Here is a 144179-nt window from a genome sequence, read left to right as displayed (position 1 = left end):
TATGTGTAAGGCGGAGGAAGAAAATAATTAGGCTGAAAAATGACCAAGTTTAGTGAACAAAAGTTTAGTGAACTTAATCAAAGTGCTGTTTTGTTTTAATGTTGGTGTCTTTATGTCCCTCATTATTAATCTCGGTTTCCAGAAGAAATCTAGTCTAAAACATTTTTTTCCAATAGATATAAAAATAGCTTATATTTAGATGGCATCTTTCATCCTGAGATTCATCAGCTTTACAAACTATAAATAAATGAGTCATATATACATGATGTTTGCCAGGCCATTCTGAAAGGGTAGATTTTCTTTGTTTTTTTAAACAATGGTGCCTGGGTATGTACACTGTTCCTTAAGAAAAGGGTTAATGAAACACGTTACATGCTAGAAACAGAAAAGAACATTAAAGGCAAGACTCTGAGTACAAAGCTGTCTTCCTTCAAGATGATAAAGCAAACAAGGTGATTTTAGGACAGCTAATTGTCAGAGATAAGATATGAATGTCAGGAATGAACCCCCAGCGTTCTGCCCTGAGTACAACATTCAATAAATGTTAAACATGGCACCTGTAGTAGCAGCTTCACTGATCCTTAGCACAAAAGAGATGAGAACAGCAAGATTAAGTCGCTCTCATTTGCTTCACAAAGAATTGTATCTGTGGTTTATGTCTGAAATACTCCAAGTTAAAAATATACTTTAATAACAGGCAAAAAAATGTTCAATACAGTTTCCCTGCTAGGATTGCTTTTTCTAGAAAAAGCCTGTCATGCCACTCCAGAAACAAAAGGAAACATAAATCAGAGAGTTGAATAAATAAAGCATTTAAAAGTCTGTTTTCTATCATTATGCAAACCACTTATTGTTATAACTGTTCCTAGGAGTGTCATTTTATCGAAGCGTATGCAACATATTTGTACCAAAGAAGCCTACTATAAGTACCCATTAAAGTCACTATTCAAAGTATTAAGTGGAAGCCATTTATAAATATAATCTGAGAGTTCTATGTGATTTGTCATTCTAAAAGTATTGATAGAGACTCTTATTAGAATTACTAGAGATATTACTTACTCAATAACTTACTGAGGAATAACAGTGTGTGATGGAGTAAACTGTATGGAATTAACTTGTTTATGCTTAATAAACGCATTATTGTTATCTAGAATTAGTATTGTTGATCCAAAATGATCAACAATGGCCAAGACAATCACAATTTATTTGTTTTTAAACACACATGCATACACAGACATTTAGGTACAGATGTGATTTAGGTATCAAGATTATAGCATGATGCTTCACATTGTACACCGAACAGGCAACTGATACTATTACGTGCTGGAGATCATTGTCGCTATTTCATTTAGCGGGTCTAGTAAAGACCCGCTAAATTAAATGCTGAAGTCACCCCCTGTTGGCGCTGGTATTCCTTATTGTTGCAAGGAGTAAGGGAAGCTGACAAGAGTGTTTGTTCCTGTCAACCTCCACTGTGAAGACAGTGCCAAGTTCATCTTATGATATGTTGACTCCAGCTACGTTATTTATGTAGCTGGAGCTGCTAAGCCAACCTTTCTGGTCAGGCATAGAATTGGTCTAAGTCTACCTAAGTAACATGGATTATTGTGTATACTAAGGTCTCTTTATTCTCTGGAGATGAAGGGGCCATTAAAGTGGATTTGAATTACATTTACATTGAGTCTACGGCCCTTTTATGCTGTGAAAATGCTCTTTCCTTCAAGAATCAGTATCAGTCACAATTTTCACAGATTGTACACTGTAGCTGGCCAGAGTAAGTCTCAGGTCCAACACTGGGTTCCCAAAGTACAAAGGATGCCACACAGGTATTTGTCAAGCACAAACAGTTTATTTCTTGACAGCTAACAACTGTGCCCCATAGATGGAAGAACAATATAACAAAGAAGCGGCATATCTTACATCCCTTCTGCAGGCCTAGGACCCTGGGTAGGCTGCAGACAAAGTGGGAGGTTGTCTCAGTTTCCGAGGCGCTGGCATTCACAGCCCATCGGCAAAGTCCGATTTGCTAGGTTCTGAGGCAGCCTTAAATAGTTTTCCTGCCTTGTTTGGCAGTTTGGAAATTTCCAGGGCTTACTCATTAGTGCTGATGTAGAGCTTAGCTGTTAGTTATTGATCTGGTTCTGATCTGGATCTTCTTGTCCTTTGCCCTGTTTATGTGATCAGTACTTTAGGGTAAACAGAATTGTTTATGCATTCTTAACCTTATATTATACTTCTTCTTGCTATTCTGGCAACAATGCTTATCTTAAATGGTGTATGTTCCTAAAGACTTGCTTCTGGCTCATCAGATATAGGGGAAAGAGAAAGGGGGGGAGGGAGGAATGCAGGCCTCACCACCCCTAAACTATCATGTACAAAGTTCTTCCCCAATTGACGACTACATTCAATTGACCACTACATACACAAACAAGAGGAAGTTTTCAGACATTTTAGCTGTGAGCAAAGAGATAAAAAAGAAATAGATCAGAAGAAAGACTCTCCCTCCCTCTCTCTCCCATCTAAACCTTGGAGATGATACCACAAGGACAGTTTAAATAATAAAAGTAACTGAGGTATAAACTGCAGAATAATTCTTATTTTTTAAAATGATGACTCTGTCTCTTCCAAAACCTGCTGCCGTCAATTATTATGAAGCACTCTGAGCAGGACCAGCTAGTTGCATGCTTTTGAACTTCACCTGAACAACTTATCTCCCCTGGGGAATTTTTCTTGAAAGGCAATGAAAAGGAAGAGAAGGTTAAAATAAAAGTTACAAGAAAGCATAGCACAGCCACAAGGAACAGGGCAGGAAACAGCAATTCCCTACAGATTATTAAATGAAAAAGTCTTGCTAATTCATAAACTAAAGATGTCTTTTGGATCATAAAACCAAGGATCCTGTAGCTTTGTCCAGTTTTATTAACCATTTGAGGTGCTGTTGGCATTTAATTTTTTAAGTCTGAAACACGCCCAGTGCCTCAAGTCTTGTTTAAGATGCCTGCTAAATCCTTGTAATAGGAATATTATTGTGACATTACTTTCTGGCAAAGGTTCGTGTCTGCTCTGAGAAAATCCATCTGATGTCCGGATTTGGAAGAGAGATATGGGACTCAAAGGGGTAAGTGGAAAGAAATGAAAGACTGGCGAAGAAGAAAAGAAAAAAATAGTCTCCCCCCAATTAGCTTCTCTCACTTAAAATGGATTTATTATTTGCATTCCAACAGTCCCTGAAGGCCTCATTGTGCTAGATGCTGTTCATTCATTTACTCTCTGTACTGTATGCAGAGAACAGGGCTTATGATAGCCCTATCTCAAAGATCTTAGAATTTAGTACTAGCCTAGGGTCACACAGGAACTCTGCAACAAAGTCAGGAATTGACACCAGATCTCCTGGGTCTTAGCTCTGTGTCTTACCAAGAATCACAACAGATTTACTCAAAACAATAAAATTCCCCCCGACCTGTTCTTTTACCTGTTTTTGGAACTTGACATACAGTGAACCTGAAAGCGAGGTTTTGAAATGTAATGATAGTTTTTATTTTTTTTATTTCCAGTTGGAATTTGAATGTAAAATGCCAAGCTATTGCTGGAAAGGCCATTGCCTAGTGTGAGACTGGGAGGTGCTATCTGAGGGTACGTCTACACTTGCTCCCAAGTTCAAACTAGGGATGCAAATGTAGATGACTGAAATTGCTAATTAAGCAGGGATTTAAACATACTGTGCTTCATTAGTATGATCTCGCTGGCACGGTACTCTGCTCAACAGCTGTTTCAAAAGTGAAAGTGCACGCTGGGATGCGTTAGTTCAATCCAAACCCCTTGGTTCAAACTAATGTTACTCCCCATTTTTTGCTTCTTATGGCATACTTACACTTACTGGAGGATCGGTGCTATGACGATCAATCCCACGACAGTCGATTTAGCAGGTTCAGTGAAGACCCACTAAATCAACTGCTGATCACTCTCCCATGATTCTTGTTCCATTGGAATACCAGAATTGATAAGGGAAGTTGAGGAGAGAGTTTCCCATTGACTTCTTGCAGTGAAGACTCCATGGAAACTTGGCCTAAGGTATATGAACTCCAGCTATGATATTCACATAGCTGCCATCACATTGCATAAATTAGGCAAACTTTTCTCCCTAAGTGTAGTCATGTCCTTAAAATGTGATTTACAAAGTCTTATAGGCAGAAGGATGGTGATAATTTTAAGTACACTTCAAGGGAAGAGTAATAAAGTAATAAAAAGACAGGCAAAGGCAGAAGACTACTTACCCCGATTGTGCCTCTCATGTCAAGCATTGTTCCCCTCTTAGTAAGGTAGGATCTTCTCTATATTGCTCCACTGGGAGGGATGAACACACAATGCATTTACTGTTTCCTGTGGATGTTTCTTTCAAAGGAGAAAATAAAGGCATGGAGTTTCATCTATCTTTGATCCTGCAAGGAATCTATGCAACTGCCCTGGCTGGATAAAAGCTGATTTATCTCTTTATCCAGATGGTATAAGCACTTATATTGGTAGAGGATTTCTGAAAGTAGAGGACTCTTTAATTTAACAGATAAAGGTATAACAAGAACTAATGGCTGGAAGCTAAAGCTACATAAATTCAGGGTAGAAACAGAGCACATTTTTCTAACAGTGAAGGTGATTAACCATTGGCATTACCAAGGGATGTGGTGGATTAATCTCTACTATTTGAACTCTTTACATTTAGATTTGGGTGCTGAAGAGATTTCAGTTGAAATTCTGTTACCTATGTTATGCAGGAGATCATAGATAATCAAAATGGTCCCTTCTGGCCTTACAATCTAGGAATATATGTAAAACTGATATTGCTGTCATATGAAAGAACCCTAAAATTTTAAAGTAATATTTGTAACTCCAAAAGCTTCAAGATTAAGGGAAACATTCCACAAAATAAGGACTTTATGGTGCATCCCAAATACAATTTAGAAATCTTATTTCAGTACAATATCTCTATCTTTATCTCAGTCTCTAGCTAGTCTTAATTTTCAGAAGAGATACATGGGGAAAGGTTTATTCATTCATAAATTGCATACGTGCAGTAGACGCTGGGTAGTGACTCTGGGCAAAATCCTGCCCCATTTCCGCCAGTGGTCTTTTGATATTGACTTCAATGAGGTCAGACTATAACCCTCCATCTGTAAGGCTGAAGTGAGGTTTAATGGACAGACTCGCAGCAGCTTGTTTGATGCACTTCACAAAGAAGGACATGTCTGAGAACTCTGAGAGATATTTGGGAAATGCACATGGTGAACAGCCACTCATTTTCCCCAACATTTTGGGAAATCCTACATAATTTAAAACTCCTCAGGACCAATATGTCCGCCTGGTTAACTTTAAGCTAGATTCTGATACCCTTGTTTTTCATTATATAGCACTATATTCAGCAAATATTTCCACAGAAATCTATGAAGTAAAGTACAGTCCACCAAGAGTAAGTAAATCAGAATCAGTTTCTTTATTGTTTTCTTGCAGAATTCATTCTTTAAAATTTGCTTGCGTGTTGTGACTATTGGGGGAATTGGTCCCAGGGGCACCAACAGTCTCCCCATGCTCCCGGGTGAGGTGTGTGGGAGTATCTCCACACTCCTAGAAGGGGCAGGGCCTTGGACATAAGTGGTAGGGCTGGGGACAGCCATATCTGAGCACCACCTCAAAGCACACTATTGGAATATATAAGGGTTAACTGAGGGATCCGGGGAAGCATTACCAAGGTATAGTGAAGAATAGCAAAGACAGCACCACTTAATCGCATGGTGATTCATTATATAAGTGTTCATATTACTAAATAAGGGTATGTCTGCATTACAGCACTAATTCGAACTAACTTAGTTCGAATTAGTTAATTTGAACTAAGCTAATTCGAATTAGCGCATCTAGACTTAAAAACCAGTCGAATTAGCATTTTGCTAATTCGAACTAGCATGTCCACATTGAGTGGACCCTGAACCGAGGTTGAGGATGGCCGGAGGCAGTGCCGGCAGGGCATAAGAATAGGACTTAGAGCGTGGAGCTACTGTCTCAGGCTAGCCGAGGGCTGTGCTTAAAGAGTCCCGACCCCCACCCCGGACAGACTGTTCTCAGAGGTTTCCCTCTTGCAAAGCAGTCCACACTGGGCACATCACAGCACTCGGCCATCAGCCCAGCTGCACTTGCTGCAGGCTGCCATCGGGGGGGGTCAATCGGGGGACTGCAGGAGAGCTTCCACCCCCAGGAGCCCGCAGAGCCACCCCAGTACTCCTCATCGGGGGCTCGTACCCCATTCCTCCCTCACCTCCTTCCACTTACTCCTCCCTAGCCTCCCTTCCTGATGTACAAAATAAAGGACACGTGTTCAAAAATAGAAACTCTCTTTATTGAACAAAACTGAGGGAGACTGGGAAAAGGAGGTGGGAGAGAGGAAAAGAAAGGGTGGAAGAGGGGAGGGCAACTAAAAGGATCAGAGGTTTGGAAGAGGTCCCATATGAAGAGAGGATAAAAAGACTGGGACTTTTCAGCTTAGAAAAGAGGAGACTGAGGGGGGATATGATAGAGGTCTATAAAAGCATGAGTGGAGTGGAGAGGGTGTATCAAGAAAAGTTCTTCATTAGTTCCCATAATAGAAGGACTAGAGGACACCAAAGGAAAGGAATGGGTAGCAGGCTTCAAACTAGTAACAGAAAGTTCTTCTTCACAAAGCAAAGAGTCAACCTGTGGAACTCCTTGCTGCAGGAGGCTGTGAAGGCTAGAACTATAACAGAGTTTAATGAGAAGTTAGATCAAGTCATGGAGGTTTGGTCCATGGAGTGCTATTAGCCAGGGGGTAGGAATGGTGTCCCTGCCCTCTGTTTGTGGAAGGCTGGAGATGGATGGCACGAGACAAATGGCTTGGTCATTGTCTTCAGTCCATCCCCTCCAGGGTACCTAGTGTTGGCCACTGTCGGCAGACAGGCTACTGGGCTACTGGGCTAGATGGACCTTTGTTCTGACCCAGTATGGCCATTGTAAGCTCAGGGCTCAGGGTCGGGGGTCTCAGTGGACCACCTTGATTTTCATGCAAACCTGCTCCTGGGTGGCCAGGCTGGCAGCTCTCCTGCCCTAGACGGCCACTTTCCTGTGCCTAGTGCAGAGATCGTGGATGAGGTCCACGATGTCTGCACTAGACCAGGCGGGCGCCCGCCTCTTGCTCAGTGTGGTTCCGGGAGCTGCCAGCCTGGTCCCGGGAAGAGGCGGAGGGCTGGGTGGCAGCAGGTGGCTGGCTTGAGCCGTGCCAGGTGCAGGGTCTGCTGGCTGGGTGCTGGCAGGCTTGCACATGGCACGGGCACTGTAGCCAGCCCATGCCCCTTTAAGGGCTCTGGGGCCGGGAGGGGGGCAAAAGAGTTTCTCTGGTGGTGCCCAGAGTGGCCACCAGGGAAAGCTGGGGAGGGCTAGCCTACCACTAGTTCGAATTAAGTGGCTACACAGCCCTTAATTGGAACTACTTAATTCGAACTAGGTGTTAGTCCTCGTGGAATGAGGTTTACCTAGTTCGAATTAAGCGCTCAGCTAGTTCGAATTAAGTTCGAACTAGCGGTTTGTATGTGTAGCACCTATCAAAGTTAATTCGAACTAACTATTAATTCAAATTAACTTTGTAGTGTAGACATACCCTAAGGAATTAAGGGGAGGTGTAGTAGATAAGTGTATTTACAAACTAACTTGGACTCCTAAAAACTCTGAGCAACGAATTAACCACAGTTACACTCTTGTATCCAAGGTGGAATGAGTATCTTCAATAAAGAAGCCCGTCTTTTTCTGGCCCACCTGTTCTTTTTCTAACACACACCATGCCAGCCCCAGGTAGCCTTCAGCACCACCTGGAGTGCGATGTGCCTCCTGCCCCCAGCCCTTAGCACTGCCCAGAGTGCTCAGTGTGGTACTTGTGTGGTGATTTAAAGGGCCCGGGGCTCTGGCCACCTGGCTGCCATAGTTACAGCAGCAACAGCAGGGAGTCCCAGGCCCCTTTGTGTCACCAGGCCCCAAGGCAATTGCCCCCTTCTCCCTCCTCCCCCACTCTCCCATAGGCAGTCTTGATCTCTCCATACAAATTCTGAATGCTGTGCGAGCTTATGAAGTCTCTGTAAGTATCTTTAACAAGCTGCAGCTCCATGTCCAGCCTTTTGTTTTCTCCATTATTCCTTTAACTGCATGTTAATTGAATTTTCATTGGCTAGTGATACAAAGCTTGCAATAAATGGTCACTGAATTGAGTTGGTCCTCTACTCCAATATAAACATAATTGGCAAAATGCTGACTCCAACTTAAGAAAGCTCAATGAGGTAAGTTGGAAGGGGTCTGTGACTGTCTAAGGACGCTGATGCACCTGACAAAGGAGTCTGGAGATTATAAAAGTGGTCTAATAAAAGTTTGGGGACATTTTCTCAATCTGAAGGAAGCTGCTGAAGCAGCCTTGATGAGGAAGGAGGGATCCTGTCTATCTGAACACAAATAATACCCAAGGCTACTCTGCAGTGAGCTGCTTTGACCTTAGGCAATTTGTTGTTTTCTAAGGGTTTGTCTACACTAGAGAATTATTTTGAAATATCTATATTTCAAAATAATGCATCTAGACACAAAATGCATTTCAAAATAGCGTTTTGCTATTTTGAAATAGCGCGTCCACACCAATAGGACACTGAATCGCATTTAAGGCCGGCCGGAACTGGTTCTGGCAGGGCATCAGATCAGGAGTTACCTTGAGACCTGTGCTTAAAGGGAACCCCTGGACAGCCAGTTCTCAGGTTTCCCTGATTGCTTGCATACCTCGCTGAGGGACACCAAAGCATTTTTTTTCTCTGCGTGCTCTGGTTGCCCTCACTTCGGACACCACAGCACTCTGCAGCATGGAGCTGGAGCCGCCCCTGGGCACTCTGGTACGTCTCCCGGATGTGTTGCTGCAAGCCTGGCAGCACGTTCTTCAGGCAGTAACAGTCTCCCTGGTGTGTCCCACTGGGGGCTTGTTTTGCCTAATTCCTCCCTAACATCCTTCCACTTAACCCTCCCTAAACCCCCTTCCAGCTTAACCCTCCCTAAACCCCCTTCAAAATAATGCATCTAGACACGAAATGTCCAGCTGTACAATAAACAACATATGTGTTCATTACAACAAAGTCTCTTTAGTGAACAAAACTGGGGGAGGAAGGAGGGGGAATGAAACTGAGGTGAGACTGGGGAAAGAAGGTGGGGAAGGGGGAAACCTGTGAGGAGAGAGGGGAACCTGAGAGGAGGGAGCTGGCAGGGGGAGGCAAGGGGAGGAAGGAGGAGGTGAAGCTCAGGGCTCAGGGTTGGGGGTCTCGCTGGCCCAACTGTCTCCCAGCACTGTGGGTGTGGGGGCCTCGGCATCGCTGGGGGTGTGGGGAGGGTGGGGAGGAAGAAGCGGGACGGGGAGAAGGAATGGGAGGAGGAGCAGTAGCTGAGGAGGCAACAAGGGCTGGAGCAGCAGGAGGCAGCAAGCTCTGCCGCAGGGTGGACGACCACCTCGGAGGCACGGACTATCTTGCGCCCCAGGATGTGGTCCACGGCATCAAAATAGGAGCAGGGATCTGGGTCTGCCCCAGTTTGGGAGCTGCCCCCTGTGGCCCTGGCATATGCCTGCCGCAGCTCCTTTGTTTTCATGCGAACCTGCTCCTGGGTTCGCAAGTGGCTGCTTATTTTGAAATAGCAGTTTCGAAATTGCTGGTATTCCTCATGGAATGAGGTTTATCAAATTCAAAATAAGTGCTCAGGTATTTCGATTTAATTTCAAAATAGCGGTTTGGCTGTGAAAACGCTGGTAAAGTTTTTTTGAAATAACGGCTGTTATTTCGAAATAACTTTCCTGTGTAGACATACCCTAAATGATTTGGGCTGTCTTGTGCTCTATCTCTTAAATAAATCAGAATGGTATTGAGACATTTATGCGAAGTCTGTCTATGTATGTTATGTGCTACCTCCATGTAATTTGCCACTGTTGGAGGTGAGCCACATCCACTATGATTTTATTAGCATAGATGTCACACTCCCATCTCTCTATACTTCCTTTTTTTTTCTTTTCTTTTTTCTTGAAGCATCTGAGGAAGTGAGTTGTATCTCATGAAAGCTTATGCCCTAATAAATGTGTTAGCCTTTAAAGTGTCACCAGGCTCCTTGTTGAAACAGACTAACTTGGTTACCCCTCTGAAATCTACACCCATTGTGTGTCCCTGAAGAGTCAGCTAGTGATGGGACTAGTTTCAGGACCTGTGCAAATGGATCAGAGGGAAAACAGGGATCCACTGCCAAGAGGACCATAAGGGACAAGGTCTTCATTTGGAGTGTGTTCCTTGAGGCCCAAAGCCTCAAGGTCAAGACTGCCCAGTCTCATCAAGCTATAATCAAATGAGATTCAATACCTGGATTACACTCATTTGCTGAGTGGGAACTAAGTTGGGCTCTGTGCTGCACGTCATATACATTTTCCTGTTGTGTGAAATATAACAAATGTAAACCTCTAAAATATACAGTAAACTGGATGTGAAGCAGTTTTCACATCCTGCAAATATTTTGGAAAGATTTCTTATTCCCCCATTCTAAATGAGGACCCTCCCAAAAATCATGAATCAAAATACAGCTTGGTTTGGGACAATCAGAATGATTTGTTATATAATTTTAAAACATTTTATTATTATTTTTATTCTAAATCCATTTTTTTTCATTTTTAAACTTTTTTTATTCTAATAAGGTGAAAATTCTAAATGGCAAGTCATTCTGAACAGAAAAACTGAATTTTCAGTCTGTCCAAATTAATTGTTGAAATTAAATATTTCAAGAATTTTAAACTTTTTTTAAAAAATGTTGTTACAGTGGGAGATTTGTTAAAGCCAGGCCTGTTTCTCATTCAGTTTCAGTTTTGATGAATTTGCATTTTTTGTAAAAACATTTTTATGAAAAATTCTCAACAGTTTTAATATAGGGTAACAGAAAACAAAATAATTGAATTGCTAATTAAAAATATTTTGAATATTTTGTATTTTATGCATTGTATTGCATGATTAAACATTGCAGTGACATTTATTGCTCTTAATGTGCAATGCTTATAAGAGTTTGATAGTTAAATGCAAATTGGATCCTTCAGGCTCAATTGTAACTCATTATTCAAAATATTACCATTAGTTGGTGAGAATAAATTATATTATATTGTGGATCTGATGTCTAAATTTAATGCTGAATAAGTATGTCTGTCATAGTTTTCTCTGTATATAATTTTTCAGCAATGAATATTGCTACATATATTGTAATTATACAGTGATAATTTTGCAATAGTAATGCTATAGTCTGACTACTAATAGAAATAATAAAAAAATGATGGTAAAAATAGATGTACTGTTGCTAACTAGATCTGAAAAATATAATGCTGTTTATCTTCTAGTGTATAAGGAGCAAATCCTGCAAAGTACTGGGAGAGTTTGAGGTCTAGTCTTTCCATTCACTTAACTGGAAGATGGAACAATTCCTGAATTCCATATATTCCCATTAAAACCCATTGATTCTTAAAATTTTCAGCACTTGTAAAGACTGGGTCCCAGGTCTGTGAGGGCTGGATTTACAAAAGCATCTCCATTCAAGAAAGCACTTAAAAACCTACTTAACTTTAAAGTAATTTATGTGCTGTCATGAATAAAGATGGATTTAAGCATCTGCTTAAACATTTTCCTGAATGTACTCTAAATGTGTCTGTAAACTCCTATGCTTTGCTGGACTTCTCAGCTTTGCACAATTACCTGCATTGAATTATTTTCTGCTGATGCTTTTGTGGTGATTATTTTGCCACTTGGTAGGACTCTGAGTTTTTATGAGACCTCATGAATCATGAAAGTGCATTTACTTTTTAATTAAATCAATCAATCATCCGCTTCAATGGAACCATGTAAAACCAGCATCTGAAGGAAAGGTCTCTGATGTAATAAAAAAAATGTTAAAACTAAATCTTTGTCTATATTTTTTAATCTCAATTGCAGGACCAGTAGGAATGGGACTAGAATAAAATGACTGCTGAAGCTTAGTGAAACTTAACATAGTCAGGCTATGTCTAGACTGCAGGCTTGGAAGAAGCTTTTCCTTAAGAGATCTTCCCAAAAAAACTTCTTCAGAAAAAAAGTGTCCACACTGCCCAAGTGCATCGAAAAAGCGATCAGCTTTTTCGAAAGATAGTGTTCACACTGAATAGACGCTATTTTGCATTTAAGCTGTGATTACTATGTCCAGAGTGGCCACCAGGGCACCTGTGCTTTTTCCTCTTTCCTCTTCTTTTGAAAGAACTCCCTCTTCCCCGTCCACACACACCTTTCTCCAAAAGAGCTCTTTCGGAAAAAGTCTTCTTCCTCGAGAAAGAGGTTTACCAATGTCAGAAAAACTCCTCTGTTCTTTCAATTTTTTTTGAAAGAACACAATTGCAGTGTGGATGTAAATGAAGTTTTTTTCAGAAAAATTGTGGTTTTCTGAAAAAACTCTGCTGTGTAGATATACCCTCAGAAAACACTGGAAGAGTAGTGTTCAGATAGACCTTAAAATGTTCTATTCCACTAACTGAAAAGACTATTGGAAATTAATTAATAAGGAGCCTATCAAATATTCAACAGCTAGGTCAATATTTAACTGTATATAGGCTAGTTACAAAATTCATCAACTTTTTCACATCAGTTTTCTCTGTTATTGTATTTTTTCTTTTTTAATACATAAACACAACTGAAAAGAGATGACTGCATAATAAAAAGACACAAAGTAGATCTTTACAAAGTAGATCTGCAACAAACACAGCCTAGATATACATACACAAGAAATGTGTGTTATTTTAGTGAATTTCATATCTTCTGATCTGATATAGCAAATACAGTGGTAAAATTATTTGATACAATCCAAATTTTGTATCAGGAACTGTTTATTACATTAGTGAAAAAGCATTTATTATTTGGTCAAGTCACTGATATAATACATTATTATGCTTAATATGAATCATAGAATCATAGAATACCAGGACTGGAAGGGACCTCGAAAGGGCATCGAGTCCAGACTCCTGCCCACATGGCAGGACCAAGTATGCTGTCTGACCATCTCTCATAGATATTTATCTAACCTACTCTTAAATATCTCCTCAGATGGATATTCCACAACCTCCCTGGGCATATATGATAAGATTTAATTTTGTATTAAACATTTTCCTACCACATCAGGGAATTCCAGTCTTGAAAAAAAATACTCTCAAAATATCTTAGAATTTTAATTATTTTAGGTTAAGGAAAAAAGATATGCTGAATGATTTTACAGTACTTTGCATATTTCCACATTAAGGTTTTTCCATCAATTTAATAGCAACAGGTAACTTTCTCAGCTGAACTGTAGCTTATAAATGTGCTCCAAATATTTCTGTCTAGAAACTTGTGAAACTTTCATTAGAAAAACCAGAGGCCACATGAAACTCACCTGATTTCTAGCTTCATTTCAAACTTGAAACTCAAGTTGCTGTAGTTCACAAACCTTTTGGGTAAATTTTGACTGAAGTTAAAATGAATGTAGCTTGTTTATAAATAAACATAGGTGTTTCAATATGGGTTTAATGCAAATGTAAACAAACTTTGTGCATCTGTCTGAGTTTCCCTTCAAATTGTTGGGTTTATTTCGATCTAAAACCAGTGCTAGGATACCAAGATGTAAACAAGTGTCTCTTATAAAATATCATCTTAGTTTGTAATAAATCACATATATTTGTGGTATTATTAGTTGTATTACTTTAGTACCCAGGGCCCTCGTCCTATGCCGAGATCCCATTGTATTAGGTGTGGTACAAATAATTATCATCTCTTTTATTCAATAACAAGTTTGGGTTGGGCCAAAGTTATAAGCAGAATCCATTCACATCTATCTAAGTCACCATCTGAATTTATCTGGATGATTTTATATATCATGTTATATCACTCGCTCCTTGGAGAGCTGCAGCCTGTCACCATCCACTCTTCCATGGAGAACAATTTCAGCCATATGGTATGTGATCATCCTAACAACATGGCCAGACCATTGCAGCTGGCACCTTTGGTTGACTGTATTAACACACTGCACTTTTAGACTTCTATGGATGTCAACATTGTGTAGTTGATCTAGCTTTGTTTGCAGCTTTTGCACTAGAACAAGGGTGGGCAATAATTTTGGAAGGGGGCCACTTCACAAATTTCTTAAGTGACTGTGGGCTGACCCAAAAGGGGTGGGGTTTCAGGTGGAAGGGGCGGGGTTGAGAATTACCCTGCTGGTTACAGAGACCTTATTATCTGCACCAGTTGCAGCTAATAAGAACAGTTTAATTTAAATTATGAAACATCTTAAGCGTTTTAACTTTCTCATGTTAGTTTATCAAACTTCATTTAAATAAAGTAAAATATTATGTCTAACACAAAAGTTTCAATGTTTTCAATATTTATGGGAGGGCTAGGGAACCCTTCTTGGGTCTGGGGTCCCAAAAAACAGTTGGGGACCACACAAGCAAAATCACTTCCCCCAGTGCTCACTGATGTGGCCCCAACAGAGACACCTCACTCATCTGGTGCCCCGCCTCATGGAGGGAGAGGAAGGGAAGGGGGAAACTGAGGTTGCGGGCTTCCCATATGCCAGATTTACTTTTCTGGGGTTCTGGAGTTAGTGGATTTTATGGACCTCCTTAGGCTCTGGGATAGGGACAAAAATGAGGGGTACAGTGCATGAGACAGGGTTGCCAGCAAGTAGGATAGGAATGGGTGTGACTGACCGGGCCAGGTCTGGGCACCACTGAGGGCATCCGCTCAGGGCAAATTGCTCAAAATTGGGGTTCCTTACAGCCCCCCGACTGTAGACCTTCCCAAACAGGCCACAAATCAGTCCCACAGAGCACTTCAGCTACCGGCTTGGCCAGCCAGAAGCCTCACGAGTAAAACCCCTCTGACACCCAAGCAATATCCGTGCCCCAGACAGCCCTGGGCCTACCCACAGGTGAGGGGTTTTAAAACCCAATCTCACCTTCCCCAAACAAGTTCTGTCCAGTTCCAAGAAACCAGCCAAAGATCCCAGGTCAATTTACGCTCTGGATCTTACCCACAAACCATGCTGAGCTAATCCTTTAGAATCTAAAATCTAATGGTTTAATACTAAAAGAAAGAAAAGCATGAGAGGAAGGTTGTTAAAGTATCATACATTACATGCATCGAATCTCCCAGTTCTTGATGCAGGTTTGCAGCAGAGATGTTATAACTGCTGGCTTGAAAGTCTTTGGTGTATATCCTATGTCAAGATGGGTCCACAGTTCTTTCTGGCTCATTGATCCCTGCAATCTTGCATCTGGGATGAAGAGCTGAGCTGAGCACCAAGATGGAGTCGGCCACATGGCATATTTATAGCTGCTCCTGGCTTCTTCCAAGCTGGAGAGTCATATGGCCAGTAGCCAGGTATGTCTTTGGCCTCCAGAAGTCCATTGTTCCCTGGAGCTTTGCTCATTAGCATTTTGATGGGCAAAAATTCCCGGCCCATTGATCTACCTCAGACAGAGAATCTTTCAGCATCAACACAGAGTACATTTCTATAACTTCACACACAGATATTATACAGGTATATGAAGAGCATATACAGAATCCGTAGACAACAAGCTTTTATTTGACACCTCGCATGGCCCCCTTTCTACCAACTTTTGGGGCAAACACCCCCCCTTGGGCGCAGCAGTGACCTGGCTGTTTCCCTTAAACTCTGGTAACATGACTATGGGGTGCAGGATCTGGAAGGGAGGTGGGGTGCAGAAGCAGGCTGGGAGTAGGGTGTCGGGCCAGGTGGAAGGAGCAGGAACAAGAGAGGGTGCAGCGTGTGGCCAGAAGAGAGGGTGCAAGAACAAGGGAGAGTGTCAGAAAAAGCTGGGGGTGCTGGGTCATGGGGGGAGGGAAGTGATGGGATTGGGGTGGCAGTGGGAAGGTGTGCGCATGAGGGGGAACCTTACCTGGCTTCATGCTCTCTTGCAGAAATGGCTGTGGCCACGCTGTTCCGGCTGCCCCAGAAAGAGGTCCTGCTTCTTCCCCCCACCCCCTAACCGCCGTGCATACCCATTGGGTATGGGGCCTGTAATTGCCTTGCGGGCCGGATCAAAGCCCCAGATGGGCCAGATTCAGCCTACTGAGAGGCTTTTGCCCACCCCTGCACTAGACGCTGTGTTAGACCCTGGTTTTACAGCCATACTGTTGTGGACAATGTGGGTACAATGAACATTATATATAAACTAGTGCTAGTTGTTATAGACACTGATCTAAGATTCCAAATAGTTTTATTCAGGCATGTGAATGTTCTGCTGGTAGAAGTTATCCCCTTAACAATGTCATCTCCATAACTGTTTGCGTGTGGTAAGATGGGACTCAAGTAGCAGAAGCTAACTTGTTCAATGTCTATATGGCAGATGCTTAGTTTAGCCTATTTGATTTCCCTTTCTTTCCCTTTCTTTTCTTGGTGTTATCATTAGTTTGGTATTTTGTTAATTCATTTTTAATCACCATTCTTTGGCTGTTATGTACAGGTTCTTGGCTGTATTTCTCTGTCAGCATTATCACTGGGATATTGTATGCAAAATCAAGGTGATGATTTGCCCCCAGTGTCTCACAGCCTCCATCAATGTTACTAAGGGAATTGGATACACTGTTTTCTACATAGAGAACAAACACTATTGCACTGAATATGCATCCCTGTTTGACACCAGTTTTCACTTCAAACCACTCTGTCAGTTTGCTGCTGCCTCATATTGCATGCTAATCTCTATTATATAGACTCTGAAGTATTTGAATCATCTTGCTCCTAAACCAATGCAACTTTAGCACTTTACACCCAGCCTCTCTTTTCATGAAGTCAAGTGCTTTCTTCAAGTCAATGAATGTGAAAAAAGGGCTTTAAAAAAATCTCAAATTCTTATAAACAAATTGAAAAAACAAAGTCCCTGCCTGCCAGCAGTTTACGATCTAAATATAAAACAAGAGATAACAGATAGGCAAATGGGAAACCACAGGGTAACAATCAGACAATATTAGCAATGATAAGTTATGGTTCCTGTGCACCATCAGCTTAACCGTTGTCAAATTTTTTTATGCCTAAACTTACAGATATAATGATGAGGGACAGGGAAATGTATAGTATTTTATTTTATTTTATTGTTTAAAAATAGGAATACAAGAATTGCCGTTGGAGTTAAGATAGTTTATCAACTCTGCTTCTTTCCCAGGCAATGGATAAACAGTTACATTTAGAAGAGGTTCAGAAAAGGATCTCAAGATTCATTAACAGATGCGGGGAAAAAACTCTCTTATATAATAAGAAATTGAAATGATTGGGATTCCTTGCCCTAGAAAGGAGAAGAGTAAGAGGAGATATGATAAAAGCATATCAAAGTATGAGTGCTGTAGAAAAGATAGATAGGGAGAACAGTATCTCCCTTAATGACAAAAGAAGAAGGGACAATGAAAGGTGGCAAATACAAAACTGAGAAGAGGAAACACTTTTATGCACACTGTACAATTGGCTAGAAGCTGAAGCCAGATGAATTCAGACTACGAATTAAGGCACCCTTTTTTAACAATGAGGTTATTAACCAATGAAATAACTTATCAAGGGTGCACTGATTCTCCCTTCCTGTCAATTCCTGGATCCATCCTATTATCTATCTCTAGTCCCATATTCTGTCCCTGGTGAGGGCCAGCACCAAATACTTCTGAGAAAGGTGGAAGAAACCCCTTAACAACCAGATCTGAAATAGTCTTTATACCATCTTCATTGCTTATGGTCATAGAGATTGGTTTAAACTCTAGAGGAAGACTTTTTATACTCTGGGAATTTTATAATATTATAATGCTGGATAATTTTGTTATCATTATAAATGTTCAAACCTTTTATCAATATACCTATGTTATCGGTGTCAATGGCATCCTGTGGTAATTAGTCATAGATGCATAGATGCTAAGACCAAAGGGCCCGCTTTAATATTCTAGTCTGACTTTCTGTATAACAAAACCTCTGGTGGGCCATGAGACTTTTCTGACATTGACCATCTAAAGGTATCCTTCCCTCCCAGCCCCAGTGGCCATGCTTAGCCATTCCCAGCCAGTGGGGGCTGCAGGAAGTGGCATGGGCTGCAAGAATGGGCTGGCTTCCATTTCCCACAGTTTCCACCAGCCAGGAATGGTAAACCACAACCACTCAGAACTGCAGCAGCCCTGCCTGTGGATGGTTAAGGTCAGAAAAATGTCTCATGGCCCTCCAGCAGATTATCCTGATGACCCAAGAGGCAAGGGTTGCCAACACTTGGGGTGTGTCTAGACTACATGCCTCCTTCGACGGAGGCATGTAGATTAGCCAGATCGGAAGAGGGAAATGATGCCGCGATTAAAATAATCGCGGCTTCATTTAAATTTAAATGGCTGCCCCGATCTGCCGATCAGCTGTTTGTCGGCAGATCGGGGCAGTCTGGACGCGATGCGCCGACAAAGAAGCCTTTCTTCATCGGCACAGGTAAGCCTCGTGAAACCAGGTTTACCTGTGCCGATGAAGAAAGGCTTCTTTGTCGGCGCATCGCGTCCAGACTGCCCCGATCTGCCGACAAACAGCTGATCGGCAGATCGGGGCAGCCATTTAAATTTAAATGAAGCCGCGATTATTTTAATCGCGGCTTCATTTCCCTCTTCCGATCTGGCTAATCTACATGCCTCCGTCGAAGGAGGCATGTAGTCTAGACACACCCTTGGTCAAGATTATTGTGGTTCCCACTTTAACAAGACTATGCTACATTTCATACAAAGTATTCCTTGTGAGGTATCATTTGAAATAGTCACCACCAGCTAAATATCATTATTCTATTCAAATGCATATATCAGCACTACATGCTAGGTTATATCATTCAACTACTTGATTGTTACTCAGAATTACAATATATTTCAATAACACCCACAAATCAGTTTTTCTCAGACAAAGACATGCTAGCACCCCAGAGAGGTGTAAAAGGACCCTCATTTACTCAAGCAGATATCCCTTCTCAGAAGGTGAGAAGGGATAAACAAGGCATTTATATTTCATTATAGGTATTGACTGCATGTCACCATGACTCAGCAAGGATGTTTCTAGCACAAGAGTTTGAAAGCTCAAGAAGGAAAACAATTGACTTCAGTGCTCCTCCTCCTAGCTTCCCGTTCATGACATCAATGACACGCAAAGGAGAAGCTGGGGAGGTGTGGTTCCAGGCTGAAAGGAGCCCCATCCTGAGATATTTACAGCAGCCTGTGGTGAGAGCAAACATTTGCTTTTAAGTTCACTTAGCTTGGTAAGTGAAGGTATTAGCTTGTGTAATACTCTGATTTTCTTTTGCAAACAGTCTTGATGTTTATGCATTAACACTTGTAATCACTTAAAACAATAAGATAACCACAGAAAGATAGATTTTATCTCAACCAGTCCATTTTGACTAAAGTGAGTGGAAAACTCCATTTGGGCAAGCAAAGCTGAAATAACAGGCTTTCTATGAGCACACAGGCTGCGTCTAGACTGGCATGATTTAGCGCAAATACTTTTAACAGAAAAGTTTTTCCGTTAAAAGTATTTGCACAAAAGAGTGTCTAGACTGGCACGGATGCATTTGCGCAAAAGACATCTTTTGCACAAAAGCATCCGTGCTCAGTATAGACGCAGAGAGCTCCGATGGCCATTTTAGCCATCGGGCTTTCTTGTGCAAGAAATTAAGGTGCCTGTCTACACTGGCCCTCTTGCGCAAGTATTCTTGTGCAAGAGGGCTTATCCCTGAGCGGGAGCGTCAAAGTATTTGCACAAGAAGCACTAATTTCTTACAGTAGAATGTCAGTGCTCTTGCACAAATTCAAGTGGCCAGTGTAGACAGGTGGCAAGTTTTTCTGCAAAAGCAATAGCTTTTGCACAAAATCTTGCCAGTCTAGATGCACCCATATTGTTCAGTAATATGCTGAAGAGTACAAGATGCACATTTCTGGGGGAACCAGGCTGGGAATACGAATTTGTGACTGTCACCTAGCATACAAAAGGCTGTGAGTAGGTGAGTAGTGGATGTTCTGACAGTAAAAGCAGCATAAAAAAATACCTCAGGCTATAAAATTAAGGTTACGCATCTGTTCCATAGTCCAGATTGTACTCGGGTTAATGTCACAACAAAGCCTGAATTCATTCCTGTTTCATCTAGAATACATCTTTTAGATAAACAACCAGTCTTAATTTAAGAATTGACAGGAAGGGAGAATCAGTGCACCCTTGATAAGTTATTTCATTGGTTAATAACCTCATTGTTAAAAAAGGGTGCCTTAATTCGTAGTCTGAATTCATCTGGCTTCAGCTTCTAGCCAATTGTACAGTGTGCATAAAAGTGTTTCCTCTTCTCAGTTTTGTATTTGCCACCTTTCATTGTCCCTTCTTCTTTTGTCATTAAGGGAGATACTGTTCTCCCTATCTATCTTTTCTACAGCACTCATACTTTGATATGCTTTTATCATATCTCCTCTTACTCTTCTCCTTTCTAGGGCAAGGAATCCCAATCATTTCAATTTCTTATTATATAAGAGAGTTTTTTCCCCGCATCTGTTAATGAATCTTGAGATCCTTTTCTGAACCTCTTCTAAATGTAACTGTTTATCCATTGCCTGGGAAAGAAGCAGAGTTGATAAACTATCTTAACTCCAATGGGAAGTCCCCCAACACTGAGGTTATTTTCAGAGGGGAGGGCATTTCTACCTCCTCAAATACCCCTCTATATTTTACCAGCACAGCCTACGAAAGAGCTAGGCTCCAGTTTTACAAACCCACAGAGACCAAGACAAAACAAACAAACAAGTTTATGTAAGTTACATTTCATACAGCTATGCCTGTGACACATTTCTCTTGGTAGGTAACTGTCAGCCAAAGCTACTGAGAATTTTTATGGGTTGTGATAAATTACAAATACCAGATGGGAGGTAGTGATCGCTCTGTCAGCTGAAATAATAATATAATTCCTACAGTACAAAAGATTATGAGAAATCTCAGTTTATAAAAGGCTGATTTGTATGCAAAAATCTCAATTGATTCTGAAGTGTTAGCTTTATAAGCCATACCATAACCTCTCTGAGACATCAGTGTCTGTAAAGTCACGTGTTTAGTGTTGGTAAAAGATGCTGAATTGACAACCCTGGAGTCTAAAATAATCTGTTTATATAGAGAACAGATACATCTCTGGCAGTAGCAGTATGAAACGGTTCCATGACCATGCATCCCTTGGGCTAGACACGTCTGAATTGTGTTATGATTGCCTCTATATGTATTACAAACAAATCTGGTTGCTGCCACTTGTTTACCCTTGTATTCTGTCTTTTTGTCTTCATATGTATTTTAATTAGATGCTTTTCAGTTCCTTTGCTGCTTGCTAACCCTTTAATTTGGGCAGCAAAGTTTTTATTAGTGCTACAAATACCCACTTCTTTCCAAACTCAAGTCGTTTACTTCCCAGAAGATTTTCTTAGGCCCATTCATTAGTTATTTTTTACTGGTATGTCTACATTGTACCACATGCCCAGGTTAGTAGAATTCAAGTTAGCAGACCCTTCTTAACATAGAGTGTGAGCATCTAAACTCATTTGCAAACCCACGTTATGAATTGCTGAATCTAGGATCCCAATCTGGGCCTCCAGCAACTACAGTGAATTATGCAGGCCCGAGTCTAACAATCCATATCCCAGATTTTCTAGAAACCTCTAAAATATTGCTACAATAGCCCTTTGTTTATGATGCAGCATGGAAAAACTTTCCAGATGGCAAAGACTCAGCCTGTGGGAGATTGTGGATAATTTTTGGCCAATGCGCAGAACATGCATCTAGTGGGGCTATGTCAAGCAATAGGTTCTTGAACCTGTGTCCAGGCTTGATTTTGTACCCTTCACCCCTGGAGGAAGGAGCGCATCCTAGGACCTTGAGTCTGAGCCCTTTGTTAGCATAAATTGTGTGTAGACCTAAGCAGAGCTAGGCCGGAGCCTGGGCCTACAATGAAGTATAGAATAGTCCATCTCTTAGCCTCTTCAAATTCACATGATTTTGTTACTGATCTGGAGCATATTGATCAGGGGTCTCAGCAGAATACAGTGATGTCCACTGCTACTCAAGAAAAGCATTTTCTTGATATTTCGGAATGTTTGCAATCTTCTTCATATTCCTGCTAGAACTCACTGCACATTTCTAACACTACTAACCCTGCCCCAGGTAGCACTTGGAAAATTTTGCATTCACCAATGTTTGAAAAAATTGGTTGATTTCAGTAAAATTCGGAAGTGCAGCAATAATGTCCTCCAATTCTCCGCCATGTTCCATTCCTGACTGGAGGATTCAGAGGGCTTCATGTTTCCAAATGCTTTGTTCACTTTCCACACCATGCAAAGCAGTTAGTTGACCTTTGTTTGCCACCTGCAGTTGGTTCCTTTTCTCGTTATGTGCAACCAATTAAGTTTAGAGGGGAGGGCTCAGAAAAAGTGACGGGAATGATTAGAAGCATGGGGGGGAATAACTATTCTTATCAAAAGAGATTGTCAAAAACTAGGATATCTTACCTTATCTCTTCTTCTTCTTCTTTCTGATGCAATAAAAAGATATCAAATAATGAATGTGAGGGTATGTCTACACTGCACAGCTATTTCGGGATACTGGAGGTATCCCAAAATAGCTACCACGTGTCTACACAAACCACTCATTATTTTGAAATATTTTTCAAAATAACAGGTGAGCTATTTCGCCATGCCTGTAAACCTTGTTGCACAAGGGATAAGGGATGGCTCAAAATAGCACGTTATTTCAAACTTTGGTGCTAGGCAGATGTGCAAAATTTCAAAATAAGCTATTTTGAAATAGATTCGAAATAAGATACACAATTTACATAGTACCAATTGCATATCTTATTTCAAGTTTAGGGTGGTATGTAGATGCACCCTTATTGAAAAGGCCGAGTGAGGGTAAAAGATAGATCTTTATATTTCCTGAACTCAGTAACCTAACATGAGTGCAGATTACAAAAAAGGTAAGAACTATATGACATAACAGGAGTCTGTATCCATAGATTCCCTATTATTGTTGAGAAAACAGCCACAAAAAAGATATATGACATACATCTTTCTTCACTTAAATCCATGTAAGAAGCTAAAATATATCAAAACATTTCTTCTGCAGCTTTTGGATAAAAGTAAACATGACTTGAGGAAGGATTCAGTGTAGCTCATACACAATTTTAGGCTTTTATGGGATGTTTAACATTTTTGTTAAACATTATTTGGGATCAACCTATTGCATTAGCTGTTGCATCCCCGACTTGTACTTGCATAAGTACCATGTTCTCAGACAATGTTGTTCTCACTTGGAATAAGGAATGAGGTAGAAGGAGGATGAAGGAATTCATGAAACAATTGGAGTAAAGAAATGTAGATTCTCATACACTTCCACTCATCCAATCGCACCTCACTCTACAAGTAGGCTTGTGGACTTTGGTTGAACCAACTCACAAAAGTAAGGGATGTCGTGAGCATGCATATCAGCATATAAGCACAACTAACTAACATTTACCTAAAGAAAGACACAGTTATAGAGTTAGATATAGTTTAGAATAGGACCATGTGCTTGAGCTGTGTAAAGTCTGGTGCCACCGAACTCTGCCATATCCAGCCTGCAGACAAACAAGGAAATGAGTTCATAGATTCAGATTAAAAAATCAGCACAGACCATTGTGATCATGTAGTCTGACAGCTGTATATCACAAACCATGGGATTCCTGTGAATACATACTTGAACCAGCACATGTCTTTTAGAAAAACGTTCAATCCTGATTTTAAAATTTCCAGTGATATAGCACCCACCCCACCCCGGACATGTTATTCCAATGGCTACTAAACCTCGCTGTTAAAAATGTGTGGCTTATTTCTAGTCTGAACTTGTCCAGCTTCAACTTCCTGCCATTGAATTTTGTTATACTTCTGTCTGCTAGACTGAAGAGCCCATTATCCAATTTTTGTTCCTCGTGTAGGTACTTGTAGACTGTGATCAAGTAACCTCTTAACCTTCTCTATATTCAGTGATTGATCTCCTGGCATCTATCACTCTCCTTCATGTTCTCAAATTTCACATGGCTCTTCTGTGAATCCTCTCCAATTTTTCAGCAAGCTTTCGGAATCGGCACACCACAGCTAGACACAATAATCCAGAAGCAGCCGCAACACTAGCAAATAGATAAGTAATATAACCTTCTTATTCTTCATCCCCTGTTTCTACATCTAAGTATCTCATGACCCCTTTGGCCCATAGCAATGGGCTGGCAGTTCATGTTCATCTGATTATCTGTCCTGTCCTCTGAGTCAGTGCTTCACAGGAGGATGCTGCATCCCCATGCCTGAGTCCCAGCAACTGCTCCCTTCCCCAGGTCCTGGCTGCCAGCCCCAGCACTACACTTCTGGCCCCATGCCCACACGCAGCTCGGATGGAGGGGTGGTCTGGCGTAAGAGCTTTCAGCACCTCCACCATTAAAAGCGTTTCCATGCCAATGGCCTACATTCTTTAATTCTAGATGGCTCTGTACATGTGCAGAAATAAGGGAAAACATCAGGAGATCCTTGTCTAAAACTTGGAAAGAGGAAATTAAGCCACAGTTGATGGCAAGTGCAGAGCATCAGCATTGGTGAAAGTGAATTTTGTTGCTATTAAGGTGCATTGCCATGATGTTTAAGGGTTTTTTATACAAATGGAAAGCATTCATTTTCATTTTTCCACTGAAAACTTTCAGATCAAGAGGCATTGTTAAACAGCAAAGTAAATGACATAGGATAAAGGTTAGCATTTCCTTTGATCTACTCAGGAAGCCTGACAGAGCTTTCACTTCATTTACAAAATGGATCTGATTTGATATTAATTTACAAAGAATAGTCTAAGTGCACTGAAGAGTCCCCAGGGGAAAGAACATTTTCAAGCAGCACACACACAGAATCAGACCACACTGCTAAAAGACCTTATAATAGATTCATCTCTAGAGTGTAAATGTCTATCTGATACATTTACAGAATTTTCAACAAGTATTTTAGCAGATATTTTGAAAGGTAGTTACTTTTCCCCACATCAAGAAATAAGTGATTTAGTTTTGAATTATCATAACAAGCAGTGCTGTGTAAATCTACAGATTTGTTTTAGACAAGTATCCCAAATATTGGATGCTTCTTAGCAGAACTGTTTGGAAATTATCCATCTTGTGGGAAATTCTGATATATTGCAACATTATATTTCAAAACAGGATGGAAAGTTTTCATGGAACAAAAAACAGGCAAAATTTAGATTCAGAAATGTCACATCCATTTTTTTATATATTTTGGTCAAAATTAAGAGGTTTTTGTTTACAAATGTTGAGCTCTTTTATATTGTGAAATGCCAATTCGACACAAATCATTTCTTTCTTGACATGTTCATTCATCATTCAATGTTTTGATTCAAAGTCTCCTTTTCAAAAATTGGAAAACATAAACAAAATTTCACATTATTACCTCGAAAAGAATTTCTGTTTGAGTGAAACTAATATTTCTTTCAGAAGAAAACTTTTAATGGGATAATTTGACCATCCCTGTTTCTCTGGAGCCTGGAGTAGGACTGCATGAATTTACATATGAGGACATTACACTTGTTGTCAGTCATGACTGGATATAGTACAAAAACAACCTGTTTTCTGGCTTCTAGGCCCTAATCAAAATCCAGATGAAACCAGTGGGATGATTCCTGTTAATTTCAGTTGGATTTGGAACAAGCCTATGTTCATTTTTCACTCTGATGTCAGTCAATGTCTGCAAATGAGAGGCTTTTACTGACATGTAAACAGAAGTTAGTGGAATATTTTATAACTCAAAATAATGTTTAAATTGACACCAAGTAAAAATTATTCTGGAAGGGTGTGATGGGATTTTTGCCATGCTTAAATGATTTAGCATGTCTGGAATGCAATAAATATTGCAGTAACCTTTTCTTTTCTAGTTGTTTTTGTTATAATTTAATTAAGAATTTTCCATGTGAAGGATGAAAGGAAAAATTGCTACAATATTCTGCTGGAATATCTAGAAAACTCATTGAAAAATAAAAAAGTTTGGGTCAGAAACATAGGTCCAAAGTTGAACAAACTTTTTAATTTGGCTTTTGAACATGGGTCATTTCCTGGAAGTATAACTGATGCTATAATCTCATTTGCAATAAGACAAAAGTTCAATTATCTTACAAGAACTATCACCCAACTCATTAAACAGAGCCAGATTTGTAATTCCTTAGGAGGCAGGATGTTTTGAATTAAAATCCCATTAGAGAACATCATCACACATTGTCTTGCAGAGATTCCTCAAGTTGTGGTACTACACTCTTTAGACACTGAGGGTATGTCTACATGAAAGAGAAGATCAAAGCTGCTGCTGTCGATCTTCCAGGGTTCAAATTAGTGGGTCTAGTGAAGACATGCTAATTCGAACTAAGAGAGGCACTCCAGTTGATACCGGTAGTCCTCTTTCTATGAGGAGTAAAGGGAAGTTGAAGAGAGAGTGTTCTTCCTTAGACTTCCTGCGGCATGAACAGCACCAAAAGTCAATTTAAGGTACTTGAACTTCCGCTACACAATTAACATAGCTGAAGTTGCATATCTTAATTCAACTTTATCCTGTAGTGTAAACACACCATGAAAGAACCTTTGAAAGGGAAAATGGCTGTTCTCCAAACATTTCAGTTTGATTCCTGTGCTGTACTGTGGATCAGAATGTTTTATGCCTATCCGTATGAGATTATAAAGATCACTGGTGTTATCTCTTCATGTTTACAACTAGACCAGTTGGTTAGATAAGAGTGTGTATTTTCTCCTTTGTTGTCCTTCATGAGCAAAGTTTCTTTTTTTTAATGGCTACAATTTGTTTTCTTCATGTGGATACTCAATTGTAAATTCAGAAATCTGAAAACAAGATTTCAATTATTTGAAAATAATATAGAGATTTTTATGATGGACCCTAAAAATATCTCAGTAGCATGTAATAAATAAAAGTGAAAGTCTTTTCAGCTACAGAAAACAGATGGGAGAAATTAAAGACATCAGTTACTTATGATGCTGTTCAGCTGGCCTAACGTAGACACAAAGGGCTAGAATATGACTTGGACCACAAACTCTTTCTGCAGTGACTGTCATTTACTAGATGTTTGCATAGCGCTTAGCACAATGCGGCCCTTCAGTGCTATCACAATGGTCATAACAATTATTCTCAGACAAGGGGATAAGTGGACAAAATGCCTATCCAGGCAAACCTCCAATTTTCTTTTTATATACCATTATTTATATTATGATAGTGGCCAGTAGCCCAAACTGAGATCAGATCTATTATTATTTGTTAATGGCATTATCATAGTGCCTAGAAGCCCTTCATGGACTGTGTGTCCCAGGTGCTTGTTTAAACGGAAAACTAAAAGATAGTTTCTGCTCCAAAGATATCATAATTTAAGTACAAGGCAAGATAGAAGAGATGGATGTAGACAGATGGAGTGAGAAGTATAAGGAAACCATGAGATAATATTAGTCAGCCTGGGTATGTCTACACTAGCCCCCTAGTTTGAACGAGGGTGGCTAATGTAGGCATTCGAACTTGCAAATGAAGCCTGGGATTTAAATATCCTGGGCTTCATTTGCATGTTCCCGGGCGTGCGCCATTTTTAAATCCCCTTAGTTCAAACTGACTGCCCGCAGCTTCATGCAGCAGTCAGAAGTTACTCCGAATTAAGGATTAACTTCTGACTGTCGCGTGTAGCCACGGGCAGTCAGTTCGAACTAAGGGGATTTAAAAATGGCGCACGCCCAGGAACATGCAAATAGAGCCTGGGATATTTAAATCCTGGGCTTCATTTGCAAGTTTGAATGCCTACATTAGCCCCCTAGTTCGAATTAGGGGGCTAGTGTAGACATACCTCCTGATAGGTTAGTCCATTGGTGTGCCTGTGTTGGTGTGCCAGTGCCTGTGTTCAAGGCAAAGGAGAGTTTTAAGGAGAGATATGAATTAGTATAGTGAGTGAGTCTTGTGGATCCTCTCCCAAGAATGAGTAGCATTATGTGAAAGAGCATAGAAGCGTTTGTTTTATAATTTAAATTAGTGGAAAATGTAAGATGAAGGCTGACTGTTGGCTGATGACAGACATAATTTATGTGTAAAGATAGGTGTGATGAAGATCAGCCACAAGGGCCCAGAAAGAAGACAAACAACATACAGTAAAACTCCATTAGTCCGGCATCCAATGCTCCGGGACCCCTGATGGTCCGGCACCATCAGGAACCTGGAAGTGCTGGGGAAGCTGGACAGGCTTCCCCCATTCAGCTGCTGCTGAAACTGACCAGCAGCTGAATTGGGGAAGCCAGGAGCAGAGCAGCTGGGGTGCTGCCGGGTTGGTCTGGTAGCGCTGCCCCTCGGGGCTGCGGGACCAACCCGGCAGCACCCCAGATGCTCTTGGGGACGCCTGGGGCAGAGCAGCTGGAGTGCTGCCGGGTTGGTTCCGCAGCGCCAAAGGATGGCGATGCGGGACCAACCCGGTAGGACCCCAGCTGCTCTGCCCCAGGGGTCCCCGATTCAGCCGCTGCTGAAACAGATCAGTGACTGATTCCAGGAAGCCCGGGGCAGAGCTGCTCTGCCCCCGGCTTCCTGGAATCAGCCACTGATCTGTTTCAGTAGTGGCTGAATCGGGGACCCCTGTGGCAGAGTAGCTGGGGTCCTGCCGGGTTGGTCCCGCAGCACTGTCCTTTGGCACTGTGGGACCAACCAGGCAGCACACCAGCTGCTCTGCCCAGGCGTCCCCAAGAGCAGCTGGGGTGCTGCTGGGTTGGCCCCGCAGGCTCGAGGGGCAGCGCTACGGGACCAACCGGGCAGTACCACAGCTGCTTTGTCCCAGGCGTCCCCAAGAGCAGCTGGAGTGCTGCTGGGTTGGTGCCGTAGCGCCGCCCCTCGGCACTGCGGGACCAACCCGGCAGCACCCCAGCTGCTCTATTGCACGCATCTCCAAATCAGCTGCTGCTGAAACTGACCAGCAGCGGCTGAATCAGAGACTCCTGGGGCAGAGCCTGACTATCGTAAGGGGGGGCTATGAGTGGTCTGGGATGGCATCCCCTCCCACCCCACTCCAGACCCGTCATAGCCCCCCCTTCAGATAGTCCGGCATATCTGATGATCTGGCACCCCCTGGGTCCTAAAGGTCCCGGATTATCGGAAGTTTACTGTACTTTCATGTGTTAGACAAAGGGGAAAGAATTGATGCAGCCAAAGCAATGGCCTAGCAGAATAATCTTTGTAGCAGAATTCTGACTGGACAGTAGCAGGGCAAGACTGAATTTGTGAAGGCCAGAGACAAGGATGTTGTAATAACTAAAGAGGTGAAATATATGAGATTTTGGACAAGAGACTGAGCTATAGGGTTGGATAGAAAAGGCTGTATTGTAGAGATGTTATGCAGAAAGAATTTGTGAGATTTAGACAAAACTTAGAAGTGAAGACCTAAAGAGAGGTCCAAGTCAAAGATGATGCCCAAGTTACAAGCCTGAGTGAAAGGCAGGGTGGTGGTGTTGTTCAAAGGAATTAGGAAAGGAGTTGGGGACAGAAATATTGGGGGTGGTGGAGGGATGTTAAGAAGAGCACTGCTCTTCCCATATTGAGTTGATATCTAGACACCCACAAGGAGATGTCAGGAAGACAAACAGAAATTTCAGTTTGAACAGAAGAAGACTAGTCTAGTATGTGAATCATGTGCTTGGAGATGATAGTGGAATTTATAGTTGTAAATGAGGTTTCTGAGACAAAAGGAATAGAAGGAGAAGAAAAGGGAACCAAGAACCAACCCCTGTGCGACCCCTGATAGAAAATAAGGATCCTCTGAAGCTGAAGGAGTGATTAGAGAGACAGGAGCATAACAGCCAATGAGAACAAGATTTCAAAATGAAGAGCATGGTAGGCTGTGCAAAAGGTGACTGATGGAATGAGGAAGAGGAGGATTAAGTAGGGTTCTGAATTTAGTGAGGAAAAGATAAGAGATTTTGGTGAGAGCAGTTTCAATGGTATGGAAGCATTTTGGCGAGAATCTGCTACAATCAAGTAGTAAAAACCAATTCAGGCCTCAAAGGGATTACAATGTAAAGAGGCAGGAAGACATAAGATGGGAGAAAGGAAATAAATCTCTTTCTTTTATTACAGAGAAGACAGAGAGATGAAATTACTTTATTTGTGGTCACGCAGGAAGTCTGTGGCACAACCAGAAAGTAGACTTGAAACCTCCTGAGTCCTGGGACATTGCCTAGTGCACAAGGCTGTTCTTCTTGCAATCATTCTGAGTGTTTGAATTTTGGGCAATAATATCAAGAACTAGAAAAGGGGACATGAAAAAAGACAATGAAACCAAAACAGTCTAATCTTTGTGTCTAGAGTGCTTTCAACAGCTGCTTACTTCTTATCTCTCTCAGATAAATGATTGGAGGGGTAAATGTTAATAGAATAATTTACTTCTTCATAGGAATGTTAAATAAATAAAATAATTTACTCTTTACATATTGCTAATGATATTATACGAAATGTGCCAGATGAAAAATGTCCACTGCCCTAGATGGGCCCAAGAAAATCAACAATAGGATACCACTTGTTATTATCTATAGTCTATAGCCCCCAATTCAAACCCTTCCAGCACATTATCAATAACCTGCCACCTATACTGGAACAGGACGTTACACTCCGGGAGGCTCTGGGTGACAGATATATACTCTCCTATAGACAACCACCTAATCTCAGGAAGATTCTTACTAACAACCACAGGGCATACCACATTAATACTAACCCTGGAACTTTCCCTTGCAACAAACCCCGTTGCCAGCTTTGTCCACATATTTACTCTGGAGATACCATCACTGAACCTAACCATGTCAGTTATATGATCAAGGGCTCATATTCCCAGCAATGTCCCTCTGTGATGTATATTGGACAAATGGTCAGTCACTTTGCCAGAGAATTAATGCTCACAAATCAGACATCAGACAGCTCCCCACAGAGAAATCTGTTAGCCGACATTTCAACCAAACTGGTCATTCCCTTAAAGATCTTGCATCTTACTTCAAAGAGTCTTTAACATCAGATTACACAGGGAGACTTCAGAACTTTTTATTTATGCTAAAATGGGCCTTAATCTAGATGATAATTACCTTACACATTACAAAGACAGCCTCCCCACCTTTTGATATTTGTAGTTACTCCAGATTAGCCACTTAATTGACTCTTACAATAAGCAATTTCCTCCGTCCTTGTCTCCTCCTTGTCCCCTCTCTCCTACCTTCTATTCTATGTAGCTGATTTGTTTACTTCTTCATTGTATCCCTCTGCTATATAATGGTCATGCCATTTCACTTTCAGAATATTATCTGAAATGGGTCTTCCCCATGAAAGCTCATCAACTAATAAAACATCTCGTTAGTCTTTAAAGTTCTACATGACTGCTTTTTTTGTTTTGCTCTAGATATGTAGAACCTTCCTCCAAAATTTCCAGACCAGCTTTTCGATACCAAAAAGTTTATTCATTTTGGATAAGCTTCCAAATAAACCTCCTAAACAGAGCCAGTGCACATCATTATTTTATATCTATTGTCTTCAGAAGACGTAGCTTCTTATAGCAAAATACTTAAGTATATGCCTAAATTCAAGCTTTTGAAAAAGTCTCATTTAATGAATTGAAATGCTTGAAGTTAAACATGTGCTTTCGTGGTCTGCCTTATTTGGCTGCAAGGTTTAGGGAGTGGGGGGTTGACTAATGCTGTGGAAATGTTAGTGGACCCATAGGATGGACTATGCTTGACTACAACAGGAAGGGAGTGAGAAATTGAAAGAATAAAGGTTACATATCTTTTTTTCAAATAAAGCAGAGCAACACCTCCATGTAAAAACAATGATTCCAGCAAAAAGGATGTTTTTCTATCTATGGAAAGTTTATGGCCCTCATTACCACAGAAATGTGAATAATCTTGGCTGCATATATCACCATAACACCCCTCTAAGTTAGAAAAGTGCTTTTTTTACCTCACTTTACAGATGGGGAATTGAGGCAGAGAGATTCAGTGACTTGCCCCAAGTAATATACAAAGTCTGTAGGGGTACATCTACACTACAGCATTAATTCGAGTTAACTTAATTTGAAATAGTTAATTCGAATTAAGCTAATTCTAGTTAATGCATCTACATACAAAACCTATTTTGAAATAGAGTTTTACTATTTCGAAATAGCGTGTCCACACCGAGTGGACCCTGAACCGAAATTAGGGCTGGCTGGAACCAGTGCCGGCAGGGCATCAAGTTCGACTTAGTGTGTGGGGCTGCTGCCTGAGGCTAACTGATCTCCATGCTTAAAGGGACCCTATCCCCACCCCGGACAGATAGTTCTCAGGGTTCCCCGCTTGCTTGTCTACCTCGATGAGGGACAGCAAAGCAGTCCTGTCTTGGAGTGCCTTGAGTGCCTGCACTCGGGACACCATAGCACTCGGCCACATGGAGCCAGAGATGCTCCTGGGTACGTCAGTGCATCTCGTGGGGTCATTGCAATCAGCCCGGATGATGGGGGGGGTCCATCAGGGGGCTGTCAGGATCCAGGAGGCCCTGCAGGAGAGCGTCCACCCCAAGGAGCCCTCAGAGCCACCCCGGTCCTCCCCACCGGGGACTCGTGCCACATTCCTCCCTCACGTCCTTCCACTTACCCCTCCCTAGCCCCACTTCCTGATGTCAAATAAAAGACACGTATGTTCAAAAATAGAAACTGGGTTGATTGAACAAAACTGGGGGGGGGTGAACCTCTGGAGAGACTGGGAAAAGGAGGTGGAAGAGGAGAAGAAAGAGCATGGGAGAGGGGAGGGGGAAACCTGGGAGGAGGGAGCTGGAAGGGGGAAGCAAAGGGAAGAAGGGAGAGGGGAAGCTCAGGCCCCAGAGTTGGGGTCTCGCTGGACCAACTTGATTTTCATGCAGATTTGCTCCTGGGTTCTCATGTGGCCTTTGGTGGCCAGGCGGCAGCTATCCTGCCATAGACGGCCTCATTCCCCATCTAGTGCGGAGGTCACGGACATTGGGGGCATCCCCCCAAACTTGAATAAGGTCCGTGATCTCCACCCTGGACCAGGAAGTCTTCCTCCTTCTCCAGCCCTTGTCTGGCTCCTGGGAGCTGGCAGACTGCTCCTGGGGAGCGGTGGAGGGCTGGCTGTCAGTGACTCGCTAGCTCATGTTTTGGGGGCACTCGGTCAGGGGCCTCAGTGGCCACTTCTGGCTCTGGGCTGGCATGCTTGGAGCTGGCACAGGCACTGTGGCCAGGGTCTACCCCTTTAATGGCTCCGGGGCTGGGGGAGAGGAGAGGAAGTTTTCCTGGTTGTGCCCAGAGTGGCCACCAGGGCTCCCTGGGAAGGGCTGGAGGCCCCCTATTTCAAATTAAGTGTCTACACAGCACTTAATTCAAAATAGCTATTTTGAATTTGGCGTTATTCCTCATAGAATGAGGTTTACCAAATTCAAATTAAGCGCTCCACTATTTCAAATTAATTTTGAAATAGCGGTTTGCATGTATAGACGCTATTAAAGTTAATTCGAAATAACGGCTGTTATTTTGAATTTAAATTTGCAGTGTAGACATACCCCAACAGAACAGAAAATTGATATATAATCTCTCAATTCTCAGATTAACATCCTAATCACCAAACAGTCCCTTTTCTTACCCCAAACTCAGTTTTGTTTCCACAGAAGCATAAACACCACAAAACATTTTTTCTGACATGCATGTCCTAGCTATGACCTCAAAGATTTCAGGCTTCATTTGTTATTTCAAGAGGGATAAGGGATCTTTTGGAAAAGGCTTTATTTTTCGAAAGATCAGTGTCTAGACTGGCGCTTTTCTCCGACAAAACTCCGTGCCGAAAAAAAGCGGCAGCCATTTTTATGCTAATGAAGCATGGGAGATTTAAATCCCCGCTTCATTAGCAATTGCGATACGTCTAATTTACATCCCTTTTCCGAAAAAGGGATGTATTCTAGACATAGCCAGTCAGAATGTTTACCTAATATGTGTATTCTTTCCTTATACACGTCCTTGTATACAGCTTCGGACATATACAGTAGTGATGATGATAAAGAGATGCATTATATGGACCACCGCAATGTACAGATAGATAAAAAGATAGATATAATAGATGGATGTACCACTGAAAGCTGAGGGGCTCTGAATGTCCTTGCTTCAGTAGTGTGGTGCTTTATTGCCCGCGGCACTGTAAATAGACTCTATTTATCTATAAAATATGGTGTACAATGCTGACCTGACAACTCTTTACGTAAATACTTAAGGAAATGTTTGAGGAAAAGAACACCTTAGTCTCTTGAGTCTGTCAGCCTTAAAGAAGTTGCTGTGAGGCTTATTTTTCTCTAGGTAATTTTCTTTTCACTCCCCTATAGGCAGAACTATTAACAAGACATAAGACCTTTATTGTTTTTGTTTCCATGCTGGAAGGAAAGAACCTTACACAATCTGCTTATTAAGATGTAGTCTTTTCTTACTTGTGTGTATTTTTTTCTTAAATAGAGACTTTGTGGATTATATCCCTGAAATTATGTTTTTGTATCAATTCCATTTCACCAGATGAAAGTGTTTTCCCCACAGGATCAATGGAAAAACCTCTAGTCAGTTTCTTCACTAATTTCAAGCTGCACTCTATACCCTTCTTGACATCGAGTAGCACAGGTTGAACCTCTCTAGACAGAACAAACTGCTCCAAAAACATGCATGCTCGGCATGATTGTGGTTAGCTGGATGTCCACTTTTCATGGCTGTGGCCAAGTTTCCTTGGGCCCATAAAGTTTGTTTACAGCCACCAGTCCTAGGTCTCAGTGTTCTGTGCTGTTATTTAGTTCTAATTTACCCCTAAATGTCCTCTAACAGCCCAGTAAGCAGTGGAAGTGTTGGTAATGCTGCTAGACAATACTGACCACAAAATTCTCTGGTTCGGAACTAGTCAGGTCCCAAGGGTGCTGGACTAGAAAGGTTCAACCTGTACCTTATTCCCAGGCCCACTGATGGGTGTTGAGGGAATGGGCAAATGGAATTCAAAGGGACCGGGGGATCCTGGTATTAGTGATACTACTGCAACTGTAGCAGTGGCATCTGGATCTCTGGGCCCTTTAAACCACTGCTAGATCACTGTGTGGTGTACTTTAGGCAGCACGGAATGCTGTGGGAAGAGTGGGGTGGTGGAAGGCACCGAGGTCCAGATGGCACTAGCTGACCCAGCCCCACCCCTTCTGCCCAAGGCCCGACTCCTTCTGAGAGCACAGAGCCGCCCTCCTCCCACTTTGCCCAGGGGCCTGGCAGAGCTGTCAGCTCCCCTGCTTATTTCATATGTGGTCCCACTGCTTGCAGAGAAAGATGTCATGTTCAGAGAGTAAGGTGTTACTGAGTATGACTTGGGGTATCAACATTTGTCCCTTACTAGCCGAATGACAGAGGAGTAAGTGGAAGAAATGGGCCAAAAATAGTATCAATAGTATAAGCCAGTTCGTATGTGGGAGATTCAGCTATAATGTGACTCAAAGTCAAAATATCCCTGGCTTTGCTTTTTACAAAAAACCACACCCCTGAAGGCTTTGCAACCCTCTAAGCCAATGTTTCTCAAAGTGGTCCACAAAACTCAGAAACCTGCTAGCTGTCCACTCCAGTGTGTTTATTTGCTGGCTCCATAGCCACGGAGCCTCACAGTTCCCATTGGTTCCAGTTCACCGTTCACAGCCAAGGGGAGCTGCGGGAAGCGGCGTGGTTCGGGCCAGTTAGCAGGATTGTCAGAGTGGTTTTGCAGACTACTCTGAGAAACACTGCGTTAAACCATCCCCTGCTTCTGTCCCTCTGCAGCAGGGCTGATCCTAACCAATTGGTAGCCCCGGGCAGGCTCGTCCATAGGGTTTTCAAATGGTTTCAAAAAAAATACTGGACCAAAAAAAAAGGGTGGGGCTGGGGAGTAACCAGGAAAACCTGGGGGGAGGATTTGGGAGGTCAGGACAAAATGCCCTAAGACCAGCTCTGTCGGCGGCTCCTTGAATATGGTGGCCCAAGGCTACCGCTCGGCCTGCCTGCCCGTAAGACCTGCTCTGCTCTGCAGTACTTAAATATAACAAACTAGCTAACTGTAAAATAGTAAGGACCCTACTAGAGATGTTTGCAACCTACAAGACAAAACACAGGCTGTGGAAATGAATGATCTCTTCAGGTCCTTATTGAAAGCCCATTGATTCTTGCTGACTTCTTTCCACTGACTGAATGTATAATTGATGGCCTATTATCCACAGCATCCATACTAATTCTCGTTGCCAACATCTTGTCATGTCAGTGTTTCTGTTATTCGTTAGTAACAGGACTGGCTTTCTTCCATGTGCCTCCTCGTGGCTCATGGTCACATGACAGGCAGCCTGCCTCTGTTTCCATATCAGACTTTTCAAGAAAATAAACAAACAAATAAACAAACCCCACCAAGGCTCTTTTTTTTAGAGTCAGTCTCTCCTTGTAGTTTCTAATCACTGAACATTCTCCCTTCATAGCAACCTCCTGAAGGTCTTCACAAGGGAGTCACTCTAATCTGTCTCCGATGTAGCTCACTCTGTAATTAGGATTGGCTAGCCCCAAACTTCCAGCCTTTAAGGGAAGAACTGTGCTGGTACATTCCTCACAAGTACTTTGAAGTCAGGTTAGAGCCAGTGAAAGGCACCAGTTTAATAGCAGAAAGAAGTGGAGTAATTTGTCCCCCAAACAAATACACTGTAGAGAGTAATAGTTCAAGCCCTGCTGTTCTGCCTCAACAACCTCAAAGTGGCAGGCTGGCCCACAGTGGTGACAGAATAATTCAGTCTCTAAGTGCCTGTTCGGTTGGCTGAAATTCATTTCCTCATGCTCTGAACTCCCTTAGGAACTCCTTATGCTTGAAATGTAATGATGAAAGAGCACTAAGTTAGTAGTAAGGCTAGCGATGAGAAGTTCCCCTCCTTTAGGAGGTGACAACATGTTTTCTTTACTCAGTTCCACCATATGTCAATGGCAGAAGAGAAGGTGGTGCTTTTTTCCATGGCCAGCAAGAAAAATCTTTGAGGCTATGTCTAGACTGCAGACTTCTTTTGGAAGAAGCTTTTCCAGAAGAGATCTTCCCGAAAATCTTCTTCTGAAAGACAGCATCCATACTGCGAAAGCACATTGAAAAAGTGATCTGCTTTTTCAACAGATAACGTCCACGCTGAATGGACACTATCTTACATGTAAGGTATGATTACTATGGGCAGAATGGCCACCAGGGCACCTGTGCTTTTTCCTCTTTCCTCTTCTTGTGAAAAAACTCCCTCTTCCCCATCCACACACGCCTTTCTCCAAAAGAGCTCTTTCAGAAAAAGGCTTCTTCCACATAGAAAGAGGATTACCAACACTGGAAAAAGCCCCGTGTTATTTTGATTTATTTTTGGAAGAATGTGATTGCAGTGTGGATGTAACTCAGGTATTTTCAGAAAAACATCCGTTTTTCCAACAAAACTCTGTAGTACAAGGTGGGCTCGTCTACAGTGGCCCCTTTTCCGGAAGGGGCATGTAAATTTCACCAGTCGTCGTAGGGAAATCCGCGGGGGATTTAAATATCCCCCGCGGCATTTAAATAAAAATGTCTGCCGCTTTTTTCCGGCTTTTAAAAAAGCCCTTTTAAAGTGCCCTTTTCCGGAGGGTCTTATAGGTCTTACACTGGCACTTTTTCCGGAGGATCGGGGCCAGTGTAGACGCTCTTTTCCGGCTTTTTTAAAAGCCGGAAAAAAGTGGCGGACATTTTTATTTAAATGCCGCGGGGGATATTTAAATCCCCCGCGGATTTCCCTACGACGACTGGTGAAATTTACATGCCCCTTCCGGAAAAGGGGCCAGTGTAGACGTAGCTGGTATGTCTACACTAGCCTTCTAGTTCGATCTAAGGAGGCTAATGAGGGCGACCATAATTGCAAATGAAGTGTGGGATTTAAATATCCTGCGCTTCATTAGCATGTTCCCGGCTGGTCGCCATTTTAGAAATTGACTAGCCCAAAGTAACTGCCCGCGTCTACATGTGGCAGTGAAACAGGATTCCGAATTAAAGCCCTTAATCAAATGAGCTGTTATTCCTCCTGGAATGAGGTTTAACAGCTAATTTGATTTAGGGCTTTAATTTGGAATCCCGTTTCACTGCCATGTGTAGATGCGGGCAGTTACTTCATGCTAGTCAATTTCTAAAATGGCGACCAGCCGGGAACATGCTAACGAAGCGTGGGATATTTAAATCTCATGCTTCATTTGCAATTTCGGTTGCCCTCATTAGCCTCCCTAGATCGAACTAGGGGGCTAGTGTAGACATACCCATAGACATACCCTAAGAAGACTGCACAGGAGCATAGAAGCCAACAGCAATAATAAGATTCCAGCAGCAACCTTAACTCAAGGCTCTCAGGAGATTGAAGGCTTCCTCCTCTGCGCTGTTCTGCCTTGTCTATTCCAGATAAGCTAGTTCCTGTTTTTCAGCCCTAATAAAGGGCATATATTTGGCACTGACTCCAATGAAGGAAACATGCTAGTAATATGAAGGAAAGGGTTGTTAACATTATCAAATCTATGCTATAGATACTTTTATTTGATCTTATAACACAACTGAACTCATGGGCACCACCTGAATGAGTAAAAACAAGAGAAATATTTGCATTTGAGGAGCACATGGATGTGGTAGCACTTCTTTTTTTTCACAGAGACCAGCGGAAAGGAAATATGTGGAAACTTCTATCTGAGAGCAAGGCAGGATCTAGCCAGAGGTCTCCTCACTCACAGCCTCTACTCCTTTTCCAGACTCTTCTTCCTAGATCTTTTTGGTCTCCTTCATATTTTGTTGTCCTGTGCATGCTCTGGGAGAGCAAGGAAACCCAATAATCTAGTGTATGCAGCATCACTGGGTAGAAATAAACAGTGCTGAAGTAAATGGCAAATATTGAAACATGACAATGTTATTTGGAGTTGATAAATGTACAAATATCTGGACAGTTTACAGTCATACATATGGAAGAGTAATTAAGCATTGTTAATTGGAGAAGGTAGGTAGCCCAATGTGCTGAAAAGCACAGGGTGGATGACGGTCTTAGGATACATCTCCTCTTGCTGCACCAGAGATCAGTCTTCTGGCATTCAATTTAGTGGGTTTAGCTAAAATATGTTAAATTGAATTCTGAGCGCTGCTCTGGTTGATGCTGGTACTCCTTGCAGTAAGGCAAGTCGACCACAGTGTTTGTTCCTTCCTCTGTAAAAGTAACCTGAATCCAAATATGTATTTTACATAGCTGAAGTCGTGTACCTTAACCTTCCAAGTCTGGCCTAAGGTAATTGCTAATCAGACTTACTTAAGGCTTGTTTCCACTTACCCTGAGTTGGGATGATACACATAAGAACTAATGATAGAGTATAGCTGTTCAGTGGAGCTGAATGAACACTGAAAAAAATTACACACACATTTGTTAAAAAAAACACATAAAGGCTTTTGTTTTCATTAATTTTATGCCCATTTCATGTACCCATTCCAGCAAAGGAGTTCACTAGCAGAAATTGTCATCAAAAAAAGCAAGCTTCAAGGGACACATCCTGAATTCACGAATGCCATCATTTGCACCTGAAGCTTAATTATTAGAATCTTAGTACTCATCCAATTGGGGACAGTAATGTGTCATATGACTTATGTGTCCAATCAAGCCTGTTCACATTTCAGTTCCTATAAACTATCCATGAATGAGCTGCAGACGATAAATTATTCACAGCGATTAATACATTCATCAAGAAAATCACGATCTGTTCACGGACAATTTGTTAACGGAAAAAAGGAGTTGACATTTGTTGTATAAATAATTAATTATGAATTATTCCCTCAGCCTTCAACCTGGGCCTGATAATATGCTGCCTTTGTATTGCTTCCTATCTCTGCCTGCTCAGCTTATTAAACCCAAACCTTTCATGCTCCAAGTAGCACAAAGAGCTCTTAATGGGTCACCACGCTGCTTCAATCTGTTTCATAACCTTGAACTCAATATACTTTAGAAGCCTGCCAAAGGACAAGACTGGCTAATATATGGATATACTTAATAGGGCCCTGTGTCCTATGTCATCAGGAAAAAAAACACTTTGGTCTTGCAGCTGGAATTTAAGCAGTATTATAGTGGTCAATCAGAAACTTCAATGACATAACGTCAAAGAGCATCAAATAATGACTTAGCATCTGTAAGAGAGTTTGCACTGTACACAGTAGTTAATTGATTGTCACCAGATTGAATAGCCTCTGACTCAGTGACTTCAATTAAATGGAAAAAAGCTAACAAGTAATAACACTGGTATTCAGAAGAGTTAACATGAAACAATTAGTAGCTAGCCTGCCTTGCACTTTAAATACAGAAGGTACTTAAAGAATAAGGAAAGTCTTTGAGCTGAGAACTTGACCCAAAGCCCACTGTAATCAATGGAGAGTCTTTCTATATACCTCAGTGAGTTTTGGATATAATACAATATCTTTTGGGCTGGAATAAGGGGGAATAAACCAATGGGAATTGTGCCAGAGGAAGGACTACATTGCCCCGAACGAGCCATAAAGAAAGGTAAGCTACATAGCTTGAGTAAAAAAAAAATCCATCACAAACTAGGAAACGGGCATTAATTTCATGTATGGTTCCTGGGAAGGTTTTGTTTCTTTTTTACTGTAGAAGGGGGTTTCATGTTTCAGTGATAGATAGTTATCGTAGTCTCAGATAACCACAGGCATCCTAGTAACTCAACCATCCCTCCATCCTGCTGTGAGTTGACATCATTCCCACAAGGTATGTCCCTGATGTACAATGTACAGTTCTAGCAAATCAGCATTTTCAGTACAGGAAAGCAATGTTCCTTTCAAAGGTCCATAAATTATATCTAAAGCACATTAGTATCCCTATGGGAAGGCTAGAAATGAGAATAAGCAAGTATCTCCCTAAACACAAAAGAGCAGAAACTTTGTAGGGAGAATCCGAACCCCTTTTAGCATGTGTTATGTTTTTCATCTGCACAGTGTTCATATTCTCCCCACCCCAATACAAAATCGCATGTAAAGCCCCAAACACAAAGTCATACCAAAATAATGGGAGGTTACATAAATAATCACATAAATAATAAAACTCTATTTTGATTTCCCTTCCCTTTTGATGTGATGTTAAGTCTTAATATTATTAATTTATAGCACTACAAGAACGCATGATACTCCACAAAAGAGGAAGTGACAATCTAAATAGGTTGGACAGCTCATGGGTGAAAATTGCAAACTGCATAGAAAAAGTGCCAAGCATTCAGATTAAAAAAAAAAAAAGATGAAATCTGCCCTCTGACTATGTCATCTTTCCCACTACAATGTTCTCAATGCTGAGGACTTATGGGGGAGTGACATAGAAATGCTACAAAAATCACTGAATGTCACCAGAGCATCAAAAGTTTATGATCCCAGTTCTTATATGTAAGGCATTCAATGGTCTGGGCCCCATATTTGTAAAAGATCACCTAAAACTCTGGGGAAATAGACTATGGTTGACAACTCTGCTTCCCAGATATAATGGAGCAAGCTACTCAAGGAGACAAAGTCTTTGGGAAACAGTCCTAGGCTGTGGAATGAATTCCCATAGGAATCCCATAGGCCACCACAGACCTCACTACCTTCCACTCTGAGCACAAGGGGCACTCCTGTGACCAGGGGAATTGACATCCTCACCAGCCCCTTGGGCAAGGTGTGTGTGTGTGGGGGAGGGGGGGAGTGAGGGGGCTTCTCATTGGTCCGGGAAGGGACAGGGCCTTAGGCAGAAGGGGTCAGGCTGGAGGCAGTCAGCCCCCAGAATCACTGGGATCATGATGCACGCCTCCCTAGCTCTCAGTGCTGTCTGGCACCATGTTGCCACACCCCGCCTCCGCAGGCAGTCCTAAGAGGCATGCAATGCTCTGGCAGCAATCTAAAGAGCTGGAACCTCAGGGCCCTTTTGGAATGCCAAGCCCTGGGGCAACTGTGACATTGCTTTTAATAATATATGTGAATACTTTTTTTTGGGGGGGGGGGTGAAGAAACTATCCTGCACATAACCATTTTTTCCCTGAGGAGAATATGAGAAAAATAAGATGTAAGATGTGTATTTGGATGACTACCTAGGAGAGAGTTGGGTGCTGCCCAGCTGATCAGCAGTGTGCACACAGCCAGCAACATGTTTGTATTGGTGGTGCACACCTGCACATGCCTTGGTGCACATAACAAAATTCATTCTGCACATGGATGGAAAAAATAGAGGAAACACTGAACCACATGTGACAGACATTAGTCAAGACAATGCACTACTGGAAAGTCTTCAGATACTATAGTGACAACGATAGTAAAATAGAGATTAGACTCAACTAGAAAAGAAAGCTATCTAAGAGTACTTCTACACTGCAACACTATTTCAAAATAACTAGCACTATTCTGAAATAACTTAGTCTGCATGTACACAGCAGGCAGTTATTTCAAAATAGTGTCAAAATACTGTCAAGCTGGAGGACTTCTTACTTTGACTCCTGTAACCCTCATTGTACGAGGAGTAAGGGAAGTCGGAGGAAGAGTGTCTATTTCGAAATAAGTGCTGTGTAGACACTCCCTATTTCAAAATAAACTAGTTTGAAATAAGCTATGCAATTGATGTGGCTCAATTTGCGTAGCTTATCTCGAGTTAAGCCCTGCAGTGTAGACACACCCTAAGAGAGATTTCTCTGAGTCAGGAAGAATTTCCAGATAGCCAGCTAAATGGTTTTCTAGATATGTCCACTTCTGCAGTAGAGCAAAACTGCTGATTCAGAGTGCAGGATCTCACTGTGAAATATTAATTTGCCACATAATTGTTTCAAGACCTTTGTCTCAAAAATTACATAACTCCTCATTGGCGCAGCCCATTTGGGTGTTACTACAATCTAGACAATAAATTATTGGGATGTAATTTCCCAAGTTCCTGTTGATTTTCATGGAGACTTTTACTTCTGAAAATTCCAACTTATAAAATAATAATAATTGTTAGCTCTTCCTGTAGTTTGCCATTTTTCTTCACCAAATATACATTGCATATTCAGATTAGGTCTAAACCCAGAAAAAGCAATTAGAACAAGCAGAGAGAAATAACAATGTAGTCTATGTGTGTGGGATGGTTTCCAGTTGGGATAGCTATCAAAAGTGCTTTACAAAAAAATTCAGCCTCATGTTTTTTTAGACACCCCCCACAGAAGCAGTTCTATTATTCATTCAGAATAGAAAATGTTTTCTTACATGTCTTGTTTGAATAGTTAGCTAGAAATGTGGGACCCTGTACTCACAACAAGGGTTCTGGGGCTCACATTTGTAAGTGCACTTGTCCTGCAGTGTAGTAAAAGAGTTTTCAGCACCAGCTGGCAGATAGGAATATCATTAGCACATTTGGGTTTTTATCTACAGGGTTAGTCAGAATCAAAATCTCTTCAGCTGAAAGTGACAAAAAGCAGCAAAATGCCGTAGTGACAATTGTTTTTCTAACGTGTCTTTTTGCACTGGTTTAAAAGTTTTACAATTAGACTGAGAGTTTATTCTCAGTCTTGAGGAAGGGTTAAATGACACCCTCCCCGTGGGAAATTCTGTCTTAGAGGCATAGTTCCAACCTTGCTTCCCTCTATATTCTAAGCTGAAATGCCTTTCTGTGGTCCTCCTGAAAAAGGTCCATATAAATCCTGCTGTGCTACGCTCCGTTGTCCAGAAAAGATGGGGAAAACACAGACAAGGCTCTGTTTGCACCCTGCACTTCTCTGAGCCCTCTCTACCTTTTTACTTACAAGGTAGGGAGTCTACACCAGACCCCAGAGAGGCGTTGGCCAAGCCAAAGGGAAAAGGTGCTTTAATCCCCTACGTGCCCAAAGCGACCAAAACACTCGATAACCCTTAGGTAGAATCTGAAGATTTGGTAAGATTGATTCTGGTTGGCAAAAGCTACAACACAGTTCACAATTTATGGGATTCGGTTATTTTTTTTCTAGATTTAATATCTGACACTGATTAAGGCCTGTTCAGAGTACCGCTCTGCCAGTAAAGAAAATGGCCGAATTGCAGGTGGTGCAGCATCACGATCTGTGGCTAAAATTGCCGCACTTGATTTTAAAAGAATTTCCTTGAACTAACATTGCTATATCTGTGTAATACAATACATAGAACCTTATGTACACATTACCTAGCATCTTGATTGTTTTCTAATTTAAATTTTACCCGTAGCTCTCTAAAGGGCACTAATTCGGTATCCCTGCAAAATAAGAGTTACCTACTACCACATTTTTTGCCTCTGACCAATGAGCTGAGCAAAATATCTCCCCATCTATTCATAACCTTATATTTCCCCAAAGCCAAGAATGCCTAGTTAATTCCGGTCAGTGTTTACCCATTAAATGAGCATGGTTTAAAATTGTTCTGTGTTATTTTAAAATTGGATTAGTAATAATTCTCTGTAGAGCAGCTACATTTGGCTTCTCTTGCTTCCTAGGCGCTCCAGAGGCAGCCATACTGGCAAATGAATAATCTAATCAAACAAGTGAGTTAACTTCATCACTCCATTAGCTGCATAATCTCTCACTTAATTCAGATGCCCTAACTATACCTTCCCCTTCTGAGCCTGAAGTCACGTCAGCAGACTGGCCCTGCAACACTTATTCACAAGGGGTTAGAATGAGCCAGTAGATTCAGCTCGAAGAAGGGGCCTGTGGGCTCTTTCCTGGAAGCTACCCTTGGATTGATTTGTACCTCAGAGGCCTAGATCTTCAGCTAGTATAAATTAGCATAATACAGTGCAACCATCCGGATTTACATCAGCTGATGTTTTAACCAAGACCTACACAATTCTTTATTTATTTATCTTTCTTCCTCCTTGCTAGGAGAAAGTCATTACAGCTTTGCAAAGGGAATATTCTACTCCCCCCTCCTACACTTGCCCAGCCATTCCAGTCGGAGATTAAGGACTCAAAGCCCAATCCTCCCTGCCCACTTGTCACAGGAAGAGTCCCCTAGAGCAGGAGCCATGAATCAGATCTGAACCCAAGACTTAGGTAGGCTGAGTGAGGTGTGGACTTTTACTTCACAGCTTAGCTAAGTTCGACAGTCTGCTCCGTGGCGTTATTCTGGTCCTAAATAAAGACTCAGTGTTGCAGTGATATCAATGCATTCATTTTTGTTATTGGTCTCAGCATGAGCTGCGTAGGATCCAAATTTCATAACGTGTGATTTCACTCTGAATACATACAGTGACAATATTCATGCATAACAAGGAGCTAGACTTACAGAGTCACATTTCAGAGCCCTAGACTGGTTACATTAGAGACGTTCCTATAAATATGTACCTACTTGTATGCACACACATAATTATACTGCCACTAATACATATATAGAGGTGCATGTGTGTGCACACTGAATATCCATTAATATTGAGAATAGCTATGTGCAGATATAAAAACAATATATGTGAAATGTTGGGTGGTTGTTTCCAAGGGACATTTAATAGGAAAACCGATACTTCCGATAAAGTTAATAATGTTTCAGGACACATACTCCAATCAGCACTGAAAAATTGACCATGGGTTGATTCAGGTTTCTTATTATCAAGGCTAATTAAAGAAAATGTCTCCAGAGGTATAGGATTTAATGGAAGATTGTGCCAATCTGTGAAAAATTCCAGCAATGTCTGTATGACACACCCTGGTGGTGGCTTGTACGGTATGTGTAGTTCCACACTATAGAAAAAAGCCTGCTGTATCTAAAGTGCAGTGCGTAGATCGACATGGCAGTGAAAGACTCTGGCAGGAAGGAGGCTGAGCCTATCCCACTACCTCTTCTCTGCCAGAACCTTTCCCCTCTGGTGGAGACTTTCACTGCAGCAGGGAAGGACTCTGGCAGAGGGGACCTACTGGAGATTTTTCACACTGACTACCTCCCCACCCAGCCAGAGCCTTTCTCTGCTTCACAAGTCTTTTCCTGCAATAAGGAAAGTCTTTGGTGGGGTGAGGTAGTAGAAAAAGATGATTCCCCACTTCCAGAGCCTTTTCCCACAGAGACAAATTTTTCTTCTGCCAGTGTCTTTACCAATGGTGAGGAAGAACTCCAACTGTGAGGAGCTGGCAGCCTCTCCCTGCTTTCCTCTCACTCCTGTGGCGACTCAGGGAAAGGCCTTAGAAACATGATCTTGCTCTGCTAAACTTAGCAGTAAGGACAGAGGCACAGTTTGAGAGAGCAGCAAGAGTGCAGAATAGCTAAGCTGCCAAATTCACATGAAAAGCACCAAAATTGGGCCTTTTTTTTGGTTTCATTGGTTTACAAGTTGTGTGTTGGCTACTTTTTTGCTTGTAGCTTGTTTGGCTTGGGGCTTGTTGTTTCTTTTTTGGGGGTAAGGAGGGAAAGGGGAGAAAGTTGAGAGGTGCACAATAGACCCACCACAGTCCCAGACAGCATGTTGCAGGGGGAAATCTACTCACATAAGCCATGTCTACCCTAGGAAATTATTTCAAAATTACTAAATTTGACTTAATGACTTCCGATTTAACAAATTCGAACTAGCGTGTCCACACTATGGGGAAGCCTCAAAATTAGTGCGAGGCAAGCTCCATTAATGTGGATGCGCTACCTCAGACTCAGAGGCCAAAGAAGCACTGGGGAGTAATTACTTTAAATGACTCTTGGGAGTAGTTATTTCTAAATAGCGGCACCGGAGCATCCGCACTACCGTTATTTCAAAATAACTATTTCACATAGCATTACTCCTGATGAACAGCAAGAGTACAGATTTCAAATCCCACGGCCCATTATTTCAAAATAACAGGCTTGGTAATGTGGATGTTCTGCTTATAAATTTGATCTTGGGGGAGTTATTTTGAAGTAAAATGCTAGTGTAGGCCAGGGAATAGAGTATCAGGGTTCTTTTAGGGAATGGCTTGTTTTGGCCTTGTTTTGAAATGAGATTAGCTTGTATTTTTGGCTTATTGTGAAAAGTCCAGGTGCTTATCTATGGTGTGAAAGTTGGCAACCTCCAAAAACTTCAGTTATGTCTTTACTCTGCTTGCTTAAATTGTGCCTCACTAGTTACACTGCAATTTATACTTGTGGTAGAGGTGCTGACTGAGTATGTACTCTAAATGGTCTAGGAAAAAGCATGCATTATCAACCTTAAAAATCTGGCAAGGATCTTGAAAAGTCATTTAGCCTATCCCTCTGCACTGAGGCAGGACCAAGTGGCTGGACTATGACAGGTGTTTTTCTAACCTGCTCTTAGAATACTCCAATGACAGGGATTCCACAAACCTTCCTTGCCCTATTATTTTGGGATATAGTTTCTTTCCTGTTGTTTGCCAGTGTCAAGGCCTGTGATACAGGAAAATAATTCCACCACAGGAATTTACAAATAAGAGTAATAGGAGTGAAATATATTGTGTTCTGTTCTTAAAAGCTGAAAACTTCACCTCATAAACCTACCGAGATTTTCTATCTCCATTTACAAGCATGTACATATGCGCGCGTGCACACACACACACACACACACACACACACACACACACACACACCAATTTAGACCCAGCAAAGCAATGTGAAACATGTCAGCCATGCTTCTTCATGATTTATATGAATAGTTGCTTCTGTCTTGATTGATTAGGGATTATGTTCCTTTCAACGAGTTTTATGTTCAGATTTTGGAGCTAAATGACTTCAAAATTTCAGTGTAAAATTCAGCTGGAAGAAGTGAATGCTTTCTTATTCTATGTAAAAATCTATGTGGAATTATACATTTTGAATGGTTTGGAGCCACAACAATAAAAATGAACCCAGATACACCGAAAAGTTTTGTAAACTTTAGGAAACTTCTCTGTGAAACTGGTCTGAGTTTTTAATATATAATCTAATCTGAAACCTATGGAAATTTCAGTCTCACAGTTTTCATGCACAGTTTGAGAGTATAGTAATTCACATGCACATTGTGAATATTTAATCAATATGCTAATAGGTAAGTGAAAAGTAGGAAAGGAAGATTGGAAAAACCCTGGCTGAAATGCAGACTTCTCAGAACATAAATTTCCCCTTAACAATCTTCACATACAAAAATATTGAATTAAAATTGTCCATGAATTTCTAGTAACTTTTCCAATTAGGAGACGGAAGTTTGTATTATTATTCTTTGCATGGAAATATTGCCATAATAAACTAAAAATTAATTTCACTTAGCAAATGCAAACTTTTTGCTTGCCCTGAGAGTGAACTGAACCACATTTTTCCATCTGTACACTCTAGAATGGTGTTTCTCAAAGAGGTCCACAAATCCACTCTGAGAAACCTATTAACTGGTCACTCCAGTTTGTTTATTTACTGGCTCCATGGCCACAAAGCCTCATAGTTCCCATTGGCTCTGGTTCCCCATTTGCAGGCAAGGGGAGCCACAGGAAGCAGCAGCCCACTCCACGCCACTTCCCGCAGCTCCCCTTGGCTGCAAATGTCGAACTGGAGCCAATGGGAGCCACGAGGCTCTATGGCTGTGGAGCTAGCAAATAAACAAACAGAAGAGGACAGTTAGGGTACGTCTAGACTACATGCCTCCGTCGACGGAGGCATCTAGATTAGCCAGATCGGCAGAGGGAAATGAAGCCTCGATTAAAATAATCACGGCTTCATTTAAATTTAAATGGCTGCCCCGCTCTGCTGATCAGCTGTTTGTTGGCAGATCGGGGCAGTCTGGACGCGCCGCGCCGACAAAGAAGCCTTTTTTGATCGGCTTCATTTCCCTCTGCCGATCTGGCTAATCTACATGCCTCCGTCGACGGAGGCATGTAGTCTAGACGTACCCTTAGTAGGTTTCTCCGAGTGGATCTGTGGACCGCTTTGAGAAACACTGCTCCAGAACTTTGAACAATTTTAATCCATGGTCTTGGATCTCTGTGACTGAAATAACTTTTTAAGGAAAACAAAAATCTAACTTAATTGTATGGCTTCAGAGGAATAGCCAAATTAGTCTTTTAAGTTTTTCCAGTTACAAACAACATATAGTCTTGTAGCATCTTAGGATATGACTACACTAGCCCCTAGTTCGAACCAGGTTGGCTAATGTAGGCATTCGAACTTGCAAATGAAGCCCGGGATTTAAATATCCCGGGCTTCATTTGCATGTTCCCGGGCAGGTGCCATTTTTAAAGCCCTTTAGTTCAAACTGACTGCCCGCAGCTTCCTGCAGCAGTCAGAAGTTACTCTGAATTAAGGATTAACTTCTGACTGTCGCGTGTAGCTGCGGGCAGTCAGTTCGAACTAAGGGGATTTAAAAATGGCGCCCGCCTGGGAACATGCAAATGAAGCCCAGGATATTTAAATCCCGGGCTTTATTTGCAAGTTCGAATGCCTACATTAGCCACCCTAGTTCGAACTAAGGGGCTAGAATAGACATAGCCTTAGAGACTAACAAAATATTAATCTGAATAAATGTGTTGTGCCCACGAAAGCTCATGATAACATCTACATGTTTTGTTAGTCTCTGAGGTGCTGCAAGACTATTTGTCATTTTTAATTTTATGGATAACATCTATGGTGATATTCAGATTTCTGCTGTTCCCATTTTCTATAATCAATTTCCTGGTGCAACTGGTCAGCAAAGTACGGATAATACACAGAACATCTGTCCAGTGAAAATTACACCTTTATCAGTTTGTTCTTGTTATTTTGCTGGAAAATACATATCTTTATAAAACAACGTACAGGTTTCTGGGTGACATAGGCATACACACCTATGTGCCTTTTCTGTGCTCCCAATATTCATTTTCAATAAGAGGACATATTCTTCCTTCTTTTCTTTTTCTAGTTAGTGGTGTAAGATTTCCACATATTACACAGTAAAATTTTACAGAATGAAAAGACTAATGCACAGCTGAACACCCAAAGAAATTGAAAGAGTGCTCTCTTTCTCAGAAGCTGATTAAATCAAGATTCTTAAAACACTTCTGCTTTTATGACACAACTATTCTGAGCTCTATTGGCTATGTGAGTTTAAACACGACAAGCAAAATATTAGTTTTTGGTCTGTAGTGCATTTACAGCCCTGGGTTTCTGAAATGAGCTTATCTGGAGGGCTCTGTTTATGTGAAAGAAATTGCTATGATCAATCACTGTGTAGTAAGGGATCAAAGTGCTGAATCAAAATTGTTTTTCATTGCACTCATTCAACGAAAGACAGGGAACAATGCAAGTGAGTGGTTAAATATTCTGCAAAGAAGCTATAGTTCATGTAAGGTTTTTTGCCACCATCTGATTGAAACATATCAACATATGGTTTCCTAACTCATCTCCTTCACTGCACACACTCTCCTCTCTTCTCCCTCCCCCCAAAAAATCAAATCTTGGGCTCCCAATGTTAAGAGAATGAGCAGAGAATGTTGGTAGCCCAGACTACTGTCAGACTACTGTATTTTACAAACGTGTGTGTTCCTGTCAGTCTCAAAGCAAATAACAGCCAAGTGATTTTTGTTTTGCTCTGCAGTTTTGTGAGAGAGCTGTCTTTTTATTAACTGGGCAAAATCCCAAAGGGTTTTTTTTTTGTGGGCTCCCTTTTCTTCACTAGGCAAGTGAGCTCTGCTTTCCAAATCTCAGGTGATTGTTGTGGTTTTGAATTGGCTACCATATATGTCTGAGTCCTCTAGATGAGTCTGTCAAGTGCCAACACTTTCCTCTTCCATTTCAATTTCCTTTGGTTAGATGAGCTGCCTTTCCTCCTACAGGAGTCTTTTGGGAGCACACTTTAAGCAATGCTTTTTAAGAGGAGTGCTTGGTTAGATCCCTGATCCACAGTCTCTCAAAAACTTGATCACTCCCTCTCCTTTTTGTAATAGGAGAACAATTATACCCTGCTACTTACGCTCCAGAACCTCTTCCATTGACATTGCCATTAGCCCAGGTGCTTTCCCACTAGAATTGGGTGGAACAATTTCAATCTTATTTTGTCACAATGTGTTGTTTTAGTTTTGACAAAGTCTTCATCATTTTTTTTTTTGAGAGAAGACCAGGAAGAGACTCCCTCCACTACAAGATGGTTGTGAAAACATGAGCTTAAGGCATTGGAAACTCATCTTCTTTCTCTTCCAGTGATCTGGGACATAAACCTTTGCTTTGAATCAGCCACATCAGAGACTTGGAGGTTGGCCTTCCATATCCTAGGCAACCTTCTGACTTCCCAGACACTCACTCTGGGACAATTTGACACAATTCTGTTTTTGTCTAATATTTCAAAAGCCTTGTGTTTGTTGTTATTTTTCCCTCTGTAAATTGAAAACAAATTTGATACCTGAAAGTTGCCTCAAAATACAATTGTCATCTTCCACTCAGCTCTGTCCCCCACCACAAAACCTACAACACCACACCTTGAAGAGGGCCTTCCCAGACTGGAAAAGAGTGGAGGTGGAGCAGAGGGATGCCAGAAATGGTGGCAATAGAAAATCACATTGGATTGGTTGAAAGTTTCAGAAGTATGTGGATCCACAAAATGAGGCAATCCTGCTGAATTACTCTCAGAAACCTCATGAACCAAATGCACATTTAAAAATTTGCAAAATCCATATGAGCCTAAATCTTCAAGTTTTGTAAGACTCACCTTAACTCATATGAGCCAAGTCTCTCTCTCTCTCTCTCTCTCTCTCTTTCTCACACACACACACATACACACACACACACACACACACACACATGGTGTGTAGCAGTACAGCATAACTCTTTAGGAAAGAAGGTGAGAAGGACATTAGCCAACTGAATCTACAGAGTTATGCTGTGTTGCTACGCACTGTAAAACAGATACCACTTTGCTTCTTCTACCACTGAAGTTCAGCCACTTTGGGGAAGGAAAGGTAAAACTACATTTCACTCTCTCTCTCCCATACATACACACATATACACACACTTGACAAGATGACCAGACTTATGCATTTTTCTCTCCCAGCCTGGTAGAAGTGGCAGGAAAGAAAAATGCACAAATCCTGTCACTTTGTCGAGTCAGGCATGATAGTACCAGAATGGGTTTTAAATCTCTCTTACCCACTGAAGACATATGAGATGAAGTGACCAGTGTATATCAGCTAAAGTGTGTATAGCATTTTGGGATGAGGGGTGCTATTTTACGGGTGTCAGTCTTGCAAGCCAAGCACTGAGTAGGGAATATATTATCCAGCTCTTAAGATTATACTGCAATTTGGCCTGCTCCAAGCCATTCTACAGTTTTGCATACAGAGCTGGATGCTACAAAGGAATGCTTAGGATCATATCATTGTTGTAGTTCTGTCAGGTGAGTGAGATAATGTCTTTTACTTCTGTTGGTGAAAGAGAGCTCTTATTCAGGACACTCTGGGTACGTCTAAACTACATGCCTCCGTCGACAGAGGCATGTAGATTAGTTTATTTGAAAAAGGGAAATGAAGCTGCGATTAAAATAATCGCGGCTTCATTTAAATTTAAATGGCTGCCCCGCTCTGCCGACAAACAGCTGATTAGCTGTTTGTTGGCAGATCGGGGTAGTCTGGACACGCCGCGATCACAAGGAAGCCTTTGTTGATCGGTGCAGGTAAACCTGGTTTCACGAGGCATACTTGCACCAATCAACAAAGGCTTCCTTGTGACCGCGGCGCGTCCAGACTGCCCCGATCTGCTGACAAACAGCTGATTAGCTGTTTGTCAGCAAAGCGGGGCAGCCAATTAAATTTAAATGAAGCCGCGTTTATTTTAATCGCGGCTTCATTTCCCTTTGCCGATCTGTCTAATCTACACGCCTCCATCGACGGAGGCATGTAGTCTAGACACACCCTCTGTGTATACTGGCAGTTGGTCCTCAAAAAGAAATTACCTTCCTCTCCCACCTTGTCTCTCTAAGATCATACAGTAAGTTTGCCTTTGCATCAGGCTGTGTCTTTAAAGACTATTTGCATTTGAAAAGATGGAAATAACAGAGATGAGAATTAGTCTCCCACTGAGAAAGGGCTGCATGATGTTCACTCCTTGTAGTTACTTTACTTTACTTCTTTGCTGATATGCACAGCTTTTCTGCCATCCTGTGGAATGCACATAAAAGAGGTAGAAAGGCAGGACTGGAAGATATGGAGGTGGGGGGAGAGAGAAGAATTATATTGTGGAAGAGGCAGAGCAACTCTTGTGAATCTTTTCTTTTTCTTTTTTTTATGAGTATTAACTTGAGTCTGGCTAAATAGTTTCCCATAATACTATTTAGGATGTGTTCTCATCAAGTTTCTTGCAGGTCAGCAGAACTTTGAAGTTGTAGAGAGTAAAATGCTTTTTCATAAGTTTCTTCCCTTTATAATCATAAATTACATGATCACATACTATTTCTCAGATAGGTTATCATAATATACCATATTTGCTTACTGAATGTCATTTCCTATTCTCTATTCAAAATGGAGTTCAGGAGAGTCATGCATGAAAGAAGTATAGAACAACCTCAACATTAGATGTATAACAGTAATACTGAAATTTTGCTGACCCACAGAAAGGTGTTTATTTTAGCCACTGGTGTAGTTAATGTTGGTCTACGTAATTTCAGACAAATAACTTAGTCCTTGCTTATACTGTGGCTTTAAAATTAAGTTAACTCCTCTCCAAACTCCCCAGGAAAGAGAGTCCAGTCTTTTCCCAGAGTCCAGGTAATTGGGATTCCAGTACCTGTCCTTCCACATGCTTTCTTTGAGGATTTTAGGCCTAAGTGACTTGCCAATGGTCACAAAGAAAGCATGTGGAAGGACAGGTACTGGAATCCCAATCACCTGGATTCTGGGAAAAGACTGGAAAGGTATTTAGGTTCTGTGTGCCTCACTTCCCCACCTGTAACATCAGAATTGTAGTACTTCCCTACATCCTAGGTATGTTGCAAGAATAAATACTTAAGATTAAGACTATGATATGCTCATGAGTAACTCTGTCAAGATATGAAGATTAAAGGAAAAGACTCCAGTGTGGCATCTCTGGTTGTAATTTACTGTATTAAATTTTACACCCAGTTTGGCCAACTGTATATGACTACACAAGGTGTTACGCACTGGAGCATCAGGTCCAAATGTATCACATAAGGATTCTGTGATGGATAGGAGGAGTGTCCGGCCAGTACCAATTGACTAAGGCGTTAAACTCAGGTAGCTAGCAAGGGTGTTGGCAGGAGGCCAGAAAAACCAATGGGGATACAGTGCTGAAATTAGAATTGGATATATATTGGTCTGCTCTTCCTAAGTAAGGGCCTGAGGGAGCAGATGCAGTACACAGAATTACCATGCCTATAAGAAATATTGGACATGGGAGTATTTTTCTTTTGTTTTAGTTGTTTGGTTAAACTTCCCTGTGGGAACCTATGCCTTCCCTCCCCCACTCAAAATTTACGTTAGAGTCCAAAGAACTTTGTGGTTTTGATCTGTTCTTTTCTTAGTTGCTCTGTAACACATAGCAACCAAGTATGCTTTAGCAAGTATATCTTGTTGTTTTGTTAATAAAATCACCTTTTTTAAGGTGATGATTTGATGGTTGTGTCCTCAAAGGTAACAGGAGGCCTGTGTATGTCTGTGGAGCCGTGGAGGTCAACTGTCAGAGATACAGTTGTTTTCTGCGGTTTTTTGCTTCATTTTTCAAGCTCTCTTGAAAGAGCTTGGGGTAGCCCTTGGGAAGAAATTCAAGCGTTCATCCCCCTTTTTTTAAGATTAAATCACTTGATGGTGGCAGCTAGTGTTTTTCTCAGAGCCAGTGCATCTGTGACTCTGGGAAGTTTTTGTAAACAGAGCCTATAGAGGCAGGGTATTCATGGTCTCTTGCAGGCCCTTGTCTTCTGCACTTGGAGTGCCAGAGCAGAGAACAGCCCTGACAGATGCTGAGAAGGACTAGAATATAGACCTTACTAATTCCATAAAAATATCCATCAATACAGACACACTAATTTAATTGTCATAATAGGCCAGCTCATGTACAAGAGCCTACACACATACTAATAAGCTTATCAGAGATAACCCAGTCTATCCTCTGCCCCCCCCCCCCACTTTTTTTTTCTGTTGGTCTCTAGGGAATCCAGTTTAAATTAGTATGTTTGCCTCTCCTGGTGGTAGCTCTGAGAAAATGTTACAGTGCTGAGTGAGGTCGCCTAACCACCTCCATGGCATGGGCAGCAGTTATGTGGGCTGGGGTGCCCTTGTTCCTCCAATGCTGTGGCTGAATCTCTTCCCTGACACCGCCAGTTGCCCCTGGACACCTCCCCCATACCATCTCCAAGCCCCACCTGCTGGGACTGCACACACCTTCCCTGGCTGCCTCTCCTGCCCTGTGCCCTGGGCAGCGAGCGGTTGCCCTGGGCCTCCTGCTGTCCCTTGTGGCTGCTGCTGCTGCCTGGCTATAAGGGGGTGGTACTGGAAGCAGGCTGTCTACTGTGTCTGAGCAGGGAGAGGGGAGGAGGAACATGGCAGCCCCTGCCTGGCAGGCAACTCCAAGTGGGGCTTCTGTAAGTCATGGAAGGGGGAATCCTCCTCTCTGGCCCCAGCCCAGGGCAGCCTGATTTCTGCACCCTGTTTGAGTTTTGCATTGCAAGGCCAGCCCCTACCAAGAACCTGTACTCCCAGCCAAAGCCCTCACCAAGGAGCCGACAGCCCCTGAGCACGGTGCAGTGGGGGGGGGAGGGTGCAGAATCTTGGGCCCCTTTGAACCACCGGGCCCAAGGGCAAGTGCACCCTTTGTCTTCCCATCAGTGGGGCTGGTCATCATCTACCTGAGCCCAATCCTCTGCCCCAGCCCTGAGCCCCTAACACATCCCAAACCCCTCATTCCTACCCCAGACCCCACTCCCCCGAACCTCAACCCTCTGCTCTAGCACTGAGCACCTCCCCACCCCACCTAAAAGCCAGTGACCTTGCCCCAGAATGGGCGGGGGGGGGAAGAGATTTGGACCTGTTCTGTACACCACCAAAAATTATAGAAACCTGCTGCCAGTGAGTGCCCCGCTGTTTTTAGTTCCCAGCTTGGCTGTTGTCATACTCCCCCATGTAATTATAGATAGTCCCTGGCCCACAATGATGCATAAGTTGAATACAGTAAGATCTCTGGAAGACATTGTAATAAATTGCCGTATTTGTCACATTTACTAACCAAGTCATTGCCAAATTCATGCCAATTAATTCTGCATAATCTCCACAGAGTAATAAATCCATTTATTAGTATTACTCTCAGAGGCCTGCTTTTGTCTACGCATGTTTGTACAGCACCTAGCACAGTACCTACCTCCATGAGCTACTCATAATAAGGCTCTAAACTTCGGAGAACAATGCTGGTGAACTTCTAAAATAGCCTAGATAGAATACCTATATTAAGGCACCAACCTGAGGATACTGCTTTTTTTCCCCCAGAAAATATCTGATTTTTCCATACTAGCAAGCTGGTTCTTGTGGTAGTAATATAATGGACAAGAGCAAAGAACTGAGAAGGAGTTCCTTTGAGACACTGCTATTTATAGCTTTCCCCCAATCCCTGAGAAACTCCCTTGCCAGGTTAAGAAGACCTAGGAGATAAATCTGTCAGGGTACGTCTACACTACCCCGCTAGTTCGAACTAGCGGGGTAATGTATGCATACCGAACTTGCTAATGAAGCCCGGGATTTGAATTTCCCGGGCTTCATTAGCATAAAGCCGGCGCCGCCATTTTTAAAAGCTGGCTAGTGCGAACCCCGTGCCGCGCGGCTACACGCGGCACGGGCTAGATAGTTCGGACTAGCTAGCTAATCCGAACTATCTGTACACCTCGTGGAATGAGGTGTACAGATAGTTCGGAATAGCTAGCTAGTCCGAACTATCTAGCCCGTGCCGCGCGGCTACACGCGGCACGGGGTTCGCACTAGCCGGCTTTTAAAAATGGCGGCGCCGGCTTTATGCTAATGAAGCCCGGGAAATTCAAATCCCGGGCTTCATTAGCAAGTTCGGTATGCATACATTACCCCGCTAGTTCGAACTAGCGGGGTAGTGTAGACATACCCTCATATGTAAATTAAGATGAAATTTCCCAGTATATGACAATAGTCCTAATAAGTATTCAGCTGGAATTGTCTAGGAGAGACCTCAGGAGGTAAAGAACTATAGGATTAACTGCTCTGTTAAGTTGGTTTTTTTTAATGGAAGATAAGATGGGGACCATAAGAGTGAATGTTTTATACAGATTAATTTAGTGACCATGTCTTAAAAATAATAGTTGTAACCAAGAAAATATATGAACTTCCTTCCTCTAAAAAGCTTATATCTGACCTTTCCCCAACCTGGGCTAATTAATAAGTTATGACAGAGACCCAGCAAATCTTCCGTGTACAATAAGTAGGCCATTTCAGAAGCAGGAGTAAAAGCAGGGGCTAGAGTCCGCTGCCTTTGAAATCCATGGACTATGTGCAGACTAAGTTATTTACTTCATATGGATGAAGAAATCAGAATCTGAGCCTAAGTAAATAAGGCTCTGATTCTGATATGTTAAAGTTAAAGTTTCTCAGCTGTTTTTTGCCTGCTGGTTTATAAAGGAGGCTTACCCAATATAGGAGATTACACTGTGGTTCTGTCAATCTGTGGATAAGTATATTGAGCCTAACGACAGCAGAAAAACAAAAATTGTGAGCTATTGTCCCCTTCCCCACTCTTTTCTCCAATGATACGTAAATTGTAAAACATGGTCTAAGTCTCAAGATCTTTTGTGTACAAAGTACAGCATGAGAGATATGGGATGCAGCTTCTAAAAAAGTGAAGTCAAGAATCAGTCGTATGTCAACAATAAGACTAATTGCCTCCCTCTGCGGCAGTTTTATCTTTTTTTTTTTTCTTTGGAACCAAAAGATGGTACTCTTACCTTGCCTCTACTTCCACATTGTTTTTTTACTAATTAGCCTCTTCCTAATCTGGGCAGCTTCACCCAGAAGAAGTAAGTTTTTTTCTTTTTAGCACTATGCATTTCTACCTTTATACAGCACTATTTCCAGGACAAAGCTCAAGGAAACAGGCATTAGAATGATGGGCACAAGGGGTACCTTGTTTGCTTCAGAGCTCCCATTATTGCTATCACAGGGCAAGTGACCTGGTGTTTGCAATGGTGAGAAATCCTGAGGGGAGGGGACGGGAGGAGATATGATATAAACAAATACTGAAAGAGTGTACATGCTCTTCTTTTTAAAGAGTTCTGTAGTAGACTCTAAAATGCTTTCTTTCTAAGCAGGCCTTTCCTTGAGTCAAACAAAACTCAGTAGTTAACAGGGATTTATACAAAGCTTTTTTAGGCAGTATCACTGTATTTAGATTTAATGAAACACGAAATTGAAAGCCAAACTACCAAGTTTCTGCTGGTTTCATTGTTGAAACTGCTCATCTCTCCATCATGACTTGAAATGGGAACTATCAGCTTGGAACCATGCAAGCCTGTGCTGAAGGGCAGGGAACCTCACTGAAACTTTCATCTCAATTTCAAATTTGCAACAGGAATCTAGATTTCTATGACTTCAGGGCCCACAGCGAATATTTTCCTGAGCTCTAAGCCATACTCATCAATGATAGTTTAGTTAAATTTCAGATGAAAGATTTAAACACACACACACACACATACACAGAATCCCTCAAATTAACTTTTTAATGTTAGACAGTATTCCTGTTTCCCAGGCCCATTTTTAAAGGGCCTGAATGAAGATAGTGTGGGGAAGGAGCTCTGTTCTGAGCATGTCAGGATCTGGTGAGTGGTGTTTCTCAGCAGAAGCTTAGGAATGAACGTGACATCACAGGTAAATCATGTTTCCCACCCTACCAGGCAGAATGGGATGCAGGATGAAAGGAAGAATAGTTCACTGTGAAAGCATACAATCTGGTGAGCAGTATCAATTATGAGAGGGCAGGTAGGCTGTGTCTACACTACTTTGAAATAGTGCATCCACACTACAGGGAAGCCTCAAAAATGAGTCTGAGGCAGGCTCCCTTAATGTGGACATACTCTCTCGACTTAGAACCCCAGGAAACACTGGGGAATAATTACTTTGAATGACTCTGGGGGGTAGTTATTTTGAAATAACAGCAGCTGAGCATCCACACTAATCCTATTTCAAAATCAATTTCAAAATAGGTGTCATTCCTCGTAGAATGAGAGGTTATTATTTTGAAGGTGGACGCTCACCTTGTTATTTTGAAATAATGGGAGTTATTTTGAAATAACTCTAATGTAGACATGTCCATAAAGAGTTGTTGACAGGTCAATCAGCTGTCTCTGAAGAACCACACAATTCTAGAGACAACTTTAATTTCTTCCATGACCTTTGTACAACTATCCGTAGCTGGCTCTTTCCTCTACCTTCTCGCAGTGGCAGTGCTTTTCTTATTAACTTGAACCAGATTGCATTTGTGTGACGAACAGCAGAATGCGGTTTTAACTAATATCAAACAATGCAACAAGAAATCAGCCGAACCATTTACATTTTTTTTATTAACTGTCCATATACATAAGTGTCTATGGATACTTTTCTGTGATTTCACAGATGACTTTATTCACCTATGTTTGCTATTCAAGCTGTTGAGGAGAGAACTGACCAGAAGACATAATTAATAGTCAGTGGGATAACTGTTAAATTAAACACTTTAGCATATGGTCTAAATCCAATGACATAATTTAGAAGCCATTTAAAGAGCAGTAATCTCTTCAAAGGGAAATGTAGCCTCTAGTTTTTCAAAAGCCTGTTCTGCTTCACATACAGCACTTGGGCCGTGTCCAGACTCAGGGGTTTTTTCGGGAAAAGTAGCCTTTTCCCGAAAAAACTTCCCCTACGTCCAGACTCAAGCCGCGTTCTTTCGAAATTATTTCGAAAGAACGCGGCCTTTCTTTCGATGGCGGTAAACCTCATTTCACGAGGAAGAACGCCTTCTTTCGAAAGCTCCTCTTTCGAAAGAAGGCGTTCTTCAATGTAAAGAGGCCGTCTTCGAAAGAGAGCATCCAGACTCGCTGGGTGCTCTCTTTCGAAAAAGCGGATTTCTCTTTCGAAAGATCCGCCTGCAGTCTAGACGCGATCTTTCGAAAGAGGCTCTTTCGAAAGATGCTTTCGAAAGAGCCTCTTTCGAAAGAAGCCTGTAGTCTAGACATAGCCTAGGTGGCACTAAGGTCAGCATTGCTTTACTCTCCTGGCTTCTGCTAAGATGATACATTATAAATCTTGCTTCGTATAAAATATAATTCTGGGGAATAATTTTTGATATGTTCTGTGCTTTGAGAAATCTTCCCCTGTCATCTTTCATGTTAGCTTCCACTCTTGGTTTTCTAATCAAATTCCTATTTGTAAATGTTTTTACACAATGGAATTACTTAGCCCTGGTCTACACTAGGATCTTATTTCAAATAACCTCCTCAAGGTTGAATGTATAAGCAGTGTGTCTACACTACCAATCCCATCATTTTGAAATAATGGGCCATGGAATTTGAACTTTGTACTCCTGCTTTTCACAGGAGTAACGCTAATTCCGAAATAGTAATTTTGAAATAGCATGGATGCTTCAGTGCCACTATTTCAAACTTACTGACCTCCAGAAGGCCTACCGCAGCTCCTCAAAGTGTTTCCTGGGGCTCTAAGTCCACATTAATAGAGCCTGGTTCGGACTAATTTCTAGACTTCCCTGTAGTGAGAACATGCTAGTTCGAATTTGTTAAATAGGGAATTCTTAAGTCAAATTTAGTAATTTTGAAACAGTTTCCTAGTGTAGACATGGCCTTAGTTTTGTGATATTGAACATTCCTTAGATGTTCAGCTCTCCATGTCTAAATTCCGTTTGCACTACTAATTGTTGATTATAGACACCTTTTACAGCTAAACCTAAATTATCCAATCAGGAGTGTGTGGTGGGGTGTGGGGAGAGGGGTTGTTCTTTGTGCTAAGGAGAACAGTGTGTGTAGTGGATTTTTCAGTTTCCTGTTGGTTCCAGTAAATTTTACTTTTTATTTTTTTAGTGGGTTAACCTCCCTACTCCCCCCCCCCCCCCCCCCCCCAACACACACACTCCATTTTTTGGCCTTTTCTTAGGAGTGAAAATAAAGTAAAAATAAATAAATATTTCAGATTGAATTAAAACATTTAATTTGATCCCAAAATGAAATGAAGGAACTGTTTAGTTTTCAGTGTGATTATTTAAAAATGTTTTTTGCATTTTGTACGTATAAAATTAATGGAATTCGGAAATAAAAAAAAGTCATTTCACCCTGAAAAATTAAAACGCTTTGGTTTGAAAATGTCAAAATAAAAGATGTAGACATTTCTAGAACTTTTGTTTTAAGGGTTTTGTTTTTGTTTATTTTTGATTTAGATGAACAATTTGGTGGAACTGACATCAATTTGCAAAATATTTTAGTATCACTAGATCTTTAGCTTTCACCAACAAGATTTCACCTATCTCTATACTGAGCACTATATGCAAACATGAATAAAGAAAGAGCTCTTGTTCTGGATCTGTGGGCCCAGGCTTGTGGACTTGGTGTTTCCATGCTGCATTGTAAACCTGGGTTTAAAATTCCTGGCAGGGATAACTGGTGAAGAAGGATCCAGAGGAGAAGGGGACAGTGGCCATGTGCCACCCAGGGGAGAGTCAGAACAAAGCTTCCTCCACCTCAAGCCCCACCCCTGCCCTGCCTCTTCCTGCTCCGCCCTGCCTCTTCCCCCAAGTGCCCTCCCCGAGTGATGTGGGGTAATAATGGGGGTCTGGCTCCTGCAGCAGGAATCCTGTCCCCCTCAGCCACTGGCAGTGGCTAGGGGGCAGTCTCATTCCTTCCCTGAGTGACACACTGGCAGCCTGGGAGCAGAACTACATCACTTCACTTCCTTTCCCAGCTGCCAGTCAGTACAGGGAGGGCCTGATCCCTGCTGCAGACACCAAGGCCCCCCACTAGTACGCTGGCCCATCCAGAGGTTCTGGTCCCTTGCCTTCTCACCTATGGTGTTTGGGGTGCATGTGGCCTCTCGGACCCGCCACACACATTGCCAGTGATTGCTGGACCCAGGTCTCACAATCATGTTACCACATTTATACTGGGCTCTGCAGACCTTCTCATTTAGACCAGCAGCTTGTGCTGCCTGCACACTGCAAAATGATAGAGCTCCAAGTCATGGTGGAGCTCAGGCACGGGATCACCTTTCCAGCAGATGTGCAGCAGAATGATTCACACGTGGATGGAAGTGGGGATTGGGCTCACAAATGCACCCAAATGCACAGCTCCCCTGATTCTTGTTCTTCGGGGAAGATGTGCCCTGCTTGTTTTCTGACTGATTGTAGACGTCTAGCTTCAATGGCACTCTGCCAAGCAGGCCCACCAGCAGGGGGGCAGAGAGGGCAACTGCCCTGGGGCCTAGTGACTCCAAGGGGCCCTAGGGTCCTGGCTGTCACTACTGTTCCTGTAACCACAGCAATGGCTGGAGCCTTGGGCTTTTTAAATCCCCATTGGAGCCCAGAATAGCATGCTCCAGGACTCACTGAGGGCTGGCTGTCCCAGCCCCACCCATTCTGCTCAAGGCTCTGCTCCTGCCAGGAGTTCAAAGCCACTCCCCCTCCCCCACACACACACACATACACACACCTTGCCCAGGAGCCCAATGGGTCTGTCAGCTCGCCTGATGACAAGTAACTAGATGAAAATCTGATTGTGAGAGTCAGCCCAAGTTCTGAATCTATGTATCACATTACTCCTGCCTGCAATGTCATTACATAACATAAGAACATAAGAACGGCCGTACTGGGTCAGACCAAAGGTCCATCTAGCCCAGTAGCCTGTTTGCCGACAGTGGCCAGCACCAGGTGTCCCAGAGGGGGTGTATCAAAGACAATGACCAAGCGATTTGTCTCCTGCCATCCTTCTCCACGTTCTGTTTGAAGGTGTAAAGACTTTTATCTCCCTTTGGAGAGGCTGCCTGGGGGAGAATGGATGGAAGAGAGCCCATCCCAATTAAGCTGCGTGAGTCACTAGGATAGAGCTGAAATAATTTGTTTTAGTTGTGTAAATTTAACACATTTGTCATTGTTTTTTTCTCGCTACAAAACAGGTTTAACCAATGATTGTGACACACACAATATCCTGAAGTCACTTGAACCACAACAGGTTCCAAGTGCGAATTTTAAACAAGCAACTGTCATGTAACAAGTATAATGGGTTGTTGCAGCTACGAATCTGTCTGGGCTGTCCTGGGAAGTCACGGACACACTGATGTAGAAAACACATTAGCAAGCATACACGTGGAAGGGGGAAGGAAGCTCTCACAATAGGTAATCAGCAGTTTTCCAAACTTTAATACATAAAATAGCCCTTCTTTTTGCAAGGTATGAAGCAATACAGAACTTTGAGAAAAAATTCAAACATACTGTTGTAAGAAATAATAAAATTATTATTATTAGCGAAATAAAATGCCTTCCTGGCAACATGTAACCTATGTATATATGCTGTAGACCATGCTGGCCTATGATTAATAATGGGATTTTCTGTGTGAAGTGCATTTTGGAACCCATCTACCGGGTTAAGAGGCTCTGTTGAATCAGTATCTGACACAAAGAGCTCACTGATTTATCTGGAAGATTCATACTCTTCAAAAGTGTTTAATAAACAGCTACTGTACATGGTTATTAAGAAGTTTGATGAGGCATTAAATGCCCACTTTGTGGCGTCTTTATTTGATCTGGTCACAGTTTGAGATGACACCAGGCCAGTTTTCTTAATCTCTGCTTACCTGAACCATTTATAATAGGAATAGTCACATTACTGTGGTTGATATAAAGGCAGTTTATGGTTGGTATAAAGGCAGAGAAGGGGTGGGGAAGGAGGTGAGCCAAGGGTATTTGGGTTTGAGGTAGATTCTGGATTGACTTACATTCAAAAAGTTATCTTGTCTTAAAAAGGTTAGAGTCCTCTGCTCTTCATTATATTTTAATAATCCACATTTTCCATCAACGCTCATCATGACATATCTCTCTTTTTTTAAAGAATGATTTATATTAACGCTAATTTTGTGCATAGCAAAACTCAGCATGTTACAGAAAGGTTGGCTGTTTCCTTTGTCTAAAAGAGATTTGAATTCTAATCAACCACAGGATGTGAAGTCTGATTTAATGAATGAACTTGTGTAAAAAAAAAAAAGAAAAAATTCAGCCTGTAGCTTAACAAGAGACAAATGTAGGTGAATGGTATATAGAGTCTCAAGAAACTAAAGCTGTCCTGCAACATTAACCAATGCCACAGAAATAGGAAAATTGCTGCTGGTTGGGAGGGAAATGTCATTCTGTTCCTAACTGAGGGATCTTTGTCTTACAGCAGTTTTACAGCAAGACATATGATAGTAGAAGGGGTAGCACACTAGTGTATAGACTGAAGTGAAAAGAAAGCAGAGCTCAAGCTACTTATCTCATGAATTTCTAAAGTAAAATAATAATATGAGTCTGGGAGAAAATGATAAAAGGTTGCTACTGTTGAGCAAAAGGTATGTCCAATCATTTGAGTAAACTCACAGTTTGTTTTTAAAAGTGTTCAGAGATACAAATAACAGAGTGTATTGTCTAAAGACAAAAACCGCAAAATACAAAGGAGGCCTACATAATTGTCTGGGAAATAATTCTTATCTTGCAGGAGTCACAACAAGTTCAGCTTACACAAAAGGTGTACTTCAAATATACATCTTTTAAACTATATTCATAGAATACTTCCATAACCAACACCAGCATTTGTACATCGCTCAACATGTAAGTTTTCCCCATGAGTTTGTGCCAGCTTTGACCTTAGCATCTCGCTGTACTTTCCCATATCTCATTTTGAATACTACACTTCATGTCTTGATGTGCCATCAGGGTATTTCCTATCTGTGCATGGTACCAACTATGCATGCATCTTTCCCTTGAAAAGTTTCCTATTTTCTAATGCCAAAACTGGTTTCAGCTTTGAAAGGGTGTGGGATGCTTGACATGGGTGAACTGAATTCTGGAAAGAGCATAATACATTCAGTTAACAAACATTGCAGCATCCATTTATAATATAATATACATTGGAATATTATTAAGGTGGTGTGTGCTATGTCTAGCATATATGACTTGGTTGACACTACGTTTTGTAAGCTTCAGGAGGTAGCCGAGTTAGTCTGTACAGGATAAACTTAAAAAACAATAAATGGTCTGGTAGCACTTTATAGACTAACAAAACATGTAGCTGGTATCTTGAGTTTTCGTGGGCACATTCCACTTCTTCAGATGACCGGAGTTTTGAGTTTAGGATGTGCAGACCCAAAATAAATAGGGGAGAAGGGAGGGGGGAGGAATTAAAGGAGGGGGTTTTGCTAGAATGGGGAAAATGATGGGGACATATTATATTTTTAAATCTGGGGGGAATAAACCACAGAACATCCACACTTTGTTGTCCAGCATGGAAAGCATACCCACAGCTACATGCAGCAATCTCGGTCTGTGACAGAGCCAAAAACCCCCTCTCATAAGCACCCCAAAACCCCCCTCTCCTTTGGTTGTGTGTGTCCGCGTTCTTTCTCCTGTGGTGAACTCCTTTTCTGTGATTCTCAGGTGGATTTTCTAGCTCTGCCTGGGGCTCTGTCTTGAAATAATATTAGCCCTGGTATGGGGCTGTATGCCCAGGACTTCCTCCCTGAAGAAACAATTCTGGTGGGGTCCTCCCCAGCTCAGTCCTCACCCAGTCTGAGCAGCCAGCCAGAAGCCTCTCTCTCTCCCAGTCCCTGCCCCTATTTAGCTGTTGGGCTGAGCTGCTATTATGAGCTAGAGAAGAAGGAATTCATGCCCAGCTGCCTGAATGTAAGTGGGGGAATGGTCCCACTACTGAGGGAAACTTTTTTGGCTTCTACATGACCCCTGTGAAATGGGCTAGTGAAACGATCTGAGTCTTTGCTCCCACTTCCTTTAAGCAGAGCCCCTGATCTCAAGGGCTCCCCTTCCACCCTCCTGCGTAACAGAATCCTCTCAACCCCAACACGTCTGGGCCCAGGATTCCTGGGGGCTCAACCTCTAACTTTGTTGTAGTCACCGAGTCTGTTCCTTTTAGGTCCCAAGATTCCTTCTCAGGCCGTGGATGAGCTGCAGGGATGCTGCAGGTCAGACACTTGCTCTGAGGGGCAGGCCCCTTTGCCGCAGTGTTAGTCACCCCATCTGGCTTGCAAGGCCTCATGGCTGGTGAAGTCCCCCAGTGTTGGACCTCTACCCAAGCTCCTCTCTGTTCTCCCGTGCTTCTCACTACACCCAGCTCCAGCCCAGTTCCATCCTGCAATGCTGCCTTCAGCTCCCGGGTTGCTTCTTTGGCCCTTCTGGCTCTGTGGCTGCAGCAATTATAAGTTTGGCTGGGCTGTGTCTCTGGCTCCCTTTGACGGCCATGGCTCCGCTCCCCAGCTCAGCTCAGGCACATGTGTCTCCTTAGCTCAGCCCTATTCAGTCTGATTCAAGCAACACGCTGCTCTCAAGGACAGAGGACCAGATTCCCTCTGCCCCCCCCCCCCCCGACTCCTCACCCCCTCAGGCCAGCATGCCCTTGCAATCAGGCTGACCTGGAGCTCTGGCCTCTTGCCATTGTTCTTAGGGGCTGTCCATCTCAGGATCCTGATTTCTCATTCCTTTTGATAGTGGGAGCTAACCAACCAAAAAGCCCCACTGAGTTTTAGTAAAGGGAGAGCAGTCCCTTTTAGGTTTGCCAGATGGTTTCAACAAAAATACTGAACACCCCCTCCCCCCCAAAAAATGGGGAAAAAATTCTGTTGAGGGGGGAAAAAAGGGGAGAGACCTACGCTGTTGAGCAAAAAAAAAAAAAAAAAAAAACCACCCCCACCCCAGAGTTATTAAGCAAAAAATAAATAAATAAAATAAAACAAATAGCATGGCCCCTTTAATTGCAGGCAGACTCAGAATAGAGATAGGAAGAGGGGAGGTTGAGCACTAAGACCCAGGGAAGGCATCACTTCCCCTTGCTCAGGTCTTTAGGTTTTTTGCCTGTGGCCATCTTGTTCTCTTGATCAAGCCAGAAGGGAGCTTCCTTGTGGAACCACGTAAACGAGGTTCAGGGGCCGGCTGGGCTCAGTTGCTAAGTGTGTTGTAGGGTTGCCAGGTATCTGGTATTTTCACCTCCTGGCAGGGAAAAAAACCCAGAAAATACCAGACATTTTAAGAGTCCAGTATTTTCTGATTTTTTTTATGGGACAGGAGGCAAAAATACCGGACTGTCCAGGTCAATACACTAGTCCCCTTAGTGAAGGTGGTATGCAAGGCAAAGCTTTGCAATGTTTATCTCTATTTAGGCTCAGATCATGTAAACACGTCTGCATGTGCTGAATTGTCCTACACATTCTGCATTTAAATTACTAGATTTACTATGATAGCAAAGTTGCACATGCAACAAGCTATTCATAGACCCCTGGGCCTACATGTAACCCAGTTTAAATCAGTTGGCTTTGGTAGGTGCCAGGGTCCATCCATGCAGAATAACTTGCAACAATAGGGCAGTATTTGTTTTAAAATTGTGGGATTTTTCTTTGGCAAACTTTCACAATTCATATGTTTTAATGTAAATGGATTAATGCAAGTGGCTTCTGTAATACTTAATTTCCCCCACAGTTTTGGTTTCATCCTTGTAAAACTCAAGCTTTCTGTAAAAAATAAAATAAATGTTTAACCTTTCCGTTGGCGAAGGTTTTTCACATTACAAAGAGCAGGTTGTTTTGTTGCCCTCTTAACCTAACTTTTCAGAAAACTGTCTCTTGCTAAACAATAGCAACAATGGGGGAGGCGGGGAGGGAACTGTACTCCACAATTCACCTTGGTAAGGCATTAACTTCAAAGTCTAAATTTCAATGAAAATAGCAGCATTTAAGGAAATCATTCAATTGAAGCTGAAGCACTTTAAAAATGGTCTTTATTTCTACTTTTTTTCTAACCCCTATTTTTTCCAGATTGACTCTTGGCTGTGATACTGTATTGGAAGGATATAGGGATTTTTTCTCTATATTGTTTTAATTTTCCAATTTACCTTTCTTTGCAGAAATTGCAGTGTAGCACTTTAGTTCTGAATCACACTACTAGTATTGGGCTACTTTGTATAAAAGGAGAACTACAAAGGAGAGAATGCCATAGAACTTCAGATACAGTCAGGTATGAACATATAATGTAAAAAAATGCCTGCAAACCTTTTGGAACATCAATTTTCTTTTCATCTGAGGAAAGTGTGTCTGGTCATATCTTACTTTATTTTTCTTTTTTACACCTATCCCCAGTGTACAATAACATCCTTCCCATTTATTCTTGCATTTTATTATTCCTAAATATAATACTGATGAAGCAGTAACATCTAAACAGTATTTCTGGGGTGAGTTACCTCCCAGATTTAGCAAGCTAATTGGAATGGAGTTTTTAGATGGATCAGTTCTTAGATGGAAGTTATAAAGAATAATAGGTGCATGATAATTATAACTATAATGTTCTTGTCAGGATCAATTGGAGATGATCATCTTCTTGTCTATAGTCTGTTTTAATCGCAAAAAAAGTGTTTTCATATCAAGATAGGATTTTGCTTTAAGATCGGTGAGTTAAGAATACTAATGCACACAAAGCACGAGTAGTTTATATTTTGATTTATTCAGTGGTCAATACTACCTTCCACCTGAACTTCTCCTCAGCTACTTACATCAAGGGAAAACCTACCCATCTCCTAGGATAGTGATCTCCATGTAACAGCACCCTTTTTTGCTGTGAAGACAGCAAGCTTCAGTTTTCATTAGGCAGGCTTTTTATCCACACAAAGTAGCACTGAATTTCTCAGAGTATTGGAGACATACCTTTTTGTGTACCATTGCTTCATGTTTGTGGAACACTTGCTTTGCTCATTTCAGAGTTACCTGCATGTAAATAATGGATTAAATGTGACTCTTTCAGGATGAAAGGTGGTATCTAATGAATTACATGTCCTCTGCAGCAAACTGGATGTGAATGTTCTGCAAAAGCCCGCCTTTTCGCCAGTTCTCCATGACAGAATTCTTCAGAAGGCTGCATGTTCTGTGACAGGTTCAAGAAGTTGCAAAAGCAGAATGATAATTATCACATCAAACATGGCAATAGATAATTCAATCAGTTTGGTTCCTGTATTCTTTAATATTAAATATAACATTTTATATTATATCCTGATTTTCAATTTCATCCTATTCCTGATTGGAGAACACTTAACTGCATTGTAGAAGAGTGGAAGTGGGAGGTTTTGACAGCTGGTTATGGGATGTTTAGAGATTTCGACACACAAGAAGATGGCTGAGGCAGACATAAGTACAACTTGACCACCGCCTCTGCTTTTTGATCAAGCCTAGGTACTAATTGCCTTCAGTACCCACCATAACTTTGAGGAATAATAAGCATATTGAAGTGTAAACTTAAAAAAACAACAAATGGTCTGGTAGCACTTTATAGACTAACAAAACATTAGATGGTGGCATGCGCTTTCGTGGGCACAGCCCACTTCTTCAAATGACTGGAGTTTAGGATATGCAGACCCAAAATAAATAGGGGAGAAGGAAAAGGGGGAAAGGAAAAAAAAGAAGGGGATGGGACACAAGGAGCAGAGGGAATGAAAATATCAAAGGGAAAAACAAGTAGGCAGAGCTGGTAGTCTATAAGTATCTAAAGGTTGGATAGTTATTAGAAGCAGATAAGGCTCATAGGATAGCAATTAGATAGGAAGGGTACTAACGCCCTTAGAGCGATGAGCAGTAAGAGGTAAAATTATTGAGTCATTCAAAAACTTACAGAAATTAATACACCATTGATATAGGCAAAGAAATGATGTAGCTGTTTTTCTCCGTTTACATTCAGATAGTTTGCTTTACAACAATAAGGACAAGAAAAAGGGTTCTCCCCCTCCAACCTCAAAAACACTTCTGACAGTTCTATGACATGGTTAACAAAGTGGCATAGTACCTGGCTACAAAATTCAAAAATATATAGAATCATAGAAATGTGGGGCTAGAAGGGACTTTAAGAGGTCATCTAGTCCAGCACCCCCTATGGTGAGTATGGCTAGACCATTCTTGACAGGTCTATCCAGTACTTATTTATGCTTATGGTTAGAAAGCTTTTTCCTAACAACCAAGCTAAGCTTCCCTTTCTGCAAATTAAGTTTCTTACTTTACTTCCAGGTATGGAGAACAATTGATCACCATCCTCTTCAGAACAGCCCTTAACACATTTGAAGATTTTTATCCGTCTCCTTTCAGTCTATTTTTCTTAAAATTAAGCACACTCAGTTTTTAAAAACCTTTCTGCGGAAGTCATATTTTCTAAACCTTTTAATCATTTTTGTTGCTTTCCTCTGGCCTCTCTTTCCAACTTGTCCATATCTTTCCTAAAATGTCTTATTCACAACTAAAACTGAGGTCTCACCAGTGCCACAAAAAGCAGAACAATCAGTGCTATATCTTATATACCATATTCTTGTTAATATACCCCAGCTGATATGAACTATTTTCTCAGCTGCACCTTATTGTGAGCTCATATTCAATTTCTGACCAACTATAAGCTCCAGATACTCCCAGATATTACTACATAAAAACCTGAATATAATGTAAGAAAATCATTAGTGTTATGAATGTCCATGTTTTATATTTAGATGCACTCTTTCAATCCTTTGTGAATAAATTCTACTAAGTTATTTTAATAAATTAAAATGTCATCATATTGTAAGATTGTTCTTTGTCAGTTTTCAGTTTACTTATTTTTGAATTACATAAACAGTGGAGATTTGGAAGCTTTGTTTACATGTTTGCACATCAAGGGCTGCCTCAACTGACCTACAATATGCAGGATGAGTCAGAAGTGAATAGCTAAAAAGAACAATGTCTCATGCTATTAATCCAAAGTAAACAAAACCCCTTTTCAGTGTAAATAGTATTGGCTGAAGGAAATTGGCATCATTGTGCTGTCTTTGCCAGTGTTGTTGCTGAGTTGGAATCAAAAGTTCTTTACCAAAATTTTGTAGGAAGTATTTTACCCCGGCTTTGCCAGATATGAGCCTTTTAACTTGTATTTTTGCACTTCCTACATAATGATGTGATTTATGTCTGGAATATAATCTAGGCAAATCAAAACTACTGACAGATATCTGTACTTTGTATAATATGATGTAATATTTTAATCATTATTACATTTATTTATTGAAGTATCTAAGATAGAATTGATTCCAAAAAAACTGATTGTATTTAGGTCAGTAGATCATTAATTCTGGCATTATAAAGGGCCCTACTTCACTCTTGCATAGAGGGGTGCAACTCCCATAAAGTGTAATGGGAATTGCATGCATAACTGAAATACCTTGGAATACCGTGGACTCAAGCCTTCATTTACCTGAGGTAAATAAAGTGAGCATCATAGAGTTTGCTATATAGAGGGGCATTCAGTTGAAATAGAAAGTAGAACTGATGTACAGCTCTTCTCTATAGAAGAGTTTTAAAAAAGACTTAATGTGCATATTTCATGTGCCTCAGTAACTTCTGGAAATAGTTTCCACTCAATTCCTAGTGATGCTAGTCCTTACAATTACACTTTGAGGATGAGGGGAATGCAACCTGCAATCTCTATGTAAATATTAGTTGAGAGCTTCAGTATTCTCAACTTTGTTGGCAATTTTCAGTTTGTTGCTTATATCAATACATGCAAACAAACATATGTTTCATAGTGGATATCACCAGTTGGTGATTTTATTTATGGACTACTCCTTGTTCTCAACTAGATATATCTATGGCATACTGCAAATGATTTCAGACATTCTTCCTGTTTTATTTGTTTTTGTTCTTTCACACAGCAGTAGGCATTCCTAAGGCCAACATAGTTGGTTTCATTAGTAGAAAGTGTCATCTCTTGTTTTCAAAAATCCATTATTAAAGAGCGGCTGCACATATCTATATATGACAATGAAGACCTCTTGTGACAATCTAGATTTATTTAATTTTCTGGCAATGAATGCTGCATCAAGTATGTCAATATTGAAAACTTTTTATAAAAAGATGACCTCAGAGAATGCAATTATCAATAAAACTACCTGGAGATGGTCAAATAATATAAAATATGATTAAAATATATTCATAAATTGAAAAATTGAAGGCAATTCACTGTTATTTGTGGTGATCAGGTTATCATTGTTCAATAATTGGGATTGCTCTAGGGAATTCATGAATGGAGTTGATTAGAATTTTTTTTCATTTTTGATCAAAATTTCATCTTTGAAATGTTTTATTTTTCTCTTTTGTCAAAGCATTTTTAAATCTAAAAATTTCACAAGTTTTAGTAAGACTAGTTATGCCTTCAAATATTTGTGCTAGAAGGTGTACTTTGTCATTCTGTATTCTCCAGTGCTTGTTTTTAGTTTTGGTTTGTGGTTTAGGTTTTTTTGTTGTTGGTTTTCTTTTGGGGTGTGGGGGGTTAAGTTTTAGTCATCCATTTTGGGAGCAAAATACCACTAGATCTTTAACACTTAGATTACCAAGCATCCACCAGAAATAATGCAAACAGTTTAGGTGAGCAAACGAGTGAAATATATTTACATAAACAGTTGGTGGCTAGTTAAAATAATAAATAATGCGGTTTCAAGGGAAAGAGAGTGAAACTCAACTAAAGGGTTTTTTTTAATGAATTATTTGGTTGGCTCTGCTCTTATCCAGATTGCTATTGTAGCTATGTCTGATTGTATTGCATTCAGATAAAGTTTAGTGATCATTTTATAAAAACGGGAGCCATAGGAACAGAGATACCAGTGTTGTTCTCAAGGTCTTCTCCAAAAGGTTTCCAAAGATCCTGCTCTTAATTGTCTAATTCCCTGTTTTCTTAGGAGCAGTATTACTGGCTGAGTAGAGTAAAATACAGTTCAGATTTTTTTTAATGTTATCATGAGTTCCATCCAAATTCATGGGTTTATGAAAAGGTTATATGACTTGTGCATACTTATGGCAAAAAAGCCAATCAGACTTTCATTAGTCCCTGGTCCTTTTCTCTGATGGCTAGCCCATGTGACATACCTTCATTAGTATGTGTGTATGGGTCTCCATCACTGAGAAGTATCTAACAATCACTACTTGATGATATGGCATATGTGTTGTCTCAGTAAAACGATATTTGTGTTTGGTTGAGAATTTGATTAGACTGAATTACAGTGATTAATAAGAATGGAACAGATAACAAAAGAAGTCAGGACTCCTCTGTTCTGTTTTCAGCTCCACCACCAATTCTCTGCATTGATTTGCAGTCTTGTATTTTTTAGTTACTGAGTAAGGACCTACTTCTGACAAAGGAACAACATATCAACTCTTTGCATTCATCTGGCATCCAATTGAAATCAAGGTTCTACTTTGCAGCCTAAGGCTATGTCTATACAGCAACATTATTTCAAAATAACATAGGCTGCATCTACACAGCTGGCAATTATTTCGACATAATATTGAAATACTGTCAAGCTGGAGGATTTCTTACTCTAACTCCTGTAACCCTCATTGTACAAAGAGTAAGGGAAGTCAGAGGAAGAGTGTTCTATTTTGAAATAAGTGCTGTGTAGACAGCACCAAAACTCGAAATAAGCTATGTAATTGACGTAGCTCAATTTGTGTAGCTTATTTCAAATTAAACCCTGCTGTGTAGACGCACCTTAAATGATTTATTTACCATAGATTTTAAGGACTGTCATTTCTCATATTGGTCCTCATTCTAATTCTATGTATATTAGTAGTAGTATAATTATACTAGCATTTCAGTTCTTATTGTAGCCCTACAGTCAATACATATGTATACGTTTGACGCTAGCCATTAAAGGCTCATTCCTTGCAGAAGAATATCTTCCACTGAATTTAATGGAATTTATGGACTAAATGAATAGTTGCACCACATAGGGCTAGACTGTTATTTGCAAGCTGCCCATAGTAACAAGCATGTTGTGTCTCAAAGAGGCTTCCTAAACTGTTACTCTGTTGTACTCTTCTGTGGCATTGGCAGGTTTATTTGTCTGGGCTGATTGAGTTGGGATTGGCCCTGCTTTAGGCAGGGACTGGACTCGATGATCTCCTTAGGTCTCTTGCTGCCCTATGATTCTATTATATTTGAGTGTTCAAGACTGAGCTTGATAGTTTTATGGCTGGGATGGTATAATGGAATTACCTACCATGGTACATGCCCATTTTTAATTGAAACTAGTAATTATCTCCAACAGCAAGAACTGGGAGACCAAATCGGGAGGGCTCTGAATTCTTTCCTGGGTCTTCGTCTGATGGGTCTCACTCAGAGTCCAACTGATCCCCATATTTGGGTTCAGGAAGGAATTCCCCCACCTCCATCATGTAGGCAGAGCCCCTGGAAGGGGTGGGGAGTGTTCACCTTCCTCTGCAGCATGAGACATAGGTCACTTGCAGGTTTAAATTATAGTAAATGGTGAAAGTCTTTAATTCACAATGTGAGGACTTCAGTAACTCACCCAGAGGTTTTGGCTTTATAACAGGAATGAGAAGGTGAGGTTCTGTCACCTTCAATGTGCAGGAGTTCAGACTAGACAGTGATGATGGTCCCTTCTTGCCTTGAAGTTTATGACTTCCTTCTGATTGGGAGAGTGTCTCTAATCACCTGGAGCTGCAATGCTGATAAGCTACTTCTTATCTCTTTTCAGACCATAGTGGGCTTATAAAGAGAGGAATGCGGTGGCCTTCTTTCCTATAAGCCTACAGGTCCTCCTACATTCAGACCATAATCTCGACCGTAAACATCTATTGTATTTCAAGCAATACTACTTATTTTTAGCATCCAAACAATGGCACTGAAGCCAGTGGGAGTTATTAGAAGTTTTGCCTGAATGAAAGCCTCAGGATTGTGTTCAAAGTAGTAAAAATGAAATAGGATCACTTATTTTTGTTTCATACTCTCTTGGACAACTCAGAGTTTCAATAACCCTATCCTTTCTCTAATCCCCAAACAAAAGCAAAGAGAATAATTCCCCTATTTTAACATAGGTCATTAAAAATATTCTTCAGACTGGCTACTGAATTCTTTAACAAACTAGAAAAGAAAAAATATTTCTCTGTGGTCTTAGCCTTAACAAAAATAGCAGTGACAATGAGACTCACTTACATTTCTCAAGCCAGGCTAGTAAAAACACTGACAGGTCTAATGCCTGACATAATTACAATGTAATGGTTGTTGAAAGACCTCAGTTTAATTCTAGTGTAAAGTATGGGGGAAATGCTTTATTGTTGTCAGGCTATTGCAGTAGCTTTTCAAAAGTCAACAAACAGTAACTTGACTGATAGTAATTGCAATTTTTGTGTAATTATTAGAGCTTTGAAAGATTGGAAATACCCGGTTGTGAAGTAATTTTCCAATTTTCTTTAAAATAAAATAAAATATAAAATATACTCTCTGAAATTGAAGCCTGTGGAGAGCATAACCAATGCCATGCATTTCAAATATTTGACACATGTCTAGAAAAAAATGCATCAGTGTGGGTTAGAGGTCATATAATCTTACATCTCTTATTTCTTTGAAGTTTAGCATTGGCACATTAAAACAAGCTTGCCTCAGATTGTACTGGTTTCCATAAAAATTCTAGGGCAGGGCTACCCAACCTGTGGCCCATTTGTTTGTGGCCTGTGGTGCAGTTTGGGTTCATGCGGGGTTCAACACATGACCCACAGATGGGATCATTTGACCATGGCCTCCACTGGGAACACACTCCACAACAGCGAGGCATCCCCCAGGTGGGGTGAGCATTGAAAGACACAAGTGGATGGTCTGGCTGGAACAGACGGGTACAGGATGTCGACATTTCTAGCCCCCAGGAAGGAGGTGCTGGGAGCGCCAAGGCATTGGGTGAAAGAAGCTATTTGCATATATATTTGTATGTATATGCAACCACACTGAAGCTGTGGCCCTCAGAATGTGCTATGAATATCATTGTGGCCCCTGGGGCTTCAGAAGTTCAATAGTCCTGTTCTAAGGTTTATCTAAGGATAATTTGTTTTGGACTCAACATTTTTTGTTTCTCTGCCTGGTCTAGTCCTCACATGCTGCCAAGGATGTAAAGTGAAATCCTGTCCCTCTTGAAATGGCAAAACTCCCATTAACATCAATGGAGCCACAATTTCATCTCAGAAGTATAATTGGGATCACATTCTACATCACCAACAATGGCTGGTTAACAAGACACAGCATTTGGAAAATGGGAATATAGTAGTCTGGTCTAAAAAGAAAACTTCCATCTTAATTTTACCATGGCACTTTTTTTCCGTGTACTTCAAATATGATATCACAAAGATAACTCCATTACTCTTTGATCAAGCAAATAACCACTGAAGTCAATAGGTGATTGACTGAATTAGATTTAAATATTAATTAGGACAACTGCATTTTTCTGGTCATGGCATTCATATTGCAACGAAGTAGATGTTTGATTTGTTTTAGGTCACTCAATATACCTTATCCAAATCAAGCAACATAGTTATTTAAGATGGCAGAATAATTATTCATAATGAACTTTGAAAAGATAATCTCTGCTCTTGTAAAAATTTCAAAAGGCAATTAGTGAACTGGAAATGGTAAAGTTTTACATTTCATTTAAATGTAAATGCATGCACCACCTGACCCTCTGTTTCAGGACCCGCTTACCCGCCCTATTAGTTCAGGATGTTCCTGTAGGCCCCTGTCCATCACTCTAGTATGATTTTGCTCCTGGCAATGTTGTCTTGGGTTCCAACCCCCTTCTTCATGGGGTTCTGAGGGCCTCCCACCCATGGGTTTCCCCTGTGCAGGGCCTTGACTCCTGCCTTTGGGTTTCTGTCCCCTTTCTTCTGGTTGGTCTCCTCCCCAGGTCCTCTTTCCCTTTTGAGACAGGGTCCCATTCTATACCCAGTACCACAGAATAGGGCAGCTCTTCACTATTAATCTATTCTCCCTGATTGGATCTGGCAGGGCAGGGCTAATTAGGTTCTTTTGAAGCAGCACCCTATCATATGCCCCACAGCACCACATGAATGTGATGATTAAATTCTAAGTCAGAAAAAAGAATGCCACTTCTTCTTTCACCAATATCACCATTTTTCAGGCTTCTTCTGCCTTGAAGGTCAACGTTTCAAACTAGGGAGCATCCATGTGCGTTCTGTCTTTTGTACACACCCAGTTTAAATTCATTGAGCCATATATCAACACACAAGTCAGAATTGTGGGTGAATGACTAATTCTTCATGAATAGAAGTCCATCCTCTGAAGGTTCATTAGGGTGACTGTGCGTGTCTAAGAAACTCAGTGTGACATTGTTGTGGTATATAAAAAGTTCTTTTCTTTGGTCTGTTCACATTTCACAGTATGCGTAAAGAAATATATGAAAGTATTGGCATCTTCCCCTTAAATATTTAATTTAGGATATGTTTGCAAAGCTGGATATATTTTGTACATTTATTTGAACATGTAGCAATGTGGACTCAAACCCAGATCTTCTGCAATGCTGGCTACTTTATCAGCACAAGTTAGTTCTAATGCTAGCTCATCCAGCCACGGGAAAAGAACTCAAGTATAAAGAAATAGTTTGGAGGTGTGGAACTTGTACAACATCTCCTGAGCCAGCTCCCTTCCTGCTGTCAGCAATGGAGAAGAGGAAGGTTATCATTGGAGCAGGGGGGAAGCACAGTTTAAGTGTCCTTGCCTATACGTAAGGCTCTTTCAGCCTTGTGAGGACATTGTAACTTATAGGAACCTTCAGAGAGTTTTACATTTTGCTGGGAGCCCAGTGAGCACAGAGCCATCCTATGGTTGAATGAGTGCATCCTCCGTGCTGAGCTAGAATCTTGGGCTACGTCCAGACTACATCCCTTTATCGAAAAAGGGATGCAAATTAGGCACTTCGATATTGCAAATGAAGCCAGGATTTGAATTTCCCACTCTTCATTTGCATAATGGCAGCCACTGCTTTTTTTCAAAATTGGACTTTTTTGGGAAAAATGGCAGTTTAGACTGGGCATTTTTGACAGAAATGCCCTTTTTCGAAAGATCCTGTACTCCGGCAGGAAAAAAAGCAGCGGCAGCCATTATGCAAATAAAGCATGGGAAATCCTGGCTTCATTTGCAATATCGACGTGCCTAATTTACATCCCTTTATCGAAAAAGGGTTGTAGTCTCGATACGTCCTTTGCTCCTCATCTGTACCTGAGAATCTGGGCCTGAGAGGATGCCACCTGATGCATTTTATTCCATATTAATATTCTCCTATTACCTGCTTTGAAAGCCACTTCTAAGGATACTAACCTGTTATTTTGAGGTGCTGAATCCAAGATACAAACAGTAACCAAAGGGCTGACTCTTTGAAGCAAATTCACATTTTGCTTGAGTGAAGATTCCAAAAATATTTTTGTCTGTGATGCAATTAAATGAAATAAATCAAAAGAGTAAAATATAATTAATATTACTTTAAAACTGTTTATTTTTTTAAAGACTCAGTAAAGTCTACCAGAAGTTTAACAGTATGTAAATGCACTATGTCAGAATGCTTGCAACATTTCAAAGGTCATCTTAGGTGTATCGAATGCCTGCCTGCTTTGACAGTTTGACAGTGATTTGTAAACTAAGGTTGTTGACCTGGCATGTTTTGCTGTCAGAGAAGATACCTTAGGTACCAGACCATTTACCACTTGAACGTAAAGACAGGATCCTGCTTTCTAATAGATGTTTTCATTGTGGTAGACAAAAGGTTCTGGTTTTGAACCCGTAAGGAGGCTGATCCAAATCTCATTCAAGTCAATAGAAAAACCACTTGAGTGGGCTTTGGTGGGATAAAGTCCTAGTTCAGTAGAATACCTTGTCATAATATATGTGATGTACAGTATGCATCAGAGAGTGGACTGGAGCTACATAATTTGAAACCACATATAAAAGAGGGATTTCATTAAGATTAGATAGATACCATCATATAAATGAAGACATTAGTATTTATAACTTGAAGTCATGTGGTTTCACTCCACATCCAAACGTCTGCTAGGTTTTTCTCTTGCTCTCTAAATTTTCTGGTACAGATATGGCTTCATATTTTATGTTACTCTGTGACTCAAAACATGGTTCTTAGATTTAAGTGTCCACTATAATCTCTGTGAAATATACATAAAATAAGTGTCTGTAAATCAATCATTTGAGGTTATAATATTGGGGAAAATGGGGGATATTAAACCAGTTCTCTAGAAATGGTTTTACAGTCAAAGATAATGCTGTCTACTGGGATGCTAACAAACATACAAATGGAAGTACGTCCAACACTCCAGTCATCTGAAAAAGTGGGTTTTGTCCACGAAAGCTCATGATACCATCTACATGTTTTGTTAGTCTTTAAAGTGTTACCAAACTGATAGTCTGTAACAGGAAAAACTTTAAAAACAACAAATTTGGCTACCCCTCTGAAACTTTTAAACATACAAATGTGTAATTGGTATGAATGCATAGGAAGCACCACACCTGCAAAGTTTGTTAGTCAGGAAGAACGATAGTGCATCACAGTGCAATATATTACACATTAAATTGTACCAAAATACATTATTAAACAGTACATTTCTATAGCTAACACACTTTGCAGGTGTGGTGTTAAATGCTCAGTTGCACCAGTCAATTCTACAAGATTTTCAACCACCTCAAGCGGGCAATTTGGAAACAGCACATTGATGGCTAAAGGTCAAATCTTCAAATATTTTTCATTTGAATTATGTTTTATTGTGTTATATTTTATGGAAATCTCAGAGCAGATACTCTGTGAGACTCAGATTTTCAAGAAATTAAAAGTGGATTTTTTTCTTGTAGAACTCTGGCTTCTTTTTTAAACAAATCTGGATGAGCAATGTCAAATACTGTCAATCATGTACACATACAGATCACAGAACGCTTTATAAACATAAGCATCATTCGTGATTCCCATTTGTATTGTCTGGGAAACCGAGGAGCAGAGAATGCTCTATTCCTGCTTTCATTGGCAAGTTATTTCAGGTGGAAAATTGTGCCACCAAACACAGCTGAAGTTTTGTCACTACTGCCTAAGGTCAGACAAGTTCATGACACAAATGGAAATAAAATCCACAAGTGGGTATAGAATCCAGGTATCCAGTCACCAGCCCTCATCTCTAATCATGCAGTGCAAGAATTTTTTAAAAGCTCTTTAATTAATATAGCAGATGACATTTTTAGATGCCCATTATTTGAGAAATGTAGGCAAGTCTTTGATTCAGCACTGGAAATTACTGATTTTATGGTAAGTAAAATGAAGAAGGTCATTTGAAATTTACCATATGTAAAATGCATTATGTTTGCATGCTCATTTCCACTGCATGACACATTACTTAGTTATACATTAGGCTAAGGTAGAACAATATTAATGAGGAAACCAAGGTGTAATGTTCTTGCAAGAATGCTGACAGAAGTAAGTCTGAGTTTTAAACAGGGATTGCTTGCTTTAGCGCTATCTCTACTGCAGTTGAATATGTTCTACATTTTCTGGGCAAATATCACTTGGAATTAATTGAATGGAAAGGCAGATGTTCAGAAAGGCAACTTTAGAGTTGGTGAAGTATGACTTTTTAATCACACAGTCATTGTAAACATAAACTAGGTCTTGTTCTTCCTGCTGACTTGAACATAGAGCAGGGTGAACCCCTTTTAGAGGCGAATCCTTTCCTTGTGAGTCTGCAGTTTCAACCTTGTGGATGTTTGGCCGTTATGATAGAACTGTTGTTTAAATGGCTATTAAATCAAAGCACAGACCTACCTTTGTGCATGTAATACTTCTCAAATATCAAACACTGGAAGACTTACTTGGTGTTGCCTGGGTTCTTCAGGGCAGTGGGGTTGGTAGCATGGAGGGTACAGGAATCAGAGCAGGACCTTGGGGATGTGGGAGGCTCAGGGCAGGAGGCTGTGGGCATGGTGGTGTAGGACGGGCTCAGGGCAGGGGGTCGGGGATGTGGGGGGTGAGACTGAGGGTTGGCAGGTAACGAGGGGCTCAGGGCAGGTGCAGGAATCAGGGCAAGGAACTGGAAGGAGAAGGAGCTCAGGGAAGAGAGGCCCACTGCAAAGGGTGTGGGTGGCCAACATCTTTCCAGGTGGTGGAGACTGTGCCCCCTGCCTGCCTGCTTGTCCCCAGGGCAGGGGACCCATACTCCCTGCCCTCCGATTTCTGCTGGGGCTGTGGGGGAGGCACGCACCCTGCTTGCTAGCTTGTCCCTTGGTGGTGGTAGGGGGGAGCTGCATACCCTGCCCATTGCTTTATGCACAGGGAACAAGAGTGAGGGAGCCCCGAGGAAGGAGGGGCTTCATAGGCTGGCCCTGCCAGTGCTCCCCAGTCCCAGTCTGAGGGAAAAGACAAGAGGAGGGAGGAAGGTAATGCAGGATGGTGCTCCTCAGACCCACTTCAGGATCCGGAAGTGGGCGGCCACTCAGGCTGGCCTTGGGAGTACTCCTGTGCAGACAGGATGGGGTGCATGCATGCTGGGTAGCCCAGTGGTGCTGGGCAAGGGATTCCTCCCCCTTCTGGTGGGGCTTTTTCCCTCCCCCCACACAAACCCCACTTTGGCCAAGGACCAGTGTGGGAGGGGTCTGGGGTAGCGGGGGGCACTTATAAGGGTCAATTGCTGGCACGATGGCAATCCCCAGCCCGTTCTGGCTACTCCTGGCTCCACACCAGCCTGCCCACACTGATTACTCTGCAGTATAGCTGTGTCTCCGATCAGCCCCTCCCTGTCCATGTTGTGGAAAACAATCCCATTCCAGGCAGATCCCATTTCCCTGGCACAACCAATCCCTGACCTTGCTTTAAGTTAGGAGAAGAGGAAGCAGCATACCAAATTTTGTGGTCCTAGCTCTTACCATGTAGGAGTTCTTGAACAAACAGACTTAAAAATGGACAAACAGACAGGCAGATGCACATTTTCAAATGTTTTCCTAAACAAAAGGAATGGTACAGTATACAGAAAGGCATAAGAAAGATGTAAAGTACAATACTTTGCAGGTACTTCACCAGTGGTGGCAGAAAAACAGCATTAACATCAAGATACAAAAATTGATTAAAAAAAGGACACGGCACACAGTCCCGGAACAATTCCATATCAAAATTAAAAGCATTCCAGACTTGGATGGATAGGTAAGTTCCTAATAAACAAGCTGCTGACCAAACATCTGAGTCTCTGCATCCTCTTTTGCTTTCCAAATATTGTGAATATATTTTCAGACTCTTGCCTAATAAAGACTGAGCAAGCAAATGAGTAGAACTGTTCAGACCTCAAAGCAGATGAAACTTTATAGCAGTGAAACAGATTCTCAGTTCTGTCATGCTTTTTATATTCATGCATATTTCATTTAGTCTGGATTTTTATAGATTACATACTTTAAAAGGAAATCACAATGTCTTAAATACTAGTAAACTCAGAGGAGCAGAGAGATACAATCAAAAGGAGCATTGCTAAAAAATTCAAACACTCACATAAGGGTAAGAACTGGTTTTCAGTCGGAAAATTAATCCTCTATTGCCATTTGAAAAAGTGAGCTGTAACAGATACCTTTTGTGGACTCCTGCAGCTCTCTCCTCTGGCATTGTATTGCCTAGCATTCTATGTATTGTACATCCAGAGATGGAACAACCACATAATATGGGTATGTCTAGATTACAGGCTTTAGTCAACAGATACTGTCGACAAAGCTTCTGTCAACAAAGAGCGTCTAGACTACATCCAGTTCTGTCGACAAAGCTAGCCGCTTTGTTGACATGACAGTGTAGATGCAATAACACCTTCTGTTGACAGAACTCTGTTGAAAAAAGGCATTCCTAGTAGAATAAGGTTTACAGCCGTCGACAAAACTGCTGAGTTCTGTTGACGTTATGTGTAGATGGCAGTGTAGATGCAGGTATAGTTTTGTTGACAAAAGTGGATTTTTGTTGACAAAACCCTGTAGCCTAGACACACCCTATGAAATTTACCTTTGACTTTCAGGGAGTGTAATGAGGTGTAATAGTTAACTTGAACTAAGGAGTTAGTTCGAGTTAACATTTGACTGCCGCGTGTAGCTGTGGGCAGTTAGTTCGGACTAAGGGGATTTAAAAATGACGCCCGGACGGGAAGATGCAAATAAAGCCCAGGATATTTAAATACCAGGCTTCATTTGCAACTTCGAATGTCTACATTAGCCTCCCTAGTTTGAACTAATGGGCTAGTGTAGACATACTCTGAGTGTGATGGAGTCCGAGTTACTCCACCACATCATAGACCGACCCCTCCTGAGGGAGGAAGACCAGGCAGGAAAGGCGGGAGAGCTGCACCAGGAGGAGTAAGAGGAGCCAGCAGGAACCCAGACCAGCGAGGCCTCCCAGGCATCCATGGACATCGGGGAGGGAACATCAGGCGATTGCTTTGAGGGGTCACCACACACAGGCGAGTTGGCAGTGTGGGGAGCCAGCTAGCCTCATTGCCACTGTGGGGCCACTGTGAGGCTTTCAGGCTGCTGCCCAACTCACACTTAGGGTATGTACCAGAGGCATGTAGATTAGGCTACCCGACATAGTAAAATGAAGCGGCGATTTTGAAGCTGTTTGTCGGCTCAGTGCGATAGTCTGGACGCTCCCCTGCCGACATCAAAGGTATTTGTCGACCACCCAGGTAAACCTCCTGGGCTGACACCCGCGTGTCCAGACTATCGCGGCAGCCATGTACATTTAAATGAAGCGGCGATTATTTAAATCGCTGCTTCATTTTACTATGTCTGGTAGCCTAATCTACATGCCTCTGGCGACAGAGGCATGTAGTCTAGATGTACCCACAGTGTCACGTGTAACACTCCTGATTCTCCTGTCCAAAGGAGAGCCCCTGACAGCCATGGCATGCCCTCAGGGACAGCAGGGGTGTACACAGACAGTGAGAGTCTTCTCCTCTTTTCCTCCACAGCCGGACCCTCTACCCAACAGGGGAGCACCACACCCGCCACCATTCCAGACCTGTGGCACCCACAGGCACTGGAGTGTGTACACAGCCTCTGCCTCTGTCCTCTGCTGAAGGGTCCTGTTGAAGTCCTGCAGGGCTGCAACGTGCTCCCTGAGCAGGTCTGAGTGGCGCACCAGGCTGCTGGATGAGCTGGTCCAGCAGCGCACTACCATCTGTGCCACAATGAGGGAGCTCTTTGCCTTGCCTGCCCCTGTCACGGGCACCACTCCTCCTGCATGCCAGGCCGCTGCTCCCCTTGCTCCTCCAGATACCCCAGCCCACTTTTCCCCCCAGCCTCGCCTGCTCACAAGCCCTCACAGACCCAACAACTGCCCCTTCTTCCCCCCCCCTCCCCCCCAGGCCAGGACTAGGTCTCGCTCCACCCAATCCTAAAGCCATGGTGATGCCAGGACACAGGAAGGTGGCAGGTCCCTGCGATCAGGGAAGTAGCGGCCTACTTGAGCCCTCCTCCCGCTTCCAGGTTTTCAGTCCCCTACCACCCCAGTTAAAGGTCATTTCAGTTCTATAACAAAATCTTTATTTTTGAGTGAAAGATTTACCTTTACACATTTGAACAGTACACAGAATCTTTTTAAACAGTTGGCACATTTTCTTTACTGATTGTGTTTCTAATAAAAAAACCTAATGTCTGTGTACAAAGAGCACCGGGTGTGTATGTATTCTTTATGGGAAGAGGGTGAGGGTAGTAAAGAGACAGGTAAGGGTGGGCGAGGCCAAACCCCCCATGTGGGAGGCCCTGGGGAGAGTCAGTGGGCTCCTTCTGAGAATCTCTCCCTCAGGGCCTCTAGGATTTGGACACCAGCCTGGTGAGCCTGGCGGATGGCAGCTGTCCGAGGCTGCTGAAATTGCCTCTCCTTGCCATCAGCACCTGTCTCCCACCCCAGCAGGAAGGCCTCCCCTTTCCTCTCCACCAGGTTATGGATGGCGCAACATGCTGCAACCACCTCCGGGATGTTGCGTTCGCCCATCTCCAGCTGCATGTGGAGGCAACGGAACCTCCCTTTCAGCCGGCCAAAGGCGCATTCCACCTGAATGTGAGCCTGGCTATGATGCATGTTGAAAAGCTCCTTGCTCACGTCTAGGTTGTTGGTGTAGGGCTTCATGAGCCACGCCATCAGGGGATAAGCCACATCAGCAACTATGCACAGTGCATCTGCATGTCCCTGAGTGCAAGGTGCCACTGGGGGAAAAATGCTCTTGCCTGCAACCTGTGGTACAGATAGGAGTTCTGGAATATGTAGGTATCATGTGCCCACTTCTGGGTACCTTCTTTTGTTGACAAAGCGTCTGGCAGTCTGGACGCTCTTTTTTTAAAAAAAAGGATCGACTTTTTGATCAACATAATGTAATCTAGACACTCTTTTTCGACAGAGGCTTTGTCGACAGATACTGTCGACAAAGCCTCTCTTGAAAAAGGCATACAGTCTAGACATGGTCTCTCATACATCTTAGACTATCTTTTCAGAATGCATGGCTGTGTCTAGACTGGCAAGTTTTTGTGCAAAATCATCTGCTTTTGTGGAAAAACTTGCCAGCTGTCTACACTTGCCGCTTGAATTTCCGCAAGAACACTGACGATCTCATGTAAGATCGTCAGTGTTCTTGCGGAAATACTGTGCTGCTCCCGTTTGGGCAAAAGCCCTCTTGTGCAAATCATTTGCGCAAGAGGGCCAATGTAGACAGCACAGTACTTTTTAGCGCAAAAAAGCCCTGATGGCTAAAATGGCGATCGGGGCTTTTTGGCACAAAAGTGCGTCTAGAGTGGCACGGACGCTTTTCCGCAAAAAGTGCTTTTGCAGAAAAGCGTCCGTGCTAATCTAGATGCTCTTTTCCGAAAATGCTTTTAGTGGAAAACTTTTCCGTTAAAAGCATTTCTGGAAAATCATGCCAGTGTAGACGTAGCCCATGTGTTCAGTACCTAGTACAATAGTTCCCCAGTGTGCATAGGGGCATCTCCAGGGGGACGTGCGACCTGAAAATTAGACCTCCTCCTGCCTCTGTTCCACCCCTTCCCCAACTGTCCACCATACAAACACCTCACCTGTTTTCCCCTCCCCCAACCAGTGCAACCTGGGAGATTACAGAGACCTGGTGCAGCAGCAGCAGGGGTCGCCTCCTCCTTGCACTCATCACACAGGCAGCATGCTTTGCCTCACCCCACTACCCTTCCAGCCCACTGCACCCCACAGATCCTGGGACAGCCATCCCAAACCATCCTATGGATTGGACATCCCTGCCAGTGCATGAACAGAGCTTCTATGTTAGAGAAGGTCAGAAACAGAATTCCATTGAAAATAGTCATTCAAACAGTATTCCGGACTTTGTGTGTGTGTGTGTGTGTGTGTGTGTGTGTATGAAAGAGAGATCATGCTAAAGTCAACATTTTCTGTAAAAATATTTTTCCTGAAACAATGAAATAAATAGGAAAATAGAATATTCTGGCAATTGTCATAGTATGACATGCCACAGCATATGAACACTCCCCCTCCCCCAACACAGCTTTCAAGATTAATAGGTCCTACACATGCCTATCACATGTGGGGTATCTCATGCAGAACTTGAAATGTCCCCAAAACCACTATGTAAGGGAAACCAGAGAGTCACTATTCTCTTGAATAAACTCACACAGAAAATGATAAAAGATACACATTTACTCAATTAGTCTGACTGAAGTATGTGTAAGTACTCAGTTAAATAAGTACTACTGATTTTTGCTAGAATCTTAGCTGGTATTGAACTCAGTGGAGATATGACAATTTCCTCCTACTGAGAATTTGGTCATAATATAGATAAGATGTTGCCTTAATTAGTTAAACTACTTATATGAAGGATGCTATCTTAGTGCAAAGGTTATTGCTGATTATTTTATTTTCCACCAGATTTCCTTCAACCTCTCAATATGGTGATTCTCTTTTTGTTAAGCATTTTACCAGCAATTGGCAAATAGCAAAAGGTAAATCAAAACCCTGTTCAGTTTCTAATACTAATTTTATAAGTTTGTCTGCAAAACACTTGAATAAGATGAGCTAAAGAAGTTGAGTATGGCATTTTAAATCAAATATGCCAAATCTCATCAAACAGTAAGGATATCTACACAAATATATTAGCGATGCAATGGGTTAAAATATTGTGTATCTAGATTATTGTGTTTGTCCGGGTTGCTAAGTTACATGTGTGAATGATATGAAGTAGCAGGATACACTGCTTATGGAAAAGTAAAAATGTCTTATTTTTGTCTTCAGCAAAATCAATGTCATCTCTTGGGTGCTGCGTCAGACAGGAGAAGACTACAAACAGAACAAAAAATCATTCAGTGTCTTCCATAGAAATTGTCAGTAGATACAGTGTATAAACTTTCAAGATAAATACGGGTATTATCCTTTGAAAAATACAGGTGCAGGTTGCCAAGCGTACAATACAGGGATATACAATGTAGCACCATGGAATAGAATTCAAGTCAATTTATCCTGCATTCATATAGTGTCTTCTGTCTAACATTACATGGGACGTTAACAATGAGATACACAGAAGGACATCACTGAACAGTGCAGTCTGAGCAAATAAAGTTTTAATTTTGACTTTAAAAAAAGGAGACGCTCAAAATGCATGCGTAGAAAACTAAGATACTCAACTTGCTTCATAGAGTTCAAGCAGTACAAATTGCATTAGTTCCAATGGGACATGCTTGGCTAACACACACACAGACACATACCCTATTTCAGGTCAAAATGATATATTTTATTCAAACAGGGTATGTCTACACTACAGCGTTATTTCAAAATATCTTATTTCAAAATAATTAATTCGAAATAAGATATTTTGAAATAATGCGCTTACACACAAAATGCATTTCGAAATAGCATTTTGCTATTTCGAAATAGCGCGTCCACACTGATTGGACACTGAATTGCATTTAAGGCCAGCCGAAACTGGTTCCAGCAGGGCATAAGTTCAGTAGTTACTTTGTGTGGCTGCGGCGTGAGGCTATCTCAGGCTTGTGCTTAAAGGGACCCCCCTTGATAGCCGGTTCTCAGGTTTCCCTGCTTGCTTGCCTACCTCTCTGAGGGACAACAAAGCATTTTTGTCTCTGCCTGCTTTGGTGGCCCTGACTCAGGACACCACAGCACTCGGCAACATGGAGCAAGAGCTGCCCCTGGGCACTCTGGTGCTCATTTTGGATATCTTGCTGCAATCCTGGCAGCAATTGCTGGAGTCTGCCTCGAAGCATCTACTGCAGCCCGACCCCCAGGCCGTTTTCTGGACCCTCCTGGGGGACGAGGAGGAGCAACAGCAGTGCATGGATGCCAGTGTGCCCCGCTGCATCTGGCATCTGGATACCAGCAGCAACTGGTGGGACCAATCGTCCTGGAGTGCTGGGGAGACCAACAATGGACCCAGAACTTCAGAATGAAGAAGGAAACCTTTCTTGAGCTCTGTGAGTGGCTCACCCCAGTTCTGCAGCGACAGGACATACACATGAGGTCCGCCATTCCCCTCCAGAAGCATGTGGCCATTGACCACTGGAAGCTCTCCACGCCATATAGCTACCGATCCATGGGGAACCAGTTCGGCATGGGAAGATCCACTGTCGGAGCAGTGCTCATGCAGGTACAGCAGTCTCCGGCCACCGTGCTGGGGGTGGTGGTGCAAGGAGGGGATGGGCTGCCCTAGGGAAAAGGGGGGGAGGTGGTGCAAGTCCACTACCCGGCAGGGTTTGTTCTGTCCCAGCTGCACTACAGACTGCCCACGGTGGCCAGGATTGCAGGGGAGGGTTGCTTCTGGGGAGAGGGGGAGGGGCAGTGGCATGGAAGGAACACTGTCAGCCACCATGGCACCCCAGTGACTCTCAGTTTTGTGTGTCCCTCTGGGCTTCCCCAGTTGCAGGGCATATCCCCATCTGTGCCCCAGACCACCAGGCCTCCCCATACATAAATCGGAAGGGATACTTCTCGGTCATCTTGCAGGCTATGTCTGACCATCGGGGCTGCTTCCTGGACATTAACATGGGCTGGTCCAGCAAAGCACATGATGCAGGGGTGTACTGCAATTCCTCCGTGTGCCATAGGCTACACGTTGGGACTTTCTTCTCCAACCACCACATCGGGGTCAGGGACGTGGACATGTCTGTGTGCCTGGTGGGGGATGCAGCCTACCCACTACAGCCCTTGCTCATGAAGCCCTACATGGGACACCTCAACCCCTCCCGGCAGGCCTTTAATGCCAGGGTCAGCAGGGCCCACATTGTGGTGGAGGGTGCCTTCAGCTGGATCTCACTCTGGACCTGTCCGAGAGGAATATTCCGCATGTTATGGCGATGCGCTGTGTGCTGCACAATTTGTGAAAAAGGAAGGGGGAGGCTTTCCTGCCAGGCTGAATGGTAGATGCTGACCACTTGGTTGGCCTGTACACGCAGTCCCGCATGGCTGCCAGCTGGAAGGCCCATTGGGGGGCTGTCGGTATCTGGGAGGCCCTGTGGGAGGAGTGAAGTCTCCCTGGCATGCCCCACTGGGGCTTTGTGCCTTATTCCACCCTCACGTCCTTCCACTTTCCCCTTCCTAACTCTCCTTCCTTATGTAAAATAAAATCACGTCTGTTGCCACAAATAAACTGTCTTTAGAGATAGCTGCAGCGGCACAGGAGCCAAGCAAACAGAGCTGTAAACAGGAGAGTTTGAGTGGGAGTTTGTAAAGGGATTTTGGATTGTGGGACTTGTTTGGAGTTTGTTTTTGCTGTGGAGAGGGTGTTTTGGTTTGTTTTTGTGTTCACCGGATTAATAGGATTTTGGTGAGAAAGTAGATAAAACACAGAGGCATTACTGGCCATGGCCCAAGTAGTAGAGAACACAAGGAGGATGATGTGGTAGCTGCGGTATGTACATGATTCTGGAGGGGGTACCTGAAAGGAGTTTTGTTTGCATGAAGTGCCGCCTGATAGAGCTGATGGAAGAAAAGATCCGAAGACTGGAGATGCAGGTGGAAACTCTGGTCGAGTTTAGAAGGGGGTTTGAGCAGATGATGGGGCCAAGGCATGACGTGGCTGAAGGAGAAAGCTTAGATATGCAGATGGAAGCAGGATCAAAGGCCTGAGAGGGGGGACTGCTGGGCGAAGAAAATGGACAGTGGAAGCATGTGACTCAGAGGACCAGGCAGAGGAAAAGATGGGTCAGTGAAGGAAAAATAGAGCTCAAGAACAGGTATGTGGAGCTGGAAAATGTAGAAGGGGTACAGCAGGTAGATAATGAAGATGGAAGGGTAAAGAAGAAGAGAAGAGTGGCTAGTCCCATAGATAAAGGGGAAGACTTAATGGAGATAACACCAATAATGAGCATTAGGATTACAAGGGAAAATAGGAATGGCAAGGACTTGCAGCCAATGGAAGCTAGAGATAGACCAGAGAATTTCACTGTCACTAGGAAAAGGCAGGTCTATGTTATTGGGGACTCCTTATTGAGAAGAATAGATAGGCCTGTAACCAGAGCTGATCCAGAGAATAGAAGGGTGTGCAGTCTGCCAGGGGCTAAGATAAGAGATGTGGAACTGAGGTTGAAGAGAATTATTAAGGGAGCAGGAAGGAATCCATTGATCATCCTTCATGTAGGAACAAATGATATGGCTACATTCTCGCTGGAACGAATTAAGGGATACTATGCTAGGCTGGGGAGGATGCTCAAGGAAATTGAGGCTCAGGTGATCTTTAGTGGGATTCTGCCTGTTCCTAGAGAAGAGCAACTAAGATGTGACAGGATTATGATGATCATAATCCTTAGGCAGTGGTGCTATAAGAAGGGCTTTGGGATGTATGGTTACTGGGAGGCATTTATGGACAGAGGACTGTTCTCTAGAGATGGACTTCACCTAAGTAGGGAGGGAAATAGACTTCTAGGATGGAGGCTGGCTCAACTTATTAAGAGAGCTTTAAACTAGGAATTTGGGGGAGACGGTTGGGAAATACCCAGGTAATCTCTACGCCAGATTTTAACCCTGAGAGGGAGGAAAACGAAGTAAGAAAGGATATAGCTGGGGGTAGGAGAATGAACATGAGGAAGGGTGGGGTGGATACTAGTCTAATAGGTCATATTGGAGGTATAACGTCCGTGCCAAATTGGGTAAAGAATGTGAATGAGGCCAAACAGCAAAAATTAAGATGTTTGTACACCAATGCGAGGAGCCTAGGTAACAAAAAGGAGGAACTAGAGTTATTGGTCCAGGAAGTGAAACCAGATATTATAGGAATAACAGAAACATGGTGGAATACTAGGCATGACTGGAGTACAGGTACTGAAGGGTATGTGCTGTTTAGGAAAGACAGAAATAAGGGTAAAGGTGGTGGAGTCGCATTGTATATCAAAGATGAGGTAGATTGTAAAGAAATAAAAAGTGATGGAATGGAGAAGACAGAGTCCGTTTGGGCAAAAATCACATTGGGGAAGAAAACTATCAGATCCTCCCCTGGGATAGTGCTTGGGGTGTGTTATAGACCAGCAGGATCCAATTTGGACATGGATAGAGACCTCTTTAATGTTTTTAATGAAGTAAATACTCATGGAAACTGCGTAATCATGAGAGATTTCAACTTTCCAGATATAGACTGGAGAACAAGTGCTAGTAATAATAATAGGGCTCAGATTTTCCTAGATGTGATAGCTGATGAATTCATTCATCAAGTAGTTGCTGAACCAACAAGGGGGGATGCTATTTTAGATTTGGTTTTGGTGAGTAGCGAGGACATCATAGATGAAATGGTTGTAGGAGACAACCGTGGCTCGAGTGATCATGAGCTAATTCAGTTTAAATTAAATGGAAGGATAAAAAAAATAAATCTGAGACTAGGGTTTTTGATTTCAAAAGAGCTAACTTTAGTAAATTAAGGAAATTAGTTAGGGAAGTTGATTGGAATAAAGAAATTATGGATCTTAAAGTGGAGGAGGCCTGGAATTATTTTAAGTTAAAGTTGCAGAAGCTGTCAGAAGCCTGTATCCCTAAAAAAGGGAAAAAAATTATAGGCAGGTGTGTTAGACCAAGCTGGATGAGCAAGCATCTCAGAGAGGTGATTAAGAAAAAGCAGAAAGCATATAAGGAGTGGAAAATGGGAGGGATCAGTAAAGAAAGCTACCTTATTGAGGTTAGAGCATGTAGGGATAAAGTGAGAGAGGCTATAAGTCAGGTAGAGTTGGACCTTGCAAAGCGAATTAAAACCAATAGTAAAAGGTTTTATAGCCATATAAATAGGAAAAAAACAAAAAAAAGAAGAAGTAGGACTGCTAATTACTAAGAATGGAGTGGAGGTTAAGGATAATCTAGGAATGGCCCAATATTTGAACAAATACTTTACTTCAGTCTTTAATGAGGCTAATGAAGAGCTTAGGGATAATGGTAAGTTAACAAATGGGACTAAAGATAAGGAGGTAGATATTACCATATCCGAGATAAAAGCCAAACTTGAACAGCTTAATGGGAGTAAATCCGGGGGCCCAAATAATCTTCATCCAAGAATATTAAAAGAACTGGCACATGAACTTGCAAGTCCATTAGCAAAATTTTTTAATAAATCTCTAAACTCAGGGGTTATACCATTTGACTGGAGAATTGCTAATATAGTTCTGATTTTTAAGAAAGGGAAAAAAAGCGACCCGGGTAACTATAGGCCTGTTAGTTTGACATCTGTAGTATGTAAGATCCTGGAAAAAATGTTGAAGGAGAAAGTAGTTAGAGACATTGAGGCTAATGGAAATTGGGACAAATTACAACATGGTTTTACAAAAGGTAGATCGTGCCAAACTAACCTGATCTCCTTTTTTGAGAAAGTAACAGATTTTTTAGATAAAGGAAATGCAGTGGATCTAATCTACCTCGACTTTAGTAAGGCATTTGATACAGTACCACATGGGGAATTATTGGTTAAATTGGAAAAGATAGGGATTAATATGAAAATTAAAAGGTTTATGAAGGGGATGGTCTGATGAGATAACATGATCTTGGTAACTAATTGACCATTCATTATCAGTGGTAAATAGGTCAATGGAGGGATGGTAGGAGTTACTATAGAGAACTTTCTGGGTGTCTGGCTGATGAGTCTTGCCCACATGCTCAGGGTTTAGCTGATCGCCATATTTGGGGTCGGGAAGGAATTTTCCTCAAGGGTAGATTGGCAGAGGCCCTGGAAGTTTTTCGCCTTCCTCTGTAGCAGGGGGTACAGATCACAGCTGGAGGATTCTCTGCATCTTGGGGTCTTCAAAGTATTTGAAGGCTTCAATATCTGAGATATAGGTGAGAGGATTATTCTAGGATGGGTGGGTGAGATTTTGTAGCCTGCACTGTGCGGGGGGTCAGACTAGATGATCATAATGGTCCCTTCTGACCTTAAAGTCTATGAATCTATGAGTCTATTCATAGAATCATAGAATACAAGGACTGGAAGGGACCTCGAGAGGTCATCGAGTCCAGTCCCTTGCCCCCATGGCAGGACCAAATACTGTCTAGACCATCCCTGATAGACATTTATCTAACCTACTCTTAAATATCTCCAGAGATCGGGATTCCACAACCTCCCAGGGCAATTTATTCCAGTGTTTGACTACCCTGACAGTTAGGAACTTTTTCCGAATGTCCAACCTAAACCTCCCTTGCTACAGTTTAAATCTATTGCTTCTTGTTCTAGTCTCAGAGGCCAAGATGAACAAGTTTTCTCCCTCCTCCTCATGACATCCTTTTAGATACATGATGTGGAAATGCAAATATCAAAAGAAAAGAAATTGCCTTTGTGGTGCATTAATTAGTTAAGATCTTTATTCAAACCTAAGTTGATAGTATTGAACTTGTAAATGAATTCTAGTTCAGTTGTCTCTCTTTGTAACTGGGTGATTAAAAGTAGCCATCCTTCTACAAAAGAATTTTAATCCATTATTGAATATCCAGGGAGGTTAAAATATTCTCCTATAGGTTTATGTGTGTTACCATTTCTAATGTCTGATTTGTGTCCACTTTTCCTGTCTGGTATGGCCAATATACATGGCATTATATATACCCTGGATTCTGCAATTTCCACTCCAACTCATCTGATGAAGTGGGTTTTACACACAAAAGGTCATGGCCTAATACTTTTGTTAGTCTGCGTAGCTAGAACGAGCAGTCCTGTGGTACCTTAGAGAATGTTTGGAAAACTTCAATTCTTAATCATCAACAAGTAGTTTATTTACATTATTCAATCTACCACTTTACTGACCCATATGCCTCCCAATTTACAGCATCAGTTTTCTCCTCAGTCCTCAGCTGAGATGAAATCTCTGCACTCAGAGTTCCTTCTTGAAACTTGTTCTATTAGCCAGCTTCTCCTTCCAGAATATCCTTTCTGTGCCTTCTTCTGCACTCTTTGCAAATGGTCTAATAAGCTCTTTTGTCTTCCCCAGCTTATTATAATCCACTAAATAAGCATAGTTAGGCCCTTTAGGGGTGGGAAATAATTGCTATTTAAGTGGTCAGAGTGCTGGTTCAGCTCTTGGTTCCCACTACTCTGCCACACATCGGTCATGATTCATATCTCCTCAAAAGGGCATAATTGTCTGGAAAACAACAAAAAGTCACCAATTTTTAAAACATACTGTTTGATTTCCTATTTTTATTCTGGTAGCTCGGATACTACAGATGAGCTCAAGTATTTTGATTATTGAGGACTTCCATAGAGAAAGAGAGAAAGGAATAACATGATTTGCCACTGCATTGAAACCAGTAGTATTTCATCAGTTAAGTGGAGTAATTCAGTGGTGATGAACAGATCAAGTCAGTCTTAGTTTAGAACAAAGTAACAAACCTTGGAAAATCCAAGCAAATCCCAGTTACAGAAAGGGACTTAAAATTCATTCCTGCTTTCATTATTCCTGGTAAATAATTGAGATTGTTTCAAATTCAGTTCATGAGTTTACTTTCAACAAGTCAAAGAATATGCTTGTTAGGTTTTGCTTTTGATAAGGAAAAAAACGTAAATTATCTGCTGGACTGTTAATGTCACAAAGAACTAATCAGACACATAAGCATGCATGATATATTATAGTCCTCATGCATGGGAATAATGTTAATTATAAAGATTCCATTCATTATGAATGAGGAAATATGTAGGCCTACTGTATGAAACGAATTGATGTACTATAATTTTAAAGTGTTCCTAATTTGATGTTAAGTGTTTCCTAATTATCCATGTGCTATTTTTATTTTGGGGAGGAAAGATTATGCTATGTGCAGAATCACAAATCTTTTATTATTGTAAATCACGGATGAAAGGTCAGGAAAAGATTTGAGGAACAGGATTAATTTCTTCTAAATGCATCCTCTACTATGATTTGAAAAGCATTCAGAAATAAACAGTGCTAGTACCACAGACACTAACATAAATAAGAAGATCAGAATTTGACCCATAATCAGAGTATTTATTTATTTATTAGTATCTTCTGCAATAAAGTGTTTTGAAGACTCTTCCTTATTTATCACTCCAGTCTTGAACATTTGTTACAGCAGGCTAAGTTAAAAATAGTGTTAGTGCTCGTTTCTCAGTCATCTGTGTATCATTTCTCAATCATCTGTGTCAAAAGATCTGTTGTGTAGCACTGAAAAATGAGGGAAAAGAGACCAATGTAATAAAATTTGCTCATTGACTCAAAATAGGACAGTATCTCCTCTTTTGCCTATGTAGGGATAAAGAAATCTGAATTGGGTAGAAAACAGTTTTCCCATCCTGCAGAAATGTGGGATTTCCTAATTTTTCTTCAATCTCAAAGTGGATCGAAAACCAAAATCTCAAAAATGTTTGCAAACTAAATATCTAATACTTTTGTTTGTTTGGGTAAACTTAAGTTTTGTTTAGATAATTTCAAGATGTTCCTTTTCTTTTTAAGGGTTTTGGGGGTTTTTTTTACATCAAATAGCCCTAATTTTTAAATAAAAATCACTTGGAACCCTAAACCAGAATTTTTCATTTAGAAAATGGCAAAACAAACTTTTATTCAAGTTTATTTTCAAAATTATTTGGAATTGAAAAACTTGTCAGAAACCAACCCTTTTGTTTTTTATCAAAAATTTTCTGACCAGCTGTAAAGAGGATGTCTCAAACAATGATGGATTTTCATTAGAAATGTTGGCGAGCAGATAGGAATGTCAGTCACTTTTAATACTTTATTTTTATATAATTCTTTGACTTTGATGCCTATCATCAGGAACAATGGACCAGATTATACTCACATGGTGGTAAATATAACTGTGTGAAAGAAAAATCAGAACGAGTAAGTATAGGAATGGATAGATCTGGAAATATTACTAGTATCATTACTGGTATTTTGGAAGTGTTGAAAAGCATCTACACAAATTAGCACACCACTTTACCAGGCACAGTGCAAACATAGTCTGAAAAAAACTCTAAAGACCTCACATTCTAAATAGACAAGACTGATAAAGGAAATCTGAAAAAGGAAGTATTATCAACCTATCTTACAGTTAAGAGACTGAGATTAAAGGTTTGCTTTCAACCCCCTTAGTGTCTCATTCAAAGCTTGAACTCAATGGAAAGATTCCCATTGACTTAAGGCTTTGTCTACACTGGCAATTGAGTGACAACGCTTTTGTCCTTTACAGGTACTTTACACCCCCAAGTCCCCAGCTTTGCCAGGGCAGGTACTAGTGTAAACAGTGCTTGGTCCAAAGGAGTGCTCTCCTGCCCACAAAGCAAATTCACTTCATAAGGGCTAGAACTTAACAGCAAAAATGCCCCCACACACAGTGTTTACACTTCCTGACTTTTAGCAACATGGATGTGTCAACATAGCCCTGACCCTAAAAGCTGTGTAGTGTAGATATACCCTCAGGACCAGAGGTGGGTGGGTGCCTAGTGGGACTTTCAAAGGTGCTTAAGCTGCAGATCAATGAGAGTTAGATGCCTAATTTCCTTAATTACATTTTAAAATTCCAGTAGGCACCTATCTGCATTTTTAGATGCCTAAATATAATTGAAAATGAGGCCCTAGGTGACATTTCTGGCACAGATGAATCTAGATCTGTTAGGTGCCAACTTTGTGCCTGATCTGTAAGACCGTGATCGGAATGGTGCTCCTACTCTCAGCAGCTTTACAGCTCTACACTGCATATTAAGGGCCTGATGTTCGAAAGTACCAAAATCTCGCTGCTCCCACAGTTAGATATGTGGATGATCAGAACCTCTGAAGTTTAAGCTCTGTGGGGTCTTTTTTCAAATGTGCTGTAGTACTTCTTTCCTTTAAAGAAAAGTAGCAAACACTCATGCATTGAACTCAGAATCATAGGAAGTGGGTTTTGCCCATGAAAGCTCATGCTACTATATATATATATATATGTTAGTCTCTAAGGAGGTGCTACAGAGCTAATCATTGTTTTCATAGAATCATAGGGTACGTCTAGACTACATGCCTCTGGTGACAGAGGCATGTAGATTAGGCTACCCAACAGAGTAAAATGAAGCGGCGATTTAAATAATCGCCGCTTCATTTAAATTTACATGGCTGCCGCGTTGAGCCGACAAACAGCTGATCAGCTGTTTGTCGGCTCAGCGCGATAGTCTGGACGCTCCCCTGCCGACATCAAAGGGAGTTGTCGACAACCCAGGTATGCCTCATCCCAGGAGGCATACCTGGGTTGTCGACAACTCCCTTTGATGTCGGCAGGGGAGCGTCCAAACTATCGCGCTGAGCCGACAAACAGCTGATCAGCTGTTTGTCGGCTCAACGCGGCAGCCATGTACATTTAAATGAAGCGGCGATTATTTAAATCGCCGCTTCATTTTACTCTGTCGGGTAGCCTAATCTACATGCCTCTGTCGCCAGAGGCATGTAGTCTAGACGTACCCATAGACTACTAGAACTAGGAGGAACCTCGAGAAGCCATCAACTCTAGTCCCCTTGCAGCAGGACCTGATAGATGTCTATCTAACCTGCTCTAAATATCTCCAATGATGTAGATTTCACAACCTCCCTAGGCAATTTATTCCAGTGCTTAACCACCCTGATTAATAGTATAAAAAACAATTTATTTGGAAAGTCACTTTCTCTATTCCTGAATGTGCCTGTTACCCTCTTATTGGGTTTGAACATGTATTTCCCTTTTCACAAATCTTCATCTGCATGCCTGAACCCTGCAATTAATTCAGGGCCTTATTTTCAGCTCCAACGTTACAAGGCCTCCACTTTTGCTCCTGCACTATGACAAGTTCAAATAACTACGGGCACCTATCATTATTTAATACAGCCTGAGGCAACATAGGGAATCCAAAAGAAGACCACACTGAAGCCAAATGAATCAACACAATCTACTTGAGAAGGGAACAGATTGGGCACATTTATTAGTTATAAAAAAATTGCCAATGTGACTATGTAACATAATTTCAACCCATGTAGGTCTCAGCCAGAGGTTATGATCCAATATTCCTAATATGCTGAACAAATGCCAAATATTAAATGTTGTGAGCAACCCCAACTGGGTTAGCAGAGAAAATAAATATTGGTGAAAGGAAAGGAGAAGGTCATTACAAACATTCAACAAAGAAATCTCCATCATTGCTGCCTCACCTGATGCTAAACACAAAGTTTCTTGCAAAATGCAGGATTTTGCACAGGAATTATAGCTGTAATGCAGCAAACCTTTCAGAAACACTTGCTAAAATAAGGAAAATGTCAATGTCCTAATAAGGGGATTCTAAGGGAATACAAAAACATTTCAATTGGGGAATAATTAATACCAATTATAAGATGTATTTGTCCAGTAAGTCTATACATCCATGCTTCCTGGAGAAATCAAATATCCTTCTCGGGGGCAGCGGGTATTCAATTATACCATTGCAACTACACCATTGTAGCACTTAGTAAAGACTTTTTGTTGACAGAAGTACTTCTTCAGTGCAGGTACTCCATCTCCCTGAGATATGTTGATGGGAGAATGCTGTCTATGCTGGAAGTTAGGTCAGTATAACTGTGTTGCTCAGGGGCATGGACTTTCCACACTCAGAGGCCACATCTTCACGATGCGAAAGATTGACACTGTCATGGTTGATCTTTTGGGGTTCAATTTAGCGGGTCTAGTGAAGACCCACTAAATCGAATTCACAGGGCATCCCAGTTGGCACTGGTACGCCTCCTCATGTGGAGTAAGGGAAGCCGATGAGAGCATTTACTCCTCCTGCTATGTGGTTGGTGTGGAAACTTGAATTGCCAGCTATGTAATTAACATGGCTGGAGTTGCATCTCTTAATTTGACCTTCCACTGTAGTATAGACACAGTTATACCAGCATAAATTGGAAGTGTAGCCATAACCATAAAATAGACATAAGACATAGATATTAGGTAATCCACTGATCAAGGAAATAAACACAGAATTATTGAATTTGCTTATCTTAAAAACATCTTATCTATTAATGGGTCTAGTACTGTTGCATAAGAAAGCAGGAGATATCTATATAGGACATATCTGTTGATGATACTGTATTCTTTTCCCTGAAGAAAGTGTAACTTCTTATATAAGACAGTAGAGCTGTCAAGAATTAGATACATTGCATTGTTTATTAGAAACGCTGTGAACAGTAACTGGCAGACACTACTGGCAAGCACTGCATACATCCCATTCTTTTCAGAGGTTACTGACAATTAAACATCCTTTTTCTCTCAGCAACTTCAGTAAATCAGAACAAGATGTAAGAATGCAGAGAATAGAGCAGTCGAATCAATTGTTCTCAGCTTTAATTGTTTTGGAGAGGTACATTACATAGATCTGGACAATTGATACCCAGAGAAAGGAAAGGTGAGCCTGAATACCAGCACAGGATCCATTCTCTCCATGTAAGTCCTTATACTTTGAGTAATCTTGGATTCATACCTAGGGTTTCATATACTTCATAACTGGGTCTGTGGACTGAAATGTTGAAACTGACACTTCCAGTTTTCTTTGATAAATTCACGGAAAAGTAGACTAGAAATTAGTTGGATCTCAACCTTTCTGAGCTCCTGAAGATGCTGGAGCCAATAAACTTCTGACAGGATAATTACTCCATCTGAGCCAGGTCTCTGTGGTGTATCACACACATGGTTTAAGTCATCACCAGAAAACAAGTAATTAATAACATTTCACTGCTCAAGAATCAGGTAGGTGAGAGTGCCAGTCAGGCAGCTGCTACCGGAGCTGTGTTGGACAGAGAAGAAAGAGAACAGTAATAGCATTAAGGGTATGTCTACACTACAGAGAAGATCAAAGCTGCTGCTGTCGATCTTCCAGGGTTTGAATTAGCAGGTCTAGTGAAGATACGCTAATTTGAACTGAGAGGGGTGCTCCAACTATTGCCAGTAGTCCTGCTGCCACAAGGAGTAAGGGAAGTTGAAGGGAGAGTGTTCTCCCTTTGACTTCCTGCAGTGTAGACAGCACCAAAAATCGAGTTAAGGTACTTGGACTTCAGCTACTCAATTAATGTAACTGAAGTTGCACATCTTAATTCGACATACCCTAAGAGACTATTCCCCCCAATTCACAATTTAGGCATCCATTAATTATTTGTATTAGTTGAGAATGCAAAGAGAAAACTAAAGCAACAATAACGTAGTAACACTAAAAATAATAGACATTACTTGGCTGATGTAATATTAATTACATATCACGTAAATCCATAAGTATAAAATAAATACATTTTCTCCAGTATGATGTACCAGTGGAGTTAATTAGTTATTGTAAATAAATCATCAGAATGCATCTATTCTTTTTCTATTTGTGAATCGTTTCTGATCAACCTAATATCTCTGCTGTGGTCTGATTCAGCTGCCCTGAGGATCAATTTCCAGCAGTTTCAATCTCTAGAAGAGCAAATAATGTGCATTACTGTCTACACTAGTGCTTCTATTAGTGCAGCCGCACAGAAGGCTAGAAATCAATGGCTGGAATCACGGTGTGGTCCCAGTCCCAGAAAAGGCCTAATTCATAAGACTGTTTTTTGTTTCCAGACTTGATGAGTGAAACTTTCTGGACAGACAATTAATAAACATTGGGTATCAAATACTGCATCATATGGTAGATGATATCAGATAATAGACATTTGTGACAGAGTTTGTGCAATATTCATTATACAGGTTGAACCGGGACTCTCTGGTCTGTCAACAGAGATCAGAGAGTCCTGGTGAAGGGCTGGCTCCTGGGCTCCCTGTACCTGGGCTTCCTGGTGTGCCACAGCTGGGTTGCCAGGCGCAATCCAGATGGGCTACCAGGCAGGGCCATAGTCTGACATGGAGCTGCCTGGTGGGACAGGGAGTCCGGTGTGCCCCAGCTGGACTGCTGGCAGACTTGGGAGCCTGGTGTGCTGGGAGCTGGCCCCCAGCTTAGCAGGGAAGGGAGGGGGGACCAACAGGGCAGTGGAGCTGGCTGCAGGGGGAAGGTGGATGCTGGCTGGGAGACCATCAGCAGGGGGGCCAGATATAACCTCCCCTGGTCTGGTAAAATCCCTCATCTGGTTGGGTCCTGAAGGTGCCAGACCAGGGAGGTCCAACCTGGCTTGGAAGTCCAACTAATCCTTGGTTAACAAAGATTTTCCCTTTAACTATCTTGCTGGACATGTAGACTTTTATAATACAAGAAGCATGCTCCCTTTTTTAATGGGCACTAATTTGCTTCTTTTACAACGTCTGTATCAAGTTGGATGATTTCTTCAATCCAAATTCTCTTCTTTTGATAAGGGACTAATTTTTCTCAAGAATGCTTGTTACAAGAAAGCAAGGTGCACCAACTGCAATAATGAAACCTTTTTCACTTTTCCATCTGCATTAAACTTGTCAGCACTTTTATATGTCACATGATTATTTTAATTATGAGAGACACTTAACCGGAATTTTATATCTAACCCCCCTTTTTCCTTCCTGGTTTACTCGGGAGAGGACGACACTCATCCGTGTGCCTGGTCACCTGATGTTTTTAACATAAAAAGAGGTCCTGAATACTCCCCTGGTGATGTTGTATAGTTGGAGATTCCCTATCCACCCCCTCGCTCCTAAAGGAATCTACAGTGATGATGCCTCCACCTGGTTGGCCCTGTACACACTTAATGGTGTGCCTTGGGAGCTTCCAGGAATAAAATTATTCCAGTAATAATCTGATCTAACTCCAAAACAATAATTATAAATAATATACATCTAACTGATTAACCTTTACTTAACAACTTAAAGAAACAGGGCTTAAGAGACTAAAAGTGAATAAAATCAATTAACAAAGTACACAGAAATAAAGGAAACTTATCTAACTGGCATTTACACTGCTACCATTTATCCCACCTCAGAGTGTGAATACCTCTGGATTCAGAGTCCCAGACACTTGCTTGCATGGGTGCACATGAAGGCTATGCAAGCTCTTCTCAGCCACAGACACAGCCAAAGGGCACTTCTAGACTACAGAGCTTTTCCGGGATACTGGAGGTATCTCAGAAAAGCTCTGCCATGTCCAAGGAATGTGTCTGCTTTTCCAAAAATAATTTTGGAAAAGCAAACATGTTTTTTCTGCATCCCTATAAACCTCATTTTATGAGGAAGAAGAGATGTTCCGAAAAAGAATTTTCCCCCGACATTTGACCCTTTGTAGATGGGCCAAATGTCAGAAAGGCCTCTTTCTGAAGAAAAGCGGAAAAGGATACGCAAATTGCACGTCGCAATTTGCGTATCTTTTTCCAACTTTTCTTTGTAGTGTAGAGACAGCCAAAGTCTTTCCCCTTCAGGGACAATTACACCAATAGCCTGTGAAGCAGCCTGCTAGATTCAAGCCCCATCAAGCTCTCAGCAGCAGGCTCTAGTTTCCAACAGCAGCTCCTGGCATGGGAAAGGCTCCACTCCAGCAATCTGTCTCCTCTCTCCAAAAATGGAGTCCCCTCTCCCCCGCCCTGGTCCCAATTCTCTCCCTACACTCCTGGAGGACAGCAAGAGTTTTTCCCTCCTTTTTTCCAAGAGCTCATGGGAGTTGTAATCTCTAGTGCTGGATTGCAGCACAAAGAATCCTCCCAGTAAAAGTCAGAGGCTCCTATAGTAAGGGGACTAAATATATTTTGAAAAATTGTCTCAACATTTTTTCCAATTGTCACTGTTTATAAACAAAAATCTTCTATTTTTTTTAATGTTTTACTCTGATTGCAGATGATAAAACTTTTTCCATTCACAATCCAAATAATGTGCCTTATAGTAGACACAACTCTGGATTGAGAGTGTAGATGAAACTCTATGACTTGTTCAGACCTCATGTTTTTTGAAGAAACTTCTGACAAGAATGTCAACTGGGAGCAAATTGTGATGTTGCTTAGTGTGTGGGCTTTAGGAATTAGAGTGTGAGCATTTGGGGTATGCTTGTATGGTATCAGATTTGTTAGCAACACATGAATCCCATTACCAGCCTCCTCAGCCAAGTTGTCAATACATTTGTTTGTTTGTTTGTTTGTGGAAAATGCTGAACGCAACAGCAGTGAAACAGTATTATTTGAATTAGATTTCCTCTGCTTCACTTTCGAAAGAAATTGTATCTTACAGAATGTTATTCCCTAATGTCCAACTGGTTTTGTTTTCTTTTCCAGAATTACTTGAGGCTAAATTGTATTCTACCACTCATGGGAGAAGTTGAAAGTGGGCAGACAAACAAGATCTCCATGAAATTCTCTTTTCGGAGGCCAGGATTCAAATTCATTTGAAGTGAAAGGAAAGAGTGAAGATTTTTGTGATATTAAATGTAAAGTCTTATAAAAAATTGGTCCTTCTGTGTATCTCCCATTTTTCTGACTGAGTAGCTACGATTGGATCCATTCTATGATTGGCCTCTGCTATTTTGTGTTTTGGGTGCAAATATATAGTGAAGTGGAGTGGGCACAGAGTTTAAATTGTCAATGTTTCAGTCATGGAAACCCACAAGGATATACAATGCCCAAGGAAAAAAATAAAATCTTGTGGAAGTGGAAGTGGACAAATCTCTGTCACCTCAACATCAAAAATACTATTTCTCACAAATCTGTAAGAATAGAGAGAACAATGTCAAAGGGGCAAAATTTCTTCTCTGTATTCCCCAAAGAAGCTCTTCTTAAGTAACATTTATTTCATTCACAGAGGAGCTAAATTTTTTCAAAGGTGCATCCTTTGCAGCCCATTGGAATACTCTTTTTCAGTAATTCAGCAGGGTTCGTGCGTGTGTGTGGGGGGGGAGGGGTTGTGCTTATCCTTTGATCCAGTTGTTTCAGATACCATATTCAACTTTATACACACTCCTTTGCATTCATTCATTTATCCCACCACAGTAACATGAAATATATTCATTCTGTTTAATTAGGAACAGTTATTATCAAGGGTAATTTTAACCTGATCTTCAAGGAACTCTCATTTTAATTATGTATTTATGAATGCAATTTGTCATGCTCTAGTTGCATTAAAATGTTAAAATACCTGCTTTTTCAACAGCCTCCCAAATACACCTTAAAAATAAAAATGGACCTTCAAATACAATTAGTCCAAATCCTAGACATAGACAACAACCTAATTGGCATAAGGAAAAAGGGCAACCTCATAGCAATTATGTAAGCATAACCTTTGGTAATGCCCAGAAAGAAAGCGACCCCAGTGATATACAGCAACAAACCACACATATATCAACAGGTCCTTTTATATAAAATTGATCAGCTTACTTCAGCAGCGTACCATTTAAACAAGAATCAAAATCTGATTGTCAGCAATTTCAATGGGGATACCATCAGTCAACTTCTTCAGAGCAGTTTCCATATGATAGTAAAACCTAAACCCAAATAATTGTGGTCAAATAAATATGAAGATCCCAATAAAATGGGGAGACCTAGGTTGGATATTAGGAAAAACTATTTCACTAGGAAGGTGGTAAAACACGGTAATGGGTTCCCTAGGAAGGTGGAAGAATCTCCATCCCTGGTCCCGGCTTGACAAAGCCCTGGCTGGGATGATTTAGTAGGGTCGGTCCTACTTTGGGCAGGGGTTTTGACTTGACCTCCTGAGGTCTCTTCCAGCTGTATGATTCTAAGAAAATTAGTGGTGTTAGGTGTTACTGTTCAATAAGGCTACATCTACACTACAGGGATTTTGTGCAAAAATGGCCATTTTTGCTTAAAAACCTGTGGAGCGTCCACACTTCAAGTGCGTTTTTGTGCAAGAAATTGTACAGTGAATCAGCAGACGGAGGGGTGTTTGTTATATAAGTAGTCCTCTTTCTACAAAGAATAACTCCTTTTTGTGCAAGAACTCTTGCACAAAAAGATGTGTGTGGATGGGAAGCAGGGTTTTTTTGCACAAAAACAGCCTATCAGAAGAAGCACAGGTGTCCTGGTGGCCATTCTGTTTATGGCAATCAGAGCTTTCTTGGGAGAGAGTGTCCATGTAGTCTGGATGCTCTCTTGCACAAAAGCGCATCATTTTTCCGATGCGCTTTTGCAGTGTGGAGCAAGAAGTTTTTGCAGAAGATCTCTTCTGCAAAAAGCTTCTTGCGCAAGAAGCCTGAAGTCTAGACAAAGCCTAACTGTCCTTTCCAAAAACAATGGATTTTGTTAACAGTGCTAAAATTAGGGAGATTTTGTTGATAGTGACAGATTTCTTGAACAATTAAACTAACAAATGTTTCTTCCTTGTTGGTTGGTTCTTCCTTTCAGACTGTTGGTTGGCAGAGATTAGAGTTAGATTGAAAACTGATCACTGGCTCTTTGGTACAGTTAAGGTGGTGCTAGTTAATGCATGACAAGTTAAATTTGGGCAAATTATTTGTCAAGAGCTAAAGGTAGGGTGGGTATGGTTGTCTCAGGATTGAGCCAGATTGATGGCAAAAAAGGATGAGATGGAGTTGAGGAGGTGTAATTCTCTATATATGGGTAGGGCTGGGAGAAGAAGATATGCCAGGGGAAGAGTTAGTGTTGGAGCTGGATGGAGGATCCAGATTAGAAGTGCTGCCCATTGGTGATCCTATGTTAAGGCTAGGGCTGAGGCTGAATGGTGACACCAGGTCAGTTTTAGAGTTTGGGGGGAATTGTGGCTGGGCACCTGATGATGGCCTTAGGGCAAATTTGGGACTGACCCATACAAGAATTGGGGTACTTTGGGTTTATGGCTTGCGTTGGGACTGAGTAGTGTCATGGGACCAGGGTTTGAGTCAAGACTGGATTCAGAGGTTGAGTTATGGACAGGGTTGGGAGATGTTGGTGGTCCATGAATAAGATTAGGTGTATAGCCTGTTGATGGTTTAGAGCCAGGGTTAGGTTCTGATGCTCACTCTGGGCTTGGATTGGGCTAGGATGACCACCTAGAACTACAGCTAAGAATTGGACAAAGTTGGTTACCCTGGGCTAGGGATAAGATGGCTGACAAATCAAAGCCTGGTTAGTGGCTTCAGGCTAGATTTAGGATTGGGCCACATGGTGGTCCTAGGACAGGATTACGGTCAGTGTTGGATGATTGCCTGGGACAAGGATTAGCACTGAACCTGGTCAGTGACCCTAATGAAGGTTTTAAGGTTAGAGGTGGAGGGTTGCCCTGACTAGCGGTAGAGTTGACCCGCAATATTTGACTTGGGTAAGGTTTATAGATGGGGCAGATGGTGTTCCTGGCTAGATTTATGGTCAGTGTCCAGTTAAGATTTGATAGGGGCCAGTTACTGGCCACTGGTTAGAGCTAGGGTTCAGCTGGGAGGTTGTGGCCTAGTCTTAACTTTAGGATTGAGGGTAGCTCCTGACTAGGATAAGGGTTACAGGTAACTGGTTAGCCCAGGAAAGGCTGAGGTACAGATTAGTAGGAGGAAGAATGTTAAACCTTCTGTTTACATGCCAAACAAAGACTATTATGCTTTAATTAGCTGGAGTTACCCGGCATTGCTCAGGGCAGGTGGTGGAGTCCTGCTATGGGTGCCCTGTGTGAGGGATGGGAGGGGGTGAGAATGGGACCTAGGGTGGGCGGAGCATCCCAGCTCATGCCTGGGCTGCAGGTGCCATGGGGGGCAATGACCCCACTGCCCACCCCGAAACTTCCACCCTGCTACCTGCCACACCATGTGGCTGCGCCAGGGGCTCCCCTCTCCCGCAGGCCACGGTGAGCAGGTGCCGGGCTCTCTCCGTTGCCGCCGGCCTTAGTGAGTGACTGTCTCCGCCACTTTCCCCAGGAAGCCACTCCTCCCCATACTGCCAAAAGTACCTTAAAACTTTCTCCTGGAGGAAAGGTTACCCCATGCAAAATTTGGTTGCTGTAGCTCTTCTAGTGCCCAAGGGTACATCTACGCTACCACCCTAGTTCGAACTAGGGTGGTTAATGTAGGCAACCGGAGTTGCAAATGAAGCCCGGGATTTGAATTTCCTGGGCTTCATGGCGCTGCCATTTTTAAACGTCCGCTAGTTCGGACTCCGTGCCCGCAGCTACACGCGGCATGAACTAGGTAGTTTGGATTAGGCTTCCTATTCCGAACTACTGGTACACCTTGTTCCATGAGGAGTAACGATAGTTTGGAATAGGAAGCCTAATCCGAACTACCTAGTTCATGCCGTGTGTAGCCGCGGGCATGGAGTCCAAACTAGCGGACATTTAAAAATGGCGGCGCCTGGCAATATGCAAATGAATCCCGGGAAATTCAAATCCTGGGCTTCATTTGCAACTCTGGTTGCCTACATTACCACCCTAGTTCGAACTAGGGTGGTAGTGTAGACATACCCCAAGTTATTAGTGCAAAAACATACAAACATTCTCCTTTATTTATTAGACTACTAGGGGGGCTGGACCCTCTGCTCGCTATGCTCACCTACTTCCCCTCTCTCTGGCTGCTTCTGCTTCACTGAGAGAGCCTGTTGACGCTGATGACACTGATGATGTGGTGATGTCATTCTGTCACAGGAAAAGCTTTTTTTTAGAGAGAGAGATTATATCATTCACAGGCCGTTCACTTTTTAAAAGGATCCTTGAGTTCACCTCAGCCACACCAATGAGCAATCTGTTTAAACTGATACCACATAGATGAACTTAGGGAAATTTTACCCCTCGTCATGGTTGCAATTTATGATGTTTGCACCATTTTTAAATCAAAAGAAACAGCAAATAATTTTCAATTGCAATCTGGGCAAGAATCCAAATTTTATGAATACTTTTTATGTCACATTATTTTAAAATCATTTTCAGAGTCTTGTATTCATGGGTCTAACACACATGAACCTAGGAGAAAAACAAAGGATTTAACTTATCTAAAGGCTGTATGCTTTTTCTTGCTTTTAACCAGTTTCCAGACTCGTTTATTGTCTCTTATATGTCACCATCATAAACAGTAACTGTTAATCACATGTACTAGGCGTGAAAGCCTGTAATAGGATTATCCTTACTGTCTCCCAGCATTCTTTGCTTTCTGTCAGGCAGGGAAGTATATAATATGGTACTGAAATCTCAGAAGAAGGTGATGAAAAATGCAAAATAAAAATAATAGGAAGAAACTTTAATTATATTTTTTTTAATAGGATTCATCTTCTAGTAAGTTTCACTTGTGTAACTTTTTTTTTTCCTTTTTGCTTCAAATGGCCACTACACCCTCTAGTGGAATTTAGCAGGTTTGTAGTGGCTCCATAGACATATATCAAAACATGAAATCTACTAATAAGGTATTTTTTATTTTGTTTTGTGTGTTTTGAATGCACAATAATAATTACTGTACCCATGAGCTGCAGGCCATAGGATTGCAATGGCGGGTTTCAAAAGAGCAACGGTTGATGTACAAGAGCATCTGGTATAAAGATGCAATCAAGTAGGGGAGGGGTCATTAGATGGGAAGAACAGCTTGTACAAGGAGGGTGAGCAGATGTAGCTGTTACTGGGAAAAATATGGGTAGGACATCTGGGAAGCTGTGTGATGTTTTTGACAATCAGGCTGAGAGAATTACCCTGGAGTTAAGACAGGGCTTAAAAAGAACAGCAAGTTTGAGAATGGATTAGATAAAGGTTCCAATTTTTGAAAACCTCAGAATTTCTTTTATTTATACTACCTGTCATTTCTGATAAAGTGTTCACTCTTGCATTTTTTTCTCAGGCAAAACTCACAATGACTTGAATGGGAATTTTGCTTCAGTAAGGAAGTCTGAAATAACCAGTCACAGCTGCCTGATTTTTCGTACAAGATCCAGTTTGTTGATAACAATAGATGTAGTAATGAGAACTGACTGCAAACAGTTGAGATACAGGTCTATTGTTTATTAGCTATTACAGCTAAGGATGTGTCTACAGTGCAAGTAAAAACTCATGGGGATTGGGGTAAGGGATTGTTTAATTGCAATGAAGAGACACAATCTGAGTGAGTTTGTATCTGTTATTGGGCCAATTTTGGTTGATGAGAGAGACATGCTTCATGCCAGCATTCTTTCTAGGACTCTCTGAGATGGGAGGATACCAGAGCTCAGGATACAGCCTGAGCCCAAATGTTTATGGCACAATTAAACAACCTTTTAGCCTAAGTCCTAAGAGCAAGTCAGCTGTCTTTGGTTAGCTCCGGGTATCTAATTGCAGTGTGAATATGCACTTAGACTCGCAGGATCAGATAGGTGTATCACTGGTGTATCTTCGTCGGGAAATGCAATCTCTCACACTCTAGCTCACTGAAACAAATAGTGAGCTGGTGAATCAGCATTACAGATGTTATAAACCCAAGAATACTCAACAAGTGGATAAAGTCTCTTTATTTCTTTTCTTTTCATTTAAGTCTTCAAGCAACTAAAAATCTCTTTCCAGCTCTGATCTTTACTGCGTCTCCCCATTCCCACTTTCTTTCTCACCACATTAAAAATGAACTCTACTGTACTGTGTAATAAACACCAACATGAATTTTCAATGTTAATGTCTCACAAACAAATACTTAGAAGTTAGGAAAGGCCAGAATTAAGTCCCCTTGTGTGTAGACAGAAGTATCCAGGATTTGTTTAAATGATCGTGTGCTATTTTTTCCTCAGGCTGTTTCTCTCATTTAGGGCATGTGTTAGATGGTGATCACTAAATGAAGTGCCATTTAGTATTTAACCTCATTGTTCCATGTCTGGCCACAAGCTTTTACCTCACTGAAATCCTTCTTTGAATAGAGAATTGTTCATTTCTTCGTGGCTTTTTTATGAGTTCATTGTCACAAACTTTGCTTTACAAACATTAATTTTTTTCACAGTCCCTCTGAGAGATGTGAGGAAGCATTATTAATCCCACTTTACAGATGAGGAACTGAGGCATAGAGAGATTATTATCAAAAGTGTATACTAACTGTGGGGGGGCACAACTGGAGAAGTCTATGTTTCGGAACAGTTTGAATTGGATAGCACTTTGTTTGTTTACATCAATTGCAGTTGTCTGTGCTCAGATTCCAGATGTCTCTAGTTAGGCACCCATTTTGGGTGTTTCTAGACTACAGGGATTTTTCAAAAAAAGTGGCCTTTTTTGAAAAATCTTTACCTGCATCTAGTCTGCAGCTGCATTCTTTCAAAAATAAATTGAAAGAACGCGGAGGTTTTTTTTATCACGGTAAACCTCATTTTACACGGAATAATGCCTTTTTTCAAAAGTACTCTTTTCAAAAAAGGTGCTATTAAATGCAAACTGTGATTTTTGAAAGAGAGCATCTAGACTATCTTTCTAAAAAGTGGCTCCCTCTTTTGAAAAACCTGCTTGTAGTCTAGATGCTCTCTTTTGAAAGAGGCTTGTGGTCTAGACATAGCCAAAATGAGGAACCTCTTTCTTTTTCTGTAATCCCCTGCCTCATTTCTTATACACCTTCCAACAACTCCTCCATGGAGCCATGAGTATAAGCATGCACCTGCTTGTTCATGTACTCCCCTGAAATGTGTCCTTTTGTGTGGTAAGGAGACATTTATGTAGGATGCGTAAGGTTGCAGCTCCTCTTCCAGCCCCTCCACTTTTCTTACTCAGGTTCTGACTACACTTTCCCACACATCTTCTGTGTCCCACAAAGCTGCAAGACCTCCTTATCAATCTCTTCCTGGCACTGGGCAGGAGGAGGAAGATGTAGGAGGTAACCAGGGAAGGGAAGTGCTCTGCAACTGTGGAGCCTATTCCAGTCCTTTATCTGGTCATGCCTCAGGTAGAGTTTTTTAAGTGACATCCACCGACCTCTTAGCTTTTCTACTTGATGTCCTCCCTGGGATTATAATTTTTAACATTGAATTTTCACTCCTATCCCTGTTTTGTTTTTGTTTTTGTTTTTCACTTGCTACCTCCAGTTTGGATCTGGAGCCTTGTCTTCTATCTGTTGAATGAAGGGGTAGGCCTTTAGCATTGGCTGGGCTTTGGACCTTCATAAACCTAACATGTAAATATCTTCCAAGATCTGCAATAAACGAGACAAAGGATTTACAATCTTGATTCATTCCAAGAACACCATCCACCTTCCAGGCTGAATGAGCCAAAGTCCTTTGGAAAAATAGTATATGATTATGTAACTACAGTATCATAATGAATCTGCACAATGGCGCAAAATTAAGGGTGCACAACCTGATTTTGTTTCAGCTATTTTGAGCAGAAAATGGGTTGTGCAATACATTTCTTCAGGGTAAGCCACAAGCATTCTTCATCAAGAGGACAGTCTCTCAGCTCAGCCAGTTTTGCAATTCAGTCATTCCCTCAGCACTCCCTACAGAGAAAACTTTAAAAAACACAAGATTTGTGCAGTTGGTGCTTGAAGATTTTCAGGCTCTCAGTGTGCTGCTGCCTTTAGTTTCAGAGACAAAGCAAGCTGGAAGTGTAGGAATGATTTTTTCTTTTCTTTTCTTTTCTTTTCTTTTCTTTTCTTTTCTTTTCTTTTAAATTTTCAGACCAAGAGATGTTCCTCTGACCACTTCTATAGTTCCCCTTCTCAACTTTCCTCTCTCTTGTCCTCCATCTATTTTAAGCCCTGGGTCCCCAAAACCTTGATTTACTTATTGAAAAACATATACTCACACGTAGGAAATATCCACAAACCAAATGTCATTAACTTATGTTAAAAATTGCTTAAGTGTATAGCTCCATAACAAAGACTAAAATTTAACAGAGATGTTCCCATAGATGAACACCCTGAATACTACATAATTATATTTTGTCACACATCCTTGATTCCATCCCATTCATATAACTCTTTCTTTAATGCAGAGTTGGTTGAAAAAAAGTTAAATTTTTGTTAAGTATGAAAAGTTTTCACCATTTTAAAATTTTCATAAAATGAAATGTTCCAACAATGTGCTGGAAAATGAGAAGTTTTTTTTATTGAATATTCAGAACATTTCAGGGGGTTGTGTTTCTTTTATTATTCAGAGTTTCTTCCTTTTCTCCTTCCTTTTCATCTTTATACCTGCCACTTACCCAGTTTTCAGTGAGAAAATTAAAAAGAAAATAGGAGGAAATTTTAAAAAAGATAAGGAAAGAAATAAAATGGAGAAAATCTGGGGTGTATGGATTTTTTGGTTTTGTTTTTATAATCAGGTCATTCTTATAAAAAAAACTGAAAATTTTCAGAAAGCTTCCCATTAAAGTTTTGTGTGTTTTTAAAGGCATCTTTTCTCAAAATAATTTTGAATGAAACATTTCAACCAGCACAAATATTGTAGAACATGGACAGCACAAATATTATAGAACATGCATTTCAATATGGTTTTCTTTAGAGATGTAGATTTAATAGACCTATGAAAGAAGTTATAGGGAAGAAGATAATGTGCATAGACTAGATTCTCCTGTGTTTTTGGTAAATAAAAACATTCTGAGTATTTTGACACTGGCCCCTCCTAGCTCTGGTTTTGCTACCAGCCAGAGACCAGCTCCCCCACTGCTGCTGGCCCCATTGCCAGGACCCAGCAGCCCTGCTGCTTCCCACTGGGTTTTCTGGTCTCACTGGGAAGTCCTGGTGCTGTGAGCCAGGGCAGGCTTCCCAGCCTGCAGGACTCCTGTCCACCAGCCCTTCACTGGCAGTCTCTGGTCCTGCAGCATCCGTGGCAGACCATGGATTGTTGCCAGACGAGAGAGTCCTGGTTAATAGAGATTCAACCTGAATTAAATAACTTGTTGGAGTTACACTGTATATTGAAGTGTAAGTTTCATTTCTCTGGTATTTGGAAGAAGGGCAATGCCTTTTGAATACAGGCAGTCCCCGGGTTACATGGATCCAACTTACATCGGATCCCTACTTACAAATGGGGTGAGGCAACCCTGCACTAGCTGCTTGCCCCCAGCAGACCAGGGAGACGCGGAGCGGCTTTTCTCAGCAGACACCTCAGCTTGAGAATAAAGGACTGAGGGAAGTGAGGTGTGGGAGAATAAAACTGAGCTCTGGAGAAATGTTTGGCTAGAGTTTCCCCTACAATATGTACCAGTTCCAACTTACATACAAATTCAATTTAAGAACAAACCTACAGTCCCTATCTTGTACGTAACCCGGGGACTGCCTGTACTTAAAATATTGCCACTTTTGGTATGTGCACATGTAAATTGGCAACACACTGAGGCTACATCTACACTGCAGGCTTTTTGCACAAGAACAGCTGTTCTTACACAAAAACTTGCAGAGCATCTACACTCCACGCATGTTCTTGAGCAAATAAATTTACAGTACAGTGTCGGAAAACAGGGCTTCTTCCGGAAGAGTTATTCCTCTCCCAGAAGGAATAAGCCCTCTTGCGCAATGTACAGGCTTTATTTAAATCATGCTCCGGAGTGGGACTGGGGATGAGGAATTCAGGATGCAGGCTGCCCCTGGGAGGGAGGACTCCTTCAGGCCTCTCTTACCATAGCAGCTTGGGGTGAAAAGCACCTCTCCATGGACACTACAGATCTACCGAGCACAGCAGGAGGGGTGCATGTCCCCTGGTGGGGGCAGGTCCAGGTTTGTCTGCCCCCTTAGTTCCCCAGTCAAGGTGAGGAATGCAGCAAAATGCACTTTCTCCTTGCTTCATGGCAAAGGGGAACAGTCAGCAATGTTCCCAATACAAATAGGAGAGGAGGGAGATTCAACAGCTCTCCCCACCTTCCCTTAAGGGTGTTTGGAGGGGGGAGGCTCAGGGCTGGGGCAGTCCTGTAGAGAACCAGCCAGCCACTTTCACCTGCCTGGTGATTCTGTCTCGTTTCTGTATGGTTTTATGAGAAGCAATCCCATTTCAGGCACATCCCATTTCCCTGGTACAACCAAACTATTACCTTGATGTAAGTTATGATAAGAGGAAGCTGTATACTGAATTTAGTGGTCCTAGCTCTTACCATTTAGGATGAGATCTTGAACTAACAGATGCACAGACAGACAAACTCTCTTAAATATATAGTATATTTTAATGGCGGGAATTTTAAGGGCCTAATTTAACAATTTGTTAAGATAAAGCAAGCTGTTCCATTACTGGGATTTGGATCTGACACTTAGGGTATGTCTAGACTACATGCCTCTGTTGTCAGAGGCATGTAGATTAGGCTACCCGGCATAGGGAAATGTAGCCGCAATTTAAATAATTGCAGCTTCATTTACATTAAAATGGCTGCCTTGCTCTGCCGACCAGCTGATGATCAGCTGTTTGTCAGCAGATTGGGGCAGTCTAGATGTGTCACGGTCGACAAGGAAGCCTTTGTCGACCGGCGCAGGTATGCCTCGTGAAACCAGGTTTACCTGCACCAGTCGACAAAGTCTTCCTTGTCGACTGTGGTGCATCTAGACTGCCCCAATTTTAATTTAAATGAAGCCGCGATTATTTAAATCGCGGCTTCATTTCCCTATGCAGGGTAGCCTAATCTACATGCCTCTGATGACAGAGGCATGTAGTCTAGACATACCCTTAGAGTGCATCTACATAAGTAATCTAAACTCAAAATAAAATATGCAATTTGTGCTATGCAAACTGTGTATCCTATTTTGAAACTATGTCGAAAGAACTTATTTTGAAATTTGGTGCTGTGTAGATGCACCAAATTTTAAAATAACACACTATTTCAAGCCATCTCTCGTGCAATGAGGTTTACCAAGATGGCAAAATAGCGTGCCCATTATTTTGAAAAATATTTTGAAATAATGAACAGTTTGAATAGATGCAAGGTAACTATTTCAGAGTACCTCTGGTATCCCGAAATAGCTGTGCAGTTTAGACATACCTTTAAGGCTTATCGATACTTATGAGAAGACTGACACTCCAGAGGTCAATCTTCCAGTTTTCAGTTTAGTAGATCTAGTACCGAGCGTAAATTGAACACTGAAGGCAGCCCTTGCTGGCATCCAGTAGTCCTCCTTCTGCAGGGAGTAAGGGAAACCTATGAAAGCCTTTGCTTCTGTCGCCTCCCGCTGTGTAGACCACACCATGGCTCTGCTTAAGGTAAGCCAACTACAGTTACGCAAAATGTGTAGATGGAGTTGCATACTTTAAACTGATCTTCCTGGTCTAGTATAGACCAGGCTTAGTGAACACTTGTATCAGGTTGGCTGGAGAAAAAATAAAACATTTTCTTTCTTTCTTTCTTTCTTTCTTTCTTTCTTTCTTTCTTTCTTTCTTTCTTTCTTTCTTTCTTTCTTTCTTTCTTTCTTTCTTTCTTTCTTTCTTTCTTTCACTAACTGCATAGCATTTAGCTGATTCTAAGTCTGTTGAGGCTTCAGAAACTATTTATTACTATTTATTACAGAATAGGCATGTTCAGAATCTTAACACAATTATTATCATAGTCTATAATGGGACACCTTATTTGCATTGCTATTCCCGTAGTAAGAATAGGGTATCCATATCCCTCTCGATTAAGCTGAATGTGTACGTGTGTGTAATTTATATCCTATGAAAAAATTGTAACTTGCCTAGGGGGACATAAAAGATTTATTTTAATAAAAAATATTGCTTTGCTGTGAAAATATAATGATATGAAAAGCCTCAATTTTTGTCACCATTGCCAATAGTAAATATCTTAACTGGATCATATTATAACCAGTAAACAAATATTCCCTAAGCAGCCAGCAATACACATCTGTATGAAATGGATTTGTTCTGGGTATAAACCAAAGAGAGCAGAATATGTTTTTGGCCCTGGTGGATATATATGATAGAGTTGTGTTCAATGGTTCAAATTAAGATGGAGAAGGTGTATAAATGGTATCCCTGGGCACAAATGTTTATACGTGTCCTTCCTCTATCCCAACTGTAGCATATTGTAGCTTCTCCCCCTCCTCCCTATTCCCAATAAAATGAATTATAAAATTATATTACATTTTTGTTCATAATGCAGGATGGATGTACGTAGTATATATCTCATGAAAAGTAACTATGCAGATGGGGCTGTGAAAACTTCTGTAGTTTATGGATCCATCATTAGTAATATCCATCACTTATAAATAATAAAAAAAGAAGGAGCCATTGACACATTTTAGTGTTTTGTTTTGTTTTGCTTGTTTCATTTGTTTTGTGGCAATCCTCAAAGAGAAGAAACCAAATGATCAAAGATTGTGATATAAAAATTCCTTAGGTGCTCTATTTTCAGTGAGCAAATAATGACGGGTTTGGTTTATTTCTTTTGTATTGTTATTGATGTATGGTGGATATTAGTTTAGCTTCAAGATGGAAAATAAAAGAAATGATTATAAACACACTTGATAATGAATCTTGGCATCAAATTGGCCAAAGGAAGAAGTGGGTCTGGTGAACATTTGTATTTTATTGGACAATAAAGGGTGGTAACATCTATTCATGGCCATTGTAAGTTACACTCCAAAGGCACACAAGTTGTTGTAGCAGGGGAAATGTCCAAGGGTAGGATTTAAGAATATGTAAAATAATGAATATCCCGTTTGATTTATCATGTGCCTCATAATCCCTCCCGTTGGCCTGTTTTCATGCTACACTATCCCCTGTCACTCTCTTGTGATATTTGGGGCCCATTCAAGAGGTTCTGTCACTACCTGCCCTGTAACACTAGGGTCTTTATGTTGTGCACCCATAGTTCAATTCCCTGACTCCAGCAGCTTTTCCCCAAGCACAAGGTTCTATCAGTCTCGTCTCTCTTTGCAAGGTGGTAAACAGGGCTGCTAGTCCCGAGTTTCTGCAAATCCATCATCCCTGAGTTCTTCAGTACCAAACATCCAGGCAGTTCCTCTTTTGTTCATCACTCCAGAAGGCATGGAATCAGCCCACCAAGCTTCAATGTGACATACTGTCCACGCTATTTGTACGCCAGAGATCCACTTTGCGATTTTTCTATTAAATAAGCTTTTTGTTTATTTATACCCAGAGTAAAAGATGACCTAGTAAGAGAAGAAAAAAATATACAAGCTACCCACTTCTATATTAGATAAAATAATTTTGCAATGCACGTTACCTATTGCTTCTGAACTGTTTTCTAGAATACCCTTAGATATAGGAGGGATCTAGTGTTCACAGACTGCTTCCCCATTAGAGAATGGCCCTTAGTTTCCAGACGTAAACCGCAGCTACAAGCCTCTTTTAAAAAAAGATTTTTTCATCTTTATCTCATGGAAGTTTTACTCATGATAACTCAGATGGGGGAATCCCCATCTGGGATGTCTCATTGTCTTCCCGTTAACTCTAATGAGAGTGACAAGGTGTATGAGGTAACATCATTTATTAAACCAACTTCTGTTAGCAAAAGAGACAAGCTATAGAGTTCCATGGGGTTCTTCTTTGGTCAGGTCTCATGTCCCCATTAAGTAAGCGTTGTAGTGGCTTGATGAAACCTCATATGGATTCCAGCATGGTTGATGACCTGTAGATGTGTGCAGTCAGCAAGAGTTTTATTTCTATATTGAAGCAGACTCTCTTGGTGTATTTGGATGGCCTGTTCCATGATGTGATTGACTTCTCTGTTGGAGTGCCTTTATTTGGTGAAGGAGGCTGTGAGTGGTTAAGGTGCATATGCTCCAAGGAGAATGTCCAGGATATACAGCATTCCTCGACCTGAGGAAGAGTTCTGTGCAGCTCTAAACCTTGGGGCTACGTCTAGACTGGCATGATTTTCCGGAAATGCTTTTCATGGAAAAGTTTTCCGTTAAAAGCATTTTCGGAAAAGCACATCTAGAAAATGGATGGATTCTTGAAGCTAAGTTTCCATAAACAACTGGCTTGGGAGGTGCCACCTTGTAATAAAGTGGAGTGGAAGTTTATGAACACACAGGCACAAACACATACATTTAGTATTATGATGTGTATACATAATGATTACCAAGTTCAGAACATTACAAGGTTTCCTAATAGATCTTACTTGATACAGTTTTAGAGCACAATAATACATTATACAAAAAGATGCTTTATCTTTGTTCTCTCAGTGACTGAATCTTGATTGTCACGACACCAGTTTATATCTATTTACAATCATGCTAATTAAGAAGCAAATCCAGATCCTATTTTCAGGTTTGTGGAGATCTCCTAAAGTGTGGGACAGGAGTGGTTATGCCAGGGCAGGGAAGTATACCTGGTTGTCATGAAATCCTCTGTGTGCCGCTCTGCAGGAGAAGAGCTTGGATGGAGTGGGAGAAAGGGGAGGTAATGGAGTCATGATTATTTTCTTATCTTCATCTATGCATCAAATTGCACACTACTCTGCTCCATAAGGGTTGGAAGTAGGCTGCATGGCTAAACCCTCTCCCAGAAATAATGTACATGTGCACATACATACATCCTTACACATATGAACCCATTTCAGTGGGTATAAGGAAAACATTAGTATCTGTACCTTTTGCTGCCTGCCTATATTTCTCAACAGAAATGGGTTGTATTGTTCAGTGGTGCCACTTTTTTTTAAGGTGGCCTCTTTGGGCTATGTGAAGCCATGGCTCATTTGCCTCAAGGAAGCTTTATTAGGCACAATTCTGTCTTATCATTGCACTTGCTTGAAATAGATACGAAGCATTGGGAGAAAGTGGCAGGTGAATTTGCATGGTCTGCTGTGTCTTTGATGTCCTAAAGCAGCTCAACACTAAAGCCCTCTCTTGGGTCTGACTCATCTAGCACAGTGGAATGTTGATCCTTTGTTTGCATGAGGTCAGTATTCGGATGGAAGCTGGCTGGCTGAAGCTCAGACTAGATAAGCCGGGGAAAATGTTGATAAGATGTGAGAAACAATGGGAACTCTTTCTGAAGCCAGTATCAGCACCCTTGATTGAGGGAGAGACACCACAGTTTGTGAGAAAGAGCTCTTAAGATACACACACACCAGGAGCCAAGAGTACTTCTTTATTTGTGCCTGGTGAGATGAATGAGACCTTTCTATTCCATGTGAATCTTGCTACATTTTGCCATGCCTTTGTTATCATGATATTAGACTCTGATTCACTCCATATGGGGTTACATCAAGTATGTTAGTGTTAATTTATGATAAATTGAAGGGCATTGGTAAGTAGGAAGAATTCCTCTTGTGGCCCATCCATAGGTATCAGTGAAAACACCAAAGAAGAACTTGTCACACTCTGAAAAAAATTATAACGGAGAAGTATTGACCAATGCTCCTGATAAAAGATTCAATTAAAACAAGCAAACAAACAAAAAATCCTTTCAACAACTTAGTGCATGTAAAGGCATAAAGGAGGAAAAGAAACATCCTGGGGTATCAAAAACAAACGTTAATATTTCAGTAGGGAAGGCAGTGAGGAAATGATTGAGGTTTTCAGCATTATTGGCTCACTGTGTAATTCTCAGAAATAAAAATGATGAAAGAGAATGTGTACAAAGAATGGTTAGACTCGTCGTTGCCTCAGATGTTAGATTCCCAGGATCCATTACACGGTGTGGAGATTTAAACAGGTTTGAGATTTGACCCTTCTCTTCGATTTCTGAAAGAATGATACACACTTCATCCTGCCTTTGAGAGTGCATAAAGTTGCTTTCATTCCTACTTTGATTTACAGAGCTAGTCTCTATCAGACATCTGTTGCTGGATGGATTAACACCACACTGTATTTATCTCTTTGCATAGCTATGCAAACACCTCAATAAAAATGAGTAAAAATATTAGTGACTATAAAGGAATGCAGTATTTTAAGTTAAAAAAAAACCCTAGTCATATGGTAAATTATGATAAAAATGTCACCATCATTTGTTGTAGCGGTATCAAGGGACGAGAGGCAGAATAATAAATATTTTAAATGGTTCATAGTTATATTTATGAACATAATACACAGACATTTCAGCTTCTATTTCCCATTCTACAGTCATGAGAGCTATAAAAACACTCTTCTCTGTGGGAGTGACTGGTCCCTTCATGCGGAGATGTGACCAGCCACACCTGTACCATGAAGAATTGGGAGTGTTGTAGCCTGAGGAGGCAGAGGTTAGAGGTCAACTGATAGTCCTGTTAGAAAGCTCAGGTGTCCCTTAATCTGAGAGATCTCAAGCTGGGGGTTGGAACAACTGTAAATGGGAAGGCTTCTGAGAAAGAAGCTGAGCCAGGCTGGGTAGGAGACTAGGTAGTCCAGGGAAACCATTCTGGAGTCCCAGAGCTGTATATAGGAGTGGGGAAGGACACAGGCTGATTATGGTATTCCAACTGGGGAACTCATTGGGAGGAGCCAGGAAGACTTTGCAAGGGAGCCCAGAAAGGGGCTGTGAACAGGGTCCCAAAGGTAGAGTGAGGATAAATCCTGAAGGGCAGAGTGACCTTTTGCGTGTGTAGTGGTCAATTGCGGAAGAACTTTGTACGTGCTAGTTTAAGAGTGGTGAGGCCTGCATTCTTTCCCTCCTTTCCCTTTTCCCTATATCTGATGAGCCAGAAGCAAGTCTTTAGGAACATACGCCATTTAAGATAAGCATTGTTGCCAGCATAGCAAGAACAAAGTATGAGATAAGGGTAAAGGGCAAGAACGCATAAACAATTCTGTTTACCCTAATGTACTGATCACGTAAACAGGGCCAAAGGACAAGAAGACCCAGATCAGAACCAGGTCGATAACTAACAGCTAAGCTCTACATCAGCACTAATGAGTAAGCCCTGGAAATTTCCAAACTGCCAAACAGGGGAGGAAAACTTCCTCAGAGCCTAGCAAATCGGACCTCACCAATGGGCATTGGGTACCGGTGCCTCGGAAGCTGAGACAACTTCACACTTGGTCCACAGCCTACCCGGGGTCCCAGGCTTACAGGAAGGGACGTAAGATATGCCGCTTCTTTGTTATGTTGTTCTTCCATTTATGGGGCACAGCTGTTAGCTGTCAAGAAATAAACTGTTTGTGTTTGACAGATACCTGTGTAGAGTCCTTTGTACTTTGGGAACCCAGTGTTGGACCTGAGACCTAATCTGGCCGGCTACAGCGTGTTAGGACATTTTAGTGGGACTTATTGCTACCCTGGAAGGAGTTACGTTTTGTTTGTGACTTGACTGGAGGAATAAACTTCCTGTCCAGCACAGATGGTGTCTTGAGACTGAAGGAGACCCACCTTAGGGAGGAAGAGGAAGGCAGAGAGCACATGAAGCACCATGCTTAGCCAGATGGAATTGTCCCAGGGCAGCCATGCTCTACAACACACCCTGATTCTATAAAGGGTATCCACGTGCTGCAACTGGGTGCTTGGGATTGACCACTTGGGGCAGACCAGACAAATCAGAATAGACAATTCTCCTAAACTGTTGGTTTATTTTATAATTAGGTTCACCAAACCAGCAATAAAAGAGCTTCTGCAGTACTGCACTAGTTAACCCTAAGACCAGCACAGTTCCCTTTAGGCATTCCAGCCCGCGGCACCCATCCTGACAGACAGGTCTAAAACGGTGAGAAGTTATTGAAAACCTAATTCAACATATGTGAGGTTTTACTCCTCCCAAAAGATGAGACTCTTACTCGCAGGTCAATATGTATCTGACATCTTATTCAAACATCACACCGTCAGCCAATCCTTAGTAAGCTAATGAAAGATGCATTAACAAAAGAAGAGAATTAAAGTGGCTAATAGATAATATAACTACAAATGATGGCAAAGTTCTTATATCTGGTTTAGAGCAGTGATGGGACAGATTGATGGCTTGCAAAAGTTTCTTTGGTAACTTCCAAACGACTGGAACATCCTCCACCCAAACTGCTACTGCTCCTTTTAGTTGTAAGTCCACTTTCCAGAGAAGTTGAAGCAGGAAAGAGGCAAAATTGAGATATTAGGTCTTTTTTTGTATCCTCTTTTGCCATGTGTAAAAATCAAAATGTTTTGGTCTGACTTTGTTGGAATCTTTTACCTCTAAAATGAAAATTTCAATAAAATTGATAGTCTAATAGGCTGCGTCTAGACTGGCAAGTTTTTCCGCAAAAGCAGCCGCTTTTCTGGAAAAACTTGCCAGCTGTCTACACTGGCCGCTTGAATTTCCGCAAGAACACCGTCGATCTCATGTAAGAAATCAGTGCTTCTTGTGGAAATACTATGCTGCTCCCGAACGTGCAAAAGTCCTTTTGCACAAAGCTTTTGCTCAAAAGGGCCGGTGTAGACAGCTCAGATTTGTTTTGCACAAAAAAGCCCCTATCGCGAAAATTGCGATTGGGGCTTTTTTGCGGAAAAGTGCATCTAGATTGGCATGAAGTGAGGATTATTTAAATTAAATTATTTCCCGGGCTTCATTTGCATATTGCCAGGCGCCGCCATTTTTAAAGCCCCGTTAGTTCAGACTCCGTGCCCGCGGCTATACGTGGCATGGAATAGGTAGTTTGGATTAGGCTTCCTATTCCGAACTACCGTTACTCCTCGTGGAACATACAGCTAGTTCGGATAGGAAGCCTAATCCGAACTAGCTAGTCCGTGCCGCATGTAGCCACGCGGCACGGGGTCCAACCTAGCCGGCATTTAAAAATGGCGCTGGCCGGCTTTATGCAAATGAAGCCCGGGAAATTCAAATCCCGGGCTTCATTTGCAACTCCGTATGACTACATTACCCCCCCAGTTCAAACTAGGGGGGTAGTGTAGACATACCCTAAGCTATTTATGTCCTTTGGAAAAGAGGTCATACTTATTTGTTCAATCCTATTTAAAAGCAACATAATTTCTTTATCTATTCATATCTGTGTATGCTCCTATGGGCCTGTCAGAGCACAAATGCTTTTATATAGTTTGAAAATAACAGTTAATTTTAGAAAATGTAGGAAAATTGACAGTAATCTTACATTTGTATATTTAAAAGTCAGTCCCAGCTGTAAATCTGTATGAATAAAATCAAATCCATACATCAAAAAGAAACACAATGGTCTTACTATCTTGTGTATTTCCAAATCTTTTATTCAAATAATCCGGCACCTAAAAAAATTCAAAATAGGTAATTGTCTACAATTTTCATCACAGCACAGAAACCTCTCTCTAACATTTTGTAAGGGGAAGGAAATCTAATGGATAGCTTTGCACAAGAACATAGTCAATTGAAAGGAAAGCATACCTAGCATGTCAGCTGGCATAAGATTCATGGACAGGCCTGGAGGGTAGCTCCTAGATAGCCTTGTTGAACAATGAGCGTCAGAGGCAGCCTCTCTAAGAGGTGAATTCTCATTGCGCAGTCCTGATTTCTGGGAAAAAAGCCTGTGGATTGGCTAGATGTGGCACAGGGCAGTGTTGCAGCATGTTGGCATTGCTGATGGAACGCCACTCCTTGGGGAAAAATGCCAAAAGACGGTGGAAAAGCAGCAAAAACCCGTACAAAAAACCAAAAGGGTAGTGGACACACTTTGCATCAGAAATGCTTTGATAGGCCTCTCTCCTGATAGGCCTCTCTACTGCAGACTTCTCCAAAAGACCATAAAGATGCTTGATGTGGTCAGGAGCAGAAACTGACCAGCTTTGAAGATGGTCCAACAAAAGGTATTATCTCCCCAAACTCATCCCTCCAATTTCCTGAGAGCAACACAGCTACAATGCTGAATATTGCTTGGAGATGTCAAATAGTTAGCTCCTTGACTACCTGTTTATTGTGTTTTCCACTATTTATTTTAATTATTTGGAAAAGTAAATGCAATGTATGCTAGTGCCACACTGCCTGTTGACTTTGGACTGAAATAGTTCCCAGAGATGGCAAGCTCAGAACTGCTTCCGCTGAAGTCAAAACTCTAATGAACAACAGGAGTTAAGCAGACCTTGTGTCTTTTGAGGATACTGGACAAGGGCAACCTTTGGGGAATGTGAGGGGGCAGATGTGGCCATGAATGCAGGTGTGGGAGGGGCAAGGGACCAACTTGCTCTGCTCCCCAGTGCATCGTTCAGGGAAGGGGACGGGACTGCTCCTGCACTCACCAGAATGAAGAAGAGCTCTGTGGCCGTGGGAGCACAGCAAGTTGAGGCCATGTTGCTCCACTTTAAACACCAGTGACGGTGAGAGTGGAGGGCTGGACCTCTGCTTTGGGCCAGGTCACCTCATTAGACCCTCTGGACACCCAGAGACTCTGGCCTCACCAGCGGCTGGTTCCTTGCCCCCCCACCCACTGCATCTGGGGGGCATGTACCCCCCCCCCCATGTTCCCTACCAGCAGTTGGCTGGAGGGAATGGCCAGCCAGACAATGAGGAACTGCAGCTGGCAGGATGGCTAAGTGGAGAGGAACAGAGGCTGGCCAGCCAGCCAATCAGAGTAAGTGCTCAGATGGGAGAAACACCCAGGTTACTTTTTCCCTGAGTGGGAGGCAAACTCACCCAGTCAAATCTCTGAACCCTGGGTCCTCACTGACAAAGGACAACCACTTTGAGTGAGGTGGGGTGAGGGAAGAGAGAGGGGCACAGAAAAGGAACTTTTGGTGGTAGAACACAAGAACATGAGGTGAACATGTACACAGGGGTGGGTGTCCCACTCACAGTTATAAGTTTATGAATCCTACTTGCAGCATTTTCCCTAATTAATATTGGGTGATTTCTCTCCTTTCACTACCTTTTTTAGTTTTTTGTTGCTACACTCAAGGTGCATCTAGACTACAGGGCTTTTTTCAGAAAGATGGCTGTTTTTCTGAAAAATCTTCACTTACATCCACACTGCTATTGCATTATTTCGAAAGAAAATCGAAAGAACACAGGGTGTTTTCTGACATTGGTAATCCTCATTCTACGAAGAAGAATGCCTTTTCCAAAAGAAATTTCCCAGGTTAATGGTCAAGGGCTCAGTCCATTCTGTGTTGTTTTGTTGGAAAGAAACCCTTAGATATCAATATTGGTTGCCATCTGCTCCACCTGGGTTACACACAAATGCTCAGGGTCTAATTGATCACTAGAACTGGGATTTAGATTGGCAAAGTCCTTTGAAGTTTTTCACCTTTCTCTGAAGCATGGGAAATGTGTGGTTCACTGTCTGAGTAATCTTGGCACAACCGAGTTCATCAATTCCCTTCTACTGCAGAGTCTTCAGAAAATGATGGCACATCAGTTTCAACTTATTATCATAAAATACACAGCATAAGTCACATCTTCAGTTAGTTTAAATATAAACTCTCACTGATAAAAGAAACTGCTTCCAAAATACTGTATATGCAGTTTTAATATTGAATCTATTATTTGACCTTGTCTATCAGGGATGATTCATAAATCTATCATCACGGAGTCTCATTTGATGATGCATTTGCTATATTGAAGAGATAATTTGCTTTGATAATGCACCAATTTATTTACTGCAATAATAGAATGTGAGAAAACAATAATTATAGAGAGGTTCTCTAGATCTGTATAAATTAAGAGAAGATGTTGTTCACAAAAGTGGGTATAAATTTTCATTAGCACAGCAAATATATTCTGGCCATGGAATATTGGTAATTTTCCTCACTGCAATGAAAATAACATTTAGATCTGGTCTCAGGTTACAGTCTAAACATCACAAATTTCAGATGCATTCAGATCTGGGAATTTTATTATATTAAAAAAGATTTTCTGCCTTGATATTAAATTGGCAAATTGTATTTATTTGGTTGATTGATGCACAACCAAAGTATTCTTATTTTTTGCAATAGACCTTTACAGAGCTTTAGAAACTGTATCAGTGTAAATGTCAGATCCAGTAGCATCACTTTACCTACATCGTTAAGGCAACAGAAAAAACTGATCCTAACACAGGTAATATTTCTTCCTCACTCTTCCAGCTCCCTTCTCACACAAAATCCAAGCTAATAGATGATGTTGGCAGCATGTACTGAAGATAACAGAGTCTGAGTATTTAGGATCTTGGTGACTAATGAGTTTCAGCATCAGTTGGATGAATGTGTGATATCAAAGGGCTAGACTGTGGCCCAAATGTTTTGATGGCACAATTGCCTTGAAGACAATGGAGTAATGCTATCGGATAACCAGCCCTGAGTCATCTCACTGTGTATAAGGGGTTGCACATAGCTACATCACCCCACAATTAGCCAAGGAAAGCAGGCATGCTTTTTCTCGTTCTCAAGAGGCTAGTATTTTGTTACCACTCTTTATAGTTCAGACATACTCCTTAGTTTGTACTTTCTCTTTGCCCTATTGCCTGGTGCATGGTAGGGGCAGTATAAAGACTCACTGACAACTCTCATGACTTTATTATAAATGTCACAATTTTCTTAACTTTCCAGCAGCTGGAATCAAGAAATAACAAGCGAGACTCATATTTCATTTTAAAATAACAAGGATCTAGCCCCTCATGGCTGTCAAGAAGAACTTGAAAATGTGAAGCACATGCACCCTGCAGGTCAGAAGACAAAGAAATAGAACTTAAGATGGGGGAGTGGCTGGCACATGATTTTTGAATGTTTGATATTGAGGACTGTAGCTACCCTCTTCTCTTCATCCACCAGAATGTACATCGCCATCAGCCCCATAGAACAATGATTCAGGCACGGAGTGGGAAGAGGAAGGAAAGCATTTAAATTCCCCTCCTATCTTGTGCAATATCTTAAGGCCAGTTACAGTCTGCTTATCGTATATAGGGCAAACTACCCCAAGTGATATCAGCAGATATTTGTAGCATAACATACTACTCAGTAAATAGTATGGATGGCAGAAGTGGGCAGAAGTGGGCATGAAGGAAATTGCCTGATCAACCCTCTTGTGTTTTCATAAGCAGTTGCTTAAGTTTTTCACTAGGTAAATACGGGTGGTTTTGTTTCTCCAAAGTTCTATCTCCAGTGGTACAGATGATTGACAGCACTTAAGTGCACTATCTGTCACAACAAACATAACTCACAGCCTTTAGAAGGGTAAGATGAGACATACAAGTCGAATAAAGTAGGTCACATTCTTTCATTCAGTAAAAATATAGCTGGTGTATAGAATAAAGTATGTATTAATAAGCATGTCAGGCCAGCGGCTTCAACATAGTAAATGATCAAGAAGCAAGTCATGGGTTCAGTACCTAGTAGCAGGCAGCTCAGGTCCTTTAAATAAACATTTACTTCAAAAATATATATTTTAACTGAACATATTATTCCTTGTGTGGAATTTGCATGGAAAGAGAATAAAGGGTGTGGTATGGCAAGACATTTTTGGGTATATGGCCACAATGGATATAGCCATGGATATAGTAGGCAGATTGTCACAATTAAACCCGCATATAAACAGATATGCCACATATTTTATAGGACTCTTAATTTGGGAAGAAAGCACTCCAGTGTGACTTAGGAGGCCTACCTGTATCCGTTCAGGGAAACTGCAATATATGTCCACTTCATGGTCCAGCATGGGTACCCACATTAGCTTCAGGCTCCTCAGTCAAGACCTCTCTTAGATGGAGATTCACGTCTGTCTCCCTTGTGAGGTATTCCCAGGCTACACGGTTCCCTTACCATACTGTGATTTCAATAGCAAAACACATGCTGCTAAAGCAGATTTGTGTTGTTTTCATTTCAAAGATGATTAATAGAGTAATTGTAACATCTAATCTACTGCATAGCTCCTTCTAAGCAAGTACATTTTAGTCTAAAGGTAAAAGCACTACAGAGGAAACATATTTAAAAGGATAAAACACCTAATGTGTACACTATAAGCTTATCAGACTCCATCCCAACTGCTATATGAGCCCTTGTTCCATGAGGGTTAAGGAATGTTTCAAAATAATGCATTATTTCAAACTTTGTCGCTGTGTAGATGTGCCAAAATTCAAAATAAACTATTCTGAAATAGATTCAAAATAATATACGCGATTTGTGTAGCACTAATTGCATATCTTATTTCAAGTTTAGGGTGTTGTGTAGATGCACCTCCACTGAGGAGTTTTCCTGTGGTTTCAAGTTCCTAACAGTAGTTGCACAGAACAAGGATACAGTTTATGGCATTTTCATGGGCAATCTGCAGCCAATGGGCTGCATGCATCCCATCAGAATAATCTGACTGCTGTGAGCATTTTGCTGATGATGACTCTACACAAGCACCAGCCCCCGCGGCTCCCAGTGGCCACAATTCACCAGTCCTGTCCTATTGTAGCTATGGGGGCAGTGCTTGCAGGCAAAGAGGGTGCAGAGACATGCTGCCACAGCTTCCTACAGCCAAGAACTGAGAACTGTGGCTACTGGGAGCTACAGTGAGTAGTACCTTCAGACAGGCAACATCAGTAAAATATCTTGCAGCACGCATTCAGGTTACCATGTTGGGATGCATGCAGCCCACAGCCCTCAGTCTTCAGGATGTTCACCAATAGTTTATGAGACATCAGTAGGCCAAATCTTTCCAACCTTTCCCTGAAGATGGGATCCTCCATGGACTGGAGGGCCTGTCTGGTTCAACAGCCTCATGGTAAACTCTTCTTGTTGGTTCAGCAAACAAACACCCTTTCTTTGTGAACTTATTCAACATTTTTCAGATGATGGTGCTTCTCTGCAGATGTTACATCCTGAGTGCCTCTGAATAATCAGCCCCCACTGGTCTAGGTTCATTCTTCAAATGGAAATACATACAATGTGTGACCCACAATAACACACAAACAAATGCATTTTTAATACAGGTTGAACCTCTTTAGTTTGGCATCCTTGGAACCTGACTGGTTCCGAACCAGAGAATTTGCCTAATCACAGGAGGTCAATATTGTCTAGCAGCATTTGTGATGGACCGGACCGAGTCTGGGCACAGCTGAGGGCATCCGCTCAGGGCGAATTGCTCAAATCTGGGGCTCCTTACAGCCCCCAGACTGGTGACCTCTCTGAACAGGCCACAAACCAGTCCCACAGAACGCTTCAGCTGCCTGCCTGAAGCCTCACAAGCAAAACCCCTCTGACACCCCAGCAATATCCGAGCCTCAGATCGCCCCAGGCCTCATACACAGGTGGGGGGTCCTAACACCCAATCCCACCTACCCCAGACAAGTTCTGTCTGGTTCCAAGAAACCAGCCACAGATCCCAGGTCAATTTACTCTTTGGACCTTACCCACAAATCACGCTGAGACAATCCTTTAGCATCTAACAACTAAAGGTTTATTATTACAAGAAAGAAAGCATGAGAGTAAGGTTGTTAAAGAATAGTAAGTAACATGCACCGAATCTCCCAGTCCTCGATGCAGGCTCTAGCAGAGATGTTACAGCTGTGGTTTAAAAATCTTTGTTGCACATCCTAGAATCAGGATGGGTTCACAGGTCTTTCTGGTTCTTTGATCCCTGCACTGCTGCCTCTGGGATGAAGTGCTGAGCTGAGAACCAGATGGCGTCGACCACATGGCCTCTTTATACATCCTTCCGGGTCCCTTCTTGGCTGTAGCAGGTCACCTGGCCAGAGGCCAATCTCTGTGTTCCCTGCTGGCAGCTCTCAGGTAACAGCCCCCATTCTTTGGGTGTGTCCTTGGCCCATTGAGAGCCATTGTCCCACAGGCCCAGCCCTGCCCAGTGCTCAACCACATGCAGGGAAATCTTCAGTATCCATACAAGTACATGCTAATAATTGCACACAGAGACATTATACAAACACATGAACAGCATACATAGGATTATCAGACAGTAAGCTTCTATTCAACACCCCACATGGCCCCCCTTTATACCATTTTCTGGGGCCAACACCCCACCTATGGGTGCAGCAGCCATCTGGCTGCTCCCCTCAAAATCCAGTAGCATGACAGCATTACCAACATCTTCACTGCTTACTGGGCTCTTAGAAGGTATGCAGAGATAAATTAGAGATAAATAACAGCATGGAACACTGAGCCAGGACTGATGGCTGTAAGCAAAATTATGGGGCTGCAGGACACTTTCCCTCCCCTCTTGGTAAGTGGACATCTGGCGTCATGCCAGACCACGGATGTTGCAGACCAGAGAGTGCTGGACTAAAGAGGTTCAACCTGTAAAATGGACCTCAAGGTTCAATATGGTTTACCTTAATTCAGTGATGTTCATCTGGGATATTGCAAAACATTTCTCTATTTGTCACAGTAGGTAGACTTCCTAGCTCTGAGGTAGATTTGCAGTGTGACTCTGGTTGATTAACCAATTTGTAAATGTATTTAGATAACTGGAATTTTCAGATATAACTAGGTTCCTAAATCCCATTGATTTCAATGAGAGTTATGTACCTGGGTGCTTCTGAAAATTCCACTGAGAATCTACCTGCATCTTGAGGTGCCTAAATACTTTTTAAAATATGGCCCTTAATATCTTTAAACTATAGCCCATACAAAAGGACTCAGTGTATGATGCGGTCTTTACCCTAGAGTTTACAATCTAAATATAATAATTCCCACCCTTTGTTTTTCTTGTTTAAGTATGTATGAAGTCTACCACACACACTCTGTGGGGCCCTAATTTCAGTGATAATTTGTAAGCACTACAATACTGCAAATAAGAATAAGAATGTTTTGTAGAGATTTAAAACTATTCACTGGGACAATATTTCGTTTATTCAGCTGTAAACTCAGACACCATTATTTCTCATGAACTGAGTCAAACAACACAATAATGTTTGATGGGAAATTCAGTTTTGATGGAAAAAATTGGATTTTGTTGAAAGTCTTCTAATTTCCATTGGGAAAATCAAAATGATTTTTGTTCTCGTCAGATTGTCCCAAAGCAGAACATTCTGTTTTGTTTAACCAAATCAAAACTTCTTACTTTTGGATGAATTAGCCACTAATCTGAACTGTTGTGAAAACCCCATGAGAACTGTTCTTTTGGGTGTCTTATGCTTCCATTATCCTTGATGGGCTAGTTCCCTAGGTGGATTACACCTCCTCTGATGTACCACCATCTCTATTATAAATGAACCTTTGCAGAGCATCATGGGAATCCTATGTTCATAATGCATGATGGACAATGCAGTCTGGCCATGGAGCCAGACCCATAAAGGAGAAAAGGGTCACAGACAGCCATACTACGTCTTCCATGAGTCTCCATGATAACTCCAATGGATGAAGTTTCTTGTTCAATCAGGTTGAGCTATTTCAATATTTTGACTCAATATGGGATGGAAAAAAGGTGAAAATATTGGAATTTCCTGCTAGATGAAAATCTTTTTTTTTATTATCTCTAATAAATATGTGTATATTTAAAAATACCTCTGCAAGTTACCTAAAGTCCCTTTTCTCTAAGTAAAAGTGCTACAACTTTGGCATCCATTATTTTCAGATCGTCCAGTCTAGAAGCTAGTGCTGTATGTCTCATTGGGAATGTATCTCCTTTCCAACAGCATTTAGGCTTCTATTTTTAGCCATTGTTGCACTGATGTTATTTCATTAACTTAAGGAGATTTACTCCTGATTTATATCTGAGTAATTGAGAGAAGAATAAGGCTTTACACATGTATCATTGTACCAGGCCATAAAATGTTGAATATTAAACCAATTGGTGGTCTAAGATTACTTATTGCTACAATGCAGTCCCTAGCTAGTGTAATGTTGAGAGAAATTTAAAACTTCATTATTAATTGATTCAGAAAAACTTGAATTGCTTGATTATGTATTTTTTGCATTTTATATAGAGGTGCCTATGTCAGATCTCAAAGCAGGTTACATGTGAACTTGAGATCTCTCCTTTGATCTGAATGGACCACCTTTTCTCTATTTTGGGTGCAGTACAAAGCAAGAGGAACACTTTTTCAGACCTGGTGACTTTGTGGTACTCCCTTTTATAACCTGAAAGATTTCAAACAACTGGCCTTCAGACAAGGTACTAAAGTTAGCATTGCTCTAGCTTTTTCACTGGTGGACACGTCCAAGTGCTTCATAATTAACATTATAGACATGTGTAGTTGAATTATGAAAGTCTGTAAAGTGGCTCTTGGAAGAGATTAAGGCTTTTAGGCAGGATTTAATGTTTGCTTTTTGTTGAATAATAAATTAGTTTGGCTGTTGTTTCAAACTTTAAAATATACACAATTAACCCTTCTCCTCACACAGGGACACACTGGTGAAACTCCATTGACTTGAAGAGATTTACTTTTCATTTATATCCGAGTATTTGAGGAAAGAATCAGATTTCACACCTCCCTTGTTTTACCAAGCCTATTCTCAGCCAAATCTGACCTTTAGTTTCATTTGTCCCAGTTCTAACGATTAGCAAAAAAGAAAGAGAAAAAAGAATGGATTGTGAAAATAAATGTAAATAGAGGCCACACACCTGTCATCCCAGAACATAAGAGGTTTTTGGTTTAATATTTTGTGACTCTAGCCTACTGGAGAAGGAAACTGTCACAAAAAAGTTGTAATAAAGTTTGTGTAATTTTTGGAATAGAACAAAACAAAATGTTTGGACCTTTAGAGATCCTCTAATCGGTAATTGTGATTCAGTGGTTCCTTCACTGTCAAAATGATAAATGCCAATGTGGCAAAATCGTATTCTATTTAGTATCAAGTTAAAGCCATGTTTGTCTTGAGATCTATGAATTTAATATACAACATGTTTCTAAGAGAGTAAGTGTTCTTTTTATCTAAACACAGCTGGTTTGAGTGAAAAATTTAAAGCTGTTTTATAAACCATTAGCTTGTCTATTGGGAACAAAGACACAGCTTGTACATGGGGAAAAATGCTTATTTTGCTAGCCAAAAGTGCTTTTTGTAAACAATGCAGTGTTTAAAGTTCAATGACAGTGGCATGTATTCATAAGAAGCTCATGAATAAAAAAAATGATTTAACCTATTTGCATATGTCACTGACAAAATGTCATTTTATCTGTCCTAACAAAGGAAATGGAAGATTTGAACATTAGTTGGTATTTTTTTCTGAAAACTAAAGGTCTTCTGTGGCATTGCTATTAAGGCATGAGGCATAAGGAGCTGAGGTTTAGCAATCCTTTATGCAGCCTTTCCCCCATTTTTTAAAAAAATAAGGAAATACTGGAGAAGATCAAATGAAAACATCAAGGGCTGTTCTCCAGATATTTAAACTTTTGTTATCTTTTGCCAACTGAGAGAGGAAGTGATAAGGAGAGGAGCAAGGGACAAGAAGCAATGGGCTTAAATTGCAGCAAGGGAGGTTTAGGTTGGATATTAGGAAAATATTCCTGGGTGTCATGGTGGTGAAACACTGGAATAAATTGCCTAGGCAGGTTGTTGAATCTCCATCACTGGAGATTTTTAAGAGCAGGTTGGATAGACATCTATCAAGGATGATCTAGACGGTGCTTGGTCCTGCTGTGAGGGCAGGGGACTGGACTTGATGATCTCTCAAAGTCCCTTCCAGTTCTATTCTATTCTATTCTATTCTATTCTATTTAAACTAGCCAATTAGCCCGTCATAAGACGGGATTTTCAGGTATCTCCTCCACGTCAGTCTTCTCTCCTGAGCCTCCCATCTCTCGCTCCATCTCTCTCTCTCTCCTTCTCCTACTGCTTCCTCCTCTCTCTCTCTCAGCTCTCCTCTGCCTCCTGCCTCTCTTTCTGTCTCTCTCTTCTCCTCCCCCTCCTGCCTCTCACTCGGGGGACCGCAGAGCCCAAACAACTGTTTGGGCTCCACATTCCCCATGCTACATGGGGAGCACGGAGCCCAAACGGTCGCTTGTGCCATTTGCTCCCACGCGGCGGCCTGGCTGAGCGGCGTAGAAGTCAGCCAAGCGCCAAGGTGGGAGGCAAAGAACATGACTCAGGCAACAGCGCCGCCCAGAGGGAACAGCCAGAATTTCAGGCAACAGCACCGCTCAGAGGAAACAGCCAGCATTTTGGCATTACAGACTCTCAGACACTGGGCTACTATATATATGATTTGCCATGGGGTTTAAATTGGGAAAAGTTTGTCACAGCTTTCTTTTCTTAACTGTGGTATTATATGGATGCAGACTATTAGACTTCTTGTGCATTTCACCCCTGAGGTGGTTATCTTGCAGTGCAATTATTCCTGAGTGCAGTTGGTACGTTGGTTTGTAAGGTGCAGGGAGAAAAAAAAATTAGGTGAGTTGCTAATTATCTCTTTCAACATTTGGGTAAGTACTTGAGTCCTCCGTGTAAAACAGCTATCAAGATCATTCCACAAATTGTCTTCAAGGTGGGTTAGATATTCTTGTTCCGTTAGCCTTTTTGAAAAGAATGAGGAAATTTACTGATTGAAATTACTGTGAATGGGATTCAAGTTAATTGATTTATATATACAGAAAGACCTTTTTAAGTTTCTTTCTTTTTGTACTCTGGCATTTTCTTCTGGGATTTTCGAAAAATACTTTTCTATTTATTGATTGATTGAATGTCATTTTGTTTTTTGAGGCAGGGATACATTTTGGGTTACATCAGATGTGTCACATACATCCTGACAAGTTGCACAATGTTTCGACCTACTGTGATTAATGAGTCTGTTGCTGACAGGAGGCACCTGCCCCAAAAACTGGCCCCAGGGAAATTTGTAAGCCCTGACCCTGCCTAGATTTGCTAGCTGGTGAATTTTTCCTCTGAGATTTTATATATTTATTTATTTCTCTGAGTACGGACAAGAAAACTTTTCTGGGACTTGTCTCTCTGGAAGTTTAATGTAGCTGCAGGTTAAAAGCTATGCAGCATGGACAGCTTGGCAAACAGGTACTTTCTTGGATGTGAGCTCGAATAATCTGAAAAGCTAATTTTTTCCCCTCCTTCTACAGGCATCGTGTGAAAGCTAAAAAGCTTGAGCTGACAAAGAGGGAAGTCATTAATGTGAAGAGCTCAGTAGATAAGTGCACTGCTAAGCATATTGCTACAGAAAGAGAGAGAACAGGCAGCAAAGGACACAGGTCTGTCCTGAAATGTTTTCGATATAGAAAGAGTAAGCACTCGTGTTCCACTCTCACACCAAAAAGCTCAGAAGGGGGAATGCTTATCTCCAATAAATAACATAACATTTGTGGAACTGTATGAGTGTTGTTTTCAAAGGAGAGCTGATGGAGATGGTTTTGGAAGTGGTCTGGTTGGCTAGAGATCAACTAGAAGTCCAATCCCTGCCTATCCCTGGCATAGTCTTCAGATGTCTTCCATCATGTTTAGCTTATCTAGCTGATTGTCCTATTGCCATGGAATGCCTCTATTATGTATCTACTATTCATTTACACACACACACGCCCCTTTGCCCTGGGTTGGGCTCTATGGTGGCTTTAACGTAGAAAGCTTCTGCATCACCTTGAGGCAATTCAATGAATAACTGAAGGTGCTTTGCCATGGGCATATACTGCATAAATCAACAGCTCTTTGATTCTGAGACATTTTCTGCTGGCCTTGTCCCTATCACATGGACTTGAGCTCATATACTGGTCTCCCAGAGGATCTGCAGCTAATGAATAGAACTCCATGCAACTGTTGCTTCTGGGATTCTCTGTACTCCACGCAGAGCCCTTCTTCTTAAAGGATGGGCTGTATCTCTTTCACTCCTTAATAGCAATAAAAAGTTAATTAATAACCCAATTATTACAATTTTAAACATATCTGCTGCCACAGTATGGCTTGCTATTTCTCTCCTTCCAAAGATAAGTGCTTTGTTGTTCTCTTTGGAGGTTGCTGTGTACCATCAGATGATTGATTGCATGGATGCAGGGGTTGAGCTGTTTGCAAATACAAGTCAAGAGTGAGCCAGTGTCTCATACTCATGCAAAGTATTGATTTCCTGGGTTTATACTATGGGACAGCAAAGAGAAATCAGATCTCTCTGAATAGGGGGAAAGCCCAGCGTACATACTGTTGCTACTAGGCCTAGATTCTGTCACATGCTGCAGGCCCTCAACTCCAACTGACTGAGCTGGGAATTTAGGGTGCTCAGCACCTCCCAGGAGTGTGCCCTGCTGGGAAAAAGTGGAATTACTGCACTAGGCTGTCAAATACAAGAAGGAAATGAGAGGAAGGAAAGAGCTGCTTGTACTCCAGAAAAATGAATGACATCCTTCTGCTCCACACTAGCATGGCTTTGCCTGGAGAGCACTGTATATTGGAGTTCAGTCAATTGTCCCTCTGGCTCAATCCTCTTTATTAGTTTCTTCCTCTACAGCTCTTGGTGGCTGCACAAGGTAAATTCCTAAGCAGGCAGCCTCACAGTTCATTACCAGAGAAAATGGAGCTATTTTTATTTTAGTTTTAACACCAAGGCTATGTCTCCACTGGTGCAATCTTGCACCAGAGCTATGCAAATGAGGCTAAGCGTGGAATATCGCCGAGCCTCATTTGCACATCTAATGAGCCACCATTTTTGCAGAAGAGGCTCTTGCACAAGAAGGAGCTGTTTACACTGCCCCTTCTTAAGCAAGAAAAACCCTCTTGCACAATGCTGTTATGCTGATTATTTTCAGGAATAACGGCATTGTGCAAGAGGGTTTTTCTTGCACAAGAAGTGGCAGTGCAGACAGCTCCGTCTTGTGCGAGAGCCTCTTCCACAAAATGGCGGCTCATTAGATATGCAAATGAGGCTTGGCGACATGTTTTATAAGCCTCTTTAATAAACCTGTAACTGGTTAAGTTTTAACCTGACTCCTTCAGCTGCTGTAACAGAACCAAGCACAATTTAAAAGAACACCAGCCGGTCATAGGGGCAGACACAGGCAAGGCTGGGAGTTTTGGACCGTGTCACCTCCAGGGGGCAGATCCGTAGGGGTTTCCATCGGCCTTCCCTAGACTGCCTGCTGCGACGGGACCTCAGTCCTAGCAGCTAAAGACACGGGTGTAATAAGCTTTCCCTGCAAACTGTGGGGCATTTGTCAGCCTGTTGGCTGCCCGCTGCGAAGGGACCCCGGTCCTAGTGGTCAAAGACACGGATGTAAAACTTCTAAGGGCGCCCGTCGGCCTCCTCTAAGGCCAACTGCTGTGACAGGACCTTGTGTCCTAGCAGTTGAAGACTCGGGTGTATAACACACACATACTGCCCTAACCATCAGCTGACACCCTTCCAGCAAGTCTGTCTGCCTCCCTGAGAACTAAAACTATGGATTCACTGCTCTTTGGGATGAGTGACTTCAATGGGAATAAATAAGGCAGGGAGCTCTTAGCCTTGAATATGAAGTCCCAGCAAAACTGTCCCGCCTGTATGTGCATATTCAGTTTCATACATTTTATGTAACTAACTTTTCTTTCCCGTAATTGTACATTATAGATCATAGATTATTTCATTTATCTATGCTCTCCTGTACACAGGAAAAGACTATCTGATGACAGCCCTAAGGAGCTTGCATTAAAAATGACTCAACAGATAAAGGAGCTTATTCTCCACTGCCTTCCACTCTGTAATTATTTGCATGCATGCAGAGTAGGGAAAAAGGCTGTCATTCCTGGATTCTTTACTTGCATCTAGTGATGGTCACATTTGAAACCCACATTAGCCAGATATAAATGCCTACGTCAAGGCAAAGCAGTGGAGAATCAGACTATTGCAGGGTTGATCAGAAGATGGCTTATTTTAATGTACTTCAAAAAATGTATACTCTTCAAGAATATAAAGAACAATTCTTCCAGCCATACCGTATCCTTTTTGCTGGTTGAGACAGATATTATTTAAGTAATAACCTCTTAACTCTGCTTGCTATGTCCAGCATTTTCAAACTTGGATGACTAGCATTAAGCACCTTAGGGTGAAATTCTGAGCCCATTGTCTTCAGTGAGGTTAGTATTTCACCTCTGAAATTGAAAATATTGGTGGGCTAGGCCAGTAAACAGGTGCAGATTTTTCTTCAGTAACATTTAGTCCCCCCTGTTAAGTATTCCTAGGACAGCTGTAATATATTAACTTGAATAGCTGACATTTGGGGTTCTGAACATTCTGAACATTCACAATATATATGATGCTATCATGCTATGTTTAATGTGCTATTTACATGGGAGACTATTCATCGGTGAGACTACAAAGGACACTAATGGGTGAGACCTCTGGACTATGGCAAGCTTCTCTTATTTGTACCACTTTACAGAATTGGGGTATGTCCACACATCAAAGCTATTTTGGGATACCCCGCGTCTTCACAAGCCATCTGTTATTTTCAATTATTTTCCAAATATTTCATTCCACGAGGGTTAAGGGATATATTTCATTCCACGAGGGTTAAGGGATATCTCGAAATAGCACTTTATTTCAAAATTTGGTGCTGTGTAGACAGCACCAAATTTTGAAATAAACTCAAAATAAGTACGCAATTTGCGTAGCACAAGTTTATTTCAAGTTTAGAGTGCAGTGTAGACATAGTCAAATTCTCTAAATGTTAGGGCTGAATTGTATTGGACAAGCTGGCATTTAGCAACTGCCTGCTTGCTCTGATTGGTGCTATTGAGAGATGGGTGACAAAAGTTGCACTTTCCATCTGAAGGGGTCTAGTTCACTTTCATAGGGATTTTCACATTTTGCCTGGGTACATATATTCCTGTGGCAACCACGGCTGTGTAAACTGGCCGCATGCGGAATTTCATGTGCAGAAGTCATCCAAAAGGGTGTTTGTTTACAGGTGAGCATTATCAGGCTATTCTAATGCCATAGTGGGATTATGATCCAAAGCCACACAAGCCACCTTTACTTTGAAGAATTACTCTCAGGAGGGCGTAGCTACGCTACCGCTACAGCTGCTAGAGTGGCACAGATATAGCTCTGCTGCTGTAGCACTGAAGTATGGACGCTAACTGCATGGACAGAAGGGGTTTGTTTGCCATCCTAGCTTTATCTAGTTTGCGGGCTAAATTGACCTAATGATGGCTATCAAGGACCAGTTTTTTCATAACCCTTGTCTAGGCCAATCTAGTAAATCAGGGTATGTCTACACTACAATGTTAGTTCGAACTAACGGACGTTAGTTTGAACTAACATTCATAGCCGCTACACTAGCGCTCCGCTAGTTCGAATTTGAATCGAACTAGCGGAGCGCTTAGTTCGAACTAGGAAAAGCACATTTTACGAGGATTAAGCCTAGTTCGAACTAGCTAGTTCGAATTAAGGGCTGTGTAGCCCCTTAATTCGAACTAGTGGGAGGCTAGCCCTCCCCAGGTTTCCCTGGTGGCCACTCTGGCCAACACCAGGGAAACTCGTCTGCCCCCCTCCCGGCCCCGGACCCCTTAAAGGGGCACGGGCTGGCTAGGGTGCCCGTGCCAGGTGCAAGTCTGCCAGCACCCAGCCAGCAGACCCTGCACCTGGCACGGCACAGAGCCACCCACCCGATGTCCCCCAGCCCACCCCCTCTTCCCGGGACCAGGCTGGCAGCTCCCGGGAGCTTGCCCTGGACCGCAAGAGGTGGGCACTTTCCTGGGCTAGTGCGGACATCGTGGACCTCGTCCACGATCTCCGCACTAGGCACAGGAAAGTGGCCATCTAGGGCAGGAGAGCTGCCAGCCTGGCCACCCAGGAGCAGGTGTGCATGAAAATCAAGGGGGTCCACTGAGACCCCCGACCCTGAGCCCTGAGCTTACAATGGCCGTCCTTGGTCAGACCAAAGGTCCATCTAGCCCAGTAGCCTGTCTGCCGACAGCGGCCAACCCTAGGGTCCCTGGAGGGGATGGACCGAAGACAGTGACCAAGCCATTCATCTCGTGCCATCCCTCTCCAGCCTTCCACAAACTTTGGGCAGGGACACCACTCCTACTCCTTGGCTAAGACTACTCCATGGACCCAACCTCCATGACTTGATCTCACTTCCCTTTAAACTCTGTTCTAGTTGTAGCCTTCACAGCCTCCTGCAGCAAGGAGTTCCACAGGTCAACTATTTGCTTTGTGAAGAAGAACAACTTTCTGTTACTAGTTTGAAGCCTGCTACCCATTCCTTTCCTTTGGTGTCCTCTAGTGCTTCTTTATGGGAACTCATGAAGAACTTTTCTGAATGCACCCTCTCCACCCAACCCCTCCTTTTAGAGACCTCTATCCTGTCCCTGCTCCATCTCCTCTTTTCTAAGCTGAACAGTCCCAGTCTCTGTAGCCTCTCTTCATCTGGGACCTGTTCCCAACCCCTGATCATGTTAGTTGCCCTCCCCTCTCCCAGCCTTTCTCTTCCCCTCTCCCACCTCCTTTTCCCAGTCTCCCCCAGTTTTGTTCAATAAAGACAGAGTCAATGTTGGAAGAAACGTTATCTTTATTTTGTACATCAATAAGAAGGGGGGCTAGGGAAGGGTAAGTGGAAGGAGGTGAGGGAGGAATGGGGTATGAGCCCCCGATGGGGAGGACTGGGCTGGCTCTGCGGGCTTCTGGGGGTGGAAGCTCTCCTGCAGCCCCCTTGATTACCCCCTCTCCCCAGATGGCAGCCTGCCGCAAGTGCAGCCGGGCTGATGGCCGAGTGGCGTGATGTGCCCAGTGTGGGTAGTCCGGGCAATCCAAGCCAGGACTGCTTTGCAAGTGGGGCACTCCTTAGAACTGTCTGTCCGGGGTGGGGGTCAGGACCCTTTAAGTGCAGCCCTCGGCTAGCCTGAGACAGCATCTCCACTCTCTAAGTCCTCCTCTGATGCCCTGCCGGCACTGCTTCCGGCCATCCTTAAGCCCTGTTCAGGGTCCACTCAATGTGGACTTGCTAGTTAGAATTAGCAAAACGCTAATTTGTACTAGTTTTTAGTTCTAGATGCATTAGTTCGAATTAGCTTAGTTCGAATTAACTAATTCGAACTAAGTTAGTTCGAATTAGCGCTGTAGTGTAGACATACCCTCAGATCTCATTGTTCTTCCTTTCATGGGGGAAACTATTGCTAATAAAATCTTTAGATTCACTAGCAGCATCCCTGTGGATTGTAGCTGTTTTAGTGGTTCAGATGAGCTATCTTTGAATTAGTCCATGCAGCTCCACTGAAGGGTATATACATAAATGGTGCTACTATAGAGGGCTACTATACTGAGTAAACCACTGAAGTATTATCTGGTGTATCCAGATTATTATTTTTTGAATTCTGCCTGAATGCTAACACTGCTTTAGGTTCAGTATAGATTTGCTGAAAGGTCTGCAAACCTCAGTGGCCCTCTTGTGAACACGGACTGAGTTTCAGGTGATTATGAACGCTGCACTGAGTTGAATTTTACCTTGTTTTATATTGTGTTATGCAAGATTTTCTAGGCTCTCGCTGTTAGACCAGCATTTTTAAGAACACAAGACTTCATCAGCAACAAATAATTATATTAAATAAAACTAACTTACATGATAAAAGATATCCCTCAGCTACCTTAATTTAGCACTGTGAATCAGAGTTTAATTTTGCACATTCTTTAAGTTCTCCATGAAAATCCACATTTTCTTTCACATATTGCAAATTCTTCAGTGTGTTCATTCTTTTCAGCATATCTTTAAAAAAATTAGACTAATGCTCTATTGAAATCTCTTCCTAATTAGTGATCAACTCAACAACGCTATGCAGATTTTCCTTGTAACCTCTGTTTAACTCAGCTGCTGTCAAAATAATAGTGTCTGTTACTTGTGTGCCTCCAATTTACTCTAGTTAATGGTGCCTTAGTTGTTTCTGAAATCATCCTTCAAAGATGATTTTTAGTGACATCTGTATAGGCCTAAAGACCTGAGTTGCCTTCTAAATTATATCCACTTGTGCCCAGGGATTTAATTATGAATTTGAAAATACAGAAATAGGAAGAAAAGCTTTAGAAGATTCAGCTCAAGGATTTTTTTCCTCAGTAGCCAGGTTGGTAGACAGAAAAATAGGCCCCTCATTAATAAATTGTAAATGGGTTAATTAATTCCACATGATGTGTTTTTTGAAGGCAAATGAGGATGAGGGTGATGGTTAATGGGGTTCAACTGGAGTGCCCATTACAATTACAAACTTCTATTTTAGGATTCTTTTAAATCCAAAGCCAAAATACCAAGACTGAAATAGGACAGAAGTCCTTAACCCCGGGCTTTTACTTTTTTGTTTTTAATTGGAAATGTACAACACACACAGCACTCCATTTTAACATGTTTTGACATAGATTCTCTTTATACGGGTTTACTCCACTTAACCAATGCAAACTTGCTCATGGGAAATTGAGATGACATCATGGGATTACAAAGGAGTTGCTGGATTTAGGGATGTTGGGGGAAATAACTCAAAATACAATTTTGGACGTGCATTTAAAATTGCCCAGATTGTAATTTATCATCCTATATATTAAACTAAAGCTACTGGCAAATTCTGACTTCTTTAAGTGGCTGCAATTTTATTAGAGGAATAGAATCTGGTAAAAAATAAGTACAGTACATTTTAATTAAAAAAAACCCCAACCCTATAAATAGCCTAAGAATAAAACAGTTCAAACACTGGGCATACATTGTAGGGGTTTCTGACATGATCATAGGTTATTTGGCTGCTCTAATACCTCTCCCCTCCTCCCCACACATACATACTCCTAAACTAAAAATTCAGATTACATTCTGTCTGGAACTGTTAAAAAAAGTTCCATGGTTGAGTAGAGAAAGTTCTTAAAATCTCTCATGAGGCTATTGTTGCCAGAGAAACTGCTACTTTGCTATTTGCCCAGTGCGAACCTCTGCCTCTTCTTATCTGAGTAATGGAAGTTGGGGAACACTCATATTGGTGGCAAGGTTTTATAAGTGTTTGGGATTAAATGACAACAGTTGTTTGAAGGAATCTTGTTTGTGAAGGTGTCACATGGGGCGGGTTGGTTTGTGTCAGCTGTAGCCTTGATACCACAAGGCTAGAGCGTTTTCACGGGTAACAAGCCTTCATTTTTCATCTGAATGCTTTACAGATCTCCCAGAAGGAAATTATGGCTGTTGTGTATCTCCTGTTATGACAGTTTGGGAATACATTTGGAGTTAGCTTTGGTTAACTGTAGTATCCACCCTGAAATCACCTATGACCCTTTCATGTGCAAGCCTATCCTTTATTTTGACCCACCACATGAACCACTTCTGTCACAGGATGTCACCCGTTTGATTTAGTGACTCTCACCAGAGCAAATTTAATATTACCCAGAATGACATAAATCAAACTTCCACTGGGAAAAGGCAGCAGTAACCTGAAGATGAAATAAATCAAATGTCTTCTATTACACGCTGTGTAAGACGGGTAGCTTCTTTTAGGCCATGACTTCACTATGTAGAAGACCGGCTAAATCGAACTCAGAAGGCACCCCAGTCAGGGATGGTACTTCTGCTCCTCATGAGGAGTAAGGGAAGCTGACAGGTGTGTTTGCTCCTGTTGGCCTCCCATTGTGTGGACAGCATGGAAACTCCAAGGGTATGTCTACACTACATGGCTCCATCATCGAAGCCATGTAGACGAGCTTTGTAAACATAGCAAAATGAAGCGGCGATTTAAATAATCGCCAATTCATTTACATCAAAATGACTGCCACGCTGTGCCAATCAGCTGTTTGACGGCTCAGAGTGGTAGTCTGGATGCTTGGCGGTCAACATCAAAAGCCTTTGTCGACCGCCCCATTATGCCTTGTGGGCTGAGGTTTACCGGGGCGGTCGACAAAGGCTTTTGATGTCAACCGCTGAGCGTCCAGACTAGCGCACTGAACTGAACAACATCTGATCGGCACAGCGCAGCAGCCATGTAGATGAGCTTTATAGACATAGCAAAATGAAGCGGCGATTATTTAAATCGCCACTTCATTTTGCTATGTCTACAAAGCTCATCTACATGGCTCCATCAACAGAGCCATGTAGTGTAGACATACCCTAAGATACTTTGTCTACACTACAGAGGAAGGTTGAATTAAAATATGCAACTTTAGATACTTTAATAACATACCTGGAGTCAAAGCTTT

Source organism: Pelodiscus sinensis, chromosome 11, assembly GCF_049634645.1.
Source record: "Pelodiscus sinensis isolate JC-2024 chromosome 11, ASM4963464v1, whole genome shotgun sequence".
In the NCBI taxonomy this organism is placed as follows: domain Eukaryota; kingdom Metazoa; phylum Chordata; order Testudines; family Trionychidae; genus Pelodiscus; species Pelodiscus sinensis.
Note: the sequence above shows the minus strand (reverse complement) of the source record.